This window comes from Prunus mume, linkage group LG2, assembly GCF_029339155.1.
Source record: "Prunus mume cultivar Tortuosa linkage group LG2, ASM2933915v1, whole genome shotgun sequence".
NCBI classification, from domain to species: Eukaryota; Viridiplantae; Streptophyta; class Magnoliopsida; order Rosales; family Rosaceae; genus Prunus; species Prunus mume.
In genome coordinates, this window is record NC_142699.1 from 20140980 (window position 1) to 20275911 (window position 134932).

The 134932-nt window shown below is 38.5% G+C and overlaps 20 protein-coding genes and 2 pseudogenes across 25 annotated transcripts; 8 read left to right on the forward strand and 14 right to left on the reverse strand.

Annotated features, from left to right (window-relative positions):
• Window positions 1–1132: 1132 nt before the first annotated feature.
• On the reverse strand, window positions 1133–1938 carry LOC148919801 (putative calcium-binding protein CML45). The gene has a single exon (XM_089046832.1). It carries the CDS (start codon window positions 1813–1815, stop codon window positions 1315–1317), a length of 501 nt encoding a protein of 166 aa, XP_088902958.1. The 5' UTR covers window positions 1816–1938; the 3' UTR covers window positions 1133–1314.
• A 3341-nt stretch (window positions 1939–5279) lies between these two features.
• On the reverse strand, window positions 5280–8571 carry LOC103321567 (cyclic dof factor 2). Its single transcript, XM_008223382.3, has 2 exons — window positions 8164–8571; window positions 5280–6968 (listed from the first exon to the last, which is right to left on the reverse strand). Exons 1-2 carry the CDS (start codon window positions 8401–8403, stop codon window positions 5661–5663), a joined length of 1548 nt encoding a protein of 515 aa, XP_008221604.2. The 5' UTR covers window positions 8404–8571; the 3' UTR covers window positions 5280–5660.
• A 9350-nt stretch (window positions 8572–17921) lies between these two features.
• Window positions 17922–18671, reverse strand: LOC148919802 (uncharacterized). The gene is made up of 2 exons (XM_089044440.1): window positions 18329–18671; window positions 17922–18235 (listed from the first exon to the last, which is right to left on the reverse strand). The coding sequence occupies exons 1-2, from the start codon at window positions 18669–18671 to the stop codon at window positions 17922–17924; spliced, it is 657 nt and encodes a 218-aa protein (XP_088900566.1).
• A 6137-nt stretch (window positions 18672–24808) lies between these two features.
• LOC103321568 (myb family transcription factor PHL8) lies at window positions 24809–26925 on the forward strand. Its single transcript, XM_008223383.3, has 6 exons — window positions 24809–25339; window positions 25441–25517; window positions 25614–25671; window positions 25786–25861; window positions 25961–26030; window positions 26126–26925. The coding sequence occupies exons 1-6, from the start codon at window positions 25204–25206 to the stop codon at window positions 26747–26749; spliced, it is 1041 nt and encodes a 346-aa protein (XP_008221605.1). The 5' UTR covers window positions 24809–25203; the 3' UTR covers window positions 26750–26925.
• Window positions 26926–27447: 522 nt separating this feature from the next.
• On the forward strand, window positions 27448–29357 carry LOC103321569 (protein HOTHEAD-like). The gene is made up of 3 exons (XM_008223384.3): window positions 27448–27601; window positions 27693–28337; window positions 28414–29357. The coding sequence occupies exons 1-3, from the start codon at window positions 27535–27537 to the stop codon at window positions 29253–29255; spliced, it is 1554 nt and encodes a 517-aa protein (XP_008221606.2). The 5' UTR covers window positions 27448–27534; the 3' UTR covers window positions 29256–29357.
• A 169-nt stretch (window positions 29358–29526) lies between these two features.
• LOC103321570 (E3 ubiquitin-protein ligase MPSR1-like) lies at window positions 29527–30325 on the reverse strand. The gene has a single exon (XM_008223385.3). The coding sequence runs from the start codon at window positions 30323–30325 to the stop codon at window positions 29645–29647; it is 681 nt and encodes a 226-aa protein (XP_008221607.2). The 3' UTR covers window positions 29527–29644.
• Window positions 30326–30699: 374 nt separating this feature from the next.
• On the forward strand, window positions 30700–32053 carry LOC103321573 (Ribosomal L18p/L5e family protein). 2 transcript variants are annotated; one of them, XM_016792034.2, is made up of 4 exons: window positions 30700–31159; window positions 31256–31419; window positions 31541–31693; window positions 31814–32053. In XM_016792034.2, the coding sequence occupies exons 1-4, from the start codon at window positions 31051–31053 to the stop codon at window positions 31967–31969; spliced, it is 582 nt and encodes a 193-aa protein (XP_016647520.2). In that variant the 5' UTR covers window positions 30700–31050; the 3' UTR covers window positions 31970–32053. The 2 variants fall into 2 exon arrangements, with proteins under 2 accessions (XP_016647520.2, XP_008221611.1); XM_008223389.3 differs by having other exon boundaries at window positions 30703–31159; window positions 31331–31419.
• A 39-nt stretch (window positions 32054–32092) lies between these two features.
• GALT1 (galactosyltransferase1) lies at window positions 32093–37182 on the reverse strand. 2 transcript variants are annotated; one of them, XM_008223387.3, is made up of 9 exons: window positions 37006–37182; window positions 36672–36874; window positions 34973–35812; window positions 34229–34452; window positions 33855–34136; window positions 33409–33537; window positions 33156–33335; window positions 32903–33010; window positions 32093–32791 (listed from the first exon to the last, which is right to left on the reverse strand). In XM_008223387.3, exons 3-9 carry the CDS (start codon window positions 35730–35732, stop codon window positions 32576–32578), a joined length of 1899 nt encoding a protein of 632 aa, XP_008221609.2. In that variant the 5' UTR covers window positions 35733–35812; window positions 36672–36874; window positions 37006–37182; the 3' UTR covers window positions 32093–32575. The 2 variants fall into 2 exon arrangements, with proteins under 2 accessions (XP_008221609.2, XP_008221610.2); XM_008223388.3 differs by having other exon boundaries at window positions 36672–36879.
• Window positions 37183–40800: 3618 nt separating this feature from the next.
• On the reverse strand, window positions 40801–42473 carry LOC103321574 (ribonuclease 3-like). The gene is made up of 4 exons (XM_008223390.2): window positions 42290–42473; window positions 41969–42124; window positions 41308–41506; window positions 40801–41194 (listed from the first exon to the last, which is right to left on the reverse strand). The coding sequence occupies exons 1-4, from the start codon at window positions 42392–42394 to the stop codon at window positions 40971–40973; spliced, it is 684 nt and encodes a 227-aa protein (XP_008221612.1). The 5' UTR covers window positions 42395–42473; the 3' UTR covers window positions 40801–40970.
• Window positions 42474–43819: 1346 nt separating this feature from the next.
• Window positions 43820–45336, reverse strand: LOC103321683 (extracellular ribonuclease LE). The gene is made up of 4 exons (XM_008223508.3): window positions 45148–45336; window positions 44884–45039; window positions 44236–44434; window positions 43820–44143 (listed from the first exon to the last, which is right to left on the reverse strand). Exons 1-4 carry the CDS (start codon window positions 45247–45249, stop codon window positions 43920–43922), a joined length of 681 nt encoding a protein of 226 aa, XP_008221730.3. The 5' UTR covers window positions 45250–45336; the 3' UTR covers window positions 43820–43919.
• A 124-nt stretch (window positions 45337–45460) lies between these two features.
• LOC148919803 (amino acid transporter AVT1J pseudogene) lies at window positions 45461–51629 on the reverse strand (annotated as a pseudogene). Its single transcript, XR_016124219.1, has 2 exons — window positions 50948–51629; window positions 45461–50814 (listed from the first exon to the last, which is right to left on the reverse strand). The product of XR_016124219.1 is annotated as an amino acid transporter AVT1J pseudogene (transcript).
• Window positions 51630–51807: 178 nt separating this feature from the next.
• On the reverse strand, window positions 51808–54021 carry OTP85 (Pentatricopeptide repeat (PPR) superfamily protein). Its single transcript, XM_008223391.2, has one exon. The coding sequence runs from the start codon at window positions 53901–53903 to the stop codon at window positions 52122–52124; it is 1782 nt and encodes a 593-aa protein (XP_008221613.2). The 5' UTR covers window positions 53904–54021; the 3' UTR covers window positions 51808–52121.
• A 3837-nt stretch (window positions 54022–57858) lies between these two features.
• Window positions 57859–59423, reverse strand: LOC103321576 (amino acid transporter AVT1I-like). The gene is made up of 3 exons (XM_008223392.2): window positions 59287–59423; window positions 58587–59194; window positions 57859–58505 (listed from the first exon to the last, which is right to left on the reverse strand). Exons 1-3 carry the CDS (start codon window positions 59384–59386, stop codon window positions 57987–57989), a joined length of 1227 nt encoding a protein of 408 aa, XP_008221614.2. The 5' UTR covers window positions 59387–59423; the 3' UTR covers window positions 57859–57986.
• A 20355-nt stretch (window positions 59424–79778) lies between these two features.
• LOC103321577 (putative apyrase 6) lies at window positions 79779–83677 on the forward strand. Of its 2 annotated transcripts, XM_008223394.2 has the most exons (9): window positions 79779–80673; window positions 80939–81051; window positions 81302–81409; window positions 81550–81604; window positions 82056–82247; window positions 82353–82450; window positions 82669–82865; window positions 82966–83050; window positions 83145–83677. In XM_008223394.2, the coding sequence occupies exons 1-9, from the start codon at window positions 80058–80060 to the stop codon at window positions 83178–83180; spliced, it is 1500 nt and encodes a 499-aa protein (XP_008221616.2). In that variant the 5' UTR covers window positions 79779–80057; the 3' UTR covers window positions 83181–83677. The 2 variants fall into 2 exon arrangements, with proteins under 2 accessions (XP_008221616.2, XP_008221615.2); XM_008223393.2 differs by having other exon boundaries at window positions 79781–80673; window positions 82966–83677.
• Window positions 83678–85194: 1517 nt separating this feature from the next.
• LOC103321578 (uncharacterized) lies at window positions 85195–88671 on the forward strand. The gene is made up of 8 exons (XM_008223395.3): window positions 85195–85360; window positions 85541–85842; window positions 86412–86483; window positions 87071–87135; window positions 87304–87460; window positions 87579–87659; window positions 87777–87866; window positions 88119–88671. Exons 2-8 carry the CDS (start codon window positions 85576–85578, stop codon window positions 88236–88238), a joined length of 852 nt encoding a protein of 283 aa, XP_008221617.1. The 5' UTR covers window positions 85195–85360; window positions 85541–85575; the 3' UTR covers window positions 88239–88671.
• Window positions 88672–96999: 8328 nt separating this feature from the next.
• On the forward strand, window positions 97000–98446 carry LOC103321579 (zinc-finger homeodomain protein 11-like). Its single transcript, XM_008223396.2, has one exon. The coding sequence runs from the start codon at window positions 97167–97169 to the stop codon at window positions 98208–98210; it is 1044 nt and encodes a 347-aa protein (XP_008221618.2). The 5' UTR covers window positions 97000–97166; the 3' UTR covers window positions 98211–98446.
• Window positions 98447–100528: 2082 nt separating this feature from the next.
• Window positions 100529–104552, reverse strand: LOC103321580 (uncharacterized). Its single transcript, XM_008223397.3, has 5 exons — window positions 104219–104552; window positions 102674–104130; window positions 101435–101854; window positions 101040–101257; window positions 100529–100952 (listed from the first exon to the last, which is right to left on the reverse strand). Exons 1-5 carry the CDS (start codon window positions 104389–104391, stop codon window positions 100842–100844), a joined length of 2379 nt encoding a protein of 792 aa, XP_008221619.2. The 5' UTR covers window positions 104392–104552; the 3' UTR covers window positions 100529–100841.
• A 3751-nt stretch (window positions 104553–108303) lies between these two features.
• On the forward strand, window positions 108304–109625 carry LOC103321582 (large ribosomal subunit protein eL34). The gene is made up of 4 exons (XM_008223398.2): window positions 108304–108461; window positions 108639–108718; window positions 109068–109177; window positions 109275–109625. Exons 1-4 carry the CDS (start codon window positions 108383–108385, stop codon window positions 109366–109368), a joined length of 363 nt encoding a protein of 120 aa, XP_008221620.1. The 5' UTR covers window positions 108304–108382; the 3' UTR covers window positions 109369–109625.
• A 137-nt stretch (window positions 109626–109762) lies between these two features.
• Window positions 109763–110717, reverse strand: LOC103321685 (glutathione S-transferase U10-like). Its single transcript, XM_008223510.3, has 2 exons — window positions 110379–110717; window positions 109763–110293 (listed from the first exon to the last, which is right to left on the reverse strand). Exons 1-2 carry the CDS (start codon window positions 110700–110702, stop codon window positions 109946–109948), a joined length of 672 nt encoding a protein of 223 aa, XP_008221732.1. The 5' UTR covers window positions 110703–110717; the 3' UTR covers window positions 109763–109945.
• Window positions 110718–112014: 1297 nt separating this feature from the next.
• Window positions 112015–113917, reverse strand: LOC103321686 (uncharacterized). Of its 2 annotated transcripts, XM_089046444.1 has the most exons (4): window positions 113722–113917; window positions 113123–113442; window positions 112819–112953; window positions 112015–112767 (listed from the first exon to the last, which is right to left on the reverse strand). In XM_089046444.1, exons 1-4 carry the CDS (start codon window positions 113915–113917, stop codon window positions 112015–112017), a joined length of 1404 nt encoding a protein of 467 aa, XP_088902570.1. The 2 variants fall into 2 exon arrangements, with proteins under 2 accessions (XP_088902570.1, XP_008221733.2); XM_008223511.2 differs by having other exon boundaries at window positions 112015–112953.
• Window positions 113918–116886: 2969 nt separating this feature from the next.
• LOC103321687 (uncharacterized) lies at window positions 116887–119059 on the reverse strand. Its single transcript, XM_089044441.1, has 8 exons — window positions 119043–119059; window positions 118730–118813; window positions 118315–118456; window positions 118128–118177; window positions 117899–117991; window positions 117268–117359; window positions 117044–117195; window positions 116887–116928 (listed from the first exon to the last, which is right to left on the reverse strand). Exons 1-8 carry the CDS (start codon window positions 119057–119059, stop codon window positions 116887–116889), a joined length of 672 nt encoding a protein of 223 aa, XP_088900567.1.
• Window positions 119060–121226: 2167 nt separating this feature from the next.
• On the forward strand, window positions 121227–126205 carry LOC107880282 (diacylglycerol kinase 1-like; annotated as a pseudogene).
• The last annotated feature ends 8727 nt before the right edge of the window (window positions 126206–134932 follow it).

Here is a 134932-nt window from a genome sequence, read left to right on the forward strand (position 1 = left end):
TTAGCTTCCATAGGAAAACCAGGGAAGAAAGTGGGTGGCGCCTCACCCTTATGGAGAAGTCTAGCTGCATTAAAACCTTGGAACCCTAAATGGCTCCTTACCCATGTGCCTTGGATAGGAAAATTTCACCGAATAAGGTTGAGTGGGAAAAAGCAACGAAAAAGGGAGAAGAAGGTTAGATGAAATGAGGGATTCTTTGTGCCTATAAAAGGGAGCTTTTTCGACCCAGGAAAATCAACAATCCATAGCCCGACCAAGCTTTGTCAAGCGGCTGGGAATTTACTCAAGCCACTCAAGCCCTTCCCCCTTTCCTTAGGACCCCTGTTTTTCATAAGAACTCACAACTCTCTCTCTTTTTATGCTAAACTCATAATGGTTTTGCTCCCATGTCACAAGCTTCTCATGCCAAGCTAAGAATCTACCTGTAAGTTGTTGTTACTTTTGTTGGTGAAGGTAACCAAGGTGTTTCCTAATGTTTTGCTACCCTTTCGAAGAATTCTTGGGGTATGATCTTTGAACTCAGACTCAGGGAGTAATTTCACCTGTTTCTCTTTTTAGCACCCAAGCCTATTCGTCAGGCTGCTGGAATAAAAAGACCCCTACAACATTCATTCTTTAATATTTTATGATGTAATCTTTTTATTATTTTAGTTTTAAAATTATTTTTTGTTCCAATATTGCCCCTTATAACTTGAATCGAGTAATAGTCATTTATGTCATATTGCCTATTGCATAAGTATATATATATATATATATATATATATTTTTTTTCATATTTTCAACATTGTGTTATGTACCTTTTTTTTTTATAAAAAAAAAAGGTAATATACAATTTTATTTTGGCTATTTTTGTATATGACTTATAGGTAGTCTTCTAATTTATGTTCCTATAATTAAGTATTTCTCGTTGCTAATAATAACATTATCTACTTGTATATCAGATACATAATTTAATGTGGGTGATTGGTTGATCGATTGGTATAATATGTGGGTCTTTACTTTTTATTAATTAAATTGTATTTTTATCCATATATTAGGAATATTATCAACGAAAGAATTCAAAATTTAAATTATAGAATTCAATTACAGGGAAATAATGCATAAAATTTAGATTTTCAATGTGTTTCCTTTATTTACCTCAAAGGGTTAAATCAATACAACAGAAAAATTAATAAATGTCAAAGAACCTATATCTAAAACCAAAAAAGCGAGGACTAAATCCAATGACATCTAATCATTCGGGACGTAGATCTAAAGCTCATAAGGAAACTACACAAAATACCGACTCTAAAATAACAGGAATTAATTAAGATGTCAACAAAAGCTGTTCTCCATGTGTTTCACAAACTCATCAAAATCAATCACTCCATCTTGGTTCATATCTGCTGCATTAATCATCCTCTGGCATTCGTCCAATCCGAATGCATCCTTGAAACCGAAATTGCTTAAAACTCTTTGTACCTCTGCTGCATCTATAAACCCATCTCTGTTCTCATCAAACACATCAAAGGCTTCCTTTACCTCCTCCAAGCTGGGCTTCTCCTCATCAAACAGTCTCCAAAGCTCCTCTGCCCCAACCCTCTCTCCAATATTGTCTCCCTCTGCCTCATGTTCATAACACATTCCTAGCCGGCCCATCACCATATCTACTTCTTCTCTGCTTAGTTCTGTTTCATCGTGTGCCTTGTTGTTGCCAAAGAGAGGCTCATTGGTTGGTGGCAATTTAGAACTAAGGCTGTGTGTTTTGGTCCAAACCTTCCATCTGGTGGAGATAAATTTCACAAGGGGTTGGAGAAAGTTCTGTTTGTCCTCCATAGATATGGGGCTTTGTATCGTAAGTACAACCAAGGCTTCGACACTGTTATATTGATGAGAAAAAGCAATTGCCTTGTGTTTGAAGCGTCAACGTCTTTAACTTCTGTGTCAAGTCACCACCAATTTTCCTGGAAGACGATGGATGGATGCACTAGAATTAATTAGAACGGACAGACTTAAATAGAAAAGCCACTCCTATTCCTAGTAGGAAAAGGACTAGGACTAGAGACTTCCTAAGAGAAAGAGGTTTTATCTTTTAATAAAGGTTTAATTTTCAAACGAAGATTGATGATGGTTCCTCCAGTCCAGACCAAACCTTCTTTCTACTGGTTTCCTCATAGGTCATGCAAAGGAAAAAAAAAAAGCGTTTCCAAGCCAAGCTAAAGGTTCACATCACATTCATCCGTATATAATTATTATAGTTTTCTCCAAAGTGCTTCTTGGCTTTTGGAAGTTCCCAAAACTTGACATGTGAGTGCGAGACCGACTGTTACGTCTCCTGGGGAATTCCAAAAACATTCTGAAACGTCCAGGAAATTGGGAGGGGCAACCTTTTTTTTACTTTCTTGTGTGTAAGAAACAATGCAGTTTACACCAATGACTTTATGCTCATAATTTACATCATCATAATAATTCGCAAGAGGTCCCCTCCCCTTGTAGACTTGTGTTGTGGCACTTTGGAGGCCTTCTGAGGGCCTATATATGTCCAATTTCCTCGATTTCAGATCCTTTCTGTTTGTTCCGGGATCTTTCCGACCCAAACGAAACAAATTTCCAACTTAATGGATTATGGACTTTTCATTGGCTTGATTTCTAATATCGAAGAAAAGAATCCTAAGAAAACAAAGGCAACCCAATTGAGTTGAGTTTGTTGATATGTCAGCCATGGATAAAGCTGAGGTAAGGTCTTAAGGTGTGCTGGATAATTCGGGCCCAACTTCAAACTCGGTTCGGGCTTGAAAGCTTTGAAGCCCAGCATTGTTATTAATTTCTCCTGGTTTTCAGTATTTCCACTCTCAATTTGTAAATGGTAACTAATTAATTACAAAATGTGTAATGTTAAGAACAAATAATAACAGTAATTAGTAAGCAGACATGGACTTAGTCAAGTTGGTCAAAGTGGATGTGCTCTCCATTTTGCACCGGAGTTCGAATCTCCCTCTTTGTAATTTAAATTAGATTAAAGTACAATATTGTCTTTATAAAAAACAAAGACTGATTTAAGTTTTGATTTATCTAGAGTGAATGTTGTTACATCTCTTATGTTTATAATGTTGTTTTTTTTATCTTCAGTTGGAGTCTTTTCCCACTACCTAAAATAAGAAAAGTAGATGTATGGTAACAAGCAATCAAAGTTCCATCCAGCTTTTGGTTTTTGGATGGAACTCCAAAAGGTGCATTTCCCCCACTTTTCCCATGAAAGGAACCTTTCTTCTGAAACATCTTCCAAGCACTTACTCTCCAACATAATTTAGTGGAAATAATATGATAGGTTTCATCATGTCAGTCAATCATCCATCCATCCCAAATGAACCTTGTCATACAAAGTCATGCCATAAACTAAAATTCAACATCTCATGATAAAATTGCGCCCACCATTTCACCTAGGGCACAACACAGCAACTCTCACCTAATAAGGAGGCATGATGCATCATCAAAAACGACATGTCAGACTCATGTGCATTTACAAAAAAAATAAATAATAAATAAAACGAAGGCAAGTGGGCTTTGGTGGTGTATTTGGAAACTCTAAGATGGAAATGTGTTGGAGATTAATTGGAGTTGTTCTAACTAGGTTTTGAGTTGAAGTCCTTATCAATGTATAAATGTAACACCTTAAAGCTTAAGCTTTCCGGAAGGATAGAGTCTTTTAATGATATATTGCTAGGCATGCATGCCACATATTAAGATAACGTTGAAAAGATTGACATAGTACACATTATTAAGAATTTAAAGCTCTTTTAACGGAAAAAAGTTTGACTTGGCTTTTCCTCCCTACTTTTTTCTTCTTTCTTTAAAGAAGAACATATTTTTCTTAATTTTCTTTTTCTTACGAAAACAATTTTGAACAAGGACTAAGTAAGGTTGTTCATAGGTCTGGGAGAACTTTTCTATTCAAACAAACATAAAAGAAAGGAGAAAAAAAATTGTTTTCAACTCAGGCAACCTTTTTTCATATTATCTTGTATCTATATGTATAAAGCAAAAGGCTCGTGAAATATTTAAAGACTGAAAACGCCATTGGGTAATGCAAACATGAAGAATTGAAATTATTAATTAGATGAGGATAATATGGTAAATTCATATTTTTCATATTATAAAAATTAAATTAAAAACAAAATCATATAATAAGTTCTATTTTTATGAAACACAACTATCAATTATCTTTTTTAATTCTAAAAAAGGAAAAAAAAGGAAAACTTATTGGCACATAATAATGAAAAAATCATACGAAAACCAATAAAGGGCATAATAATGAGCAAGGTTTGATGTTAACATACTTTGGCTAATTCTCTAATTCAACATATAAAAGACGTAATGAAAAATCATACGAAAACCAATAAAGAGCATAATAATGAGCAAGGTTTGATGTTAACTTTACTTTGGTTGCTTGAAAGGTTGGATGTTAGCATGCAACAGATGAGGACCACATGAGTTTTCATGGATATTTGGATGAATGTCACATATATTACTGACCGATAAATGCTAAAATCAGGATATTATGATTTCTTTTGTTTGTGTTTCTTAGTATGTGATAAATACTTACACAAATTTTCTTCTACGTAGACATTTGGATGTTATTATTGTGCATACGTCATTTATTTTCTATTATCATCTTTGTTATCCTTCTTGTCTACAATAACGTCCGCATGCTCATTAGTTCATTTCAACGTCGGCATAAGAATATGTGTGTGAAAATTCTGAATTTTTTATGTTGGAATCACATGCATGGGTCCCATAACAACTAATTTTGTGGAGAAATTGTGGGCTGCTAGTGACAACAAAGACAAGGAAATATCTGAATGTTGCTGTTGGAGGATGGATGAGAGACGCATACATAAATGGAGTGTGATTTTGAAATATTATCCAAGAAAGTGAGATAGCTAGAAAAAGGAAAAGCCACTTTTTGTGTTTGTGGATATACTTGGCTCAGAGTGATTACACTTTTTGGTATTTTACAAATTTGGATTCGTTTGTTTTTGAAAGAGATAGATGCCTCGCGTATTGACACTAGTTCAAAGCTTATCTCCATCCACAATTGGGGGCCTACAACAAAGACTTTTTTTCCTTCATATAATATCTTTTGAATCCTCAGTTTTCTAAACTATTTCCCCACTAGCTTTCTTACATTTTAAAATTCTAAACACTGAAAATAGAAAATCTATGTCATTGCAATCTCCTGGTTTGGTCAAAAACGAAACAAGAGAGAAACATGTTCCATTGTAGCAGCTACAGAAAGCATCTGAGAAAAATGAAGTTTATTCAACAAATGTTGGAATTTGATGCTTCTTTTTATTAGCTATCTTATGCTACCTCACATAAATATGTATACAAACACTTGCTGCACCATCTACCTAAGGTGAAAATAAAAAAGACCTGTCCATAATGTTACACAGAGATTTAACCCAAAAAAAAGAAGTCTATATCATCTAGTCAGAAACAGCTTTGCTCTCCTACAAAGTGATTATCGGTTGTATGCTGTAACTTCTAGGAAAGAAGTTCCAGCACCAAGGGTGATCAACAATATTGGCTTATGGTAAAATTTGTCAGCAGCAAAAGTTGGCAGGGAGGTAAACTCCCTTCCATCACCTTGTGAAAGTTTACAACTCTAACTTCAGCTGTGATCATGTTCTCTCATGGAAGTTGAGTGACCGGGACAAGGCTGCAGGATTGGCTTGCAACACTGGAGATGCTTCAACCGCGTGATTTTTCTCGTCTCCCTTTGATTGAAATGCCCGGAAGAGACCTCCCTCGTTAGTACAATTTCCCTTTTCATTCTTAATGCCTAATGTTGCCCATATGGAGCTCTTTGCAGCTTCACTTGGATCATCAATCCTTAATGTTTTTGGAATCCAAACACATCTATCTGAAGTGTTGTTCTTCGCGTGATCTTCGTTCTGGGAGCTGGCTGCATTAAGAATGTCCCCATCTCTCGAATGTTTCCCTAAGGTTGGGGAATTTGGACCAGAGCTTGTAGCACAGTGGCTAAGAGTAGAGGATGGTGAGGAGAGACTTGGTAAATTCCAAGAGTCCGGTACAGTGCAACCCCAACATGGTGGTGCAGGGTAGAATGATATCGGAAAGCCTGAATGGCAGAAAGGAGGTGGAGGCATTCCAGAGGGCCACTGAGCTGAGTTCCATGGATAAGGCCAAGGGGAGCCTGGAAAGCATGGTACTTGAGGAGGGAAGCTTTGACAGCTTTTAATCGCTGGCTCTTGTAAACCAACTTTACCTCCCCTCTCTGATGAATTTGAGGCTGTAATAGAAGATCCACTTGAGTGGGCATCCCTATTATCTCCTGGTATGGAAGAAACCACAATTCTTTGTTCAGGCCTATGGAACCCACTTTGAGTACAATTTTGTGCTTGCTCTGCAAGGTTCAATACAGAAGCCATTGATTCACAAAGAGGAGAATCCGAACCAAAGGTCAGGACAGTACCATTGCTTCCCAAAGTAGTGTTGTGTGCACCATTTGCAGCACTAGCACGAGCTGTTTGCAGAGCATCTGACATTAACATGTGACGATATTGTGAAGCTGAAGAGTTTTTATTCTTGCGACGACCAGCACCCACAGGCACATTCCTCATGATTCCTCCAGCAGTCCAGTATCTCTGACAGTTCTTGCAGAAATGGCGAGGCTGGTTGACATTGTAATTATTATAATAACAGAACTTGGTGTCCATGCTATTACATCGAGGACATGGAAGTATCTTGTCTGGCTTCTTTAGAGTCTTTTCTTGTGAGCAACTGGCCTCACTCTGGTCTCCATTATTAGAGGATTTCAGAGATGAAGTTTCTCTATCAACTGATGGCGTTTTAGGATTCTCGCTAATTCCAGATGATGTTGTAGGAGCTTTTAAGTCTTCTGTGATTTGATCTGAGGTATCATCTCCCTGCTTCTCGGCTGTGAGTTCCTTCTCTGATATTGTTTCCTAATATTTCAAACAAAAAGGTCTGATCAGAAAAGTGCTGCAGCTGTTTTTTCAGTAAATTGAAACAAAAATATGTAGGGAAACTCTGAACTAGACTTAAAAACATAAAGAACTAAAGAAGAACAAAAGTAGATAAAAAATCTCATCTGATGTATAATCTCACAAGCTAATACATTGATTTATGAAACTTTGTAGATAGCCATTTTAGACAGCAATCAGCTTTCATGTTTCGATACATATAAGCTATTATTATTATTCATAAAATTTACCATTTACTAACACATCAAGGGGAATTAAAAGTAGATAGGAAGGGAGCCAAAGAAAAGAAAAGGAGTTGTTATAGAAGACTGAGCAAAACAGAAAAGTTTGTTCAGAAAGAAAAGGTAGAACAGGCTTGTGGGGAAAACATTTATATCACTGCAGAAAAACCAAAAGCACATCTGGGAATTATCAGAAGCTGTTGAACTGACAAGAGTAATTCAATCCTGACCAAAATGAAGAAAATTTTAGAAAACGCTTTTCTCTTCTCTCTAAATTTTTTGCCAGCCATGTCAATCTACAAATTGGACATAAATGGATAAATGCTTCTGGGAAAAAACAGAGTAAGCAAATCAATCCATGGAAAAAGTCCCATAACCAAAAGCATAATTACTGCTAAAGTGCAGTGTTAAAAAGTTAAGCTTTTTCTAATCCATGCTTTCTGGTTCCCTCTCCAAACCATTAAAACAGCTTTTAATCCTCAACGAGAACTTAATGATTAAAATGTTAACCAAAAAAGCTTAAAACTTGTGCAACTAATCATATTGAAAAAGAACCCAATTTTGGAAAACTTGAACAGAATCAAACTAAACCCAGAAAAAGGCTCGTAAATCCAACACATCCTTGAAATATAGCATCCGAATATCATGACGTAATCCTCAAGTCCCACAATGACCATAAAATAGACAACCTCGAGATAACCAAGAGGACAAAAAAAACAAGAATAACACTGGCCAAATTGACAATCTTGATTACAGAATTACAAACAATCAGGGATGATTAAGTATTTCAATTGTGAGATCAGATCCCAAAATCACAAACTCCATAGTAAAATCAACCCATTTACAATTCTGAGCTTCTGATAAATGATGGGTTGTTCTCAGAATATAAAAAAAGCAGCGACTTTTCATAGAAAATAATTGAAACTTAAACATACCTTGTCCACTCTCGTTGAGTTCCCTTCAAGCGAATTAGTAGTAGCTGAAGAAGAAAGCTTTTGCTTGTCAACAGAACAGTCTTCAACACCACCACCACAAGCAGTGGCAGCAATATCAGAATCAAAAGTTCCACAAGACTCATCAATGGCGGAAGAAGCCTCATGGTTCAGTGGCGCTAAAGCCAAAGGTATGGTCTTTCCAAAGAGCTTTATCGTGGGGCCTTCGCTCTCGGAAGACATTCGAGTAATTTTGATTAAAACCCAATAAAAGAGTCTCTCTTTGTGTTTCAAACGAAGAAAGACACAAAGACACAGAGTTTCAAGTGTGTTGGGTGTTTGCGTATGTTGTTGTAGTTGGTGTGGTTTTTGAGTTTGATCGAGGAGGATGGAGGGGGGAGGAAGAGGAGTTTAGAGAAGAGAAGGGTGAAATGGTAGTGGGGTTTAACGAGGTGGGGAATGCCACATCATCAAAGGGGGAGATTTGTGAGCCACAAGTTGTATGTGGCCTTTGAGATCTTTCGCGCTGTTGGATTCCCCCACATTTCTTCAAAAGATAGTGCTTTCTTTTGTCCTCTCTTTTTTCCCTTCTATATCAGCAAAACCCCCCTCCCCTCCATTTCACCCTCTTTCCCCCCACAATTACTCCTTTCTCTTTCGCCTTCACCTGCCTGCCTTCTCCAAACTCAAATAATTTACAACATAATAAATTGTTTGGATAAGTACTCTTGAAATTCTTTTTGTTAGTTGCAAAAGGAGAAGAACTTTTTCAAATCCCTATACAATTACACTACGTGTCATGCTTTCGTAGAAGACGAGCGAGACTCGTAAATACTTATTATTAATTATGAAAGTTTGATGTCAAATTTCCCGATAAAATTTTGTTAGTTACTAAAGAAGAAATTTTTCAAATCCCTTTACAGTTATACTGTGTGTCAGACTTTCGTAGAAGACAGTAAGACTCATAAATACTTACTATTAATTGTGGAATTTTGATGTCGAGCTTCCTAAAAAATGAACGAGACTTATAAATACTTACTATGACTAGTAAGTAATGAACTTTGTCAATTTGGAAAGTAATTTAATAAAAGCATTCTCTACTAAACTTACCAAACTTATTAATTTAATAGTATTTCTCTCTTGAAAAATGGGTTTAGGGAATATGAAAAATGTAGGCAAATTGTAAATGATATGGAAACGTGCAAGTTAGCATGTTTGAATTTGGTTTGATAAACTAATAGTATGGATATATTTTTCTATTCAAAAAAGTACAAAGGAAAGAAAATGTCTATGAAATTCTACGCACATACTTTGTCTTTGGAAAAACAATTGGTATCAAACACTTTCCGACACTTGAAAAAGAATTAGCCTGTAAAATTACTTCTCTTCCTAGTTTATTCTTTTAATTCTTTTTTAATTGTTTTATTTTCGTTAAATTATTGTGTAGCTTTTTGGAGCAGAGCAACGCTTGAATCGCCTTTGCCAGCTGTGGAAGTTATTGGGTGTGTTTGTGAAAAAGGTCGCTTGAAGTAGAACACACGTGGCCGGTGGACCCGCATTGGACATTGAAAAGTTGGGAGGTTGGGGGGGCCCACCTGCAAAAAGCGTGCTGAAAAGGTCATCTCGTCATCACCGCCGTTCATTCCGTAGTTCCAAGCTGATGGCACTTTCTCTCTCAGTCTGTCGACACAGAAAATCCTCTTCTTGTTTGTGGCTCTCCAAATTTGTAACAGAGCCTTCTTTTTTCAGTTAACAAAATTGTATTATTTGGTTTTGATGCCGTCATATATTTATTTATTACATCATTTAGCACAATTATTCTGTTATGTGGGAAGTAATCATCTGTGGCATTTGTGAACACATGCGGTTGTCAGAGATATGGTTTGTCAATTTCCCAACACTTTGACCAAAATGAATTAAAATCTTTCAGCTATAAAACGACGTAGTTTGGAATTGCCTCCATTTTATTAATGCATTGGGCTCGTTTTGATTTTTATAATAATTTTTTTTGTTTATTTTCGATATAAAATTTAAAATTTACATAGAATTCTAAGACGACATAATTTAACACCAAAATGGAGCTTTGAGATATTTCATTTTTGTTGTTGTCAAGAAAAAGTTCCATTACTTGCAAACACACCATTAGAAAAAGCACAGAGACAAAGACACATAAGCAAATACATAGTTTGTGTAAAATTACATTATATTATTTTGTGGTTGCCATTTTACTGAGATGCATTGAATCCTATACCAATATATTATTATATTTGAAGTAGTGGCTGGCTCATTGTACAGGTGGAATTATGGGGGTCAAGTGAATTTGAACTACCTTTTAGGCTTTTAAGCAATTATAGCATTTTTATGAAGGTGATAGAAGGATGTCATCATCCTCTTTACGCAAAGCAAGCACACTGTGTTTTCTTTCTTTTTTAATTTTTATTTTTCAAACAAAAGAAATACGACTCGACTTTTAGTCTAGACGTCTTAAGTTTGAACTCCCATATCATCTTAATTGTGGATAAAACCCCCTCCCATATAATTTACACTTTTGCTTGTACTCAAAAAAGAAAAAGCTTACTGCAACTTGTTCTGTTGGCCGACATAAAACGATTGCATCCAATCCAAGTACGAAAAGTCAAAATCTCTTTTGCTTGGCAATTCAAAGTCTCCATCTTTCTCCAATAGAGATATATATTATCTTCGACAACATAAGTTGTTCTACTTTTAATTGGGTTCTTTGTTTTTCAAAGATGTTGAAAATATTAACAGATGAGATGATTTTGGACTTCAAAATTTTCCTGCTAGACTTTCACTCATTTGGCAATGGATGGTTGGACTTGGGATTTTTCTCTTCTAATACAGTCCGTTATCAAAAACAAAACTAAAAATAAAAGGAAAGCATGGCTACAATTTGATCTGTTGGCATGGCAGAGATAGCTGTGATGAGATGGGATCAAGCTTTATGTACCACATATTTGACTTTCCCTCCAGTTTAAATGGAAATGCAGATTTGACAAATTGCTAGTAAAAGTCAGGTAGGCTAGAGACTTCGAGAATATTGTTGGTGTACGCAAACCACTCAGAGTTTAGAGACAAGAAATATCAAAATCTTGTAGGTAGGGCCGGGATGGACGGCTCACACACAACAGCATCTCATCTAATTAAGGCTTTCTTCTTTTAGCTAAATTGATGTCTCTTTTTAAATGCAACATGAAAGTTGAGATAAACACAGACGATTTTATACACTAATTATTCAGATATGATTTTTTTTGACCCCATTTATGAACCCCAAGTAATATGATTTCTTTATGTTTCTTTTCTATTAATAAAATTATGATAAGGGGACGGATAGGGCTCTCGGAATGTGTTGGTCTATGTTTGTGCACCTTCACCTTGGCTAAAGCAGGCGAAGAGGAAAGCATTTGAAGACAGGCATTTCCTTCCTTCAATTTGTGCATTTGGGCTTTGAGTTGGTGGCACATTTGGAACTTGGGAACTACCTGAGAACCCCTGCAACCATAAAGCCTTTAACTTTTTAGGTATCCCAAAACCAATTCCTTTCCTTTTACTTGTTTGAAAGTGTTTTGTGTCTGGTTAATGAATTCTCTGTTCTAAACTGATCATGGGTTTCTTGCAATTGTTGTGCTTTCTTTGTATATAAGTTGGTGGAAATGGAATTTATAATTCTGCTTTTAGTCAAAGTGAATGTCAGAAATTACTGCTCCTTATGCAACATGTTTAGAAAAAAGAAAAACACAACTTTTATTTTGTTACTAAAAAAAGTTTCTTTTATATTTCAACAGTCTACTCTGTTATGTTTTCCTCAGAATAATTACAGAGATTACAACTTACGTATTTGCTTTTTATGTTTTAAATTTGTAAACTCAACTTGTGCATGTGTAATGGCAACATCATCACCAAGCATATTGGTTTATATCTTGGAGATTTGTTCATATCTTGCATAGTTTTTGTTAGATTGAACATGTTAACAGTGAGGAAACAGATTTGGTATTCACCCCTGAGGTATACAGCATTACAGATATAATCATGACCATAAAACTTTATCTCAAACCCATTAGATTTCCAGATTCCATTGGTGTATTTAGTCTTAAAATAAAGCTTATATTAAAAATGAACTTTCTAAGTGGTAGTGTTCTCCTATAATGTGAGATCACCTATTGGATTGTGACCTTTTAGGTGGCCTAAGTAGAGTTCGATTTTAGTATGCCTATTGTTGATGCTAAAAAATGGTCTGACACTTCTGGGTCCAACTTAGTGATGTTGTCAGCTTTGGTCCTTTATGAGCTTTGGTAGAGTGATCGATCTTAAATTAGAATATGTATGGAGTGAATAGTAATTTGGACAGAGTATTGGCAAGATACCGAATGTCGCAATTACCTCATTTTTGGGACTTGTGCCCATTCTTATAGATTTTGGGAGGTGTGCATCTTAAGTGAAATTTCGACGTGGGACTGTGGACATTTTCTGAGGTGGCTCCACGTCTACTTGTGAGAAATATTGGATGGAATGAGTCGTTTGCTATGCGATCGGCAATCATGGGTGTCGAGTGCTCTCCCTGCCGATGGTGATTTGTAGGTCACAGTCGACTATGACTTTCTGGTGGGTCGTATCCGTGGGTCCCTTATTTTCACGTGTGGTCCTCTCATTGGTCGGTCAAATACGGTGTAAATAGGAGTCCCCCAAGTTTCCAATTGAGAAAATATTCTTTGTTGAGGACTTGCTTTTATCTTCGGTATTCTTACCAACCGAAGCTTGTTATGAGAGGTTAATCGGTACAAGGTGCTACGATAACGTTGGCGTTCCGAATGGTACTCCCATGGGATAAGAGGTCTGAGCGCCTATTAGTAACGTTGGTGTTCCAAACGGTACTCCCATGGGCGAAGAAGTCTGAGAGCCTCTTGGTAACGTTGATGTTCTGATCGGTATCATATGCCTAGTTACCCATGGTCATGAGAGTCCATGTGCCGAACGGTAATGATGATGTTCCAAACGGTGTCGCATGCCTGGCTTGCTCATGGGTCATAGAAGTCGGTGTGCCAAACAGTAATGATGATGCTCAGAATGGCATGATAGATTCTTTGCGCCTAAAAGTTTTATGAGGGCGACATGACGCTTAGTCTTCTGCGAGTGGCGTGCACTCCTGGGGGCATGATTGAGGTCATGATATGACACTTAGTCTTATGTGCGTGGTGTGCAGGTCATTTCCTATTTTACTGGTGCCACGTGTCGGGAGCATGCGTGTTGAATGAAGTAATTATGGCCTTTGTTGGTGTTATCGAGATGAGCTTGTTGGTCCTTTAGTATAAAAAGAGGTGGTTCGGATTTTGGAAACTCACTTTAATGTTTTGAGAACTATTTTCAAATTTGTGAAGATGCGATTTTCGGCTAGTGTTTTTCGGCGAAGAAATGATTTTCGGCAATTGAGTATACAACATAGCGATTTCCAGCGACCTCATTCGCTACAAAAAAACAAGGGAAGTTGCTATTTGCTTGGTCCTTTCCAATTAAACGTACCTTTTGACCCGAACTAGACTACGAGCACGTATGATCATGACGAACGTTTGGTAGTCTAGTAGCCGTAGGTGGTGATAGCCATATGATTCCTTAGTTTGATCTTTCCATGGCATTTAGTTTCCCTTTCTTTTCTATTTGTAGATGTCTGATAGCGAGTCACCATTTGAGAGAGAACCTAACGTGTTCAATGGAGAATCATTGAACGACAGGCAGGATACCAATAGTGAGGGAAAGTGAGGATGCTGATGACAGAGGACCTGATCTTGAGGTCATTGATGAAAGGCTGAGGTTGCTCCTTTGATAGGTAGGGGCAACGTACGACCAATGGATGAGGTGATGTCGTTGGCTACGATTTCGTGCGGCATTAAGTGTGCCAGTACAAGTCAATACTAAGAATTCCTGATGAGGGATACAGGGGTGCTGGATCGGCATGTAATTTATCATTCGGAGGCTTTCACGGTTGGTCATGGGGAAGCTGCTATCGAATCATCTTCGAGGCCGATTGTTACCACGGTTCAACGAGGGAATCCTAGAGTGCCGATGGGGTAGCTGAAGGGGCTACAATTTGAGATTAATTATTTAGACCTGAACAAGATTACCGAGAGAGAGTTGGCCAATTGCCTCGTGCCTCTGTTTAAAGGCACTTCGTGAGGGCCACGACTTCTCGAAGTCGTGGAGGAATCAGCGGGTGCTTGTGTTTGGTGATTGGGAGTCCCCCCTGATAAGCCCGTTCGATTCCACATCCCCACTACTTTCCAATCAACTGGTAGGTTATTAGATAGCCGTTCGGTAGGTTATACCCCTTGCTTTTTTGCCAAAAATAATATGACTTCTTTTGTTTTGCAGGTAAAGTAAAGCAGCCAATCCCTACCGAGGACATTAAGAAGGTCGATCGGATGATGGCAAAAGTTCCAGCTACCGTTTGAATCTACTGGATCTTCTCCTTACCCCAAAATTGGTGAAGGCTAAGCTTATGGACGAAGAAAAAAATGAGTATTCACCATTACCTTTTGGTAGTTATTACTTTTATTATAATATGCCTTACCGAAAGTTTCTTTCTTTGTAGTGACGAAAGCTAGAGCAATGTAAGAGTCGTCCAAGAGATGGCTTATGACAGAGAACCAGGTTAGGCAGTAGGAGCGCCAACCGAAGGGTAGTAGCTCGACCCAAAAGAAAACGGCAAAGCCATCAAAGTCTGATATGGAAAACCAGGACTCTTACGATCAAATCTAACAGCTTGACAAGAAGCGACAAAAGACGATGAGATAGCGCCACTCGAAAGGCTTATCGCAGGTCACCAAGAAGCGGTCCGCCGTCATCGATATAGATATGGCATCTGCTACAGAAAAAACCTTGGGTGCCAGACCACCTGCAGGCCATCCTTGCGGTTGAGAAAGAGGATGATGACTTGCCTGCCGACCTTGTCACACTTGCATGTCCTCCAAAGTCAGTCTAATTTGCTAACCATATGATCGTTGGTTCACAAATGGACCTGGTCGAGATAGATGAGCTGTCGAAAAGGTTCCTTCGATAGGAAACTGGTCATGCCTTCCGTCTTTAAGACTTGGTAAGCCTATGATTTCATATGGACCCTCCCAGGAAGGGCCGAGGGTTCCTTCTACTAGGTTCTTGGTTGCGAGCGATACCATGCGCATGACTCAGTGGTCGATTTAGAAAGAGCGAGGCTTTACTCTTGAATCATAATATCGGGAAACATGTTGTTTGTAGGCCTCGTTTCAAAGGTTTGCTTGCATTCGGCGTTTCTCAACTAAATCCAGGTTAAGGGCGAGTTGTGTTTTATTGCCTACAGGTAAAAAGGTTGCCGTTCAGTAGGAGGCTTAACCAATTTCATCTAGTACAACTTCTTCCGAATCAAAGGTAATGGAGAAAGGAGTTTTCCTTGTGGACGTTCGAAAGGATGTCCGAATGGCCTATACTGCCTCTGGAAGCTATTTCGCCATCCGCCGTTGGCGTTCTCTAGTTGACGTTTCATGATTTTCTTGATGATTTGTTTATGGCTTAGACCTGGCCGTTTGATTGTGGATGAGTTGGTGAGGCAAAGAATATATTTATCTTTAGGCGATTACAAAATTGCGGAAAGAGGTCCGAATCAAATTGCTTGCTGTTTATTGTGATGATTGCATATGGGTTACCTAAGCGGCAGCAAATGTAAGTCCAGACAAAATCTTCTATCCGTGCTACAAGAATGGTCGCCGGTGCCTAGGCCTTTACCCATTTGGTGACTGTCTACAGCTACCACGCATCCTTGACTTGTCTTTTTCCCTACGACATGAGGCCGGTAAGATCCATCCCCCATTGGGCGAAAGGTCATCCGCTTACGATTGGTGTCAATGGTTCAGCATGCACGTGGGGTATGTTGTCGAATATGTGACATTTGTCACACCTTTTCACCAAAGCGATTGCATCGCGATGTATGGTTGGCCATAAATAGCCCTGTCGAAACGCCGAGCCAACGGCCAAGAACCGGAGTGATTGCTGCAGATGCCTCCACAGATCTCTTGGAGGATTTAGTCCCCCTCTTCTGCAGTGACGTACTTGAGGTATTGTGTGGTGTAGCCACATTTGTAAAAGACGTCATTGATAAAGGTGTACCTCGCAGATCAATACAGTATCTTGCGGGCTAAGGCCTTGTCGTTTGGCTGAGTGCCCTTCGTCCGACAAGAGAAGATGGAGGACGTCCAAGTGTTAGCATACTGTATGACACATATTGGAGAATCGACCGTGCTTGGTTATATTAAGATTTCTATGGAAATTTGCCGCCCAATTTTATCGTCTATGGTCTGAAGCCAGTCTTGCCAAAGCGTCGGCGTGACTATTCTCAACCCTTGGTATTTGCCGAATCTCGTAGGAAATTTTTTTTCAAAGTTGCTGATGTGTTGCCGATAGGTAGGCTATCATGAATCGTCTTTGGCGGCAAAGTCGGTCGTCACCTGGTTGACAACGAGTTGGGAGTCACTGTGTATGTTGATCTGCCTAGCACCCATATCCTTTGCTAGTCGAAGGCTAGCTAAAAGGGCTTCATATTCGCCCTCATTATTGGAAGTTCTAAAGTTGAAACGGATAGCATATTCAGGTATGGTTAGGACAAGACCGGCGACGTTGAACCGTTGACCTGTAAGACCCAAATTGGGACTGTATGGTCAAAGAATTTTTCGTTCGTCAAGGTGTGTCCAGCTAATGCCATTGTGGCATCTAAATCTTTAGGAGTTGCCGAAGGCGTTAATTCGGATATAAAATCTACGACGACCTGGCCTTTCTCTATCCGTCTGGGTCGAAATTGGACATTGAACTTCCCTAACTCAATTGCTCACTTGACACTTGACCAATTGGTAAGATGTCTTGAGCTTCTGGAAGACCTGCCGTAGTGGTTGATTGGTTAAGATGATGATAGTATGAGCCTGAAAATAGGGGCGGAGCTTGCGCGTTGAGATGATATGAGCGAAACCCAGTTGCTCGAGGAAGGGAAAGCTTAACATTCGAGAGCTCGGTGACATAAAAGATTGGTAGTTCAATGTTTCTGGTTTTCGTATCAACACAAAGCTTATGATAGTGTGTGATACGAATATGTAGAGAAAAAGGACGTCCCCAGGAAGGGATTTTGAAAGCAATGGTGCCTTGCTCTTATAGTCCTTCAATTCTTGGAACATGAAACCACGTTCGACCGTTCAAGTGATATGCTGCTTGCTTCCTTTCAAGGCTTTAAAGAATGGTGCACACTTATCCATAGCCTTTGAAATAAAGCCTGCTAAGGCAGCAACACGCCCTATGAGGCTCTGAATATCTTTCTGTGTCTTTGGCCTTTCCATATCTATCACAACTTTGATTTTTTCAGGGTTTGCTTTGATCATTCGTTGGCTAATCATAAAGCCGAGGAATTTTCCTGAAGATACACGGAAGAGCATTTCGTCGGGTTCAATTTCATTTGGTAGCAAAATGTCAAACATTAAGGATAAGTTGGGGAGGTGTTGATCGGCAGTCTGACTTTTTACCAACATGTTGTCAACATAGACTTCCATGGTGTTGCCGATATGCTTGGAAAAAATTTGGTTAACCAGCCATTCGTATATTGCTCCTATGTTCTTTAGGCTGAACTGCATAATGTTGTAGCAATTCATGCCTTTGTCTATTATAAATGTCGTATGTTCACTATCGGCTGGGTACATGAATATCTGGTTGTAGCATTAGTAGGTATTCATAAAGCTGAGTCATTCATGACCGGCAGTGCTGTCAATGAGTTGATCGATCCGTGGTAACGGGAAGTTGTCCTCTGGGCAAGCCATATTGAGATGTGTATAGTCTTGACACATTCGCAATTCACCTTTTGCCTTCCGAACCATTACAGAGTTTGCTAGCCATACTGGGTAGGTAGCCTCTCGGATGAAGCCGATGGTGCGAAGCTTATCGACTTCGGTCTTCATGGCTTCATACCGTTCGACATCATATGATCGTGGCTTATAGCGCACGGGCTTATAAGCAGGGGAGATATTGAGCTTGTGGCAGATGACTTCAGGAGAGTTGTCTAGCATGTTGTCATATGATCAAGCAAACACTTCGAAATAAAAGCGTAAAAATTGGATGAACTTATATCAGAGGGTTGTCGTTAATGTAGTACCTATCTTTACACATCGGTTGGGATGATTCTCGTGTAAGACCACTGTCTCCAAGTCTTCAACTGGTTGGGCTTGTGGCATGAGAGTTTCATCTCTTGGATCGTCTGGCAATTCATTGTCGTTCGGCACACTTGCCTCAGAGAGTGCTTCCATAGGGGCCTTGGGAGTCGTTGACTTGAGTGTCGTTGAGTAGCAAGTCCATGCGCTGAGTTGATCTCTCCCGATGACTCCCGTGCCATAATAGGTTGGGAATTTCATGAGCAGTATATGAAGGGAAAGATGTGCCTTGATTCCGTTGAGTGTCGTTTGGCCAATAATAATGTTATATGCCTGATCGTACGCCATGGTTTTTTGTGAGGCCACTGATGGTGTGGGCAAGCCGATGCTGCCGACTAGCTGGACCAAATCTCCTGAAAAACCGAGGAGATAAGTGAATTGCCAGTTAACATGCTTATCATTTATCTCAAGTTCTCTGAATGCATTGGTGAAAATGATGTTGACCTAGCTGCTTGTGTCGACAAGGATTTGTCCTACGTCAAGGTAGGCAATTTCAACTTGGATAATCATGGGATCATCATGCTGGTAAAGGATTCCTTTTTCTTTTTCCTCATAAAAGGTGATGGGTTCCCATTGGATATTCGACATTTTCCGGTGTCTATTGCTTTCAATGCCAAAGACTTGGGGATATTGGGCCACCTTGACATATTGTTTCATAGATCAGTTGGATACACCTACTAGGGTTGGACCTCTACTGATGGTGTTAATCATATTGATTTGTCGGTTAGGCGCTTGGGCTGGTATTTACTGAGGCCTTACGTTGTATTAATCTAGCTTGCCCTCTCGAATGAGGCATTTGATGATCTTTCTCAAACTAATACATTGTTCGGTATCGTGGCTATTATGCTGGTGATACCGGCAGAATTTGCCGATCCCGGTTATCCTGCCGATTAGGCTTTCTGTTGGTTGGTTTGGGAATGATCTCTTGCTCGTTCATGAGGACGGCCTAGTATGAGGTGTTGAGCAAAGTAAAGACTTCCTGCCCCTGATCATGGTTCGACAACGGTCCTCAGTGAGGGTTGTTTTTGTATCTTCCCTTGTTCTTCTTGTATTCTTCCTACCGAGGACAAGTGTCGTCCTTACGCTTATGGCTGCTAGATTTATTTGTGACTGTATACGAAAGTTTTTGTGCTGAAAACTTCCTTTCATCTAATTATCCTTGTCGAGCCGAGGGCCAGGGCTTTGAATTGAAGTATATAGCCTTTACATTAATGGTAGCTTGCTTAATTAACTCGTCATAGGTATGCCAATTACTGCTATGCATCATATACCGAAAGTGACATGATTGAAGGCCACTCTTGAAGGCGCCGAAGGCCCCCTATCATCGATTTCTGGACATCGAGAATACTCATGGCTAAACAGAGCAGTGTATTCTCGCAAAGGTTCGTCATCCCATTGTCGAATGGTGTACAAATCGTCATACAATTGGTCTGTCTAGATCATAAAATGGTTAAGGAAAATATGTTTCAACTCATCAAAGAAATTTACTGTACTAGGTTATAGCTTATAAACCAGTTGAGTGCTGCCCCTATAAGCGTAGATGGAAATATGAGGCATTGTCCTTCGTCGCTGAGGCCCTTACATCCCAATGCCAATTGGAATGTGTGCAGATGGGTCAAAGGGTCTAGACTCCCATATAGAATGGTATGCGCAGAGTTTGTACATCTTTGTCCTATTTGGAATTTTTTACGCTATCAGTAAATGGTCTTGGTTAAGGTTTACTCCATGCGGGTTCTTGAGAACGTGACCTATCATCTTCCATTTTCTGAACCTTCTGTAGGAGGAGGCGGATGACTGGGTCTCGGTTAGGTAGTTCCTCCGTTCGGCGTGATGACCTCCTTGGGTGGACCTTAGAGTAACGTGAAGCTTTTCTCGTTATTTGGTGTCTGCTTGGCGTAGTCAAACGATAGGCGGTTTCTTGAGTCTCGAACGAGATGTACTTATGATTTGAGTCCCCTGTAGATTCCAAACCTTGCACTCTCCGAATGGGCAATTTATTGCCTAACACCCACATTCGAGAATTGTTAAGGCGTGCCTCAATGTTGATTGGTGACTCGTCCCTTTCTTCTTGTCTATCCATCAATCGATGGCGACAATCAAAATACACCTGAGGAAGATGAGGCTTTTTTTAAGGATTCGGGATGATCAGACGCTTGGAAGGGGTGGGCGTTGCCTTCGTCCCTCCTTTTCCCTTCTTTGCCGATTGGGTGGTACACGCTCTAGGAAGATTGATTGGTTTGAATGTTATGAGTTTGCTGCTAATCGAGTTGCTTCGCTAATCGAGTTGCTTCTGCATTTCATCCACTTTGGATGAAAGAATATTGTTGTGTTCCTGCATTTTTGCCATGTCCTACCATAATGCTGCGATCTAGGCTAGAAGCTCAGCTTCGATAGCGGTTTGGAGTGTCGATGCATCGCCCGCTAGAGTGCGTGGGGCGATCTTGGCTTGCCTAGTGGCGACCCCTCTGTCGGCAGGAACAATGGTATTAATGCGGTTCCCATCTTAATAGGGTAAAGGTAGTGGGTCGATTAATACTGCTTCCCACAGACGGTGCCAAACTGTTGATGCTAAAAAATGGTCTGACACTTTTGGGCCCAACTTAGTGATGTTGTCTCGATCGATTTGCAAGACAAAGAGTGCTCGGTAAGTCTTATGGCACTGATGTTTAAATTAGAATAAGTATGAAGTGAATAGTAATTTGGACACAGTTACCTCATTTTTGGGACTTGTGCCCATTCTTATAGATTTTGGGAGGTGTATATCTTAAGTGAAATTTCAATGTGGGACTGTGGACATTGTCTGAGGTGGCTCCAAGTGTACTTGTGAGAAATACTGGATGGAATGAGTCGTCTGCTATGCGATCGGCATTCATGGGTGCCGAGTGCTCTCCCTGCCGATGGTGATTTGTAGGTCACAGTCGACTGTGACTTTCTGGTTGGTCATCTCCCTGGATCCCTTATCTCCACGTGTGGTCCTCTCATTAGTCGGTCAGATACGGTGTAAACACCTATGTTCTGCCTGGTCATAATGTTGCTCAGCTTCTTACTCCCTCTGCTCTTCTGTGGAGATTCATGACTTGTGTAGGCATCCCTTATCTATGGAGTCTCAGAATTTTCTCAACTATGGAGAATTCGGTGTCGTGGCATCACCAATCCAGTTGAATATGTTGGCCAAAGATGAGCCGGTAGTAGAACGATAGAGTGGTAGAATTTTGACAATCCAATCCTTTTAGCTTTGAGAGACTTCATATCATAGTTATGTTGGTTTTATATTCTGCTTTGGGAGGCTGTGGTGGAGTCAATGGTTATTCAGTTGTTTAAGTCTTGAAATGGGCTCAGCGATCTCATATTGTTGAAAAAGTAGGTGAAGCTCTTTTTAGTTTCTTAGAAATATAGGAAATAAAAATAGATGTCGAATGCTGTGGAAACAATTCCATAGATTATTCTAAGTTCTAAATCACGGTTAGGCCTGACATGAATTAAACAGAAATTAGAGTTACCCTATTTGTTTTGAGAATTTTGAACCAATTGAACCAGGGCTTTGTCTCTCCATGTAACAGTGCCATGCTGCTATGTCTTGGATTCACTGATGCCAGCGAAGATGTATTATTGCATCAGTCGTATCGTTTTGCTGGAAATAAGTTAGTCTTGCCTGCATTATTTGAGGGAATATTCTTCATGATTGTGTTTTGTCTGAGTCTAGTCTTGGGGTCTTTGACAAAGATGGCGTGCCTCGTACAGATTCCAGAAATAGACATCACTTATTTTAACTAGTGTGAGATAACTAGTGTGTTGAGACTAGCTAGGCCCCTATGTATAGCTTTATACATGCTAATTAAGATGTAAAATAAACCTATTGCTTGCATAATCAGCTAAGCATACCTTGCGGACAGACAAGTAATATTGACAGAAACTTCAACAAAAAGTTGATCATTCTGACCATTGGCTTGTCGGCTCTCTAGATGCGTTCCTTCTACAAGTATTGCATACATTTGGTTTGGTCATTGGACCAGTACATTCTTAATACACCAATATACCGCTTAAATACTAAAGTTTGATATGTTTTTGAGCCATTGATTTTCATTGAAGGTGATTTCCCTTGAAATTTAGAGCTTGCCACTTTGTTTATCAATGCATTTGAGCTGAATTCACTACAGTTAAGACAGAAACCCTTCTCCCCCTAAAGAAAGAAAGAAGACAGTAATTAACCTTGTGCAGTTCGCTCTAGCTCTTTAAGAACTCAGGTGCAAGAAAAGCATGTAAGTTGTTAGTTGTGTACTAGTTTCCTTCTTAACCATGGACTTGGGTTGGGTGTTACAGAAATTGACTGGTGACATATTGCTCACGTCATTTTCTGTAAGCGACTGTGTGATTGACATAATATTGCATTGCACCAATTAGTTTTGAAATATATTCTTTGGTGGGATTTTGACAGGCTCCTTTTGTTTCACTTTTCTTGATTCCTGAGGCCATATTCTTCTCATCTTCTATCCATGCTTTTTATATTGTGAGATCTCCACCAATGGGTCCTTTGAGGAATAATAATTGATGAGGCACCTTTTTATTTATTTATTATTTATTTTTATTTATATAAATGACTTTTTGATTCACTGGACCTTCTACTACTGACCTAAAAAAATAGCAGGGGCCATTTGGCATCATCCTAGAATCTCCTTTACCTGTTGTGGAATATATTAAAGCAAGAAAGGAGCTTCAAGTACAGCAGCTGGTTAAAGAGAAAGGTACTTCAATAACTCTTCTTCTTTTCTTGTTTTTCAAACATTCGGGCCACATACCATCAGAACTTGTCAATAATTTTATTCCTTGCTTTGAATATGAGCTTGCCACCAAGGATATTAGTTCAGGAAAGTAGAAGCAAATGAAATGCTTGCTCAGGAAGAACCCTCCTCTTCCATGAAACTAGATGACCTATCACTTGCAGGTTCCTACCATTACAATCTTACAGTTACCCATTTAGATGAAGGAATTATGATGGTAACTACCTGATTAGTATAGTAATTACTGTTGTTTAAATTAACACGCGGCGAGTCAACTGATAGGGATTTTCGGATTGTAAGGATCCAATGCTTGAACATAAATTAGTATCTTAAACTTTTAATAGCAAGCTAAGATATATAAATTAGTATCTTAAACTTGATCAGCTTTGAATCCTGGGACATTGTTTATCAATGCAGCAGACCAACTGAATGTGTAACACTGGGAGGGCAAGTTTTTTGAAGATCAATGATTGGATTTTGATTCCAGTGATCAAACTCTCGACCACAACCCAAGAAATCTGAAGATCAATCTGATGCAATTGACTTTTACGATTTGTTGTTGGCCATTGTGGCATCCTTTTCTTTTCTTCTTTTCTTTTTGGGGGTGAAAATTTCTTTTATTCAGTTCAGTTTGGATATGGATTACAGAATTAAAGCTAACAATCCCTTTGGAATATATTTCTTTATGGGACTTTTATGCAGAGTGAGCCCTGTTGATTGCCCTTTATGTCATTTCATTTTGTGTTGGCATGCATGAGAGAGAGAGAGAGAGAGAGAGAGAGAGAGAAGGTTAACTTATCATCACAATTGAATTAACAAAAGAGGTTAACTAATAATATTGGTTATGTTTATTAATTCAATCCAAGTGTTAATGTCAGGTTTTTCTTTGAGCATGATCAATGGACAGAATTATATATCAGAAAAAAGGAAAACAGGAAAAGTGTGATGAGTTTTTAGGTCCATGAAGCAATTATATTTGATTCCTTGCCTGTGAAACATCCAAGGCAGGAACCATTGATTGATGTAACCTCTAGTGGCATTTAGTGCTGTATACTAACCCTAGCAATATAGGATGTATGACCAGCTTCTTATGAAACTCAGCCACCAAGATTCTCCTGTATTTATTTGGATCCAAATTTTAATCTTTATTTCATACAAGACTCGTTTTAATTTAATTTCTGGATGGAATATAAAAGTAAATAATAATGTAATGTTCACATAGAAATTTAAAGTATATATATCTTTATTTCACTAAAAATTGATGATTTGATTCACTTTTTCTGGAATACTTCTTTACAAGAAAAATACGTTATGGTTTGGGGTCCCAAAATCTAACCTTAGATTCTTTGATTCCTCCATCCTTACAAAGAACAAAAGGAATCTGCCAATCACACCACATCCTCCTCAGAAAAGAAACTTATAAATAAATAAAAGGGAGATAAATTTAAAAAGAAAGAAAGACCCATTTCCCTTTCAGTCACCAAAAGAAATATCCATTATGACGTTCCCATCAACTTAATTATTTCTTTATTCATATTTTTCTGCATTGCTCCTCACACTAGTAGGAAAGTTGCACCCATTATTCATCATGGTGGGGTTTCTTATTCATCAGGGAATCAAGCAGAGAGAGAGAGAGAGGTGGGAAAACAGCAAGATAAAACAAACCATACACTTTTCCTCTTTTCTCTTCTTTTAAGACTCAAATTGAACTGTGTTGCTTTCTCTGTTTTTGCTGCATCAGAGATTCTCTCCACCCCTTTCAAGTCAAAGAAGTGAGAAAATAAAATTAAAAAAAAGAAAAGTTGGTATGAAATGAGAGACGGAAGGAAAGGAGGAACTACAGCTCATGGCATATATTCCCCCAACATAACCCCACTTATGTTTCCAGATATGGAGTGAGAACACAGGACAGGCCAACTACTCCAAATTATAAAGAGAGCTCTATAGCTGCCACAGACTGGATCAAAGCTTTTAAGGCTCCTAACCAACATTTATGTTGCCTTCTTCTATCTCTCTCTCTCTCTCTCATCCACAATACAAAAATGGGTCTGCTGCAGAATATGCAAAATCAGAATATGAATTTGGTTTTGTCCACTGATGCAAAGCCCAGGCTAAAATGGACTCCAGAACTTCATCAAAGATTTGTTGAAGCAGTCAATCAGCTTGGAGGGGCAGACAGTTGAGTATATAAGCTTGATTGATATTCTTCTTCAAATCCCTTTTTAGTTTCTTTCTATTTCTATACAAAGTTCTAATGTCTTTGTTTCACATATGGGCAGAGGCCACACCAAAGAGTTTGATGAGGGTGATGGGAATTCATGGACTCACTCTGTACCACCTAAAGAGCCACTTACAGGCATATTTCTCCCTTTTCTTGGTTGATCACATCCAGTCTTTTTTCAGACCATTATGGTAAAGCATAACTGTAAAACTGTTTTGTTTTCTTGTACAGAAATACAGGCTAGGGAAAAGCCAACAGTCAGAAAACTGCACTGACGTTAAGCAAGAAGGTGACTCCAATGCTTCATTAGATTATAAAAACTATAAAGGATCATCATCTTTACTCTCTTTTTTCTTCTTAATCTTCTTGAAATCTTAATATTGATTGTCCTCCCTTGATGCAGATTACAAAGAGATTCAGAGCAGTGATGATCATTTCGACACGGATATCAGTGATGAAACTCACTGTCAGATTAATGAGTAATATAGTTAGAAAATAGATCCCATCTCTTTGATGAATTTAGATGGAAATGACAACACAAAGAACTCCTATTGATTAAGTGTTGTTATGTTTATCAGAAGCTTGCAGATAGCTGAGTCTCTCCAATTACAAATGGAAGTGCAGAGGAAACTTCATGAACAAATTGAGGTAAAACCGATAAACCAATATAAACCCATCCTCAATTCATAAACAGATTTAAAAACTACCAATGCATGCCAACAAACCCAGAGTTCTGTTTTCAGGTGCAGAGACATCTTCAGCTAAGAATTGAAGCTCAAGGGAAGTATTTACAAACAGTATTAAAGAAAGCACAAGAAACTCTTTCTGGGTATAGTTCTTCTTCAGTGGGAGTAGAACTTGCAAAGGCTGAACTCACTCAGTTAGTCTCAATGGTTAACAATGGATGTCCCAGTTCTTCATTCTCAGAATTAACTGAAACAGGAACTTCAAGCCTAAAATACATAGAGAGGAAACAAATGAGAGGCTCCATGGAAAGTTCCTTGACATCTTCTGAAAGTTCAGGAAGGAAGGAAGAGAAGCAACCAATGCATAAGCATGGTGGTGATCCTGAAAAGTCTAATACAACCTGTGTGGAGCTACCATTGATGGACATCCACCCAGAAAATAAGCCATGGAATAATGTTACAAACAATCATGTTATTGGGAGGAAGAGAAGCAGCAGTCCCATTTCTGATGGTATCTGTGTTGAGCAACCAATTTCTAAAAGGACACCAACACAAAGGGACAAAAGTGGCCAGCATCTGAGAAAGTCTGGATTATCGGCCACAATTGATCTGAACAGAAAATATCAGAATGACATTGATTCTGGTCCAAAAGTAATAGACTTGAATTGCAAGGGAATTTAAGACCTCAAGTTTGAAACCATCTGGGTTTAGTTATATGTAGTCTATGGAGCAAACTTAATTCCCATTAAGTGCTAATCTTTTTTTTATATACTATGTACATTGTTATATGTATGGACCTCCAAGGACTTTTGAAAGTATATTCATATTAAAAGAAGGTATAATAGATTGTGTGGATATATATATATATATATATATCTCTCTCTCTCATGTCATGTGCGTACATGAACGCGTGTTGAATGCCAACCCGGAAACTGCTCACTGCTCCTGTTTGATCATGAAGTTCCTAAATTAAACTTAACAAACTCGCTTTTTGGGTCATAAGACACTATATAGAACGTATAGAATGTTTTGTAGATATATGATACCTACTTTATAGCTGCATGTCGCATGACTTGATATAATCATGTCAATCGATAACATCAGAGCATTCTTGAAATGTATTTTCTATGTTTGTCAAGGGCAGGCAGGGCATTATTTCGATACAATTTTCCACTACACATTCTAAAGGAAAAACCAGTGAAGGGCGAGAGAAATCATGATAGAAACAAAATCATTAGACGCCCAACAATAAAAAAGGATGGATTACTAGCTAAGCCATGCGCATGTTATCTAATGAATGCAGAGGAAATCAATCAATTATAATAATATGCTACTAGCACCAACTAACTCTATAATTGTCTGTCCCACCCCCTACGGAAATAAACTATGCCTGCCTCTCTCCTTAATCCACAGTTATATGGAAGCACTAGGCCTGGAACTCCTACTACAACAAACTATTCTTGGTAATGGGCTTTTCATTTTATCTGCTCCTCCTATTTGTTGACTTGGCTTTATGTTCCCCATGGCTTCAAGGTATGCTACTACCATTACCCTGTTTATTTTTAGCAAATATCTCATTTAGAAGTTCTACATTGATATCCTGCTTTGCTAATTGTGATTGTAGGACAAACGCTTCCCCATATGACTTCAGATGTCAATGAAGTCTCAGGCAAGTCCTTCGATTACATTGTCGTGGGAGGAGGCACCGCTGGCTGTCCCCTAGCTGCAACCCTCTCTGAGAAATTCTCAGTGCTCTTGGTGGAACGAGGTAGCTCACCATATGGAAATCCGTTGGTGTTGGAAACAAAGAACTATGGGCTCTCACTGCTTCGAACTGATGAATATACATCAGTTGCACAGAGCTTTATCTCCAATGACGGTGTTCCCAATCTCAGAGGAAGAGTTCTAGGAGGATCATCTGCTATAAATGGTGGGTTTTATAGTAGAGCAAGTGAGGATTTTGTCCAAAAAGTTGGGTGGGATAAGGAGGTGGTAATGGGTGCTTATCAATGGGTGGAATCGAGAATTGTCTTTAAACCTGAATTGACCCCATGGCAGTATGTTGCTGAGTTTAGCTTTCTTGAAGCAGGAATTTTCCCATATAATGGTTTTAGTTTGGAGCATATTGAGGGAACAAAGGTTGGCGGGAGTGTGTTTGATGAATGGGGACGAAGGCACACCTCAGCTGATCTTCTAGAGGCAGGGAATCCAAACAACATCACAGTTCTTTTAAATGCAACTGTGAAGAATGTCATCTTTCGTGAAAAAGGTAAAGCATGAAACTGGTGCTAGTTCTTTACTGATAAAAAGCCTTTATATGGTTGAATTCCTAAATGGTTTTGCAGGTAACAGAAATGAGACAATAGCTAGAGGCATAAGATTCATCAAGAGCGACGGCAATTCGAGCCAAACTTACAATGCTTACCTCAACCAGCCAGAGAACTCATGTTCATGGGGTGATGTGATACTAGCAGCAGGGGCCTTAGGCAGCCCTCAGATTTTATTGTTAAGTGGCATTGGCCCTCAGAAACATCTAAAGAAGTTCAATATCCAACTAGCAGCCGACTTAAAAGGGGTTGGAAAAGGAATGAAAGACAATCCTGGCATTGCACTCTTAGCTGACTCTAAGCCTAAAAATTTCACACCAGAACCTCCAAAAGTTGTCGGCATAGCGGATCACTTCAAAATCATAATTGAGGCAGGAATTTTACCTATTAGCCTCAATGCAACAGTAATGCCAATTGCTGCCAAACTTGCGTTTCCAGAATCAGAAGGAAAGCTAGAACTGAACAGCACAGACCCCAGAGAAAACCCATCGGTGACTTTTAACTATCTAGCAAAGGAAAAAGATTGGGCAAGATGTGTAAAGCTAGGGCAGTTGCTTGAGCGAGTTGTAAGGTCTGAATCAATTGCTTTCTTCCTGGGGTTGGAACGCAAAAATGAATTGATGTCCACTGAAGATGAGCTAAGAAAATTGTGCAAGAAGAATGTGAGGACCTTCTACCACTATCATGGTGGTTGCTCTGTGGGGTCAGTTGTTGACAAAGATTACAGGGTATATGGTGTGGAAGGATTAAGAGTAGTTGATGGATCAACCTTCCTGGAATCACCAGGCACAAATCCAATGGCCACCCTGTTGATGCTTGGAAGGTACCAAGGGATCAAGATTCTTGAAGATAGAAATTAATTATGCTTAAAACCCATCATATCCCAGAGTTTCATCAACTTGTATTAGCCAATTACCATGTACATATTTGAATAAAAAGTTTCAGTTTTTTTTGGATTGAAATTCACTCAAAACAACAGAAAAAATAACCCTTTTTGAAAAAATAAAGAATTGTGTGAATACGATCAACTCCAAATTCGAAATTCTGCACAGCATTTAGATCTGTGCATCATCAACTCAATTTGATATTCCTCCTTACCATCGTATCATGATAAAAGTTGAAAAAGGAGGCAAAAGAAATTTGAAATACTATTTCACCGGATGAAACTTAAAGCTCCGAGCCTGTACAAATCACTTCCTAGTTCCTGCCTACAAATTTCTAAGAACAGAAATCTTAAATTTTTTGTTTTCTAACTCTGCATATCATCATGATCAGCTGCTGGGCTTGAAGAAGAATCACTGGCATTAAAATCACCTGAAGGTGTTTGCTCAGAATCCTCACTTGCTCTCGTGCTCTCTTGGACATAAAAGCTAACCCTAATCTCTCCCTCGACCCTCCTCTCTCTGTCCGCACCATCGCTCTTCTTCCCCGGCTCTTCCTCATCGACAGGCATGTTATACCGACAAACTGGGCAAGACCCATGAATCTTCAACCAGTTCTCTATACAACCACCGTGAAACCTATGCTTGCAAGGCATCTCTTTGGCCACACCATCAATCTCAAACTGCTCCAAGCAGATCACACACTCGGACCCACCATCACCTTCAACAATCTTTACACAGGGCATGGCATCAATGGAGGCTTTCGAGGCCGGTGGCTGGCCATCCTTCACACCCAACTCTTGCAGAGAATCGCCTTCGACCACCATCATAGTCTGAGCGAAAGGGTTGATGAAAATGAGTCTTTCATGCGGGGTCGGCCTTCCAGGGTTTTCTTGATCTGGGTTGTCGTGATCTGGGTTTTCCGGGTCAGTTCTCGGGGTAGCGCTTGCCAGGCCCAAGATAAAGGGCACGAACAGAGACAGGTCTCTCTCCCTCACAATCCTTTCAAAAAACGAAGCAATCTCAGACGCCTCTGCTTCAGAAGCCATGGTACTTTCTGCTAATTTGTGATCAAGAACAAAGAAAGAGAGAATTTTCAGGAGAATCAAAGAGAGATTTGAGGAAGCTAAAGAATCACAAAGAATTTAAAAAAAAAATAGAGAATGGGGTTTCGGCTTTGGGACTGGTCAGATTTTAAGAGGGGAAGAACTGTGAGGAAGAAGGTTGTAGAAAGATCTGGAACTTCTGGACAAAAGAAATATCTGGAATTTTATTTGTGATTATTTTAGAGACCGCGGGAATCCTAATAACACGTGGATAAGTATTTTATCAAGTATTTACAGGACGTGGAATTAGGGACGAATGACACGTCACATTTTGGAGGAAAAAAACATTATTTATTGAAACAAAAAATAAATAAAAAGATTGCGAATTTTCATACAAGACGCATTTATGTCTATCTTCACCCTTTTAAAGTTCAAAGGGTGCCCAATTAAAAAAAGGTGAAGATATAATTTGCACAATCCAGAGAGCCGCCAGAACGAAAGCCTGTCTCTTCTCTATTGATGGGTCATGGCTGAATCGGCTGATGCAAGGATGTTTACAATTTGAACTTTCTGAAAGGACCGCACACAAAGTGTTTGATGAAATTCCTGAACGGCTTTGTTTTGCGTTTTTCAATATTTCCAGCGTGTGTTTTGATGTTTCGGACCCCGAAGTGACATAGTGCATTGTTCACTTTCAGCAAGTCAAACAGTTAAAGAACTACTTGTGTATGAGTATGGCTCTTGGGAATGTTGCTGCTCTGCAATTTTCGGCTTCTGCTCTTTTCGGGATTCGTTCAGCAACTTCCAGCTTTCAACAACCCATGCAGACTAGAATAAGTAAGTCAAAGCCAACTTACACTAGATTATTATTATTTTCTTCAAAAGATATAAACCCTTCTCAATGGTTCTGTGTTTTTGCCCAATGCTAAAAAGATAAGGAAAAGCTATATCACTGGTGCATGCAAATTTGCATTCTGGGTTTACTGGCAAATGCTGTGATTCATGTAGATTTCTCCGTGAAGCCGTTGGTAATGAGAGCAAGGGGGAATGCCCGAACAGAAAGTGCGAAAATTCGAAACAGAAGAATGCAAAAGAAGGTATATCGTCCTCCCTGCATTTGATGACAAATGTGCTATGTGATGCTTGAGTTAAGTGAGTTTCTTAGGGCTCATTTTGTTTTCTAATCCGCTAAATCATGGTTTTCTACTTCTTGATCAGTATAATGGCACGCCTAAAAGACCACGGCTTTCGGTATTCTGTTCAGGTAAACAGTTGTATGCTATGCTGGTAGATGATCAAAACAAGAACTGTTTGTTCTATGGAAGCACTCTGCAAAAATCTATGCGTCAGAATTCGCCTTGTAGTACCAGTGTAAGTGCACTCCAAGCTTGTGTAAGAAATATCTCTCAGCCAGCCACTGTCAATTTAGAGAATCATTTGATGATGGTAATGCAAATTCTCTAAACTTCATTCTGCTATAACATCTGATAGGAAGCTGCTAAACGCGTCGGCGAGGAGCTCATCAAGGCGTGCAACGATCTCAACATACATGAATTATCATCTTATGATCGCAATGGTTTTGCCACGGGGGAAAGGATTCAGGCATTTGAGATTGCAATTTCTGAACATGGGTTCTTGCCAAGATAGATCTGCATCTACTATGTTAACTCTTGTTGATAATACATGGAATTGAATTGTTCTTTTGCAATATCTATTTTGCCTTTGTTCTAATTTTTTTGTTCTTTAAATGAGAAGGGCAAGATTCAAGAGTGAGAAAATGATTAGGATTCTAGGTAAATCATGCTAACTGCGCACAGATTCTATACATTTCAACACATTTCTCCCCTCTCTATCTCATCCTAAGGAAACTCTCATGTAACAAGGATTGCACTTTTTGTTATTCCGGCCAATAACGCAATAGCACGTAGGATAACTTTTCCACGTGTCATTTTGTTATTGACCGGGATAGCAAAATAGTACTATCCCCGTTACATGTAAGTTTTTTTGCATCCTAAGCTGAACGCGCAAAATTTCAACACTATATATCCTATGGCATCACACTACGTAATATCACTAAAATATACAGCAATGGTGGTCGGCTAGTCACTAAAATATCTCCTCTTTAGTTAGCGCCTTGGTCAATCTTGGTCAACTACTCTCTGCAAAAAGATCGGGTTGCCAAGATTTCTCTCTTCAGCTTCGATGGAGGCTGATGAAGCTACAAAATGTTTCCAATGGATAATCTAATTTTGTCTACCTATCGCCCCCACAGCATTTAGCAACTTGGCCTTCTTGAATTTTCTGCCACAGGCAAAGCATCTCCCTCGGACCTTGGTAATGCGCAACGACATAGCCATCCTTGCACCCTACGTTGTAGACCTTCTCTTCCTTCACGTACTGTACATTTAGACCCTCCTTTTTCATATCTGCAATCCAGATGCCCATCGCCACATCTTCTAGCTTGAACATCTGATATGACAAAGCAGTGTTTTCACTTTCAGGTGGTCAAATAAAGAAATCATTATGTCATCTCATTTCACGCTTTTCTTTATATTGTTTAAAAATGTAGATGTTTCTTACCTTTAAACTGCCTTTCTTATACCGTGCCGAAACTGCCTTTGCTATGTCATTTGATACCACATAACCAGGACCGTGTGCCCATGGTGGGTAGGTCTGTTCGGGCCATTCCTAAATTAAAGCAGCCGATGAATGGAGAAAATTATGTAAGAAGTAGATACTTTTTTTTTCAACCAACGGAAAATCACAGCTTGCATGGTATGATATGCAGAAGGAAATACATTCATATTTAAATAGGATCAACAAAAGAAATTACCTCAGGGCTGATATACCACTTGCTATCTGGATTTCGATGAGGTCGGGAATCTGAGTTAATGAGGCCATAAAGCAGCCCACGAGTCACCTTGATCCTGTTTAAGGAAGCTAGCACTTCATCCACACGGACAAATGCATCATCATCCGTCTTCATGACAAACTTTGCTGAAACAACCTCTGTCTGTTGAAGAGATTAAATCAATGACAGCAGGAAAACAGACATTCCCATGTTCAAGGAAAAGTAAGATTTTTACCCCAAAGATGCAGATGGCCAAAGTTTTCCAGGTAATGAGGCCATAGTAATCAACAAAAGGCATCAGCTGTATGTCTCCATAGGTTTGTGCCTCGTTCCAGAGTTCTTCATTCACCATTTGGTTCTTGTGCTGCAATACGTTTCAAACTTGATGAATAATTTAGCAACAGGCTCAAAAGAAACAGAAAGAAGTAATAAACAGACATTTTTTGGGTGAACAAACAGAGCATAAATTTGCATTTTAGTGCTTACCATGCCTAATGATAGAAAAAAAAATGATAAATCTGGAAATAAGATGGGGATTGGTATGAAAAGAATCAGGACTCTGTCCATCGGAAGGACCTTCCTTTAAAAGAAGATCATTTTGGGTCCACTGAAAATTGTCCATGCAATCTTACATGGCTGATTTTTGTTAATACTTTAACAAAGAACAAGACTTTAGCTCACCAAACCAACAAAAAAGCGCACTGAAACTGCCCCTGATCGCACAGCAGCATACTGCATCCATGTTCTTCGAACAGCCATTCTTCGTTTAAAATTGTTTGCGGTAGAGAAAACACCAATAAAGAGATCCAATCGTCTGTGAGGAGAGAGAGGAGCAGATTTGAGTTCTTCTAAATTAATTATGTGCTCCGAATCCTCTGATGAGGGTAAACCGCTGGCTAGGACAGACATTAGTTTTAAGTCTCCAGATATCCTTAATTCACTAACAAGCCATGGCTCCAAAGTCTGAACAAAACCAGGAAAACAGCATATGAATTCAAAGAGACAAGTGTTTATCTTTCAAACGCAACAAGAAAAATTAAAATTGAAGAACTTACCTCACGGAATGCAAAAGATGTTAGATGCTTCCCATCAACGGTCACTTGGATTCCTTCTGAACCCACTCTAAGTGTAGCAACAAATGGATAACCTTGCTTAAATGGAAAGTATCTTCTGGACTTTGATCCGTCTTGCACAGTTGAAGACTGCCTTGAAACGTTGGAACGTATCCTCTGCTCTTCAGTTTTTCCGACTATCTTGTTGCACTGGTCCAACTCATCCACTGGCACATGCAACCATTGACACTTTTAATACAGAGAAAGAGTAAATATAAATAGGCCTTATAGAACTGGACAGAAACTAGTCATTGAACATGATTTCACATTAAAACATTATATTCAGTCTTTAGTAAAAATTACAAAGACAGCATGCTATGACCCAAATGTTAAAAATATATATACATATAGCTTTCAGTGTCGCTAATAACTGCATCACATAGTGTATTGCAGAAACACTGTCTGAATTGGGTTATGCAACTAACAAAGTACTAATATCTATTTAATAGGGTTGAACTTAACATGCATTACTTATAAAGAAAATAGTTTTTATCTGATGGATGCACACCCTGGTGAAAAATGGAAGAATGGGCTAAAGGAAAAGGTCAAACTTGATTTATATTGTCAAATTGTTTCATAATATTGAAACTGAAATTCCATTATCAACTTAATATGTCAAAAGACGAAGCGATGTACTAAACTTTTTGCTATAGCTGACTAATAGAAAAATGAGGCAGGAAATTTAACCTTTATTGTTCTTTTCAGGTGTTGGGGATGGGCAACGCTCCTCTTCACCCCAATCATGAGCAACAGTCCAGGTGTTCTGGACAATTACGGGGTCCTCGGTTAGCTTATCACCATTTAGCCTCACATTGTAATGCAATATAACGGGTGGATCAGGCTCCCCTGGAAGAGGCTCCCCTGTCAACTCAATCCGAAAATTCCCAACAAGTCCATTTGGAACGCCAATAACTGTAATTGAAGAACCTTGAGTCAGGCCACAAGGAACCCGCAACTTATGAACATTATTATCAATTCCTGTCCCGTTCATTTTATTGAGAAAATAAGGACACTGCTTCTCTTTTGCTTTCCCAGGTGAACTTTCATTTGTATAACCAAGTCTTTGTTCTTCAACTGAAGTCATAAGGCTATTCCATGCACCTCCAGCTTCCTTTATAGCATCCACCGCATGGGGCAAACCCTGAGCTTGATTGATAAGGTGTTTCAAAAGGTTCCATGTCTGCATAGTTTGCTGTTCCTCATTGGATACATTCCTCTGAGCAAAGAGGCTAAAGACTACAATCTCAGCAGAAATCACTTGAGAAGCATTCTCTGGATTCTGAACTGCAGGTGGAACAGTATTTAACCATTCAAGAGGATTACTAGCATTGGTGTAGAGTGCATTGGTCAAGAAACTATCCCCAGTGGGGTAGTTTAGGATGCCATATCTCAAAACTAGCAGCATGAACAAACTTGCAGCCACAATACCGCCATAAGATTTCTTCATTTTGGTGATTACAAAATTGCATCAATAGCTCTGAGCCTGGTTTCGCAACATATTGATCATCATGAAACCAAACTACCACGCTGAACCAAAACCCAAAATTTATCAGTAGCACGCCACAACAGTTACTCTTAAATGGAGAGAACAGTTACTGAAACATAAGCAACAACAGGAAAATTCAATGAAAAGAGATTGGGATATAAGGCTCTGTCAATGGCATCAATCGCATATCATCTGCAATCTAAATCGTACATGGACTTTTGTTTCCCCAACTATTTTGAGAAACATCACAGAATTGAACTAACATAGTTGGACATAGTCACGAAAGCCAGCATTTATTTTTTTAGACTTTTCAACAAAATACCACCAGTAATAGTTCATTCCGTGTCAAGACTTTCCACAGATCAATTGGTCAAATACATAGGAGCAGTTGAGTTTTTTTTTTGTTTTTTTTGTTTTTTTTCTTCTTTCAGCAACTTTGTAGTGTTCTCGGGAGACCAGATCAGATGCAAAATGCTATAATTTACTAAGCGATAGCGTAGAGAAGCACGAGACTGCAATGACTATATTTTAAGAGGAGACGAATTGTTTAATCAAACCTAAAGCTCAAACAAAATTACGGAAAATTCAGTGAATTAGATTTCTCGGTCGAAAAATTATCATGTCAAATTATTCATGTTTATTATATACAACATTTTCTTCTTTGACTAATTCAAAACATAATTTCTCGTTGAATTTACTAGATATGCCATTGCGGTATTTTACATCTTACTGGAAAAATTGTTCAGAACCTCCATTAACGCCGAGTCAAAATAAAATAAAATAAAGTAAAAATCAATCTACTAGTTCGTGAACTCATCCAAATCTACCATAAGCAAAATACGCTAAATTGAATTCCTAAATTATAAATCATCAAAGTTCGAGAGTTGAGAAAACTCATACCTCCAATCGTTCTGCTACTTCAACGGCACACATATGCTAAGCTTGATTATGATATCTTCGTCAACTTTCTCGTCAAGCTAACAGTGCTTGAATCAATTGAAGCCGGAAGCAAGTGACCGGACAGATCCGAACGCAGCGAGCAAGCGAAGAAGAAGAAGAAGAAGAAGAAGAAGAAGAAGAAGAACTGAGGAGTTCTGGATTAACTAAGCTACAGCAAAACAAGAAATTATAAGGAGAAAAAAACAGAGAGGTGTAAAATTAGCAATATGACTAAAAAGGACAAGGCTCAAAATGACGGAAGTAAAGACGGTGGAGAATTTGCTCATATGTTTACCTTGTGAAGAAGAAGCAGCAAAGCGGCAGCTTTGTTTGGAACAATGCCGGAAAGTGAGAGAAAAAATCGCCGAGAAAATTTGAAATGGAGAGAAAGAGTAGAGAGTGATGGATCGTTGCCGTTTGAACCTTTGAGTCTACGCGTTAACGGTGGGAAACCATAAAGAAACTGTTTTGGTCTTTATGAAGACTTGATTTCGTCCCCTTTTTAAGTCTGTTCGATCATTATACTTAAATTTATTAAATTATCTATTTTTTTTGGAAAAAAAATTAGGATATTACTTATAATTAATAATAATAAGAAATAGCATATTAAAAGAATTTGGACTTTGTGTTTTCACTTAACTTTTCTTCTTCTCTCTTTTTTTGCAGTCTAATTAAAGTACAATGAATTCTTTTCGTTTGGGCTAAGTTCATCACCTACTACTACTCTAGAGTTTGCTTTTTTTAGACTCTTATTTAATAATATATAATAATGAGTATTAATTGTAATGGTAATATTCTTTTAATTACCAATTCATGAACATAATACCTAAAATGTCATTCTTTTGACCATGACTGACACTATTAGCATTTAATTTTGTCTCTTTATTTTATTTCTCACACTTTAAAACACCAAATTTTGTCAACGAGATCTAATTCAATGAAAAAGGTCTCGACTTACAGACAAGAGATGTCATGTTTGAATTCACATGACATCTTGGTTATGTGTATGAGAAATCTCTCTTTTCTGTAATTTAGACCATAATTTTTGCAAGGAATTTTTAATTTCAAGTGGTGAAAGCAATCAACACCACATCTGAAGTATATGTTTTAAGAAAAATAAATTGATTCTAGGAAAAGGCAAATTATTTTTGGCATCAAACTCGTGTAGCAACGTGTTCATCAAATATTACTATTAGCAAGAAGAAGAATGTAGTAATTTTATTAGTTGTTGAAAATTTGAAAAATGTTTTTTTTTTTTCTTGCTTTAAATGACCCGTTCAGCTGTTCATGAAACTTCCAATTGCCTTGTCCACATTCTATAATATATTGAATATTGACCGGGAAAAGCCAACTAGACAACGACATTTTGCGCGATGGCGGACTTTCTCGATTAACGCCGTGACTTGACGTGGCTCTCTGTTAGTGGGCAGCGTGATACATACGGTCAAGTTCTTTCCCTTTATTTTATTTTTACGCTTTCTTTTCCCTTTGCTTCTCTCTCTCTAACATGCGGCAATTTTATCGCGACGGAAACGTGTCGGCGTTATTCAGTAACAGCTTAAAGGGGTCGACAGAAATGATGGAAAGTCTAGAAAGTGGGGCCCACCAAAGAGGCCCCGGCTCCTTATAAACATCGAGAGGCGGTCCGTACAATTGCCCAGTGTTGTGCTGTTGTTGTTGTGTGCGCCTTGAAATTGCAGACCAGGACCGGTAGCTAGACAAACAAAATACCTAAGCCTCCTCAGTGTGCATTTACACTTCTGCCCTTGCCCTTGATTATTGACAGTGACGCAACGTAAATAATAAAATAATTTACGGCCCGTTGTTTGCGGGTGAAATGTAATTTTCAAACGGGGTGTCCAAAGGGGTAGGCTTTAGCCAGGGACAGCCCAACAGGTGGCTTTGGAAAAGCACCCAATCAGAATGCGCCACCAAATCAAACGTGATAAAGCTTTTTATTTTTGTTTTTAGAATTATTAATGTAAAACATCATTATGCTTTGGTTTGGGGCTTCTTAACGATGAATTTTTGTGCGACGTTGATTAATTGATACTAAACTTTATTCATTAATATAAATGCATCTGGTAGAGAGGTACTATATATCACTGACACATCACCGAACCTGATGCTGAAGGTGAACATAGAATAAATATAAATTAATGTTTTTGGGAGGTCGCTTAGAATAGGAACCTACTAAAAATTAAAATGACAGCGCACGCACGTGTATGGATGAAGAAACATATCATTTTATTCAGATATGTAAAGATTCACATCCACCAAACAAACTTGTTACAAAATGCTACAAATGACAACTGTTGATTGACTGTATGCATTGCCTTGATTTCCATGTGTATTTATTAAATAGCTTAATTGCTACAGTCTTCCCATGTATTTATTAAATGGCTTTAATTGCTACAGTGTTTCTTTAGTTCCTTAACCGATGTTTTGCATCTTACTTAACCCCTTATCGTTAAGTCCGTCAATGTAAGATTTGACCAATGTTTCAGGGCACTGTAGCAATTAAGCTTTTATTAAATTATTACCTTTGTATTTTTTTCTTCTCAAAGTTGTGTCGTCTAAAAAATTACTTTTTTCTATGGGGAAAAAAAATACTAATTATACTTTCCATATTTTAATGTATGTCAGAAAGTTAAAACACATGACAATGAATAATTGGCTCAAAATAGTACCACAGTGATATTTCAAATATAAGTAAGTTTTTTCTCCACGAGATGAGGGCAAGTGTTGTTTTTCATGCCCATTCTTAGTACGAAATTTGGGCTGTGCTTAGAGGCCCCTCTCCGCCACCTTGTGATTGGCTTTGATCAAGGACTGAGGACTGTATGGAGTGGCTAGGCCCCAAGCAATTCAGGCCCAGCTTGTTCTATTTGGGCCTTAAGCTGCAGTTGTACCCAATACAAAATAATTTGAAGCCTAACCAACATCAATTTTGTGGTGAATTTTTCTTATGAGATTCATTCAAGAGGAATAAATGATGGTTGGGTCAAGGACTCGTCTCTTGTTGGCTTTATTAATGGTTGTAGGGACTCTCGTCTATATCTTATTTATAGGGAGCACATTGTGTTGTTGATCATTTATTTGTTATGGTGGGGCATACTTTTTCTTTGGGCCTGCATTGCATACTTTTTGCCGTCTTTTCTTAACTCTTTTGTTTGTTTTTTTTTTTTAAAGGGGGACAGCTGGTGGCAAGCCACGGCCATCCACCCTTCCGGGACCCGGAGAGGCTATAGGGAATTTCACCCGTCCCTGGCCCTCATCGCTTGATTCACCAACGGCAGGAATCGAACCCAGGATCTCCCGTCTTTTCTTAACTCTTTTGTTTTGACCTTGGTCGGTGATAGGTTTGTACATTACACTTTATCCCCATGTGCTTTTTGTTTGTTTTTGAGATTAATCCCGCTTTGTAACCCAAAAAAAGAAGAAGGATGAAGTGAATATAATAGAAGATGGGAGTGTAAATTAGTTGCATGTGCGTGTTAGGGTTTCTAATAAGTGGAGAGGCAAGCTACTTCACATCCGATTGGCTTCTATATATTGAATTCTGAGGCTGATTATGATTAATTAATTAATTAATTAGACCACCCTTCATTGCTAATAACAGACGTTCGAGTTGGCTAGTAGTACCCAAACCAACCCAACCTTAATTTGAAGACAGGTTTGGTTCGGTTCTTGAGCAGACAGGTTTGGCGCGGCTCGATTCACCAGTTAGGGGGCAGATCATTTGGCAATGCTTGCCAATTGGAGGATGAGCCCTGAAGTATGGGTCAACCGACCCCCATCCTCTCTAATGCATGTCATAAACAATGATGGTTTATCATGCCTCCCTAGGAATGCCTAATGGTTGCTGCTGCGTGGGCTTCTTGACATATTTGTTTTGTCTTATGACTACGTCTTCTTTAGTTCTCATTCTTTGTAGCTGTGTTGCTGTTATGTCTTGTTATACGTTTGTGCCTTATTGTTCATGGGCTTTGTATTTCTATCGATTTTTTGCATGTTTGTTATGAAATTCCATCTTTCTGACCACCAAAAAAGAAAAAACCCAACCCAGCCTTAATTTGCTTTGACAAAATAGAGAAAGTAAGATTTCATACAAATTTATTACCACTATAGGAAGCTGGTCAATTAGTCATGACTCATGACTCATAAAAATTTATTTGACGCAGAAAAGATAAGTACAATTAAGTACAGAAAAACAAAAGAACCAATTAAAGAGCGTATTAGCTGATGTTAACTAATTAATTAGAATTTAGCGAATTGAACATCTGAAGCACATCGTCCCTTAGGAAGCACAGGGCATTCAATGATGTCTTGGCCGGAAGTATCGACGCACAGGTAAACCTGGTACAGTTGGCTGTTTCCGGCCGAATCTTTGTTGCACTCTATCCCTGGGGTGTACCCAGCACCCTCTTTTATGGCTTCTTTTATGCTCTCCAAGCTGTACATCCCATCATCTGGTACGATCCCTGCATTATTGAATCATTTTTTACATTTTAGTTAATAATCCTCGTGATCAGCATGCACGTAGTAGGGTTAATTAATTATACAGTAATAAGATTAATACTTAATTAATGATTACCAGCTGTTTTGAGGATTTGCAAAAGGTTAACTTTTTGCTTGAGTTTGAGAGCCGCTTCAAAGTAGTCTTTCTGGTCAAGCTCCGACTCTGAGCATGTCCCGTGCTTTTCCCATTCATGGGACCAGAACCTGAACCCGTTGCTGCTTGGGCAGCTTAGTGACGGCCAGTTCTTTTCCAGGTTGCTCATTAGCTCTGAGATCTGATTAAACACCAATACAATAATTATACTATATTATTATATATTATTTAAGGCATCAAAAGCAAGGAGAAGACAAAACATTGTCGTATGTTGTGTCTGTCTTTTCACCAGAAATCATGGAGTGGAAGAGAAGACAACATCATAGAGAATAGAAATCACCACATAAAACATGTATCTTTTCAATTAGGTTGCAATTAAGCATTCAATTTTCTCCAAAGTACATGTAATTTAGATTTAGAATAACTAATTAATTAATTTTAGATTCTTAGATCAATCTATTATTTAATATTACTGAAGCACGCCATTGCCTTTTTTAAAAAAAAAAAAATTATATTTATTTATTTTCTTGTTTGATTGTTTCCATGACTCGTGAGCCTCGGCATATGGCGCTTAGCTACCTATACAAATATTGCATATTTTCGAACCCTAGCTAAAAGCTAAAACAATCAATCTACACTATACCTCAGATTTGTCGAAGACACTATCGGGATCACAGTTAGATGGGTAGGAGCCATCCTTGTAATTAGGCCAAAGCCCATGAATGCCAAAATCTGCTGAAGGCTTTCCTGACTTTGGATAACAGCAAGTATGCTTGGTGTCACAGTATGCTCCTGGCCACTGCAGGATCAAAAAGATGATTACGGTAATTAATTAATTTTACCTATGCTACTTAAGTTATGAATTAATAAATAGTTAAAAACAAGAGCTATAAGAAGAAGAATAAGAAGAAAAAGAAACTGATCTTTAGCTAGCTAGCTAGTTATATAATTGAAGCAAACGCACCTGTTGAACAAAGTAGAAGAAATCAAAGTCCTGCGAAACGCAAAGAACTGAGAGGTACTGAATTACTAAAAGCTTGATCAAGATCAAACTAGTGCTGAATCTCATTGTTGGTTGTTGTTCTTTCTTTCTTTTTCTGATGAACAGCTTTTTGAGAGAGAAAGGTATATATGTGTATGGAATGAATGACAATGCCGTGCAGCTGAAAGCTGTATTAATAGGGCAGATGGAATATCCTGGAAAGCATAGGCCCACCACCCACCCATATTATGGAACATTATTTGCGTGTCCATCGTTCTCTTACATTAGTTTTTATCTCTTTGGTTCGTGGTTCCTTCCACCTCCTATTTATTTATTTTGTAATGTTTTAGTATAATCCAAATTAATTTTTCTTTTATTAGCTTAAGATCCCATCTCATATATCCATGAACAAGTAGTATCCTAGATCTAAAGTGACCAATGACCATCCATTCATATGAAAACTAATAGGAATTGCAAATCTTGAAGCAACGGTGGAGTGGATGCATTTTATGGCAAGGCAAGGTGATGGATTAGCCTTTAAGTATTTGATAAGATGGAGCGCAAGGCTGGCTAGCTTTTCATGCCAATCTTCAAAGTTGGTTATTGCTGGTTTATACTTCGTAGATCGGGGGTGTTGCGTGCAAGTCAATATCTGCTTACAATTGCATGTGTGCAGTGTACGTATTATGCATTAGTAGTAATAATACGATCATGATAAGATAATTTCATGCATGCAGCATGGAATTCTTCAAATGTGCAGCCGTCTCTGGTCAGCTTAGCTATGGTTGTTGAAGATAAGCAATTCCTCAAGTTCAATCTGACTTGGAAATTTAGATGTTGATTCCAATTTGGAAGAAATTGTTTTATATAGAAAATTTGGTCTAATGAGAACATGTCAGATAACGATGTGATATCTAGTACTAGACCTCAAGATAATGACAGACACGTGACGTTGGATCCAAAGAGAGTACCCAATCCAAACTTCTTCTTCTCTTCTAGTTAGGTGAGATGATGAGGTGTTGTGCGGCTTCGCTGCCTAACACAATCACCAATTTCTTATCTTCTTTGCTTTGGTGGGTTTCTAAGCGTTTTCAAGACAAGACAACCATGTCTTGGACTTGGACATTCGAAAGTTATGATGATGTTGAGTGTGCTTCCCCACCTCAAAAGACTGTAATGAAGGTTATAATGACGAAGACGTTAATAGTCATTAGATTAATTGTAGAGTTATTATTGGATGTCTGGATTGAACACCTCAACATAGCCCTCTCATTATAGAATTTCCTTCCTTTTGAATCAAGACAGAACGGGCCAGGCTTGAACCCTCTACACTAGATTTTAAACACGGCCCAATATCAATCACTTTTGGCCCGTTGAAGAATTCGAAGGATGATGAGGCACTGTCCATTTCATTTGAGATGAATATAATTCTATTGAAGCAATCATCCCCTTAGTAACTTTGACTGATTGACTAGCACTTCAAGAAACAGATAGGCATTTCAGAAAATGGGGTTATTGAAACTGGACAACATTTAGAATTCATGATTAGTGAACGTTCACATTCGTCACATGCTGTGATCTTTGAGCCATTTTTCTCTCTCTTTCTACATGTCTAAAAAGAAGGAAACTCAATCTGTGAACCACATTTTCCATGGGGGAAAACTGGGCAATCAATGAGGTCAGAGCCAGAAGTGTCCACGCAGAAGTAAACCTGGTAAAGTTGGCTGTTGCCAGATTCATCCACATTGCACTCTATGAATGGAGTGAAACCAGTTCCAGATTTAACCGCATCCTTGATGTTTCCTAGGCTGTAAGAATCCCCATTTGGTTGTATGCCTGCAAAATATTATACATGGAATGACTGAATTAATCATGGAAATTAAGAGGTTAAATTAGTTTCTTAATTTAATTAATTGATTGATTATTACCTGCACTTTCAAGAGCTTGGAGGAGGTTTAATTTCTTTTTGAGGCTAAGAGCTGCTGCAAAGTAACCATGTTGGTCAATCACAGACTCTGAGCAGGTGCCATGCTTTTCCCATTCATGTGTCCAGAACTCTATGCCACTGCCGCTGGGGCAAGCTAGTGTTGGCCAATCTCTCTGCATGCTACTTCTTAGATCTGAAATCTGTGCCATCCACCATTTTCACAATTTCAATAATAATCATATATAGATTTCGTTACTTTTGTAAAAGTGTTCTTCTTTTGTAAAGTAGTATGAAAAAACAGAACAAAGGATATCAAAATGGCTACAAGACACATCAATTCCAGACAAATAGGGGCATTGCTTGCACGCAGGGCATGTGAGACGTCACACCACATACCAAGCGATATTGGGGTGGGGTGATTTGAACACAAGACCTTAGATACAGGGTAGCTGCACTTGAAACCCCTTACATCCCTCACACCATGTTAATTAACTATATTGTCATCTTTTGACCGGCCTTGAAATGTAAATTAGAAATAAAGCAGATGGATGATTTTGATGCCAAAACATTGAACATTGAACATTTCAACCAAAAGGTCTACATAGCACATATTTGTAAGATCATGAAATTAAGGTAGCAAAGCAAGTACCTCAGATTGATCAAAGGGGTTGCTAGGGTCGCAGTTTGAGGGGTATGAACCGTCCTTGTAATTTGGCCACAGCCCATGAATGCCAAAATCAGCTGCAGGCTTCCCTGTCGTTGGATAGCAGCAACTTTTCTTTGTGTCACAGTATGACCCTGGCCACTGCAATATCAGCCAAAACAGAACACACAACCATTATATTACAACATAATGCTTTCAATAATTTCTGCTAACAATCTAAATGGAAGGAAATTATGTCTCGCTCATCACCTGCTGGACAAAGTAGAAGAAATCAAAATCTTCTGCAACACAAACAACTGAAAGACATCCTAGTAGTAAAAGTTTGATCAAAGTGGAGGAATTGGACTTCATCTTTCTCACTCTGTCTCTCTCTCTCTCTCTCTGTGTCTCCGAGTTATGCTATGGCCTCTGACTCTCAGACTGGTTGTTAAATTAGAAGGAAGTGATAAAGCCGTATTTATAGGCCAAAATGGAAGGACGGAATATCCAGCAATATGCTTATATCAATTACGCCACTGCATTATTTACATGTGTAACAGTGTAACGGTTGCATGATGATGGTTACATGTCGGCTAACTTTTTCTATATATTTCTCTTTTTTTTCTCCTTCCTTTCTTATTTGTGGGATTTTCTTTTCTGTCAGATTCATTGTTTTTGTTTCTTGCTGTTTATAAAATCCATTCTTTTCCTAATTAGTGGTTTTTTTTTTTTTTGGTCTGGGGTCAAATTAATCAAAATGAGCCATTAATTACATATCATTTGGGCAAATCTCAACGGGAGATTCTCCTCTGATTTTGGCAAATTGGCAGATTGCGTTGAGTTTTTTTCATAAAGGTCTGAACACAGGCCAGCCATAGTTGTGACTTTTTGCAGCATCCATTTCATAAATTAATTGGTGGGAAAACAGAGCAAAATAAACAGCAACTAATAAATAAAAAAATACAAATTTATAAATAAACCCAATCCTAGACATGTATTTATAAAAAAATCCAAGCACTATTTAAACATAGAAACACACCCAAAATCAACTCCAAAGTCAACTTTTTGGGTGTGTTTATAAATGAGTTTTAAGTGTGTGTAATGATGGGTTTTGGGTGTGTTTATATGTTTAAATAGTGCTTGGGTTTTTTTATAATTTCAACTCCCATTTTGGGTGTTTTAGTGAAACTCCCAATAAAAAATTACTGCGTTGTCCTGTTACTTGTATTGTATCAGCCTTCCAAGTTATGTTAAGGAAGTGAAGCTTTCACACTTGAATCTTTCATTGGATCCAATAACGAAGTCTACATGTGGTTGTGACATGAATTTATAAATGGTCCCCAATAATATCATTTGTCGAAATAGCGTGCCGTGATTTCCATTCATGCTTTCATACTAAAAAACACAGGCATCATCAGTTCAAGAGGATATTCTCTCCTTAACTCGGTTTTTTTTAAATATATTTTTTTTAAAACATCATTATTTGACCTTTGATTTGAGGTTTTATGCTGTCACATTTTCAAGCACTGTTGTGTTCGATTTCTTTTTCGCTCCTAGAAATCAAGTAGTGCCAAGAGACAGGTGGAGAGCTCGTGTCTTCGTTGTCCAACAAAAAGTCATCTGTCCACACACGCACACATGACACAATGGAGAATCAACCATTACAATGAATGGAATATTTTCATGCATATTTGGGTTAGAGCTATACACAGTTTTGATAATCTTGTTCTTGTGGATAAGAATTTTTAGTGTTTTTCTGAATTTTAACGTATGTAGTTTAATATTTTAGTCAGATTTATGGTGTGTTTACTAATCATGAATTGAAATTCTCATCAGGAATTGAATTTTACATACGGAGGAATCTTGCGTTTACTTCACATCAAGAAATTGAAAAGTAAGTGGGACCCATACAAAATTAGGAATTGAATTCATGATTTTGGAGAAATTCAATTCTTGGGCGGGATGTGGTATTATAATTCATGAAAAACTAATCCATTAGGAATTCATCTTTTTTACCTATTATATCTTCACACAGTTTTTTAAATTCCAAATTTGTCATCTATTTTAACATAACAACAAAGACATTTTAGTAATTAGTACCACTCTATATGATTTAGGGCTCGTTTGGTATGTCAGACTGTACTGACTAATTTCTGTCGAATAGTATTAATCTGTTCCGAAAGGTACTGATTATTTATCCATAATATTATAAGGCGTTTGGTGCTGTTCCGAATAAATAGTCTGACTATGTTATACTGTGTTTGGTGTGGTTCCGAATAACATCGGATCATACTATTTTTTTTAAAATTCTTTGATAATTTAAGTGGAAATTGAAATTCAAATGACATGAAATTTTTTCAGGAGTACGAACTCCCAATATATTGGTTGCATCATCCCCCTTTCACGTTCAATATCTTGGTTTATCTTGTTTAGGGACACGAACCATTCGTGTTCCTAAACATACACACTTGCTCTTCTATGGTTACTGAACCATTTGTTCTCACTCTCCCATCATCACAAACCAATTGGCATAAATAATGGAAAGTTCTTCTATCCATCCTAATTTGGTTCACACATTGTATGTCATCAATTCTTGTAATGGTATCTAAATAATTCGACCGAGTTGCAATCCTGAAAAACCTTTGACTCCTAATGGCATTCCTTTCTTGGCGTCGTTGTTCCAAATTGTAAGTCATGAATCACATCATGCACCAAGCCACAGTATGCAAGAACCACAATCTAATAATAAAGTATGCCATGATTTTTCTTTCATACATATCTAGGCATAATATAAAGGGGAAAAAATTAGTAAAAGTAATATCAATACACCCAAAAAAAGAATAAAAGGAAGATTCACCTTAAAAATTAATCTAGCCAAAAGACCATGGTCGTTAATGGAGTGTATAATGCATAATTGTGCTTAGCAAAAGAGATATTGAATTGTGATTAGTATTTTATGGTATGTTAGTTGTGCATTGCATGCAAGCCACACTAGTAGGCTTGTCGTGTTTCACATACTACCTTTTTTTATGAGCAGCAAGATTTCAAAAGCAAATTGCCTTTGCCGCCACAAAGCAACCATTGGTATCCCTCACAATCATACCCCAACCATTGTTCTATTTAGGGCTGGGCTCGGTTTGGGTTGGTTCGGTTTTAAGCTCAACCCGAAACCGAACCATAGGCTTCGGTTTGGCTATTTTGAAAACCGAAACCAAACCATAATTGATGAAAACCGACCACTTCGGTTAACCGGACTTGGTGGTTTGGTTTGGTTTGGTTTGGTTTCGGTTTTTTGGCTTTCTTAGAGAGAGAGAGAGAGAGAGAGAGAGAGAGAAGAAAAAAAAAAATAGGGAGAGATGGAGAAGAAGAAGAAGAAGAAGAAGAGGAGAAAAAGAAAGGAGAGAGAAGAAGAAGAATGAAAAAAGAAGAAAAGGGAGACGGGGAGAGGGCGTGACATATATAAGAAGAATGAGAAAATAAAAATAGAGAGAGAGGGACTGATGAAGACAAGACAAACGGAGAGATTGGGAGACAAGAAAAAGAAAAGATTGAAACTATGTATTATATATATATATTTGTTATAATAATATTATATATAATATTTTTTAATATCTTCGGTTAGGTTTGGTTAAACCGTGAGTTTGAATATTGCAAACCGTACACCAAACCATATATTTCGGTTTGGTATGGGTTCAAACCGATGACCAAAAAAAAATTGAAAAAAAACCAAACCAACCCAACCCATTGGTTTGGTTTGGGCGGGTTGGCCGGGTTTCGGGTCCAAATGCCCAGCCCTAGTTCTATTTGTTCTCAACACAGTGAAAAACTGAAAAACACCCATAAAAAGCAAAACATGGGCAAAGAAACAATTCCACGAATCAATTTATTTGCTAAAGATTCCACAACGTCAAATTATATCACATACAAACAACACATTCGATTAAAAAAATGTCAAGAAGGAAAAACTCATAACCTAATTTTTCACAAAAAAATTAAAAGAAGAAGAAATATATAGAGAAGAAAGAAGAAGCAAGAAGAAGCATATTTGAGAGAGTATGAAAAATAGAGAGTGAGAGATGGATACCAAGAGAAGAGTAATGAGAATAACCTGTGTAGAAGATTGCAAAGAAGAACCCTAGGGAGAAGAATGAAAAGAGCGTTTTGATTTTTCACGTTGAATGCGTGTTCTTTATCCCTAGTCTTATAATTAAGCGTGTATTATCTAAACCGGAGTGTATGAGTTATATTAGTTAGTCAAGTAAGGAGAGTATTAAAATCCCAACCCGTATAAAATAGTCAGGTAATTAAATAATACAAATTGACACCAAACACATGACATGGACTATTTACTCATATCCAGAGTCTAATACGGTGTACCAAACGAGTAAATAACTTCAATAGGAATCCGGAATCTAACTCTCATCAATCCATATGGTTTAGTAAACAACTTCAATAGGAATCCGAAATCTAATTCTCCTCAATCCAACTCCTACTCAATTCAATTCCTCCTAATCAAATTACGGATTAGTAAACATGTCATTAATTCATGTCTTCTTGGTTCTGTAAGGATTCTTAGATGATTTGATGTAGCTGAATATACTTGATTTGGCTAGAAATATGTGGGCTGTTATCAAACTATAATGTATGATATATCATGGTTACCACAGCTTGGAAAATTAAAAGCTACCAAATTTGATTGAAACAAAGTTTGTATATAAGAAAGTAAATGTAATTGACTTTATTAGAGATCGATTTTTTAAAAATTTATGGATTATGAGTATTGATGTCACTAAGGATGTGTTTGGTTCTATTTATGGATTATGATTTTTGTTTTTCGTTGTATATATAGGGCCTCAACACCTCTGTTTGCACGGAGCCTCTAAAATCAATGGATCGATCTGACCCTATCACCATAATTCCAATAATTGTCACCAACTCCAACCCAAATTTCCGAGCAGCAACGTTAATCTTTAGGTAGAGCAAGCATGGTAATAAGATCGACACAATGACGCTCAGAAATGCACCAACAAAGGCCAAGGGTTATGCCACAAATACAGTGCTAACCACAATTAGCGTTCTGACGAGGATGCTAATTATACGACGGTTGAAAAAAGGGTGTGCATCCTCAATGGCAGTAACGATTGGGGTGATTACAAGTGGGTGTGAGGGGATTAATTATAGTCATGTAAATGGCTATTTTTGAACTAATATTTCTTGTTGGAATAAGTGTTATTTGGGACTTCAAATGCTCTCCAAACATCAAATAACCCAAAACGGCCATGGAGCCGTATGTAATGGTGCTTGTAATTGTTTATAATATAATGTCAACAAAACAAAAATAACTAAATGGCAACAAGTTTTCAGAATCTGACCTTTGAGAATTTGTTTCTCTGTGTCATGGAATTGCAGAGTGTGGGAAAAACCGCATGGCCACAATAGCAGAACAGATATATACAAACTTATAGCGGTAGGCAGGCCTCTCAAATTTAGGAGAACATCTCCTTCATTGAACCCAATTCCCTCAAATGCACAAGCTAGCCACCAATAAAATTGAAGCCAAAACCCCTCCAGCAGAAATATAAGCTAGCATCCCCAGATTTTTCAGCCATGTAGTTGGCAATAATACAAGTGCAGTGAGTAGAACAAAGCTTGTCTGCCCGCAACTTGCATACCTGCCAGGTTGAAACCCATATTTGGTAACAACTGGTGCAGAAGGGTCGCCATATCTAATTTTTTGTTGTATCTAGAAGTATATTTAATAGCAGTGGGATTCTTAATCTTAGAAGAGGATAATCTGCACCAATTGTTCCCAAATATGGGCTTTCAACCTGGCAGGTATAAAAGTTGGGGGCAGACAAAGCTTTATTCTGCGCACTGCACTTGTACTATTGCCAACTTCATGGAAAAGTGCAAATGGAATTGATAGTATCCCAACACCTGAGAAATTAACGAGGTAATTAAGCAAGTAAAAGAGTGTAAATTAAGAATGAGATTTAAATTAAATAGACTGTTTCCATATTAATGTGGTGTGAGTCACATTACATAGAGAAATTAAAAGAGACAAACGAACCTGATAATGTATTAAGCCCATTGACACAGATTCTGAAAAAGGTGGTGCCTAATTCGCTTGGTTCCTGTGGTTGTGACGGGTGTTGGTTTTGGCACTCCAGTTTCTCTGCTTTAAGGTCTTTCATTTGTGCAAAGGGCTTCTAGCTCAGGTGGTTACGAGCATTTGTGCAAAGGGATTGTAGCTCAAGGAGACAAACCTGATACTGCATTTAGTCCATTGAGAAAGGCTATGGTATTTGTTTGGCTTCTGAGATTGTGAGACTGCAGGTGCTGGCTTTGGCTCTCTGTTTTCTTTGCTTCAAGGTCAAGGGAGTCTGTGTTCGATTCATATGCATAAGAGGAACATCCAGATGTATTTATAGGGAGATGGGTTAACTCTAATTCTTACTCTGAGAATGAAGAATGTGCTTCACAACTAAACTAAGCAGATAGCAATGAAGAATGTGCTTCACAACTAAACTAAGAGTTGGTAAGTGGGTAAGTGGGATGGCTAGCTTAGGATACTCAAAATTTATAAATTTTTACATAGTGCACTTCAGCCTGCATATGTATCCCACCATGGGAAGCAGTATTCACATTTGAATGACATTACCTATAAAGTGGAAAGATGATAATTGATAAAGGTGCTTCATAATTGCATTGGCAATAAATATAAGACATAGGAAAACTAGATTTGAGGAAAATGGGAAACCTTACAAAGTAGGTTTTCAGTTCCAATATTGTTCAACATACTGTTCTTTCGTACAGTTTCCTTCTTTTATATTCTTCCTATCAGCATAATCTCCTTCATATATAATAATAAGAAAATACAGGATCTGATAACCGTGTGAGGATTTATGGGGATTTTATAACAGCAGAATGTATATGTACAAATGTATAGAAAGTAAATAAATTTTAAATAGATTTACAACAAATTTGCATTCCTGTTTTTGTTAACTTTTCATACTCACTCAATCACAATGATATGTCGGTGATCACAGAAGGCAGATTTGACCAAGACTGACAACAGAAACCAACCTGCGTTCGTGTTCCCCTCACTCTTATATAACATTGAATTTGTCCACAAGTATCAAGTGGATCACCTTCCACTAACGCAATGAAGAATATTGTCAAGACAATAAATTTCCTCTGTTATGCGTCTATGACAAAGATGATATCCGGTTCAATAAGTTCAACTACCAATAATCCCCACAAGAGCAATTTCCCTCTTTGAAATGATGGAATCGTTGAACATCTCTGAGAATTATCTGTCGATTAAAGATCAATGATATATACTTAGCAGCAGAGTGGCAATCCCCACATACCCTAAGGTTCTTCACAACACGGATTGTTGCCCCGGGGGGAGTGTTTAAGAGCCCATAGGCAATGGCCAACTTCTCACTATGATACCTAAGAGAAACTTCTCTATCTTTATCTTCCATGTTAGAATGAAAGACTAGAGAAGTATCAGGAACGTATCCAGCCAGCTTTAATTCTTCAACCAACTCATCAACTGCTTGATGCAGTACTGTTGAAACAGAACGCTCCCCGTCCCCTGAGAAGAATTCATGCACTACATTGTTCACCTCTATGGAGCTACAGCCAGGAATTTTTACAATTCCTCTGTCTCTCATCAACTTCCTTAAGCGATCCACATCCTCCCACCTCCCCGCCCTTGCACACAAATTCGATATGATCACATAATCCCCACCATGAGAGTCATCTAACTCAAATATTCGTTCAAGCACCCGCATCCCCATGTCTACATCACCGTGGCTTCCGCAAGCAGACAACAATGTTCGCCAGAATATGGGTGTAGGCTTAATTGGTAATTCATCTATGAACTTGTAAGCCTCCCCTAAGCGTCCAGACCGTCCTAGCAAATCTACCATACAACCGTAATGCTTAATCCCCGGAACAATCCTGTACGTCTCACTCATGCTGTAGAAATACTTGCAACCCTCCTCAACGAATCCTGCATGACTACAGGCATATAAGAGACCCAAGAATGTGATCTCATCAGGCCGAATTCGAGCCCTCTTCATTTCCTCAAACATTGATAAGGCTTTTGACCCATTACCATGAGTTGCATACGCCACAATCATAGCAGACCAAGCCTGAGTATCTTTCACACTCATGTCTTCAAATACAGAAACTGCATCCTCCAGGCTTCCACATTTTGCATACATATCTATCAGTGCAGTGTTCACTTTAACATATCTATCAAACCTATTTTTCTTAACGTATTCGTGCATCCACTTCCCCAAGTCTAATGCTCCTAACAAAGCACATGAAGAAAGAGCACTAAGCATAGTAACATCGGTTGGCTTAAGATTGCTTGCTTGCAACTCTCGAAACAATGCCAATGCCTCATTTGGCCGACTACTTCGAGAATAGCCCTTGATCATAGCATTGTGTACAACAACACAAGGGTCTGGTATCTTATCAAAGACCCGGCGAGCCGCATCCACGTCATTGCACTCAGTGTACATGTTAATAAGTGTAGGGCACACATAAATGTTAAGGTGAAGCCCACATTTGATAGCAAAGCAATGCAATTGCCTCCCTTCTTCTAAGGCTTTAGAGCTGGCGCACGCCTTGAGAAGAGAGGGGAATGTGTAGTCATCTGGGAAGACATCTGAGCTCAGAATGTGAGCAAATAGTGAAATCGCTCGAAATGGGGTATGGGAGCGTGCGTAGCCGCGGGCCATGGTGTTGAAGACAACAATGTCAGGGTGGGGAATTTGGTCGAACAGGTGGTGGGCGTAGTCCATGGAGGTACCAGTTGGGTTAAGAGTGCAGAAGTTGATGAGCTTGGTGAGGACAGAAATGTCATATTGGAGATGGGTTTTGATGGAAAAGGCTTGGATTTGCTTGAGCTCTCTGAAAGACGTGCACTTGGGTATGAGAGAGACTGGGGTGTTGGTGTTGGTTTTTGGGTGAGAGAATGGGCTCATTTGGACAGCCGGTGCTGCCATAATTGTCTTTGAATGCAAAACTGCAGTGATTTTTTATTTGGAGGGAACCAAACTATGAGATGGCACTAAAACCTCAAATTTTAGATATGGTGTGGAAATACTTCACCTTAAATTTTGTTTTCTAATTCTTACAAAATAAAAAATATTTATAAAAAAAAATATAACTGTTTTTCTAGCGGCCCTCTGTTTGATTCAGCCCAACTTGCTGAATCATATCATTTCAAAAAGTCCAGTATTGTAAGGGCCTCTTGTGGATTCAATTTAGCCCTAAACCCATTTTGATTATAGGACTTGTTTGTCCAAATTCAGGGTTGTTAGATTAAAATTTAAATGCATTGCTTGAACATCACAGGTGATTAAAGTTCATGTAGTTGATTAATGTGACTTCCATTATCAAGAGTTGAGCAGGGACAAGCTTAAATCCGCCATTATGGTTGATTCAGAATTGGTTTACAATTTCTTTCAAAGAAGCGTATGTACCCACCATGCCAACCAAAGACATATCTCCATAATTCCAATGATTATCAACAACTCCAACCCAAATCTCTGACAAGGATGCTAATTATACGACGATTGCGAGAAGGAGGTGCATCCTCAACGGCAGCAGCAATTGAGGAGATTATAATTGCGTACTCAGTGAGAGGATTAATCGAAAGATTAGTTCAGAGAAGAGGAATATACATAACTAAACTTTCTTATTGGATTGTTGTCCAAACATCAAGTGTGTGTGATGGTGCTTGTTATGACACAGACAAGCAATACCTGCAATGAGAGGAAATTGTTTACAATATCATGTCAACAAAACAAAACGTAATAAGTGCTCGTTTGGTATGCCCATTTTCAAAAACTCAAACTCTCTCTCTCTCTCTCTCTCTCTCTCTCTCTCTCTCTCTCGTATTGATTGGGTTTGTCTTTGCAAACCAATAACCACCAAAACCACTGAATTAAGTTCAGTGTCGGGGAGTTCAATTTGGAGTTGTGCACCACCAAAATTGATAGGGTTTATGCCTCACATCTTGTTTCTTTTCTTTTGTTAATTCCAATTTGGGGATTAGGGTTTCTGATTTTCTGATTTTAATAATAATTTATTTTAGATCTTAAAAGTAGTTTGAAGTTCAATACCAAACAAGTTTTTAGATCTTAAAATCACTATTTGAAAACTCATGTTTTAAAAAAGAATAGTAAATTTGACTTACACCCTTCAAATTCAACTTACCTTACTTACAACCCTTCATCAAGTTACCTTATTAAGCTCAATATCTTATTTATTATAATTTTTTTGATTGTCAAAATACCCCTATTTATATTTCAACGTGTAATGGGGTGGTATTTTAATTTTTGGTTCCCCAATTTATTGCGGTGATTCCCTCTAAAAATTTTGTCTGCAATTAATTAGAGATTTTCTATTTTAAACCTCACACTTCTCTTAGTTCATCCCATGTTCTAAGTTCACCCCAACTTTTAATTTAAATTTTTACATTTTCTAAAAAAACCCCACTATCTTCCCAAACTACTCTTAAATACACCTCAAGCTAAAAAAATAAGAAATAAAAAAAAAATTCTATTTAAACCCCACAATTTTCTTTGTTCACCCCAATATTTAAATAATTAAACAATATTTTTAGTATACATGAGATTTTGTTTGGGGTGAAAGTTTGAAGCAAAAGTATGTGCTAGGCATCAGTTTAAGGAGGGTTTGAAGGCATCAGTTTGAAGCAAAAATACATGAGATTTTCTTCTTGTGCTAGGCATCAGTTTGAAGCAAAAGTATTTGTAGTATACATGAGATTTTGTCACGACTGATCTTTCTCTTCAAGCGTTGGAAAGAATCTTCTACAGCTGTGGAACCTAATCGTCTAGCCGCATACGGTGCTTCAATGCATCGGATCTCAAGGATATCAAGAGTGGTGAGGAATTTTTATTTTTCTAAAACTTAATATGTAGAGTGGTGGGGTGTGTGAATAGATGTACTAGGGTTAAGTATTAAGTTGGATGACTTTTTTTGTCTTTTTACACTGTAATAAAACTTACAACTTAATGATTTAAGTATTTGGGTGAACAAAGAGAAGTGGGGGGTTTAAATAGAAAATCTCATTAATTATCCGTTTTATTATTAAAATTCATTAATACAGTCAACAATGTATTGGCCAAAAAAGGCCGTTTTCCTTATTACCTTTCTGAAATTTTGTTTCATCTTTCCCGATAATCTACCTATTTTAGAACTTGGATTTCATTTATTGTACCTAGTTTTTTCATGCATAATAATCAACCTATTATTTTTTAGTATAAATTATTGGGTATCTATATTTTCTATAAATTATTGTGTACCTATTTTTCTGTAATAATCTACCTTTTTTTAAATAAAAAAATATTTTGTATCTATATTTTCTATAGATTATTGTGTACCTATTTTTCTGGTAAATAATATACCTATATTTTTATACATATATATTTATATTTATATTTTTCATAGGTACATTAATGGATATGTAATTTACAATTTTTTTTTTTTGTTTGCAAATTTAGGGGCGATATGTTGAGGGAATGACAATAAAAAGAAATGAGGTTATTGATATGCTATTAATAGGGAGTATTAATTACAATTATGGCAGATAATAAAATGCTTGAAATAATTTAGAAATAAAATATGAAGTCTGATGACAACGACGTAAAAACATAGGGATACTATGACCACTTATATTATACAGGTTATTTAAATTTGAAATTGAGTTTTACACATAGATTTATAGAGTAATGGGTATATATATACGAAATAGAAAATGTAGGGACCTATCATAGTTTTGTAATTTACTTTTTTGAGTAGTATACCAAATAGGGCCTCAATGGCAAGAAATTTTAACCAAGTTTTCAGACTTCCGACCTTTGAGAACTATGATATTGTGGATAAAAGATAAATAGTTCTTTCATATTTCATATCAGCAAACCATGGAAATGTTGGAATTTTAAAAGGTTTTAAAAATTTAACCGTTTTATTTATTTAATTATTTTGGCTTTTTTATTTTATTTATTGTGGGGTTATAAATATTTAATATTTAGGCTTAATTTTTTGGTTGGTGAACTTTTATGGTTGGTGAAGGTTACATGTTTTGGATGCCTATAAAAGGCCACTCCTCCTTCACATTTGATATACACACAAGAAACACAATACACTATCAGAATATCACATACCACAATCACCACCACAAACTAATTCTTTCCTTTTCTACTTTTACATATATTCTTTACTTTATATTATTATTATTTTGGGCAATGGTTATGTGACTTGGATACCTATATCTGTTTATGAACGTGCTCATAGCGGATCTTAAGTTTGTGTACAAGGGTATCTTGGAGTCTTGTAGACCATCAGTACCTGCACGTAGGGAGTCTACAAAGGCTTTAGGACAACGTCTTTGACGTGCTTCACCGTACCAAACTCACCTTCTTACCTATTATTTATTTTCCTTTTATTTCCCTATTATTTTGTTTTCTTCAATTTCATTATACCTTCAAAGCTTTTCAATTTGTTTATATGTTATTTATAATATAAATATTTTGTATTTGGCTTTACGGAAGGAGGGAAACTATTATTTTTCACAACAATTCAGACAATGAAAGTAAGATTTTAGAATCCAGGTATAGGTGCTTTTCTTTTGAATCCAGATATAGGTGCTTTTCTTTTGATTCCTGTGATCGAATGGCTTCTTTTTAGCGTTAATGGTGGATGCTATTGGACACAGGCTTGCACTGTAAAACGTTGGAAACCCATTTACCGTAATGGTACACATTGACATTTGACTAGCCACCTCATACGTCTCACCCATGCTCACTCACATGAATTCAACCAGTAAATTTGTCCCCGCAGCATTTTGATTTGACGATGGGACATGTTTGTCTACTCAATACAGCTTCTCTGACGTTCTATATTAATGAAACTTGTTTCCGACCAAAAAACAAATAAAAAATTCCGACTTTCTTGGGTTGTTATAGTAAATATATTGCATGAACATCATTTACATGGTAGATTTATTCAACAGTGGGGTTGAGGAAAGTCGTGAAAAAGCTTAAAACCCACCATTATGATTAATCCAGAATTCGGTTTACAATTTCTTTCACAGAAGTGTACGTACCCACTACGCCAACCAAAGACCCTATCACCAGAATTCCAATAATCATCACCAACTCCAACCCAAATCTCCGAGCAGCAACGTTGATCTTAAGGTAGAACAAGCACGGCAACAAGACCGACACGGCGACGCTCAGAAATGAACCAATAAAGGCCATTACGTAGCTGAAAAATGGAACCATCAATGCCACAAATACAGTGCTGATCACAATTAGTGTTCTAACAAGGATACTAATTACACGACTGTTGCGAATAGGGCGCGCTTCCTCAATGGCAGCAGCAATTGGGGTGATTACAATTGCATACTTAGTGAGGGGATTAATTATAGTGATGTAAATTGCTATTCTTGAGCTAATTTTTCTTGTTGGAAGATTTAGTGTTATTTGAGACTTCAAATGTTGTCCGAACATCAAGTAACCCAAAACAGCCATGGATCCATAGGTGATGGTGCTTGTAATGAAGCAGACAAGTAACACCTGCAAGGAAGGAAATTGTTTATAATATCATGTCAACAAAACAAAAATAAGTAAGAGGCAACGTTTTCAGAATATTCTGACCTTTGAGAATTGGCTTCTATCTTTCATGGAATTGCAGAGTGTGGGAAAAACTGCATGGCCACAATAGCAGAACAGATACAAGCTTATACAAGTAGGCAGGCCTCTCATATTCAGAAGAACATCTCCTTCATGAAACCCGACACCATCTACGGCACCAACCCAAAAAACACAAGCAACCAAAACAGCAGAAGCCAAAACCCCTCCAGCAGAAACATAAGCTAAGAGTCCCAGATTCTTCAACCATGTTGTTGGCAAAATCACAACCGCGGTGAGCAGAACAAAGCACTGTCTGCTTCCAACTTTGATGCCTGCCATGTTGAAACCCATGTTTGGGAACAACTGGTTCAGATTGTCACCTTCTAATATTAGAAACTCGACTGCCACAAAATACAGCTCAAGGTACATGAAAATGGATATGGTGATCCTTCCTTTCTGTCCAAAAGCAACATCTCCGATGTCGGGGTAAGTTTTTATGTGCAGATTTGCATCCATACATCTTTGTAGAAGTAGCCCTGTGTACCAACAGAGGAAGGCCAACAGAAAGAGAAGTATTAAGCTCAGCCACCCTCCTTCAGAAAGTGCAAAAGGAATTGATAGTATGCCAACACCTGAGAGATTAACATGGGAATTATAATTAATTAGACTGATACCATATTAATGTGGTGTGACAGATAGAGCAATTAAAAGAGACAAAATGAACCTGATAATGTATTAAGTCCATTGAAACAGGTTCTGGAAAAGGTGGTGCCTAATTTGCTTGGTTCCAGAGATTGGGGTAGGTGCTGGTTTTGGCTCTCCATTTTCTCTGCTTTCTTTTTTCCTTCTGGGTTGGTTTTGGTTCATACTAATAAGAGGTGTATTGAGATATACAATATATATATAGGGAGGTTCAGTTGAGGGATTCCACAAATAAGTTTATTTGAGGGACACTCTTGTAGGGTCCACTTTATATTGTATTTCACTAATCCAAACCGTCTATTTTGAAGATACTCATTCAAATATTATTTCTACATAAAATCACTTAAATTCAATATCATTTGGCAATCACTTAAATTCAATATCATTTGGCCACTCAATTGAATTACTGAAATTTTAGTACTTTTTTGAAGTATCGTGTTTATTGATTTTGTAGGACACAATTGGACATTGAAAACAGTTTCTGATTTGTCTTATTTTTTTTGCAAGAATAATCTATGAATGTAGACTTAAAAAATAGATGATTTGGATCATTAAAAAAAAAAAACTTGTATGAAACCTTAAAGAGTGTTCCTCAAATAATTTTTTATTTGAAAAATTTATATATATATATATATATATATATATATTATATGTGTGTGTGTGTGTGGGGTCGGGGGGAGGAACAGGTGACCTAAGCATTAACACTAAGAAAATCATTTGTTCCAGGAAATAAATAAAAAAGGCGGAGACGGTGCGGATGAGTAGATAGGCACACACCAACGTCAAATAATAAATGGAAAAGGTCGATTGGGCAGAGCAAGAGCTTGTTTGTAGAATCTTTGAAATATAATTATGTGTGACAATAAAAAGTCTATCATTATTAGCTTTATAATTAGGTTTGTCAAAGGAAATCCACTTACATGTCACAACACAACCATTGCTTTAGAGGAAATTGAAGCTCTCTTGACTTGAGGGTCCATTCTCTTCAAAGGGGAGATGAATAATCTCTCATAATTGTCTTTTGACAACAACAACAACAAACAGAAAGAAGAACATCATAAAATAAATTGTGGTGATTTCACAAGAATCAGACAGAAAATAAATTGATTGTTAATACCGGCGCGTAGTTGATTAGTAACTTATTTTGTATCTAATTATGGAAATTAAGGGGGGATTAACATTTCACTTTACACTCTTCTTGAGCAACATAAAACATATGCAATAATGTCGTCTCTTTTTTGTTGTATTGTATCGTCAAAAACAACACTCGATCCCAAAGAAGCCCACTCCACACTCGTGGTCCTATCTTAATTCACAATCCAACTAAGGAAGGACACCCATTAAAATGACCTATGTCCTTTTCCATACTTTTGTTTAAAGGTAAAATTGTAGCCGGTGGTGGAGTTAGAAGCTAATATAGGGGAGGGGGGCCAGTACTATAAATTCAAGATTATATAAAATTATATTTTAACTAATATTGCAGATGATGCTTAAGAAATAATGGGGTTTTAACTAATTAGGTGGTTATCTTATGTTTTCTATGATCGAATTAATGGCTTGTTTTTAGTGTCAATGGTGCGGATGCTATTGGTTGGGCACACAGGTTTGCACTACAGAAAGCTAGAAACCCATTTACAATGGCACTACCCACTGCAACTGCATGCTTTTTTATGTTTCACATGATCCACATGGACATTTGACTGGCTAGCATTTTATAGAGAGAGTGGAACCATGACAACACGAAGAATGATAAAGTGCGTTCCTTGCTTGCATATAATTGCATTGGAAGCAATAATAGCAGATGGTTTCTGGTTTTGGATAGGCCTGCTGCAATGGCAAACTTTACCAATTCATTCAATCATACTGTTTGTGCAAATATTATTCATACCGGAGAATATTCGCGGATTGATTTCGAGTTTTTATCAAAAATATTTTCAAAAATGTCTGTTTTTATAAAATCTTTCAAATATAGCTAAAAATCCACTTAAAAAAACACAAATGCCCTTGAAATTAAAATCCATGTAAACCTAAAAAGCAAAACTCTACTACACAAAGTTTGGAATTGCACGCATGTCTGTAGCCTTGGTCGAACTACTGCTGAACACGCATGTCTGTAGCCTTGGTAGAACTACAGATGAGTAATATTCTTCTTTTTCTTTATGCATATTTTTTGCTTATTCGTGCGGTTGCTTCTTTATTTTAATTGTTTCTTTGTTTCTTTGGCTTGGTAGGAACAAGAAATTGAAATTCATCAATTTTGGTGTTTTGATGGTGTAGCGTGAGTTCTGGGTTTCTTGCAGAGGGCGAGGGAGGAATATCTTGCTTTCTTTTATGGGAATTTGAAGCAATTCCAACACTCCCTAATTCAACTTACCGATCCGTAATACCAGGCTGCTTTTCTTTCTCTCTAAATAAAGAATTTGTTGATAAGAAATTTATGGGGATAAATTCCTCACTCTCTTGTTAAACTGGCTTTATTTTATTCCACTTTATTCAACCTTAACATAGCATAAATTCCTAACACTTGAAGTTGAAGTTGGTTGTGTCGATGACCGACGCATGTGGAAATTGTTTGCATCCAAGGTATGAAGATCCTCATATTTCATGGTAAAAAAAAATATTTTACAAAACACACATGCTCATTGGATGCTATTCATCGCCATCATCAACATGCAAGTAGTTCTCTTATTGGTCAATGCATAAAATCTAAGTACGAGGGTGTATCACGAGTACATAGACCCCACGACATCATGGAGGATATGCAAAAGGATATGGGTGTGAGTATATTATAAGTTATGTGAAGGCTTGGAGAGCTAGGGAACATGCACTATAGTTGGTTAGGGGATCGCCAGAGGAATCTTATGCAATACTTCCATCATATTGTGCTATGTTAGAAGCCAAAAATCATGGTACGATAACTCATATTGAAACTGACAGTAATAATCATTTTATGTATTTTTTTCATGTCACTTGGACCTTGCATAAAAGAATTTCATACTGTTATCAGGCCAGTAATTGCACTTGATGGAACATTTTTAAAAGGTAAATATCGTGGGACATTGTTTGTTTCCACATGGAAGGACAGAAATAACCAAACATACCATGTTGCATTCGGAGTTGGAGATTCAGAGAATGATGCATCATGGAATTGGTTTTTGACAAAATTACGGGGAACTATTGGGGATCAGACTGATTGGGGGGTACCTAATGACGTACGAGATAGAATTTCCTACCACCAATTACAAGAAAAAGGTACGGCAGGCGCAAGGAAAAGAGAATCCCATCATGCGGAGAAGAACCATCAACTCGTAAGTGTTCAAGATGTGGTTCAATTGGCCATTATCGACAAACTTGCAAGAATCTAATTGCACTTTATCCTACCTTGTAGATAGGGTGTAATATTTTACTATTTAAATTTATGAATTAGAATGAACAATGGATGAATATTTAATTTTATAATTTTCTTAAACTTTCTGATGTAAACTTTTGAAGATGAGGAATAAAGCATTCTGGAAATTGTATCCTTAGTTGATGTTGATAGAAGATAGGAGTTGACTACTTATTAGTCTATTCCATTTTAGTGACACATACTCAACAATATTGTTTATTTTAGCATTACTTTGTGTTTCCCTCTTTTCAGTCGAGGCAGCCGACGGAATGAACTTTTGGTCATTCTTCTTTTAAATGTGAGGAGTGCCACCACGAAGCCACGAATTTAGGCTTGAATGAAATGTGAGTAGATAGATATGTTGTGCTTCTAACTTCTGATCAAATGATTGATCGGCCAAGTAAGGAACCTCCTCTTGGCCTAGATTCTTTCACTTCCCCAGGCTCGATGATGGTTAGGCTTCGTACAAATATTTTTGTGATTTTTAGGGTTTTAAGTAAAAATAATGCAATTAAACTAAATATGCGTATAAACATAAAGACAAGAATTGAAGTGCTATAAAATAAATCAAAGCGATAAATAAAGCAAGAACGAAATAAAAGCAATAAGAACGATAAGAGCAATAAACTAAATTAAACTTGAAATTAAACTTAATAAAAGTGCAATAAAATGAAAGGTAAAGAAATTGAAATAAACTTGAATTTAAATGACAAGAAATATAAATTGAACGAGAATTTAAACTTACACTAGGAAAAATAAAGAACTCGTACACTAAGTGCTTGAAAAGTAAAATCCCAAGTATAGGAAAAGAAAAGTGCGAGACGAAAAATAGGTTTGTATGTCTGATGTTGTGTGTCCGATGTCTTCATTTTGTGAGGTTTATATAGGGCATTCGTCAGCCCATGGGCTGGTCATTGAATGGCCAAATGTCAACCCTTCTAAAAATCTTTCCTTTCGAAGCCATCCTAAATCCATGGGATTGCATTGATTGAAATATTCTGACATGCTTGATTCTTCCTTGCTTTGGAACATCAGAGTCATTATCAAACTCCTTGATTTCTTTCCTTGTAAGGCCTCCGTCACGTGCATATAATCCTCTGAAAATCCTGGGCTCGAATTCATGGCTTGAGCTTGGACCTCCGAGCCTTTGGAATAATATAAGGATGCCCCTTTTGACCTTTGAATTCCTGGAGCTCTAAAGTTATTCCGCCAACAAAAACCTTCATTTAATCTGCATTTTTATTTAGTAATATATGTATATGTATATTAATATGGGTAGAGGCAGCCCAGCCGCAAACACCTATTCAGGACACTCAGCCACAAAAAATCAGCAGCCCCCACCTGCTCCAAATCTCGATCGCACCTCATCCAACTCAAATACCCGGCCACACATTCTTTCAATACACTGGGTAGCAATTTTGTAGATCCCAGCTCTTACAGCCATGCCCACTGTCTCGCAAGCCTTAGATTTTCTGGTTGTGTCCGGTCGTCTATAAGCCCGACTCCCCGACCAACCCGATCGTATTCTCCAAGCATCGAATCCGGTCGCAATCCTTCAACCCGGTCGTGCCCAGCCGTATCTTGCAGCTCTGTGGTTCAAGCCTGGTTGTGCCTCCAACTACCAAACCCAGCCATACCTTCTAGCCACGTTTGAGGTAAGCCCGACCCTTCTTGTTTCCAGCCACACTTGAACAGTCGCTCATCCCGCTATAAAGCTGGGCAACAATCTTCACCAAGCTTGAATGCAACCCTGCCAAATTCAAGTCTCATATCCTTTGAGCTTCCACCACGGCCCGTTGATAGAACCTGCCAATTCCTCGAAACCCGGACAAATCTGTGGAATTCCCGACATCACATCAATGTCGGGCCCACTTCTGAACTAAATCCTCTTTTCTCAAAATTAAGGAAAAAGAGTATGAGACTTTCTGCTGAAATTTCGGCAGAGTTTCCCTTGTAAAATGAGCATTTCCCAAATTTTCAACCTATTAAAAAACACAATTCATATATCCCAACAGCAGCATACACAAGATAATAACATGCAACTTTACGTAATAGGCGTCCGGCCTTTAAATAATTCGAAACAGAACCACCAGCAATGTTCTTAAATCAAATAATACCTTAAACCAAGTAAATAATAAACTCAAACATAATTATGAATGCCAATTGTAATTTACATAATTTAACTTTCCCAAATATCCCTCATGCGAGGTTTTAACCTCCCAACACAATCACCAGTAGTTTAAGGCCTCAACCCAAATTGTACAACAATCCAAAATGGGTTTTATATCGGTTTTGACCAGAACACAATTACACAACCCTCCCTTAACCAAACGAAGTATGAACAATTATTTAATCACACCTCGGTTTCAACCGAGTTTCAGGACCAACGACAAGGTCAGAACCATACTCAATAAAAACAACATAAGTAAGATTTAGTCCCTGGCTGCACCTAGGTACTACTCTAGGCTACCTACATACCCCTCGTGAGGGATCAAGCCACACGTAGTTCTTTCATCAACAGTAACAACTCCGATAATATACAAACTTTCTTTTATCAATTCTTTCCGCACAACCATACCCTATCCAAGGTGTATGTTACCAAACCACACTTCCCAAAACGGGACTCAGACATTCATACCCATGCAGGGTAATCACAAAGCACAACCTCACGGATCTCAATCCGGAAACAAATCCACATATACCTATGTAATATGCGTGTCCATATAATTATATATATATATATAATCACACCCACCTCTCATCATCATCATGTACGAGGGGAAAACAATCCAATTCAAGGATCGTTTGACTAGACCACATGGAGAAGTCCTTAACAACCATGTGACTAGGGATCGAGTCGTCCAACTGGGGGACTAACTCTCAACCAGCACGTACAGCTGAGACCCTCAAGACTAGTACGCTTGTGACAAGTCCTACGCTCGTAGACTACCCAATCAAGGGTCTACGGTAACACCCCGTTAAGGTATGCCCGGGTTCCAACATACCCACATATCCATATCCATGTATTCAGGTATCCATTTGCCTGTTTCCAAGTATCAGTATCCAAGGGAAGGTACATATGAAGATGCACATCATGTACTGGGGGAAAACAATCAAACTAGGGATCGTTTAACTAAACCATATGGAGGAGTCCTCAACAACCATGTGACTAGAGAACGAGCTGTCCAATTGGGGGACGAACTCTTAGCCAACACGTACAGCCGAGACCCTCAAGACTCGTATGCGTGACAAGTCCTACGCGCACAGACTACCCTGTTAAGGGTCAACGAACCCCTGTTCAAGGGCATTTGAGTTCCAACATATCCATAATTTTCTGGCATCCCACAATTCCAGAATCCGTGACCAAGAAAGCCCACACGCCCAAAACACGGCACGTGTGTGTATAGTAACCAGGGAAGGTACGTATGATGGTGGAGTTCGTAACTCTTATAATAATATTTTAAAATGACATTTCCTTCCTTAATTCAATTGTTCCAAACCTCTATACATAGTATAGACAACAAACTCTCAAGCATAAAACCCATATCCGGTGAGGTACCTAAAGTAGTGCTTATAGCACTTTAAAACTGACATTCTAAACTCATTTCTTTCCACAACCTCACAACAACAACCCAAGTACCCCACACATAGCCAAACATAGATAGATATTCCCAAAAAAATACATATACATATTCAAGATACTCAAATATGCCAAAACCAAAATATATCACCAAAACATCCAATTCAACAATTGAGTATATAATATATCTAATAATTTTCATACGATAATATAAAACACTCTCAAAATTCCAACATAGTCAACATAACTCAAATAATGGTCGAGACTCGTTAATAAGGTCGTTCTAGTACTCCTCGAAGAGGGAAGCAACCTCGGAAGACTCACGGTCAACCGAGGGGCCAAACTACCCAAACTTGGTCAACCGGGCCCACGGGCCCACTACCTCCTTTTACGATCCGAAAGTTCCTATAGGTTTCACAAGGTTTAGGATACACGTCCTGTAAGTCTAGTGCAAATCGGACGGTCGGATCGCTCACAATCACACGATCATATGGTTACTACAATCATATCCCTAGGGTTGGCATTTCCGGAGTATTCGAAACTCCGTTTAATGATCCGCCGAATCCCATACAATTCTTGAATTTCCTAGATCAACATACTTGAATTTGGGTTCGATCCAACAATCCGAACCTATCAAATCCGAAAATCGCACACTAGGCGAAATTCGTTCGACACACAAACGATATCCAAATTGGAATCTGAGCACACCTACGCGCTCGTGACAACAAAAGATTGCATCGGGACACAATGCCCCTCTGCTCATGCCCACGCGCCACCACACGTGCGCCGGCAACTTGTGGGTGTCCAAAGCGATAACACTTCACAGGAAAATCTCAAAATCACAGCTCAAGACTCCTACCCTTGGTATAACACCCTATTTGGAGTCTCTTTTGTTCTTGGGCCTACCCCAAAAGAGACCGAAAGTGAACGGAATCGAGATCCCAAAACTGGCTGAAATCCAATTCGAAAATCGAACTACCTAAGCTCAAAATTGATAAAATCCTACCCAACTATCAGTTAGATCATGGAAAATAGGTGAGAAAGCATACCTCACTCGTCGGAATTGGTGGTTGGACGAAGGCGATGAAAATCGAGCTAAAAATCGACCCTTTCTCGGCTTTTTCGGCGGTGGAGTGGCGGTCGATGTCGGGAAGGGCCAAGTCTTGACGCCGGGGCGGGCCATCCTTTTGGCATTGGTCCGTCCGTTCTTTGTGGTTGGTGGCTTGAGTTTCGAAGAGAGAAAGGGCGAAGGCTGTCGTCGGGGAGAGAGAGAGAGAGAGAGAGAGAGAGAGAGAGAGAGAGAGAGAGAGAGAGAGATCAGATTTTATCAAACCCTTTTTGCAATATTTACGATTGTGCCATTGAGGTTATTTGTGAGATACGAGTTTAGGCATCAATTTTCTTCAAAGTCTCGATCTAAAGTAAGATACCAAGTATATCAATAACTGGAACTCAAAATATATTGGAATTTTTTAAGTTTATGTGGGTTTTAATTTTTAAGGGCATTTGTGTCTATTTAGGTGAGTTTTTGGCTATATTTGAAAGAATTTATAAAAACTTGCATTTTTGAAAGTGGGGACTAAATTTTGGCTACTTTTGATAAAAATCATTGATTCCTTCGTCTTTTAAACTTTCTTCTTCTTCTTCTTCCTCTTTCTCATTTCCTATAAAATATATTGGAGTCAATAGACTACACCCGTGGGTCTTGGCCAAAGGCCCTCCGGTGCCTAAATCATGGCCCGCCATGTGTGGTGGTGGCCAGAGCCGTGTGAGAGAGAGGAGAGAGAATGTGGTGTCAGAGAGAGAGAGAGAGAGAAGATTTGCTAGGGTTTTTAGAATTACCTCAAATGTGGTGTGATACCATCTATTTATAGCTTCCTTGCTTGGTTAGGGTTTGAAGAAGAATCCCTATTTAATTAGGATTATTCTTTCCCCAAAATATGTGATAGGATAAATTAAAGAGATTTGTTGGAAATCGGATCCTTGATTTAGGGAGATATTCCTTTCTTAAATCAAAGATAATTCCCTAAGATTTAACTAGGGTAATTAGTTGACCTAAGGAATATTCCTTTTTCCACATGTCACCTTCTTATTGGTTGCTGAAAATATGTGTTCCCACAAATACCCCCTCAGCTTCTGCATTGCGCATATATGGCATGAAGAAGATGTGAAATACTTATTATGCTTTCCCTGAAAGTTGAGCTACTTTTGTGAGTTGGGCTCCTGACTGGAGGAGGCTTTTGATTACTTCTTGGAGTTGGGCTCCTAATTGGAGTAGGTTTTTGATTACTTCTTGACCAAGGATGCCCAACCATTACAAATACAAGGCTCCTATTCACTCCTCTTCATATCACAAACTTGTCTCTTCTACTTTCTTGCTTGTGAGAAAGATCTTGGAGGTGAGAATTGCTTGTCGAGGAGGGAGTTGTCGTGCACACCAAGACAAGTCGAAAAAATATTTCTTATGTCTTTATTTTTTTTGGGCTTCTCAACGAGGATCAGCTGGTCATATTAAGACTAGCCGGGTGGTTGTTGCTAGGGCGGTTGGCGTAGCTAGTGCGATCGGCTGCAGAGGTTGGTGCGATTGGCGATAGATAGTGGCATCGTGGCTGCTTTTTTGGTTTTTCTTTTTATTCAACCACAAATTAAGGTTTTTGACTTGTGAAATTCCTTCTTTTTGCAGTTGTTCAGCCATCATGTCATCTGACAAGGAAAGCCGGTCATCAGGTTCACAAGTGCCCATGTACTTATGGGGTGGTTCTCAGATGTACAAGAGGAGGTTCGTGGTGAACTTGCATTGTGTCACCACCGAGGTTCAATTCCAAAAGTGGTGTGCCAGCTTCACTTTTGCCATATTAGATAACGTGCATGTTAGGCTGGCGGAGCCTTTGACTAATGATGTGGCTCGCGAAGACCCGAACGATCGGGGCAAGAGGATTATCACATTTCGCCCCTTTTAATTTTCATTGGGTTTCAAGTTCCCCATGTCTAAGTTTTCATGAAGGTGTTTCATGCCAGGGATTGCACTCCAAGCGTATGCATTCCAAACGTCTACCTAGTGGTCATCTGCTTTGACAACTTGAATCATTTCTTCAAGCTGGGGTTGACCTTGCAGGTGTTGTTCTACTTCTTGAGGTGAGACCGAGATGGTGGCCACAAGGCCATGATGTGGAGCCGTGGTCACAGCAGTGGAGTACGGCGACTGGTTCGACACCACGCCTTCGTGTTGGCTCGAACCTGTCAAGGATTAAGTCATCACGGCGTTCTTGCTTCTCGTACGTTTGTTTCCAATCATGGATGTTTAGAAGGCTTTGAGTGATGAATGGAAGGAAACAGATTCTTTAGATTTGAGAGCAATGCTTTGAGTATATTTCGAAGCTCTCAATGAAAGCAGCAATTTATTTGTACAAATATTCACACAAGAGAATAGTTTGGAGTTAACATACCACACTCTGGGTGTGTTGGCCAAAAGCCCTCCGATGCCTAAGTCAAGTTAAGTAGATCTTAGGAAGATACAACAAACAACGGAAAGGATGGAGGTTTTCTCTCACGGGGAAAGCCGAGTGGCGTGGAGCTGTGTAGTGGTGGTTGAAGCCGTGTGGGGGGGAGAGAGAGAGAGAGAGAGGAATGAAATTTGCTAGGGTTTTTAGAATTACCTCAAATGTAGTGTGATGCCATCTATTTATAGCCTTGCTTGGCTAGGGTTTGAAGAATAATCCCTATTTAATTAGGATTATTCTTTCCCAAAAATAGATGATAGGATAAATCAAAGAGATTTGCTGGAAATCAGATCCTTAATTTAGGGAGATATTTTTATCTTAAATTAAAGATAATTTTCTAATTAAATAGAATTTAATTAGGGTAATTAGTTGACGTAAATAATATTCCTTTTTTCACGTGTCACCTTCTTATTGATTGTTGAAAATATGTGTTCCCATATATACTATTGGCCAACGGATTTAGCCTAACGAAAAAGGATATTGGCTTGCAGATCGATAATTTCAAGTTCAAATTTCCATAATACTTTTGACAACGTGTGAGAAAACGGTGAGAAAACCCCTCATCCCCTTCCTAACTTTAGGAAGAAAAAAAAAATCAAAATCAATCACACCATCAATCACCACCATGCAAGTTTCGTAAGGCATTGGTATATCTAAATCTTTAATGCTACCATGTGAAGTCATATTCATTGGAACTCAATTATGAGATAATTATTGCAGTCATCTCCTTGTCCACAATATTCCATATATGGTAAATCTCAGGGAAGCCTAACCTCATCTTTTCAGAGCAAGAAAATTGAAAACGTTGGTTGGCCCTCGCTATTGGGTCACCCAAAAGAAGAGGACACATCACAGATTCTAGAGGCATGGCTTAAAGACTTCCGCCTAACTGATTGCTTGGCAAAATTGTGGACATGGTTCAATGGCTCTACTTTGTAGATCAGAATTCAACAAAGGCTCTGCTTTGCATATTCTAAAACTTTTTATAAAGAATTTAAAAGTGAAGTAACAAAGATATCTTTGGTACTTTGATGATGTGACTGCTAAAGATACTCTCATCAGCAAAAAAGGACAAAAAAGAAGTTAAAAAAAAGCTCAAGATTCCTTGTTGATCCGTCAATGTCATGTTACCACAAGCAGTCCAGCTTGCGAAGCAGGGTACGCTTCTGTGTATTTAGTCATGTGTTGCATAAACATCTAGAATTTGGTCCGGCAGAATTTCTATAATCATGATGGTACCTTTCTATTAGGTTACGGTATATATCAAAAACAATGTTGAGTAAAACTTGCCAAAATAAAGTATCGAAAACATTATTATATCATATAAATAAATTATCAAAAGCATTTATAAGATACTACCAAAAAATTTATACCAAAATTTGAAAAAAAAAACTTTCATGCAATGAGAATGTCATTGTGACGATATCTTAATTCAATAACGCACTAAAATATGAAATAGTTAAAATGTGTAACAACGCCTAATTAACTTGAAATACCAATACAGTAACATTCCCAATAAATCTCTCTCTAACACATTAAGGGGAGTATATTCAATTAGGATTATAAAGCGCTAAAAAAGATTTTAAACATCCAGGTGTATTCAATTTGGATTTATACAAACTTTAAAAGAGGTTTTACAAGTCTAGGTATATTCAATTCGAACTTATATGAACTTTTAAAAAGTCCATTCAAATATGGGTGTATTCAATTAGGATTATAAAAAAGTTGAATCAAATCTAGGTGTATTCGAAAGGTCATATATTTGGAAGGATTTCATTAAGTGATAATTTTTTGTAGGTTTTAAGGGGAGAGTTATAAATAACAAAGACCAAAATAAATCCAACCTCCCTTCCCAAGTATTTCATCAAACATTTTTCTTTTGCCCTAGCTTTTCTCTTTGCGAAGACGAACATCTTCCTTCCTCCATTTGTTAAGGTATGCTCCCTATTTTTTATTTGATCAATACCTTGTTGGGTTTTCTTTTTCCATGACTTTTTCTTCATCGTGTTTTTCTTGTTATTAGGTTATAGTTTGGGGTTAGGGTTTATGCTTGTTACTAGGATTTATGCTTGTTACTAGAGTTTATGCTTGTTACTACTTGTTTTTTTACTAGGGTTTATGCTTGTTACTACTTGTTGTTCATTGAATCGCTAGATAGAAAATTGAAATAATTGACAACCTTCCTATAATCGAACAAAAAAACTGAGACAAATATAGATGAACATTAAAAAAACGAAAATCCAAAAATTCAACTTTTAAATGTTGTTTTGGAAGCCTAAACGACCTCAAAAGCCCAAAATCCACCATATAACAGAAAAGCTATAAGTTTGACTCATGGCATCGTTCCCTTTTCAGAAAGGTATCATACACCCCAATCGAAGTTCGGACGTCAAATCTGTAAATTCATACTACGTCCTTTTTTCCATTCTTCACTCCAATTCTTCTTCAATTCATTCAGCCATTTGTTCTACATCATTCATGTTTGTATTCAACATATGTCAAGTTTATTAGGATCTATGGTTGCTGATGTACATTTTTTGTATAGTTTTTTATGCTGTATTTGTAATTGACATGATAAAATTCATAGTTGCACCACTCAAACGAAGTTTGAAAATACACAACAAGTAAACGGAAAAGGGAAGAGCAAACAAGATTATTAGGCTTGGAGCGTGGAAGAGAGTAGAATATTGTTGCTTCTTATTCTTTTCATTTTGAACTGTGCATATGTTCTTCCATTGCAACCAAATACTTTTTGTTTTTGCTTTGGGTAACAAAAACAAATTTGATTGAAAAAATTCAAGTTTCTTTGACAAGGATGGGGATAAAATGAAATATATTGTCTACATAAGTCTGGAAAAAAGCCTATCAAGTTCTATGAAAGCTTGAGAAAGTTTTATTAAAAAATTATACAGAAGTCTTCTGAAAGTCTATCAAGTTCTATACGAATTATAAAGTTTCATCAAGTTATATGAAAGCTGGCACTTAAACAAAATCTTTTTAAACGCTCTAGAATCCTAATTGAATACACCCTCCTAACATTAAGGTGAGTCAACGTCTCCGATGTAGAGTGAGTACATCATGTAGAATGAGTACTGTAGTGTAGAGCAGTGGAGTCGGGCAAGGTCGGATTTTGGGTTCGGTTGTGATTGAGTCCGATTATGGGAATGCTTGTTGTTGATTTGTTGATGTGGCCCAATATGGGCGATTGGGTAACCAATGGGCTTGGCTCGTTTAGCCTGTTCTGAAAATTCGTGGACCGACTTGGCTCACAAGTAACTATCCTCAAAACCCAATTTTTTTCCTTTCATACTTGTTAATTATATTATCTTATTATCTTAATTAGTATCGATTTTTAATATACCTACTTGTTATTTTAATTTGTTTGTACCATATCTAACCCCTAACTCACGTCATAACACGTGGAATGTGAACGACGCTAAAGACCTGCTAGGTGAGCCATGCCGATACTATCAATCGACACACATCACCGATTGATACATGGTCGTCGAAATTAGCAAGTGCTACCGACTGACTCACCGACACCAATCTTCAGCATCTTTTGCCAATCGATGAATTAGCACATCTAGCTGATTCTCGACAGCTAACCTCGGAACTCCTGCTAGATCTTGTCAGAGCACGTGTCAACCGTCGAAAATACTCACACGAGTCCCACATCGAAACTAATTACTAAAAGCATCACCAATGCTCTCTATAAATAGAGCCTCTTAGCCCAGCCAAGAGGTAGTTTACTTGACTTGTGCTTTCACACTGTCAAAAGAATTGCTCTTAGTCGCTAACTTTGGCATCGTAGGGTCTTCGGTCGGCACCACACCGGTGTCCCAGACCTCACCAGCCGTTTCTTTCTCCAAGGCGAATCCAGCACTATACCTTAAGAAAGGACGTTACGGACCAAAGGCTCCTCGGGTCCAAACCCCCACTCCACCTGTAAGTTAGCTCTACTTCTATATGTTTAGTTTTAGTGCGAACAGATTGGAGCCGTCTGTGGGAATTCCGACTGACAACCAGCCTATATCTCCATTTCCACTTTATTATGAACCCATCTTCGCCTCTTGCGACCGATGGCCCTATCCTCGGCCTCGCCAGCAGAGCAAGCCGCGGCATATCCTAAGTGGAAACGCGTCGGTCGACAAAACACCGTGGAGGTTAGGATGGCAGCCCTGCAACAGCGAAATGGCAAAATGCAGGAACACAACAACATTCTTTCCTCCAAACTGGACGACACCTGAAATAGCTTCACAAACAACAATCACACTCGGCCCAACCGCAAGACGGTTTGGAACGGACCATGCAGCCGGCATGAGCAATCGCTCAAAAGCGCATCTGAAGCCCGAGTTGGGAGAAAGGAAAGAAACCAACCGTGGCGGGCTATCCGTTTCCGAAGGTTGTTCGTGCCCTCCGTAAGAACGCCACTAGGAATACCAAGTCTACTCGATCGAGACAGACTCAAAGATCGGCATAGGGATGGCGGACTTCCCCGATTTCGGTCCGCGAAACTCGACGATCGGCACTTGGACGTACTTGGACCGAAATCTCTTATTCGCCAAGATACGACGCGATCGGTCTAGAAGAAATAGACAAATAGGACTACGCTCGACTTCCGGAACACGATCTCGTATCGATCGACAACATCGGGATCATCCAGGAGAGAACACCAAGGCTACCGATCAGCCAGGGAGGACGATCGGCGAAATGAGGTAACGTCGAAACCGACCGAACGGCGGGCATGAAACACAAGGACACGATGTCCGCCTTTCAACCGCCCCGGACATCGAAACCATCTGTAACGACCTCCTCCGGCCGATCCACCATTCGCCTCCTCCTTTAAAAAGTCAATCGGATCGAGGAAGAAGAACCGGACTTCGGACACCGACCTAGGGAAAGGTACAACCAAGACCGTTCACCATCCGTGAAAAAGAGGTCCAGGCACTCTGAATATCATTCTAAATGGGAGTGGAAGATCCCGTGACACATATCCATACCTTCCAATCGACCCTGGGTTGCAAAGGGCTCACCGATGAATGCCAGTGCCTACTATTTCCATCCACATTAGCCGGAGCGGCACTAAATTGGTTATATAGGCTGGAGCCAGGTATGATAGACTCTTTCGATCAATTAAAACAAACTTTCCTCAATCATTTTATGATACAGACCGATCGCCTTTACTCTGTCCACGACCTTTACACCATTCAAAGGAGATGATGAGCCTTCGGGAGTATGCGCCAGATTCACCATGAATACTCGATGTCCGAATCGACGATCGAGCGACCTTCGACGCTTTCAAAAGTGGCCTCCATTCATCACAGTTCTGCTACGTGGTCCATAGTAACAACTAGACGACATACAGTGAACTCATGAAATAGGCAACAATCCATGCCAAAGACGAGCATTTCAATTCCAAGCGAGAACCTTCGCGCCCTCTTGCCCATCGGCACCTATCGATTGGCCAAAGGATCAAACCCACAACCGCTTCCCATCTGCCCAAACAAACCAATCTGTCCCTTTCCAAACTACACCACCAATGTCAACCCCTTTACGGGAGGAAAAGGAGAGACAGATTCCAGGGTTAGCAAAATGGGGACAAACGTGGCAAAAACTCCGAAGGCCAAATTAACTTCGGGGACGCGAAGAATTGACAACATGGGGTATTCACCCTGCTCAACACCACATACGAGCACATTCTCATAAATGAAAACTAGATAATACCAAAACCAAATAGCATGAAACTTCCTCGGCCGAGTGACGAAGATACTGGAGTATTATGCTTATACCACCAATAAAATAGCCATGATACCGAATCATGCATCGCCCTCCGCAAAATTGTTGAACGGCTGATCTATGAAGGCAAGCTAGACAAGTATCTAAGTACGCATCCGGGCCCCGAAAAATCGAGCACTTCGTATGGAAAAGCATCATCTGCCAATTCGGTCTCCCGAACGCAATCATCACGGACAACGACAAGCAATTCGATCGCTCCTGCTTTCCGGCATCTATGCTCCCGATTCAATATCAACGTCTTTTTGCATCTCCGGCACATTCGCAATACAATGGGCAGATGGAGGTCATCAACAAGATCCTCAAGAAGACGTTGAAGAAGAAACTCAGAGCTGCCAAAGGAGCATGGTGAAATACTGCCAGAGGCACTATGGGCCATCAACACATCATACTAAAGGTCAACCAGTGAGACATCATTCTCCCTTGCCTTCGGAATCGAAGATGTCATACCAGTAGAGATCAACGCTCCAACTTGCCGAGCAGCATCCTACAATCCACACATAATGAGTCCCAACTCGCTCGGAACTTAGACCTCATTAACAAACAATGATCGCAAGCTCAGCTTCGGAATGCCGCATATAAGCAACGAACCTCTAGATATTACGAATCGCGCATCAAACGCCGATCTTTCAGAATGGGAGACTGATGCAAAGTCTCTCACGTAACGAGGAGCCCTGCAGAGGGCACCTTGGCCCTTCTTGGGAAGGCCCCTACGAGGTCATCGAGGTCTGCCGACCGAGTACCTACCGATTACGTGGATCCGATGGTTAGACCCTTGGAATGTTGAATATTTAAAATTTTATTACAAGTGACTGAACCTTTAGCCACTCCACTTTTGTAACTTTATTGTCTGTTTACCTACTTTATGCAATCAATTACGCCTTAAAACAAAAAAAAACACTACATTATCGAACATGTACTACCTACAGCATACAAACATGCATCCGAATACAGGAACATACAGGCTGATTAAAGGCAAACTTAACACATAAAAAGCCACCAAAATGGCTATATTGTTTTACAAAAAGCCAAACGGCATGATCTCCAAAATGTACATATGAATGGCTACAACTATTGATCGGGGGGGTTGGCAATATCAGCATCGGCAGCAGGGGGCGTGGGCACGGTTTCATCCTCCTCGCGCTGAGTCGATCTCACTCGAGGAATCGGCGTCGGCATCTTCACCCTTGTAGGCCTCCATCATCTCCTCGGTGACCCCTTCGAGCAACGGAGGAGGATCCCAAAGGAAGTTCAGTTCAACTTTTTATCAGATTATAGCGCTTGAACCGGTATACAAGGTCATCGCGGTCCATGACTTCCTTGTCCAGTAAGACAATGAACTCTTCCGAGGATCGGTAGGCAGCCATGGCCTCTTTCTTGGCCACCTCCACCTCCAAGGTAACCGATCGAACGGCCACATCCTTCGCCTCTTCCGCGACCTTAGCCTCCTCGGCCCCATCAAAGCTTTCGGCTTCAGCCCACTGGGCGACAACTCTACAATCTTTGTCGCGTTCTCCTCGGCAAGACGATCGGCATCTTGATTGGCTTTGCCAGCCTTTACGTTTTTTGCTCGGCTGTCCTCAAACCTCTCCCAATACTAATCGGTAGCGTTTAGGGCCCGTTTCATGCAGAGCCACATCTCCATGTAAGCCTGCCAAAACAGTGATATGTCAGCATATTGATTTCAGAAAGCAGTTCAAAGCTACAAATGTACAACGCACACTTACCGCACCTGAAGTCGAAGGCTCGGCCGGCTGTCGCGCACCGTCCTTTGCCGGCAGCTTGCTCCAGCTCTGTCATCTCCATCTGCTCACTTGCAATGACAACATTCACGAACGGCATGACCTTCCGAGGGCATGCCACATTCACCGGCATGGCGTCCTCGGCCTCGTCACCGTGAATCGAATAGCTACCTCCTCGTTCGGCCCTCGGTCGCCGGTAGAGGGATCACATTGAGGGCACCCATGATCTGCTCTTCCCGGTCACTTGGAGGTGGGCCTAGCGAATGGCCTCGGCCTCGGCCGCCTTCTTCTTCCACCGACGATCGGCTCTTTGTCACCTCCGCAACCGAAGTTCACTCGGCCTAACGCAGTGGTTTCATCCTCGACCTCGAAGGGCCATCTTTGTTCTTCCGAGGCACCCGATACTCCAGCCTCCTCCTCCTCGCGTACAGTCATCGCTCTTCCCCCTGCCACTGTAAAAGTAAAATGACACAAAGTCAATTAAGGGACAACAGGAAGAAACAGAACCGTACTAGACATGTCGAACGACATCACTTACTTTTCCTCTTCTCTTTCTTTTCCTCCTCCTCTTTCCTTCGGCCGTACTCAAGCTCGCTAATCAGACCCGCCTTGAAAAGATTCTTGTAATCTATTAGGGTCTTGAAGAAACGATCTTCTTCAGCAATTTTAGACCGAACGCGCTCAATTACTTCAACTTCCCTCTTTGTTGTGATTGACCGTTTCAAGGACACTACAATACGAAAATACACGACCCAAGTTAGCTTCGGCAGGTAAACAAAAAAACAAACAAACAAAAAAACTACTAATTTGCCAATGGCATCCTGTAAGCCTACCGACTATTTGAAAGGTGTGGGGATGTGCCTCTCCACAATCACCCGGTGCCGATTCCCAAGCTCAAAACGAACACCGACACCGCTAGGTCTTCGAGAGCTTGGCACCCGACCACGAAGTGCCCTCATGACCTTTGAAGGCAATTGCACCCACCCTTGATCGACACTCTTCGCCGTTCACGCTATAGAGGTGGGCAAATTGCTCGTAGCTTGGCTCTCCCTCTTGGGCTATGCCGAAGCCGTGATTGTTCCAAGCAGTGTCAATCCAGAAGTTCGGATTAAACTTTCCCGGAGCATATCCGATTTGAGCTAGGATCTTATGCATTGAATGCCTCAACGGCAGCCGAAGCCTATGTTTGAAGGTATCAGTGAAGAAGATCACCTCACCATCCGGATTGCTCAAAGACTCCAACGGCCTGGGGATCCGCATCACCACCGAATCTGGGATGTGGAACTCCGCCTAATTTTCACCAATTCAGCTTCATTCAAAGCGTTCGACTCTAAGAAGTCTACGCTGAACACAAGGCCCTTTGGCTTCGCCATCGACACCCTTTGTCGGCCGGTAACCACAGACGCCCTCGGGATCGGCAGCGACATAAAAGTAGAGCTAACTTACAAGTGGAGTTGGGGTTTGGACCCAAAGAGCCTTCAATCCGTAGCGTCCTTTCTTAAGACGTAATCTTTGGATTCGGCTTGAAGAAAGAAATGGCGGTGAGGTGGGACACTGGTGTGGTGCCGACCAAGACCCTCTGATGCCAAAGTTAGTGACTAAGAGCAATTCTTTTGATGTGAAAGCACAAGTCAAGTAAACTATCTTACCTTTTGGCTAGGCCAAGGAGCTCTATTTATAGAGAGCATTTGTGATGCTTTTAGTACTTAGTTTTGATGTGGGACTCGTGGGAGTGTCTTCGACGAGTCGACATGTGCTCGGCGAGGTTCTAGCGGGAGTTCCGAGGTTATCTGTCGAATCGGCTATATGTGCCGATTCGTCGATCGGCAAAAGATGCTGAAGATTGGTGTCGGTGAGTTGGTCAGTAGCACTTGCTAATTTCGACGACCGTGTATCAATCGGTGATGTGTGCCAATTGATAGTATCGGCATGGCTCACCAAGCAGGTCTTTAGCGTCGTTCACATTTCACGTGTTATGACGTGAGTGAGGGATCATATATAGTACAAACACCTTTCATCCAAGATACAAAATTTTTTTAATGAAAAAACTTAAGCTTCTCATATCTACATCAATGGCTTTAATATTGAACTAGATATGGCAGAGGGAAGAGAGAGAGTAGAAGATAAGATAAGATAAGATTAGAACAGAAGGTTGAGGAGGCGTGCTCTCTTGCAATGGGCTTCGAAACCCATGTTTAATGATGGGTTATGAAGCCTATGATTTTATAGACTAATGTCCAAGATCCATATTCAATTTATTATACAATTAAAGTCTACCAAACAACATACTGGATTCATGTCCGTTTTAATTGAATGTATCAAGTCCAGTTTTGCGATCAAACATTGCCTAAATTCTTTGATGTTAATATTTTATTTTTTTCTAAAAAATAAAAAATAAAAAATTTAAGAAAACGGTCCAAACCGGGAAACCGTAAGCGTCGACGAGAAGGACAACTGGACAACTGAACCGAACCGGGAATGGTCGGAGAGCTTACGAGTAGAGGAAGCCATAAGCGTTAGGAGGACGCAACGACGTAAACGTTAAAAAGGTCGTTCGTTTCTCTGACCAACAACATCCAGAGACCAGAGACACGGAGAGAGGGCGAGAGTTTGATCATTGCCCTCTCCGTCTCCGATCCAAATCTCATTTTCTTTTCTTCTTCACATTTTTTGCATTTGCAATTTTACATTTCCATATAAAAAAAACCTAACAAACGACGACATTGTTATTATCAATTATCTGCAAAATTCATATGATTCTATTTCTCTTCTTGCGGCACCGATTTTTTCATGCGACGGTTGAATACCCGTAAAGGGGTCAATTCGAAGCCGACCGACGACCACGACAGCAACAATATGGACCCGGTTAAGCTCCAAGTCCGACCCAGCACCCGATCCAATCTCTTCTCTCGCAACCCCAAGCACAACAACAGATCAAGCTTCTTAATTATCGCTTCACTGACGATCGCACTAGCTTTCACACTCTGTTATCTTCTCGTTTCCGCGAGAAATTCGAGGAGTTTTGGGAAGAAACGGTACGGGATTGTGATCGACGGGGGGAGTACGGGTACCCGAATCCACGTGTTCGGGTACGGAGTCGACGGCGGCGACACTGCCGTCTTCGATTTCGGCACGGACGGGTTGTCGTCGATGCGGGTTAACCCGGGGCTCTCGGCGTATGCGGAGGATCCGGAATCGGCGGGTGGGTCGTTGCGGGAGCTTGTGGAGTTTGGGAAGGGTAGGGTTCCCAAAGAGCAATGGGAGAACACGGAGATAAGGCTTATGGCCACGGCGGGGCTCCGACTGCTTGATTTGGATGTCCAGAACCGGATTCTGGACTCTTGTAGAAAGGTGCTTCGGGGTTCTGGGTTTAAGTTTCAGAACGAGTGGGCTTCGGTGATTACAGGTACTGTTATTTGTGAATTGTGTTGTGGTTTTTGCATCTATTGCGAATCGCAATACGATTGAAGTGATTTGAATGAGTTTTTTTAATCTAATTTTAGTGGCATTGTATGAAAAGAGCCAATTTCGAATGCTAGAAAAGATTATTAACAATAATGTGCATAGTTGATATCAGCCAACCCATAAATTTTTTGTATTTGATTGTTTGTTAACTTCAAATGTGGAGTTCATGTTTTATGAGCAGCTCTCTGAAATTATGGTTGATGTAGGCTCTGATGAAGGACTATATGCTTGGGTTGTTGCAAACCATGCCCTTGGCACTCTTGGTGGCAATCCTTTGCAGACAACTGGGATTATTGAACTTGGTGGAGCTTCTGCTCAGGTGTGATTGCATGAATACTTTCCTATGGTATTCGTTTGAAATTTTGGATTTCTGACCCCAAAATTATGGTCTGAGCCAATACACAGGTTCATCACAATTGCAAGTCACAAAAAATATCATGCCTCGCGAATGTGCTTTTTATTGGGAAATATGATTAGCTATTTGTGTGCGAACAAGTACCAAAAACATATTGGAGAAAAGAGTTGGAACAGCTGGGGATATGATAATTTTTGGTCCAATTTTATTTCAGGTGACATTTGTTTCAAGTGAGCCAGTGCCTTATGAGTTCTCACGTGTTGTTAAATATGGAAATGTCACTTACAATCTCTACAGTCACAGCCTTCTTCATTACGGCCAGGTTTGTTCGGCTTTGTTAATGCTGTTCATTTGCAGATATCAACTTCTCCAAGTTTTCCAGACAAATGGAAGCTTGGAAGTTTAATTTTCATTAAGGTGCTACTTTATGGTTTGAAGTTCAAAAGTAATTTGATAATGCAGAATGTTGCATATGATTTGTTGAAAGAAGCAATTGTTTCAGGAGACTTCAACTCAGGTAAAAATTTAAGCTTTGCTTTCTGCTCTGATTTTTTGTATGCCTTGAACCTAAAGTTGTTTGACTGTGTTATGCTGAATTCCAATTTTTTCTTGTGAGTCTGGCATCCATGAACTTCATATCCCTTTAGAAGCATAAGTTATAATGTGGTTATCTGTATGATGATGTTATTAGCAATATGGCTTGATTGGACTGATCACCAGGATGTAGCATATTTTTGTGGTTCTTACTCCCCTTTCACACAGTTATATTGAAACAATTTTGGTGGCCAATGGAATAGTTTGTTGGAATTGATTGTTTCAATCTGATTTGTTTGTTCTTGACCCAAAAAAAAAAATCTGATTTGGTTGTTGATTCCTTGATCTAATGCATATTGGCAATAGTTCTGAAAGCCTCACAGTTAGAACATGATATTTGACTGGATTTCTACTATATTTTAACGTTAATGCAGATGCTGAATCACTTCAGAAAAGAATGTCAATAGATCCTTGCACTCCTAAAGGATATTCATATAAGATGCAGTCTTCAAAGCTTTCTCCAAGTTCTTCGGTTGAGAAGCATAGACATTTATCTACTCTTCAATCAAGGGGTAACTTCTCTGAATGCAGATCCGCTGCAATAATGATGCTGCAAAAAGGAAAAGGTTGTAGATATTCTTCTTCAATCTTCACTGTATTGTTACATTTGTGCATCACAGATTTTATTTTTACTTTCTTTTGACAATGATTATCTCTTTACCTGGGATCAGAGAAATGTTCCTATCAACACTGCAGGATTGGATCAAATTTCATACCTAAGCTTCAGGGAAAATTTTTGGCTACAGAAAATTTCTTCCATACATCCAAGGTTTTGTCTTCTCAATGCTCTAATCATCAGTTTCTTTCTTATTAATGGTTTTGTCATATTTTTTTAATGTCATGGGTGAAGTAACAAGGATACTCTTTTTATTTCTTTTTTAAATTTCTGTAACGAACATATACAGTAGAATTATTACTTAGATGCATTTAATTGTGTGTTTCTTACACCCTTTTTTCTTTCCTTTTCTTTTTCTACTGCTTTCCTAGTTCTTTGGTTTGGCTTCAAAAGCTTTTCTTTCTGACCTGATGATGGCTGGACAACAATTCTGTGGAGAGGATTGGTCGAAGTTAAAGAAGAGACACCATCGACTCGATGAAGAAGCTTTGCTTCACTATTGTTTCTCTTCAGCATATACTGTGGCCCTACTTCATGATAGTCTTGGGATTGCCATGGACGATGAAAGGTAATACTCGTTCTACTTCAGACTTGTATGTCACATACATAACATTTGAACTTGCACACGTGTATGTGTTCTTATCAATTGTCACTACTCTTGTGACCAGGATCAGGGTTGCAAATCAGGTGGGAAGTATTCCACTCGATTGGGCTCTGGGAGCTTTCATCTTGCAAAGCAAATCTGACTTGGATGTAGGGCACTCTGATTGGATTAGCACCGTAATTAGTGATGGCTCTCCCACTCTACTATCATTAATTTTCATCTTTGCAATATTGATGTTTACAGTGTGGTCTCTGTCAAAGTGGAGGAAGCCCCAGTTGAAGACAATTTATGACCTGGAGAAAGGGCGGTATATAGTTACTCGTGTTAGTAGATGAGATGTTGATAGCTTCTAGAGGAAGAATGTACACTTGTTATGTTAGATCCGGAGGAAAGAGTAGAGCAACATGCTAAACCAGATTCACTTGAGCAGGCCTCGGTTTATTGCCCAAGGCCATCCTCATAAGGTTACCGACCAGAAGCGATATTGTATGGTGTGGGTATCAGCACAGAATTTAGTGGTAACATTTTTTATGCCGGCAATGCTAGGCTTAGATACCCATTTTGTACTTGGGAGGGAACCCAATACCTCCAATTAATTATACCACATGCTCTCTCATTACCCACAAATCCGAATAGGAAGTTAGGATAAAAATTGGGGAAGGCTTGTTGTGAGGAGATTTAGAATGTTGTATCATTGTATGATAATGTTTTAATACACGTGCTTTCTTCATAATTGTTATTTGTTCTTATTACTGAAGCGAGAGCTTATTTCATCACATCAGTCTTAAGGTTTCCAATTTCCATGGGCCTCATGTTTTTCGCTTTTCTGGCTTGGAGTCGAGTAATGTAGGAATTGCGGGTTTCTAATTTCTCATACCAAAAGAACAAACAAATTGGGTTGGAGCTAGACTCTGCTCTACGTGTCAAACTTCCAGTGATTAACGTTTCATAAAATATTGCAACTTATTTCGAGCCAATATTTGCTTCAACGCCATAAAAAATGAACGTACTGAAAGAGGCTTGTAGCTGTGCCTTTACCCCTGTATTTGGGGTTCTGTGTGAGGACATCCATCTAATTTGTTTCTTGGGTCAGAGGGCAGAGAAGTTGTAATTTCTTTCTTGGGTCAAAAACTATTAAAAAAGAAAAGGGCTACTTCCCTGAAAGTCCAATGCAATGCAAGCAACCAATCCAATCTTCCCGTTTTGCATAGATAAATGTACACGTCTAGACTTGGTAGCTATTTTTCTTGTTTAAATTTCTAAGAATGTTCTAGACTTGTAATTTTGTTTGATATGGTGAACCAAACCTCATAAAATATATCTAGCAAAAACAAAAAAAACCTCATAAAATATAAATACGCGTTATTCAGTTCTACTAGCAAAATCATCACTTTCAACGTTTTAAAGAAATGTCTTCTAAGCTGTATTATTAGTAAGTATGACAAACAGAAGAACATTTAGAAGCAATTAATATAATGATAGCCATTCATTTGAATACTCTTACCATTTTTAATTTTTGGTGTGGAGAAATTATTGGTCTTACTTACCACTTTGATCTGTGCATTATCCTACGAAATTAATTCAAACGGATTCAATTATACATCATAAATTTTTTGAAATAATTAAATAACGAGTTGAAGACCATATATGTAGAGATACTCGCTTAATTCCCGAATACTTTGTCCGATTTTTGTACTAGTTGCTTATCCTCTCCTATTAATAAAACTCTTTCGCTCCTCTCTCAAAAAACCCTAGCTTTACTAGTACATTAGACCTCCAATTTTGAATAATTAAATCAAAGTTGGTAAAATTAAAAGTGGCCATGGAGCTACGTAGACTTGAGGGTCGGTTCAAAAGTTGGGCTGACCAGTTCATTAATGAATTTCCAAACCTAATTGCATTGTTACATTCCCATACTACACGTTCATCTCCGAACTCCCCTATTTGTTAAATAAATGTCATTAGACACCAACTTTATTTTCATTCTAAATTCATTTTAAACTTTGTTAAATAACATAATAAATAAAAAATTATCATGTTATTAGTGTCGAAAAATTAACTTTATAAGTTGATGTCTCCGGCATTATTGTTTTCGCATTAAGCTAACAACAGTGATGATTAGGTGAGGTGATTAGCAGTTTAATGACGATGATGGAGGACTTTCCATTTATCTAAATTAAGTGGTTTATATTGTTTTGTCGTGTATAGCGGAACCGGTCGTTTTACGCGGCAAAGGAAAATTGGACCGACGAAAATACCCCTGAAGTCGTTTCGGTGAAGTCGAGGAAAAGATACCCAGCACTATATATAGCAAATTCGGAAATGGGCAGAGAAACGTAGCTTGGTATTTTGGGCAAATCCAAAAATACGAAAACAGACCCAATTAGAAAATTAACGAAATTCTCTCTCTCTTCCCCGATTATCTAAACGCGCTTCCAATTTTCTTGTCCAATTCGGAGGTAAGATATCCCCCAATTTATCTTCTCTCGGAAACCTGACGATCCGCTGTGTCAATCCAGCGCGATCCTGGGTTTCTAGGGTTAAATTTTACTCACAAAAAAAAAAAAAAAAGACTTCTTATTTGGAAGTTTAAATTCAATGAAATTGGTTGTTAATTAGTGTTGGGTCCATTCGATTAGGTCGTTTTCTGTGTGATCAGCGCATACAATCGACAATGAGTGACCACCTCGTGTTGTACGTTGACCGTCTCCTCAGGCCCATGGCCGCACAGCAGCCGTCGGAGCCTCCTGAGGTCATTTCTGGGCCGGAGCCGGCTGGACCCGATCCTGTCCCGGACACTGCCGACCCGTCTTCTAGTTCGTCAGCCGAGGGCGCGGAGGAGGAGGAGCCACTGATTCAGACGGCGGAGTGTCGTATTTGCCAGGATGAGGATAGCATTAGCAATTTGGAATCTCCTTGTGCCTGTTGTGGCAGCCTCAAGGTATATATTTAATATCATATGATATAAAGGCTCAGTCTTTGACTTTGTATGTAATGCTGAATTGCTGTCATTAGAATTGTTGGGGATTTGAATTGATTTGGGGGATTATAGGAAATGTTTTCTTATTTGCAAATGACCCTTAACTTTGGTGACAGACAGTGGATAATGAAATTTTTTCCTGAACATATTAACCAACCAGAGATGTCGGTGAAAAGCGTCAGAATTTTTGCATCCATAGAGGCATTTCCCGGATTCTGTTTTGTTTTTTATTTCTTTGTTTAAGAGCTATTTATATTTGTGGAATCCATTAGTCAATAGAACTTTGCGTCATACATTTTCTATTAAAACAACCGTTGTTGTCTCCTTGTTCGCACTTCTTTGATCATTGATATAATTGACAGAGTTGTTGGATCCATTTGCAAGATATTTTTGGTGAATGATGATTTGTATAGCAAATATTGCTTCCATGAGCTAGTGTCTAGCAGTCATCTTGTCTCTGTCCCTGTCTTTTTTTTTCTTTTTATGTCTTGTTTTTCTGATCTCATTATGCGTGGTGAAATTTGTTTCAGTATGCTCATAGAAAGTGCGTTCAGCATTGGTGCAATGAGAAAGGAGATATAACTTGTGAAATTTGTCATCAGGTATGCTGCTTGAAATTTTCTCTATCTATTTTTGGTGCTCTAATCTTATGCTGCACATAAGCTTGTAAAATTTAATTTTTCGACTTTCTTGGCTATTTGAATTTTCCTTTTCCGAAAAGAGAAGTCTTAATTTCGTCTTACAATCCTTGGCCTCTCCATGTCATGAGGAATTAAAAACTAGTAGTGAGTGGATTCCAGTTACATCTGTATTTATGTGTGGTAAGGCTGGGGGATGAACCTTGACTTTTGATAAATGATGTGATACGATGGGGTTGTCTTTTCTAAGAAAATTATTTTTGAATCGGTGAATTGAAGCCATTTTCATAAACACGTGTACATTCAATTCTAGATCTCTCATTTGCATGATGCTTTTACTGCATCGTTAACACTATGTAGATCTCCTTCATAATTTGGAAAAGTATGTCATCTTCTGTTTTTTGTAAGCACTTTTGGATAAGATCAGATGTCAAAGTTGTTTGGAATCATTATTGCTGCATCGTATTTATTTTGAAAATTTTGAAATACTTTCCTTTCAAGTGATATAATTGCATTATGTCCTAATTGATGGTCTTTTGCATTATGTACAGACTTACCAACCTGGCTATACTGCACCTCCTCGTCCGCCATCTGATGAAACTACTATTGAAATTGGGTGAGTCAAATTTTCTTATGTTTCATCACAAGTGTTTTTAACTTCTTTTGATTATTTTGGTAACAGTGCTAGTTAACTTAATACTTCTGTCATGTTTATGATTAAAACTGCATGAAAGACGATATGGATGGCTTATGATTATCTTTGGGCTATGGATGTTTCCTGCAGTGGAGGCTGGACCCTTTCTGGCACTCCTTTGAGTTTGGACGATCCACGCATCCTGTCAATTGCAGAGGCAGAACGTCAGTATCTGGATACTGAATATGATGAATATTCTGCTTCAAGCAGTAATGGAGCTCCATTCTTCCGTTCAGCAGCCTTAATTGTAAGCCCATAAACTTTCAATCCTACTGAGAAGAAATTAACTCCTTTCTCATATTCTTATTCCTTATGTATGAGGTAAATCAGGTTTGATTTTAATTTTAATCCTCTGCATTTGGCAGTTAATGGCCCTTCTGATCTTGCGGCATGCACTGAGAGTCACAGATTCTGACAATGGGGATGACACGTCTGCTATTTTCTCTGTAAGTGGATTTGAACTTACTTTTTCTATCAACTCGCCAGTCTGGTGCTTCATTATCCCTTGAATTGATGTCATTTTACGGTTCAGTGAAGCTGATAAACTGGTTGTTACTCTGCAGCTTTTCTTGCTTCGAGCGGCTGGATTTCTTTTGCCCTGCTATATTATGGCTTGGGCCATCAGTATCTTGCAGCGTCGACAGCAAAGACAGGTTAATATTACCTTCAATTCTACTTTCAAATGTTAAGTCTTATACATGGTGATTCTTTCTTTTTTCTTTTCCTATTCTGCTCTTTCATGTTGTTTTCTGATCTTGCTACATAATAATCACTTTGTACATGGTATATTCCATAATAATGCTATAAAGATAGAATCTAAGACTTCGAAACTGTAACATGATGCATTGAATTTGGGCTTATTTTTAATTGCTCCTTAATGTTCTTATTGTAATATGGTAAAACAGGAGGCTGCAGCATTGGCAGCAACACAAGTCGCTTTTGTTCTTCAGTCTGGACAACATATGGGTCTACAATTTGCAGTAGGATCAGGACCTAATGGGAGTCCACAACCTGAAACTGCCTAACATGAAGCCAACAAAACGCCAGAGAGTTTTACGTGACATGGTGAGGCCATTCAGCGGAAAATGGTGAAAAATAAATGAAAATGTTTCTTTTGTCCGAAAATATGAAGGAACAAAAAATTGCAAAACATAAGAGAACAGAAAAGGCTACAGCAGTGTGGAATTCTGTCTAATGGCTTGTTGAAAAGGCCATGGCAGTCTTGGTTACCTCCATCTTTGGTTGTCTTGTATTTCATGTATGTTTGTAAATTAATTCCATTCAACCAGAGAAAAAAGGAAATATTGATTTTTGGTTCTCCATCTTCTTGGGTAGTTCAAAGCAGCTGGTTGTTATCTGGAAAGGGCATGTCTGTATTATTCAACTTGAATATCTTTCCTTAGTTGAATTCTTTTTCTTTTGGATTTTTATCACAAAACGTCCTTCAGGTTCATGAAACTTTCAGATTCATTTTTTTTTTTTTTTGTAATTGTTATTTGTGTGCTCACAAATAGTCTCTACTGTGAGTTTCCGTTAAAAACTCTGTTAGTTTGCTGATGTTAGTTTGCTGATGTGGCACTTATGTGGAGCCTGCATATCCAATTATATAATGTCAAGTGAATTTAAATAAAATACATTAAAAATTAAAATTTAAAAACCACTTACAAGTCTCCCGTTGTCCAAAAAAAGAGTGTCATTCCTCTTATCTTCCTCCCTCACCCGATATCAACCCAGCCCTACCTCGACCCCACACCAGCACACCAACCTCTCTCTCTCTCACTCCCTCTCTCTCGCCCCGACTGTAACCATCCCACCCCAGCCCGCAAGGGAGGCCCTGAGCACGTGGGCAAGGAAACCGCCTTAGCCTTTAAATTGGGAGGGCCCCTAATTTGTATAAACATATATATTTCTTTGAAAAATTGTACTATATTAATATTATGTAAGGCCCAAGTATTATAATAATAAAAAATCCAATTATTTACTCTAAACCCTATATATATGTCAAGCAGCACTCAGCAGCATCAAAAAGCAAGCCCTGCTTGTGTTGTGCAAGCCCATCTTGTGGTAAATAAATTCCTCCTTTCTCGGAAGTACATTAACCTAGCTCTCTTCATATTGTATCCAATTCGATGGTGGTGCATGCGTATGCGTGGTGTTTTCCAAGTGTAACAACTTAAATTATCAAGTTTTTTGAGTTCCGTAGATAAGTTAGAGTTAAAAGTGTTAAGTGAATGTCTTTAAAAAATTTAAAAGGGTTAAAATTTTAAACGATTTTTTAAAATATTTAAATCCAATATTGTTGGATATGTGGGCTCCACATAAGTGTCACGTCAACGAACTAACAGAGTTTTTAACGAAAACTCACGGCAATGACTATTTGTGAGCACGCTTACTAACCTTAAGGATCACGAATGACATAAAAACAAAAAAAAAACTAAAACTAAAACTAACGCAATTTGATAGTTTCGTGAACCTCATGGACTTTTTGCGTTCATCATATTAAACTAGTAGGAATTGAGCCTACAAATTTGCCAATTATGAGTTGAGTGCTTAAACCATTCAGCCGTAGAGTGAGATGAATTTACTTGGAAATTTATTTCCAAATCAAGAACAAGTTACTATTAAGTGTTTTCAAGGTGGTAATGTTTTTAATTAATGGGGTCCTGGACCCCATTGGATTCGTTATAATAAGATATGATTGTGCAGTGGCTTGGACAAGGATGGAGGAATGGATTTGTTGATAAAAGAAGGCAAGCATATATTCTCTCAGACTGTTTGGTATGATTAAGATCCAGGAAGAACGATCGTAAAAGTACATAAAGGAAGCGTCTCTCTTTAGCATATAATTTTATAGGGACATTCTGTTTGTAGTTACCTTCCCGCTTTGTTTTTTTGTTTATACTTTTATCCTAAAGATAGGGTTTATCAAGCAAATCTATATGTCCCTACTAATTACATGAATAATTAGCCCAAATTCTAACATTTCATCGCCACATTAAATCAAATACAAGATGAAGAAAATAATATAATTAGAAGATGAAGTATGTTTTTTTAGTACAAGTGAATGGTTGAGTGGATGTGGAAGAGCCCAGCTAACTGAGATATACTTCACTGGCATAAATCATGTTCAATAACATCAAACACGCAAGTAAAATTTGAAAGACAAGAAAATAAAACAGGAAAAGAGAAGAAAGAAGGAGAAGGAGAATGAATTGTTGTGCAAAAAAGAGTTGGTTATGCTCTGTGCTGTGCAATAAGTAGTTAAATACCATGGAGTTTTTGCTTTATCTTCTTTAACTTGCTTTGGCACTCGTTGCTTTGGTGGCTTGCTCTTCGGTTTTAAACATGTTCAGAAGAAAGCCACAACTTTAAGACCAACCTCGAGAATCTATAAAACGCTTGCATGAAATAAATATTAACTCTTTAGTTTTTTTTTAATATTTTTTTAACTTTCAATTATTATTACCCTTGAACTGCTGTAGGATGGGATCCACCAGATTAGCAAGAAGAATGATGGGTTTGCAAACTTTAGCGGATTTGCCTTAGCAATATGGTACGTTACCCGTACCACAATCCAAATAAGCAAAAGGCCCCACTACCACCATTATCTGTTTCCTAATTTGGCAAAAGGGTTTTAACCAGCAATTGAATTAAAGCCACTCTTCGAATTTTGGATTCAAGATGTTACATGTACGCATAGTGGAATGTGATTAATTAAGTATAGTAAAACAGTACTATTTTCTCTCAAGTTACAAATACCTTATGTTAATACAGTTCTCGAATAAGCTAAATATACACTACACAAATCCTATGAGACCCCACATGTTTCGGGATCAAATTTTATCCAAGAATCTCATTGGCTTAGGCTTAGCAATATATAAATGACTAGACAGATGTCAAGGATCTTGGTGTCATGAAATTAAAAATTAAATTGTGCAGATTGAAGAATCTGGTTAAGACATCTGCAGTGGCAGTGGCAACAACAGCCGCCCCAACATCAAGTAAAGTACCTAATTAATATGATTTTGGTTGGTGTTCGAATTGGAAAGTTCTGCTAAACATCACAACATGTAACCAAGAAGAGGAAGAGACCATGTTTCTGTTTCTTGGGGCCAAGAATATTACAGGTTGATGTGCAATGTGCGTCAAGTAGACAAGAAATAATTCTCATGTACCTTCTGAAACCTCCTCCCAAAGGAAGTTTTAAACCTTGTGGAGAGGAAAAATCGACCAGAAAGCTACAACTCAGTTAGCTCTTTTTACTTTAATTGGTGGATAAAAAGCAGAGAATCAGAACATGATTAACAAAACATTCAAGCTGAAATTTTATTGACCAGTCGCCATTCATCTTAAGGCAACATGTCACCCACATTTCATAAAGCACAGGAATTTATGCTTTAGAATGTTCCAAGTTGCATGTGATACATACATTTACATGGATATATATTACTGTTATAAAATCACTCATTAAATAATACTTATAAAAGAAAAAGAGGCTCTCTACATCCATTAATAAACGAAAAAGTGTTATAAAGAAAACACATTTAGCACAAGAAACCAAGTAGAGCACTGTTGTTTTTTGTTGCTTTGGGAAGAGAGCTTGGAAGTCTAAAGTGGCGAAGAGGAGATCTTAGAATGGGCATAAAGCAAGTGTTTGTTTCTTTTGGAGGGCTGCTTGCTGCTCTATTCCCCATTAATCTTCTCCTATCTATTCTTTATATGCATGGCTTGCTTGACACTGCCACTGTAGCATCTGCTACTTCTTGGTGGCCCAGCCGCACTTGAGTCTGCACAGTCATATATTCGTATCAGAAAAACAAAAACCTCCTTTTCTTAGCAGGAAAGGAAATGCATTTTACTTAAAAACCCCCATACAAATCTCAGATTAAGACCTTAATCTAACTTTTTATCCCAATACTTAAAAATTCTTTTACCTGATATTCCATGAAAACCCATCATCTGTTTCTGTCAGCCCCAAAAGTTACAACTTGATGCCATCTAATCCACTTGAGCTAAGAAGAGTGAACAATCTGACCAGGAATTCTGGATCTTTGGGAAAACTTGACTAAATAAAGTATATTTTGCATTTTACACATCAGCACTGTATAGTGACGTGGCATGTGGCTATGAGACCAGGAGAGACTGGATTGGCCTTTGTTTCTTAGTCGACAAAAGCAGGGCAAACGGTAAGAGATACTTGGCTTCTCAAGGGTATTGTTCAAATACCCTTTATTCATCCATGTCAGATTCTTCCATATAACAGCCTTAATTTGCTTAGGTTGCAGACTTATGGTTTGGGTGAATCTAAAATTCCTCTTGGTGTTTTGGGTCCCTCCATGCTTTACACTTTAAAGCCCCTCCCAAAACCAACACGCATAAATACCCTTGTTATATCTACAGGAATGGATCATAAGAACACAAGGTTCACAAACTGGTCTTAACACTCAAACAAAAACAAGATATCTAGTTTTCTACTACTTTCCTCTTCTTCTTGTTTGTTTGTATAGAAGTTTTTAAACCATACCATGGTTTTCAGTTCTCATGGTGTGTTTGTTCTTCTTTTCTGTATTGGGTTGTTCTTAGTAGTTCAACCAGATGAAGTCTCTGCCCTCACAAGTATAGGCCTAGCCCTCAGAGAGAACCAAGATCAATATCATGGAATTTTGCCGCGGCGTCAACGTACTCTCAAAGCTGCCACCATGGAGGAAATGAGCACAGAGAAGAAGAATTCCACAAACACAAACAGCAACTTTGATCCAAATCAATCGAGCAAAAGAAGAGTGCGAAGAGGATCGGATCCTATCCACAATAGGTCTTAAAGGATGAAGCTGGCATTTTAAACATAAAGTTGATTCAAGCAATGCAGGACAACCACGAGGCGGTGAATTGCTTCAATTCGAAAGTTTCAAACTTCATTTGGTTGGTTGGTCTTTTTTCCTATCTTGCAGTAGAGTTTTTATATAATAGAGAGACGTGTATAGCCAAGTAACAGAGCAAGTCATTGAAGGCTTTCAGTGACAGTGGAGCCAACCTAGTCTCTGTCTTTGGAGCCAAGATCATAAACCAATGAGAGAACAGTACAGACGACGGTGGTTCCTCCGAAATGAAAGAAACAAATATAGTTGTTTTTAATTTATTTTTTTTCTTTTGAAGAGCAGTGTTCTGTTTCTGTTTGCATCATCAGTGTTAGAGTTTTGTTGCAGATGATAGTGAAATTCTTTTGTAACCCTGCAGCTCTTACAATTTCTTTCAAATGTAATGAGCTTTTATTTTATACCTTGATTAGTATTTTCACTTTCGTCTTGGCTGGTGGTCTTCTCTTCTTTTGGTGTTGATAGGGGAGGGAAGCTTAATGACAGTCAGATGAAAAGAACAGAGCCATTTCTTTTTTAAATGTTTGTTTTACAAAGAGAGCTTGAGGTTTAGATTGTAATGGCTTTATCGTTCAATTGGGAATTTGCCAAGGATATTTCTAAGCAAGCAAGCAACCATGTGTCCTACAAATTACAATTTTCTTCACCAGATGTATTTGTCAAGGTTGTCAAGAAATTTCAAAAGATATGGAACCACCCAACGCGTAAAGCCGATCGCCATTCATCTCTTGCCGGACAAAATGGAAGAGACTCTGTGTGGCTGAGTTGGATAATTTTTGTAGAGTGGCTATATCAATAGGGAAGAAAGGGGCAAACCCTTCAATTTCAAGTCTCTTTGCACTCTGAACAAGCAAGAAACCTATGTGCTGCAGTTTACCTACCGAGCAAGAAATACATACATCCTTCACTCACAACACCCCGCTGCAACCCAATGGGCCGGCCAAATCCGGCCCACCAAATTCCTCTTCGATCTGTCCTTGCTTGAAAAAGGCAGCCCACGGCCCCCATATCCAACATGGGTTTCTGAAAATGTCACCGCACTGGATACTACCCTTGCTGCTCTAATTATATATAAATTATAGAAAGATTAACTTAAAAGCTAACAGTGTTTTGCGCTGCTTTCATTGAATTTTCTCTACTAATAAGATGATGGAAGCAAGCAACATCAACAGGTTAATTAGGTGCAACGCCACTAACGCCGCAATCCACACACAACTTTTGTTCAGATTAATAAAACATCTATTTTCAAGCTGTTTAAAACCTCTTCTGCTTTTACCACAATCATTTAGAATTAGAACAATGTTTGCTTCAAGCATTCCGAGCTAGTATGATTATCCTTCACTCATTTTAATTTAGAGACAATTAATTTATGGTCATGGCTGGTTTAGCATCAAGATAACAAGGTTATCAACTACCCAACGGTTGCTATAAAGGGATGAATTACACTTCAACCTCTACTCAGAAATGAATCTTCGTTCCCTTCCTTCCCATGATGTTTTGGAAGCAAAAACTGAATTATTTGCTGTTTCATGATTTGGGGTCAAGAACAAATTAATAATTAGAGGAAGCTCTTTAATATAAAAAGGGGATTTAGTGATTGGTTAACCACATGCAAATATTCCATTATCTCCAATTATACAGGATAATGCTTATCCACATTACCCAGTTGGGGCTTTGGGGCTTCGGTTGTGGAAGATATTTTTGTTTCCCACAGCCGGGTTGTTTATTGGTCTTTATCTTCTCTCCTCTAATATTTTTGCATGAAGGAACATAAATGCTTTTAGGTGGATGCTGATCCACCCATAAATATAATTTCCAGTAAACCCTTGTGTGACAATATCTCCTCTGCTCATCAGCAAGGATAAAAATTCCATGGTCCATCTCCATTTTATGTCTGGCCCACACATGCCCGTAATGGCGGTGGACCCTTCTGGAATCCGGTTCTGTTTATTAATTACACCTCTCTGTGAAGCTCCTATCTCATCAAGCTATAATTATAAAACAATACTGAAATACGGGCACGTGATATGTCTTGTATACGATCTTGTGTTAAGGACTTGTATCTACTTATCCGCATAATGAAGCTTTGTTGATGTTAAGTTGTTTCACTGCATAACATACGCTAGTCACCGAAGCACTCAAAACCAATCGGATACCATAGAGACCCAATTGGGTGATAAGTGTGCAGCCTAGCCTGCTAAAATATTGTGTCATTTTGTGTCAATTTGTTCATTGCGCGTGCTGTTGAAAAATGACATATTTGTCAGAACATTGTTTCAACCATTAAGAGGTTTTTGACTCCCACAATTCCTACTAGCTATGGCCTAGCTTTGCTTAGATAGGTTTCTTTTTCTAGTAGTGCAAATCAAATCAATAATCACCAAAATTCCAGGTCTTGCTATTTATTATTTCGTAGCCGCAGCTTAAAGATAAAGTAATATAACGACTGCCCTTAGAGAAGCCGGGGTGAATTTTAAAATCCATATGCGGTGTGACGAGAAAAACTTCCATATTCTCATTTCATATTTATTCTCCTCTTATAAATGACATAAAGAGGATAATAAAATGATTTCCGTAATGTGACTCTAATTTCATGTTTTCTTGGATTCTAACAGAAGCATAATTGAGGATTATAAACATAAAAGACAAAAACCATCCCATCAGAAACCAATTTGAGATTACTCCGACGGTGTGATGTTTTTGTATTTATTTATTCATCCATTTTGTTTAAAGATATGACTAACATCTAATCTAAATTCTGAAAGCATGATTAAGATGAAAAACAATACTGTACAAAATAGTGAGCAATCGATTGGTTCAAACATGGCGTGTGGCCGCATTACATGCTTGACGTACAGTGTGCTTTATTGCAACACGTGGATGCTTAAGAAAGATAATCAAAGATGGGCCAGGAAAACCGACATGCATTTGCACCCCTTTAATCAAACTTTTCTGTTCAATCAACCCGATAATCCAATCTTTTTTAATTTATGTGGTAATTAAAGACATGTTTTACTTGGTAATTAAGCAGCGGGGGAATTGGTTTCTGCAAGATTAAGTTAACCAAAGCATGTGGTGCCAATTTACCATCATCATAATCACCATCACCATTGTTTTTGATTGATGGATGGATGGATGGAGTAATAAGTTAAGTTGACAAATTGGCCATCCCTCTGCTTTCAAACTTGATTAATTCAATGCCCTCCTTCCTCTTCTTCTTCCGCTGTTTCTAAAATCTTCATAATGCTTAATTAACCATTCAAATTTGATTTAGACCCGAAAGAAAAGAAGAAAAACAGATTCAAAATTTGGTTTGGGAAAATGGCAAGGCAAGGCAGAGGGCAGCGCTGCTGCTGCTGCTGCTGCTGTGCTGAAAATATATGTACTGTTGTACTACGAATCCTATGCGCAAAAACAGATACAAAAGACACGTATACGTTTCGGATTGGGTCGGATTGGGTTGCAGGTGTCCAAATTTTTAAAAACTTAAATCGCTGACTTCAACGAATATCATTTATTTATTTTCAGACCAAATTCATAAAGAAAAAAAGAGAAGAAAAGTATGTCAAGCCTAATTTATTGCACTCAACAAACACATGAAGCCACAGACTGACATACGTAACCTCAGATTAAACCCCTTCCTCCCCAAAGAAATGACACAGAATTTTCCACCGTTTCACACCAAGTTTTTTTCTTTTTTTTTGAGTTTTGTGTGAGCGCAGAGGCTCAGACAGGGGCTTTAATTATTTTGGTCTTTGTTTTTACGGGGCTACAAGAGGTTTTGGAAGCTATTAGGTATAGTACTAATAGTTTGTATTGAATCCATCTCTCTGTGTCCCCACAAAACCCCATCTATATATTTGTCATCACGTCTCATTACAACCTTCATCACCCCAATCAGCTTCATCGCCCATCTCCCCTTAACCCCCATTCCCTTAAAGACCTTTCACCTTTGAGCCTTCTTCCATTCTTTTACACAGAAAAACCAAAAGGGTTTTCTTTTCTTCTTCATCTAAACAAAACCCTAATTTAATACCAAATACCCCTTCTTTCATTTTCATTTTCATATGCCTAAAAGTCATGGACTTTACCAGCGCTAATCACCTCACACCCACAGCCACCACCATCAAAACCCCAGACACGGACACTGAGCCCCCATCACCATCAGAACCCAAATCCATTTCAAACAGGTCCTTATCTTTCCCCAACGGCTCTCTCAAGCCTCACCATCCCACAATCCCGCCGCCGCAACCGCCACCAACAATGGCGGTTGCCTACAAAGAGTGCCTCAAGAACCATGCAGCTAGCTTGGGTGGCCATGCTCTCGATGGGTGTGGTGAGTTCATGCCCAGCCCCTCTTCCAACCCCATGGACCCCACCTCGCTAAAATGCGCCGCTTGTGGCTGCCACCGGAACTTCCACCGCCGTGACCAGCACCGACCCAAAAATGTTCTCAGCCACCACCGCCTCTTGCTGCCAGCGCCACCAACTCATCACCACCACCACAGCTCCAGCCCAAGCCCAACCCAAAGCCCCGTTTCGAGCCAAGGCCCAACTTTGAGCCCACAGTCTCCTCCTCCCGTCTCGCACTTGCCACCCTCCTATTTTGCTTCCCCACCCCAAATGTTGCTGGCTCTCAGCAACGGCGTTTCTGGGCCGTCCGATGGGCACCACCACGGTCTCCACCCAACGACTATGAAAGCTGAGAAGTACACAAATGAGAAAAAGAGATCCAGGACCAAGTTCAGCCAGGAACAGAAGGAAAAGATGAATTTGTTTGCTGAGAAAGTAGGTTGGAGAATGCAAAGGAGTGATGAGAGGTTGGTGGAGGAGTTCTGCAATGAGGTTGGGGTCCGTAGAGGGGTGTTCAAGGTTTGGATGCACAATAACAAGCACGGTCTGAAGAAGAGATCAGAGAGATCAAGTGACGGCGGTGAGCGGATGATTATTAGCAATGTCAAATACGAGACCAGTAATGGAGATGATGAGGGTTGTGGCAGAGTGGGCTTCGACTCCATTGTTAATGCTCAAACCACCAGCTACAATGTCAATGCCATCCCCCAAAATGGAGGTACCAGAGCAAGTTTTCATCTTTCCAATACTGGGTCGTCTTCTTCGTCGTGAACAACTCAGAAAGATCTAGAGAGAGAGAGAGAGAGAGAAAGATACAAGCTTAGTGATTTTAATGTTTTTACCCTTTCTCGTTAGGTTAGCTATAGCTTGTTCATTAATTAATGGCTACTGACTACCGTTTTGGTGAGGAAGAGAAGTGTGGAACAGATGATAGTGATTAGGGAGAAAGTTCTTAATATATTTTCTGAATTCTTAATGCAAAATGAAGTTGCTTTCTTTTGCAGAAATGTTTATTATTAGCGGTGCCTCATTTTCTCCTGGTTTAACAAATAATCTTGAGGAATGAAGGGGAAATTTCTATTTTTGGGTGGCCTGAGGCCATCATTCGGAAAATTCTTGTGGGGTGGTTATTAATTTTATTCATTAACTTAAAGTTAAAGCCTTCCCATACTTTATTTATTTGTCCAAAATGGTTTAGCTTTTTCAAATTTGGGATTGAATTGGTTAAATATAAGTCGTCTGCTATCTTGTCCTTATTCATTTAAAGGTTACTTCTACTTGTGCTGAAGTATTATTCAATTCTTTTTACCCAAGAAATAGTCTTTGGGCTTTCGTCTTGGTGGAGAGATAATGGCAGAGACACAGAGCAGTGATGGGTTTTGGTACCACCTTGACTGGGGCAAACCTCCACTTAATTAACCCAAATACATATTTAACTAGTTTCATTACGGCATTAATTAGGTAAACTTCTAGTGGTAATTAAGCCAAAGTAACTCACAACCAGATCTAGAACTGAGTCACCCCCCCTATTAAAGTGAGAGTGATATCTTCCCGTGACTGATCTTTAAAATCAAGATAGAATCGGGACCAGCATTTGTAATATTTCCTTTGGCATCACTTAAATCCTAATCCAAACAGAATTTATATTGTCCATCAAACTTTTCTTTTGGCCTCTTTAATATCAATGCTTCCGAGTCCTGACATCACCAATACTTTTTTTTATCAGCACTCAAGTGTCTGTGCTTAAATGGTGTCATGCAGAGGAGAGCAAAATTAATACAAGTTCATCTTCTCTGTATTGACTCATATTTCAGTCAATTTACATACATCATCCAAGACCAAGTTTTTTAAATACAAACGATAGTTTAAATTTAATCGACTATACGAGAGATGAGAATTCAAACTTAAATCCTAAAGACCGAGTTTATAATTTTAACTTAACTGGCCTAATTCACGTCCGCATGAAATTCATCCTCAGGCGAGCAAAATGACTAATCATGGATTTTGATTTAGAACCCAGAAGTAACACGCATGAAAGATGTGTTGTCATGTTGTTTGTGCATGCAATTGTCTAATTAAGAATGCTATATTTGATTGCCGGGACTTTTAAGGCAAGCGTAGCGGGGTTGGCTTAAACCAAAATAATTAATTAAAAAACAGAAACGCTTTTTTATTTTTAGGTGATGGCAGGCAGTGCCCAGAAGCCAGAACGAGGGCCAGGTTTCCTTATTTGGTTGGTTGATTTGAGCGGCAAACATTTGTCTGTCTCTTTTTTCTTTGCTTTGGTTTGCTGCTGCTGATGACGATGAAATGTAAATGGAGATGATGATGATCAACAACACACAACTCTGATTCTGAAAAGATAATTGGGAACACCACTAAACCAATCTTACTTTAATCAATTGGTTTGTATTCAATTTGATCCACCGCCCTTGTGATGCAAACGCGTCAAGATCAACTTGTTCTTTATTCTTTTGTCATTACTTTATTACAGCTTAGATTTCTTAGATTTTATATTTTAAGATTTGAACGAATTTGTTGCAGCATGAATTATTGTTAGGCAACATGGCCAAGTGCCTTGGCATCTCTCTTATCTTATGTAAACTATGTCATCAAGCAGCAATGTATGTCCAAGAATTTCTTTTTCGTTTTTATATGTGAAGAAAAGATTCGAGCTTAAAATATCTTTACACGAACTAAAGTTGTGACATGTCTTGATTTCCTTTCGAGGTTATGGGTGATTAGTAGTAATGGGTTTTTTGAGCCACATCTTTGGGTTGGCCGTTTGGGCTTCTTCAGGACAATGCGAGCAGTTCATTTTTCTGGCCCCAAATCTTTAAGATAACAAATGGAAAGGCCAACATTGCATGTGGAGGAAAACCTACCACTAGAAGGGTGCCATAATTAGCAACAAAATGTATCTATTTTAAGAAGAACATTTTAATTTTGATTCAATGACTTACTAGTATAGTGGTTTGGAGTAATTGTTCTTTCAAGTAAAGTCCTGAATTCGAGTTCTAGCATTTGTGTTATATGTGTGAGTTTAGTATATTATCAGCTAGCCATCCTACTAAGAAAGGTCCCACAAGTAACATAAAAAAAAGTTTTATTGCTCCCTTATAATAATTTTTTATTGGGTAATTATGTGACGGTGCGATAACTATACAATCTTTCCACCAAGCCTAACCCATTAATGCTATTTTGTCTATTTTGTTGTTACAATTATGTCAAAAACGTGTTAACATGGTACAATAGTCAAGTCAATATGGAAAAAGCAAAAATGAGGGTTCCATGTGAACCTTCCTGTGAACAAAAGTGATCTTGTCTAGCTTTTCGTGGCACCATACCAACTGTTCTGTTTTTAATTTTGACATGTTTAGCACTCTTGAAATCAACCTCAATTCAACTTGAAGCAATCAACAAAGTTTGCTCAAGCCGCTCTTCTCGCTGCTTTTGAAACTTCTTTACCACGCAATGCCCACTTCTCAGTATGTCCTTAAGCTTTTTCTCCTTCTGCAAATATGACACAAAAATGGTAAGTTGGTTATCAAATTATATCCAAAAGAAATCATACTCAATCATGATTTGTAATAAACTAACCTTTTGAAGATCTTTCCGAATGTCCATGAGAAGCTCTAGATCCTTGTGGTCAACTTGAGTTTCTTGAAGACCCTTTAGAATCGCATTCCTTTCATCCTTACAAAGAAATTTCCAAAATATACGCATTGATTCTTCAATGATGTTCACCAGCATTCCACTTAAAATTATTGAATCGTCCTCCCCTCTTACCCCATGCTTCTTATCATGCATTCTATCATCTGCAATGCAATTAACATATCAAAATGTTAGATAATCTAAAACGCTGTTAACATACAAAGATGTCTACAATCTGACATGTCCGGTTTTGTTTAAAAGTTTGACAACATAACATTATCAAACTCTCAGACTTATAAAAAATGAATATTGCCCTAATGATGTAACACCCTAGGTTTTACCTCTTATGGATGGAACTTGAAGAAGGCTGCGAAGAACACATCGGTTCTTGACATAATGCTGGACCCTAGGGCCTTGAAATGGATCATCCTCTACGAATCTTTGCAGGAGCACTTGAAACAGCTGAAACTCAGTGGCAACTAGATTGTACTGGTGATTATATCTTTGAGCATGCAATTCTTGGGCTTTTCCGTACTGCCAATGAAGGATTTCCCAAGACAGGCAAACCTGCCCAACATACACCAATTCCAAGTCCTTATGCAAGTCCCCAACAAATTTTGGAATTCGGTCATGAGCTGTGGGTTGTCTTTGTGTTTTGCATCTCCACATGTTCTGTGACAGAAGAGACTTAACAATTGGCATTGATGAAGATTTTTGGATCGTTATTGACTTAGAAACTTTGTCTTTCAGTCGGAGAAAACCTGCATATGATCACAAAGCAAATGATTGGAGATTATAAACACAAAGACCAAAAATTAATTAATTATAAATAAATGTGATAAGTCTATATTTTAAGTTTTTTTTATCATCTTTGGTAAGAGAAAAACTTACATATATCGGAAATACTATCGTGGTGTTATCTCAAGTCAATCATCTATTGTTATGTATTTTAATTTTCCGACATGACAATGCATAATAGATTTGAGATACCGTCATAGTAACATCCTCGTTAGATGATGTTAGATGAGGATAGACCCGTCACCAACGGGGTCAAAGTTATGCCCAATATTTGGGGTGAAGCTTTAATTGTGTTGGTGATTTTGAAAATGAATATCATAAATTTATTATACTACTTGCCGTTTGTTGTGTTATATTCCCATTATTAGTGGAAAATGATGGGAACAAAAAAAAGGAAATAATATTAGTGGAGGCCCAGCATATTCTAAAGTCTTGAAACGAATCTTTTCGTGGGAAAAAAAATTGGAAAAAAATCTTAAAGGATGGGACAAGAAAATAATATCCAGCCATTGATAATGCTTTTTATACAAATGAGAAAAAGAGAAAAGCTGCTTCACAGCATTAACTTTGGAAGCTTTTAAAGAAAAATTAAATACAGAAATTGTTACCCTACCTATTGCCCTTTGCAGATGAAGAAACTCATTAATCTTTTGGACAGAAGACCAACTTTTGGTCAAAATATATTATCCGACATGAAAATTGATATTTGATATGTGCCATTTGCAGTTTCAATATGCAGAACAACAAAATTAAAACAGAGGGAGGTTTTGTGTTGAACTTACCGATTGCATGCATGGTCTGGTTGTTCAAGATGTCCAGCTTTCGCATTCTCTCTGCGTAGCTCTTGTAAACCTTCTGAAGCTCCGCCATTTGATCTTTGTATTCAAACTTTTCATCAATCTTCAGCGGCTTTAGATTTAGATTCTCCACCATATTTGTGCACTCAGTTTCTTCTTCTAAAATTGTGGGAAGCCCCCTGTTTCTCACATTTCTCATTTCCATTTTCAGCTGTTCAATTATATCCTCATGCTCCCATGGCAACTCATCCTCATTTTCGTCTTTCGAATTCGATCCGGATTTTCCCTCCCGCGAGCCAATTTCTTCTGCAGATTGTTCTGTACAATTTCTGGGTTTTGTCTCCTCATTTTGGAATAATTTATCCTTATCTTCGTGTTGGTCCTCAACTTCCTCTTCCAAGACACTAGAACTTTGGATTTGGGGTTCTGATAATTCAATATATTCATCATCAGAAGATTCAGAACTATCCTGTTGTTGATCTGAAAAAACAACTCTTTTCCCATATGGGATACTGAAATCATGCAATTGGAAATCTTCCATAATCATTTTTACGTTCTGACTACCTTCCTTAATGACCACAAGGCTTTGAGGTTGCAATCCCTCGCTCACATTTCTGCCCACCAGAAACTCATAAGTAATTGAACCCAAATCATCTGATGGCTCATGCTTCCCAAAACTTGTATTTTCTGGATACTCAACCGTCCTGGAAAGGTCACTCTCAGCAACGAAAAACTTCCCAAAACTAAAACTATCAAAACTGTGCTCTACTATCTCAGAAGAATCATGACCAGTTACAGTTTTCTCTAAAACCTCTCCGACGCAAACAGAACTAGCAGAGTCCTCTGTTTTTTCCATATTAGCAATAGTCTCTGTTTTTTCCTCTGTTTTTTCTTGATCATGAACATCCTCTGTTTCTTCTTGATCATCAACAGCCTCTGTTTCTTCTTGATCATCAACATCCTCTGTTTCTTCTTGATCATCAACATCCTCTGTTTCTTCTTGAACTTCAACAGCTTTTGTTGTTATTTGATCATCAAAATTCTCTGTTTTTGCCTCTGATTTTTCTTCTTCAGCAGCCTCTGCTCCTTTATCAAGAATTTGAGTATCATATACATTTGAATTACTCCATCCCACATAAAATTCTTGGACAACAAAGCTCGTGGATTTTGGTTCTTCCATGTAGCAATTGATATCTTTGCCGGACCTGAACTCGTAAAGATCGGTGCTTGCGGCCGAAACTGTCTTCACAAAACCAATATTCTCCGTTTCTTCTTCTTCTACTCTGTTTTTATCTTCACTTCTGCTATCAGAATACAGAAAACACTCCTCTTCTTCTCCAAATACATCAATGTCTGAAATCGAGGACCCCTTTGAACCCACTTGATCATCCCGTTGCAAACAAGGAACACGGTTTTCATTTCTCTGTTCATCTGCCTGAAATCTGCAAAAGAAAGAAACCAACCATTAGCTACCTAAAAACAATGAAAAACTTGAAGAATCCATTGGAGAAATCACAGACTTTAACATACCTGAGTATATATCTGCTTATGAACCCAAAAAGAAAGAACAAGTAGCTGCAACACAAGACCCACATAGAACCAACGACCCCAACCATGTTTCCGTACAAGGACTTGCTTAGGAGACGTTGTGCAATAAAGTCGAATTGGGTTTTGAGCACGAGGAATTTGTTGGTAACCATCATTTCAATCAACCTCGGGGGTTTTTTCTTAATTTTTGGCAGTTGTAAGCAAAGTCAGGGGAGAAGGAGGACGCTTGGAATTTTTCTCCATGGATCGGAATTCATTCGGGGATAGTGGAGTCTCCACTTGCAGACAGCGAAACTTGAGGAGGGAGTGAACACTCGAAAGACAACATTCCTTGGGGGAGACAAATATATGCGAGATTGTTGGAGGAGATTGAGCTGAATTCTATTGTTTGTCAATTGTGCAGTGAAAGAGAGAAAGATACGTGGAATAATTATGATAGATACTAATAAATACTAATAATAAATTGGTATAATAAATTCAGATGGAATGGAAGTTATTTTGTTGGGTCGGTTTGATTTCTGAAAGCAGCGGCAGCAACAGTTAAAGGAGTTTCCATTTGAGTGTTTTGTGAAGGTTGGGCTGGGGAGACCAACACGTTTCCCTAGTGAAGGGGGTAGGAGAGTCAAAGTAAGACTTGAGGTCTACTAAACGGTCCACCTTTGGGTTTGGGTGAAGGGAAATGCTATAGCCTACTAGCTTTATAGGAGGAAGGGGGGGACGGTTTGTTTGTGTGTGTGTGTTAAAGCAAATCAAATTTACAGTTGGGTTATGCCGGTTGATCAAGACAATGTATTTGCTATCATTAATTAATGAATAATGCTACTCTTACCACATTTGTATACCATATTTTTATACCATCTTATGTGGCAGTTGAGGTGGATAGCCACATCAATTAAAATTATTTAATATTTTATGATTTATTCCAGTATTTATTTTTCTAATTGCCTTAATTAAAATACACCTCATTGATTTAATTGATGTGGCATATAAAATGGACATGCCACATCATATGGTATAAAAATATGGGATAAAAATGTGGTAAGTGTAGCATTACTCTTAACTAATTGCGGTTTGGTAGGTTGAATTTTTGAGGTTCTTATAGCATATAGATTAAATTATACACATTTAATGGTAATTAGAGCATCTCCAAGGGAGATATCAAATATCAAACATTGAATTTAAATTTGATGGTTGATGTGGCAATTCGACATCTTACACAACTTTACACTTCACCAGATATGTCAAATTAAATTATTATTTTATTACATTTTAGTGTTGATTTATTTTTAATTAAAAAGAAAATAAAAGAAAAAATAATAAAATATTCATTTGACATCTTGCTTTTAAGATGTCAAAAATAACATCTCAACCTTCAGCTTTTATTCTATATCAGCTTTGACACATCCTTTGGAGTGATGTGAGATGTTATTTCTAGCCGTTAAATGTTTATGTGGCACTTTTAACATATCGATTGGAGCTGCACTTAGAGTATCTCCAAGGGAGGTGTCAAATATCAAACATCAAATTTAAATTTGATGGCTGATGTGGCATTTTGACATCTTACACAGCTCTACACTCCACCCAATATGTCAAATTAAATTATTATATTTTAGTATTGATTCATTTTTAATTAAAAAGAAAAGAAAAGAAAAAATAATAAAATATTCATTTAACATCTTGCTTTTGGGATGTCAAAAATAACATCTCAACCTCCAGCCTTCATTCCACATCAGCTTTGACATATCGGTTGGAGTGATGTGAGATGTCATTTTTAACTGTTAAATATCTATGTGGCACGTTTGACATATCGGTTGGAGATGCTCTTAGTATAGTGCTGAGTAAAACTATTCTCTTTATATATGATCTAGTTCTCTTTACATTAAAATATTTTTTATAAATTTTACCCAAAAAAAATATTTTTAAAAAACAAGTTAAAATATTGTTTTGTCAAAAAAATAAATAAATTACACACGTAATCATTATTAAAAAATTTCCAAATATATGTGATTAAGAAATATATATATATATATATATATTTAGGGTTTAGGGTATAAACCTACGAATGTAACTGATGTCCATGAAATTATATTTTTGACAACTAAATTGTAAAGTCATTAATCACCTTCATATTATTTGTATATATAATGACTCCGGTCTAGGTTTTAATTTCAAATTGAATCAGTTTCAGTTTATACCTAGATTTTTAATTCATAATTAAATTCGTTTCAGTTTTTTTTGTGTGCCAAACGATAAGAAAAAACTAGTTTCAGTTTAGGGCAATGCAAAGAGAAATTGGTCCACTTTTAATATATTTTACAAACCAAAAAAAAAAAAAAACGTTGAAATAAAAATGGGAGACAAATATAAACAATTGATTTGACAGTTCAATTGTAAGTAGTGCATTATGAAGCCATTCTTACTTAAAAAACTCATCCTCTCTTTGCCAAAACACACCATCCCATTTTATCATAAAAATGTAATTGCAAAATGTTAGATTACCATTTTATTGGGAATTTATGTTAAAATTCTTAAATGTATTTTTTGTATCATATTTTTGTTTTTAGAACAAGCGATAGTTCATATTACATGGACGGGAGTTTTTTCACACACATACAACTAAGATGTCATGATTCTTCGAACGTGAGACCTTATCTGCAAGTCAAAGTCCTTTTTAATTAGGTTGGACCCATTGGGGATTTGTTTAATTACATTATCAGTAGTCTTATGAGTGGGCTTCATGAATAGACAAAAATAGTAAACCCATTGAAGCAATTGCATGCTCAATATATCAGCCGGCCATTATATATTATAATATGGTGAAGTCTTTTTTCATTTTATTTTTTGTAATATAATATTTAAACTTATACTTAAAAATGAGTCAACAAATTTTCTAATTTTGGATAACAAATGAGTCAACAATTGGGCGTCATGAATTTAAAATTTGCGGATTGGTGGCATGTCTTTAGCCTGCTTTCATAACTATGAGGGGGCAGGATGAAGGAGAATGTGACCCTAGACTTGTCATAAAATGTATATTTAAGATTTCAAATAAGAAGCCAACGAATGGAAAGCGAAAACGATTTGTTTAGCAAATATCGCCGCTAATTAAACTAGATTAGTAGACTTGCAAAATTATCATTCTTGTTTTGAATTCAATTACCGTATAATACACGTTGATGACTCTAGCCTTTTCCCCTCACTCAATGGATGGTTTTGGCCGGCTGTGGGTGTCATTATCAAATAATTAGCATGTCGTTATAGGTAAGACGAGATGGGCAGACATCGACGACAACAACAAAAAAGAAAATAAAAAAACTAGACCAATACTAATGCTGATATCTCTTAGAAAGTTATCGTGTTGCATTCACTCCCTTTTTTCAGGTATTGCTAGTAAAATTCATTTAGTAGAACTATTTTGCCGTCTTAGTAGCGTGATGCACATGATGAATGGTGCAAAGTCAATCAGAAAAATCTAAGATGCCGTGGTAGGAGGTGAGTGGTGAGCGGTGATGACATTTGGGGTGGGGGGGGTGTGGTTGGAAGGATTTGGTGAATGACTTTTTTTGTTTTTGTTGTGTTATTCGATCATCACTCAGCTTTCATTTCATACATGCTTTTAAACAAGAGATTTAGTTTAATACGGAAAGAATAAATGTGCATGCTTATTGCTCAAGCTAAGAGGGGAAACACAAAGTCGGTCTACGTTTTTTGTTGCTTTCTAAGAAAAAGCCGCAAAAGGTTACATTTTTATGTCATTTTATTTATTTATTTATTCAACCACTGTTTTATAAAATTTAAATTTAAATGGGGACTGAAAATAATCATTGATGCAACTTAATTCGTCCGCATCATTTTAGTGGGCCTTTCCCAGCCCAATAACTCATAGTAGTGGGCCTGATATTCCCTTTAACTCAAAGTACGTAGAAACGACGTCGTAAATCGGTACAATCACACAAGCCGCTTGCCCCACTTCGACAGCCTCGTATTGGTGGAAATTAAAATCTGGATCGTCCATCATATCAGAGACAGTTTAGCAAAGATCTAATAAGGGCCCTCCGATCTTAAGCAGTAAGTTAATAACGATTCATATAAAGCCTCCTCTTCGACAAAACCCTAGACTGAGTGATAGCTGAAAATCGAGCAAAAATGGTGCAGCGTCTCACATATCGTACCCGGCACAGCTATGCCACCAAATCCAACCAACACAGGATCGTCAAAACCCCCGGTAAATTTAAATATTTTTGCTTGTAACTTGTAAGCCCTAAATGTTGTTTGCTTCATTTCTGGCTCATATTTGTGTGTAACTGCAAATGAATGGTGGATGAAGATGGTGTTTTGATTTGTGGGTTCTGCTTTATTTGTGTTAATTCAATTGTTTGTGCTGTTTCTGATGGATGTTTAGGAGGGAAGCTAGTGTACCAGACCACTAAGAAGAGGGCAAGTGGACCCAAGTGTCCTGTCACTGGCAAGAGGATTCAAGGGGTACGTCTTATTTCTGTTGAAAATGTTGTGTTGTTTTTACAGTTTGTGTTGCCTTCATAGTTCTTATATTCTAGTTTCATCTCCATTGTAGTTTCGTGGGTTTGCATCTGAAAATGGTTACAATTTAACTCTTTTAATTTGCACTATCCGGATTCATTTGATTTGTTAAAGTACTACCATGCCAGTTCAGTAGTGTGTCTCTGTGTGTGGATGTAATGGTTCAAATTCCACTTAACTTATTCATTTGAGTTCTTAGTTGCAATCAATTTCTGCGTAGAGCACCATATGTGGGTAATGATTGCTTGTGAGCGCATTCTCGGGGGTGATACATTGTTGTCTTTGCTTGTAGATCCCTCACTTGAGACCTGCTGAATATAAGAGGTCTAGATTATCTAGGAATCGGAGGACTGTTAACCGTGCTTATGGTGGCGTATTGTCTGGAGCTGCAGTCAAGGAAAGGTTTGTATATGGATTCCAGTTTGACCTTTTCTTTTCCAATTCTAATGTTATGTTGCATGGATTGGGTTTAGACAACTCATTTTCTGTTGGTTTACAGGATCATCAGGGCCTTTTTGATTGAAGAACAAAAGATTGTGAAAAAGGTGTTGAAGATTCAGAAGGCAAAGGAAAAGCAAGCCTCAAAGAGCTAGATTTCAAAATCGAGTGAGTGTTACGTAGCTACTAGAGTGATTTTGGCTTGTGTTGGGCTATGGGAAGTAATTTGAGTTGTTCCAGTTTGTGCTTTTTACATTTTGTTGTGGATGGTTTAATTATGATGTTAAGTACTTAATTTTGTTCAGAAATCCACTCTTACCATGGATTTTCCCTGTTTTGTATTTCAGTGGTAACATATACATTTTCCAATTGTTTGTGTAATGTCAGTTTAGTAGCTTTATTTATGACTCCAGTTATGTGTGGATCTTTTCCAAACCTTTCATGTAGTTTATTGTTTTTCATTACAAGACTGGAACTTTCTTTAGTTTGAGTGCTCTAATGTGTAGAGGATGAAAATGCAACGTACGTATTACCAGGTCATCTAAGGTAGATTCAGAATAACACAGCCAAGTTTAACTATTATCAATACAGCAACTGTAGATGAGTGTAACCTCAGATCGCAATTATTCAAATTCCAATAGGAAAAAAAAGAGAGAAATCTTAAAGTCTGTCAATTTATTCGTATCACTAAAAGATCAAGCCTTTTCTCTTATGCCTGTGAGGACTAAAAGATCAAGCTTGAAGATGCTTCAGCCTGGCGACCAGTTTGTCATGAGGTGGGAGAGTCTCCTTTATCAGAGGATGGCCTTTGAGATCATGCACCCATGAAAAGAATGCAGGGTTCTTTTCGGGTATAAGAACGGTAGTGACAGCCTCATGAAAAGCCTCATAGGTGCAAGCATATGAGCTCACCACAATACCCAGAAAGCTCAAGGAACCATCAATGAAGAAGGGGGGATCCTCTTCAAAATCCCTCTTCATCCCTTCTTCAAAGACCTTAACCAATTCGCTCAAGTCTTCGATGGCCTTCTCTCTATCTTTTCCCTTGGACCTTATAATACTGTATATTCCTGGTATGATCTGATAAAAATGAAATAGGATTGTTTTGTTAGTGGTTAGCAACTAAAGTACGACTATGACAAGAAAAAATAGCTTGCTTGCTTGCCTTCTCATCATAATATTTTGCCCAAAAGCGAATTTTGGCTCTTTCATATGGATCTTTGGGCAGCAGATTGGGGGTTTTGCTCCAGTTCTCATCAATGTATTCGAGGATGACGCGTGATTCAGCAATCGGCTTGCCTCTGTGAACAAGAACAGGTACCTGTTTGTGGACAGGATTGTAGCTGAGCAGCATTTGGCTCTTGTTTACTAAATCTTCCTCAACATACTCATACTGGATGCCCTTAAGTTTCAGGGCTATCTTGACTCTACCACTGAAAGAACTAGACCATGTCCCAAAGAGCACAACCTCAGATTGCTTGTGCTCCATTCCTCTCTCTCTCTCTCTCTCTCTCTCTGAATTGGTGCATACATGTGCAGTGTGCTGAGAAGTTTATATGGAGTTGGATCTTATTAAAAGTGTGAGCCAACTGAATTCTGTCTACATAGAAGCAATTTCCTAGCCTTCGCGTAATTTTCAACTACCGGAAAGTCTTGTTACTACATATTATCCTCGACTCGGCTAAACTGATGGCATGACCTGGGAATATGACTCAGTAAGTTTACAGCCACTTGATCTGTTTTTCATTCACTAATAAATCAGATATCTACCAATGAATCAGTCTTATTGCATTGGCATGCATCATGTCATATGGAAGCAATCTAATATCTTTCGCTTAATTCAGTAGGCCAATGCTGTTAATTTTGTCAATGGATTAGAAAGATATGAACAAGAATCTCATGCATGCTCCGTGGATTTGCTTCATCATCTTTATGTTCATTTGATTTTATATGTCTTAGGCCTTTACACTTTTTGGGCTTAAACAACTTATCAAACCCATTTTACACCGAAACGCCATTCCATTGGGCCAATCTTAGCATCACATCTCCTTGTCCATATTCTCTGACGACTTCGATGAATAATTTTGGACATGAGCCCAGCTCCAGTAGAGTACAAGTACAAGTTTATTTATTTTCTCCCCAAAAGAAATAACCATGAAAATAAAAAGAAAAGACCCCAAACCTTTGTTGTTAATTATTTTGATAAGCAAAAGGACCCGGTTTCGTGTCCTAGCATGCATATAGTGCGTGTGAGTTTAATATGTCATCGCCCTTATGTCTTTAAATTTTGATAATTCCTTTCTAATCCTAGCATGCTAGAAGCATGAAGCATATCCAATGGAAGCTTTGGTATATAACCAATTTATCCGCTTTTCCTTTTTGGATACAAAGGAAAGAAAAAACATGTCGATGAATTGTTTTTAGGTCTCTCGAGTCTGAATACATACATAATTAATTAGTTTATCAATTTGAAATTTTCTCGTTACAAGCACGTTTGTGAATGCGTGCATCATGCATGTGCATTGTGCATGTGTCTATGAGTGAGCATTGATGATCTGCAATTTTGCACGAAAGGACCTCAAATTAACATGCCAAATACTCAATACTCTATTTCCTCAATTAATCATACACACTTTGGAGTTTAATTAAGTAGAGCAAAAAGAATCCCACTAGAGATGAAACTTAATTAACTGAGCTATAGACTATAGAGCTACATAGCTAGCTAGCTAACTAAAAGTTAAGCTAATTAAGAAACAAATGGTTTTTGAGATACTGACAAAATGTTTCTTATGTAAGTAATTTCAAGTATAGCATCTGGTTGTGGACATTTCACTTGGACATGGTGAAGACTCCCACGTCAAACTCGACTTCCATGCATCTCCTCCTCCTCCTCCTCCTCCTATATTCAAAGGCAAAGGAAAACTATTGCTCATCATCAAGGGAACCCCAGTATTGGATCTCACACTCGTCTCCCATCGTTGATCATCTGCGTCTTCTGTCACGTCAGAGTTCACATTTGAAATATTGTTCTTGATCAACCCAACAACAGTGTCATGACCATTGCCCATGTTATTATTGCCCTGCATGACCTCATGATGATGTGGCAATGTCATGGATGAGAAGCCGCCGTTACATTGATCCTGTGATCCAGTGTTGGTACTAAATTCGAAATTAGTGCTCTCTGCAGAAGCCTTGTTGATGCTGTTGCTACCATTATAATCTCCAAGCATCGAAGACGACATGTTCAACAACAATGACGACACATCCACGGTGCATTTAGCCACCGGTCCTGATGGAGTTTCTAGGGGTGATGATGAAAATGTGAAGCTAGGGGTGCTAGAAAAGTAGTCTCCATTGGAATTGGAAATGGGAAAGTACTGATAGGGTAGTTTGATGTTGCAACCCATCATCAATGGGTTCACGGGTTTGTAGGAGGAGTTAGTGTAAATATCTAAAGGGGACATAGAACTTGTGGTGGATGAGATTTGTATGTCATTGTTGTTGTTACCACAGAAGTTGGTGGTTGAATTGGTTTTTGATGTCAATGGCATTCTCTCTGAACTAAACTCATGTTGGTGATGATGATGAGTAGCACTGTGTGCAGCTTTGGAGCCTAGCATATGATCATCATATGTGTTTGTTTCAGGCAAGACAGACACCCAAGAGTGATGAGAAAGGGCTCTTTGATGAGCATGACTTGAATTTGTTTTCTTGAATATCCTGCATATTGCCCATGAGTCCTGCAACAAATAGTATTATATAGTTTTATTAGTCAACAATAATACATTATATAAATATTAAATATTGAGTTAAAAAATGCTCTCTTATCAAGCAATCTGTGATGTGAATTGTTATCTGACTGTCAAACTAAACTCGCGATATATACAAAGATAAATTTTCTTTACATACATTTGCAGGAATGGTTTTGTCCATGAATGATGATGATCTCTTTGGTGGGAGTGAGTCGGTGAGAGACGGTAAGCGAAACTCATGCATCATCCAGTCGGTTTTGACCCCTTTGGCAGCTCTGCCTTTGTAGAAAACAAGTGATTTCTTCAACCCAATGCACTTGGAGCTACATGCACCTTCGGATGAGTATATGGGCCGGTCGGTTCCCGTGGCTTTCCAGAACCCGGCTCCAGTTACCCGATTCGGCCTTGTGCTGTTTCTGTATTTTCTGTCCCTTGGGCAGTAGAAATACCACTCCTTCTCCCCAGAAGCTGCCAACTCTACATATATATCAAACAAAGAATTTAATTAAAACTTTGAAAGCTAATCAAAGCTGTTCAAAATTAAGCTAGGTTAGGTAGGAAGATGGGTATTTAACTTGTAAAAGCTTGAAAACAAAAATCCTAGATATTCTAAACAAAGAAATGAAATGAAACCCTAACCTAAATCTGAGGTATTACACAACGCATATATAAGAGAGAAAAAGCTGCCAAATAGATTAGAAGTTGAACTTTTTTAGTACTCATGCATGAACAAGATTTATATTTAAAAAAAATTACTTGGAAGATCCCAGGGATCAAATTTATAGATGTCTAGTTGCTTGATGAGCTCAATGGAGAGAGGGCGCTGCTGAATCTTCCTCTTGAGATAAAACCCAACAAGCTCCTCATCAGTCGGATGAAAACGAAACCCCGGAAGCATCACTTCATCCATTTTATCTCCTCCAATAATATTCATATCACTTCTCTCATCCATACCTTAAACGTACTAGTATTCTTCTCTCTTTCTCCAAACTATTTAAAGTTACTAGATATAGACGAAACTTTAATCGCTTTTAGTAAGAGGTGTACCCAGCAAAGATAAATTAATGTTAATATTAATTACAGTGCTCTTTTATACATATAACACCTGAAAGAAAAGCCTGAAACTGTAGTAACAAGCAAACCCTAGATATAGCTAGAAAACATGAACACACATAAACACACAAAGAGAGAGAGAGAGAGAGAGAGAGAGAGAGAGAAGACAGAGAAGACAGAGAAGAAGAAGGCACAGAAGTGAAGAGGTGGAGTGAAAGCAACCAATTAAGTTGGCGGTGAGGTTGGACTTAATTTGTAGGCCAAATATATGCTTCCTGAGGAGGGGTCTGCCTCCGAAGGATCAGCCACCTTTTCTGGTGACTTAAAATGAGTGTGTGTTTTGCGAGGATCGCGTTGGCTACTTGTGTACTTCTTCGCACACACTCACATAGATATTAATACAAAGAAGCTCTTAAAATCAAAGCCCATCAAATTAAGATCACAACTACCAAGAAAATTAAAGCTCAAGTCAAGAAAAAGAAAATAGATTTTCCGCAAGAGAAGACCCTTAAATGAACCCAAATTAGGGTTTGTTTTATTAATCCAAGTTGTGGAATCTCAAGGAACCACCCCCTGTATATGTCACCAGCTTATAGTATAGGGATTATGAACACATTTTTGATTCATTATTTCTCTCAAACATTATATATTTATAATCGAATCTATTGCAAATGAAGACAAATCAAAGTTTCCAAGCTAAGTACTAGTATTTATTTAAATATGAGGTTGTTTGAATTGGTTTTTGGAAACGTGGACCTGAACCAACTTCCAACACCAAAGGCTCTCGAAAATATATATTTTTAGAATTGGGTTTCTATGAGAGGACTTATTAGGATCACATTATTATAATTTATAATTATTATTATTATAAGTGATATTAGGTTCTCAGAATCCGAAAATCCCGTTTCTATTCCATTCCCAGAGCTTCTATTCCACTGACTTTGTCAGGTTGAACAGTTGTAATTATTTTAGTGTCATAATCACTCATAATCTGCAGGCTAATCAATATGGTTAAAGTTAAATCCCCTCCAAATCTAGCTAATGGACCACTTGCTCTGAATAGAAGTTACACTTCACAGACACATGTATCTTTCAGTCAGAGGCTTAAAAGTTATAACACTCTCTCAAACATTAATTAATTAATCAGTGTTCACTTGCAAATTAATTATAATAGTTTCAGGCTGAAGTAGGAAAAGCTACTCCTCAATGATTTACTGGTGTTTATACAACTGTGCGCCCGTGTTCCTCTCAGTTTTTTTCCTTTCTAATTTTCTGTGCGGTGCTGGTGTTTGTGGAGGTTTTGAGTCTCTGCTTTATTGTTTTGCTTTGTAAAGTTAAAAGTTTGTTTGTTTAGCTTTCACTAAAACTATATAATTAAGAAAGGGAAAAAGGAAATAAGTCATGGTACTAGTGAATTTGACACTTAACCCTACTTTTGTTTACTGTAAACTATTCATTTAATGGGGTGTTTTGGTCATTTAAGATGTGCAAGTAAGTTAAAATTTCTCTGATTTTGTAGACTTTGGAAAACCAAGTGTGGGCGTGGGATTCCTCAATTCATTGCCTTTGGTAAACCAAAACCAAATTAATAGGTTTCAAGAACAATAAAATTAGTACCTTCTTCATAATTATTTATGTGATATAATTAGCTTCAAGTCCAAATTGTCATACTATTATTATACTTGAGATTTTGCTAACAATGTCCAGGGGTCGGTATTCTAATGGTTGGAGGGTTCACTGAGAGTCAAATGGTAAACTTTGGGACTAAAAAGTCAGTGAAACTCCCAAAACCTAACCCTCGGTTGGAACCCTTTTTGTCTGTTGATTGACCTAGAATTTGCTTCCCCAAGCGTGCAACCAAAGTTTTATAAAAAAAAGGGTCAAACTCTTCAACCCCAAGCATCTATATTCTATACTATACATAATTCACCTCTTTCTATGTAAACATTATTAACCCACCCCCCTTTTCAATTTCACTCATAACTCTCTCTGCCATGTAAATTGCAAAAGGGCCAACTCCAAGGACCAAAGGATCATGAATTTTACCAACCACACTCTCTTCAAACCAATTACTCGGCTGCCTAATCTTCATAATAAATTATTATTCATCTAATAATTACAATGTCCACTTACTATGTGAATTAAGGTCATTTTTAAACTGAATGGCCTTAACTTGCATATCAGAAGTTTCAAGTTTGAACTCCCATGTCATTTTGGTTATGTAGTTTAGACCGTCGCTTATATTAAAAAAAACAAAATGGACGTTTAAATTAATGTCATAGTTGCAGAATTTCTTTAGAGTTATTTTACTTCACACGAATTAATTATATATACTGTTTTGTTCTTTATTTCAAACGTGTATATGAAACCAGGCCTCTGCAATTTCTATTTAATTTGTAGTACTTCGTTGAAATTTAGTCAACCACTCATAGGCTAATTAAAAGATACTCGGCTGCTTATGCTTTTCAGCCGTTCTAACCCTAATGTTCATAAGTTTAGTATTATATTGTCTAGAGTACAAGAATGCAACCAAAACAAAAAAAAAAAAAAAAAAGGATGATATTGAACCCTTCACTATCGTCTTCAATTCACAATATACAAATCAATGACCCACCCACCCATTTGTTTGCACCGTTCTGTGTCTCCATTGTTAGAGACGAAAGTAGGTTCAAGGTCTCTAATACAAACTCATGACTGTGTGATATGGGTAACCAACTACCACCAAGAAACAAAAAACCAGAGGAAAAAAATATTCTAAACTTTGGCGACTTTTAAGTAACCCTTGCAGGCCTTACAGACGCTTGTAACTTCTATGGACCCCTTAGAAAATGCACTGTATCATCAATGAAAAAGAAACTCCAACTCCTATCAGGTTGTCTGCAGCAATTCCTTGATATCGTACCCTTGTAGCTGTCACACAAACAACAAGCATGATTGTTTTTAGTAATCCACATTGAAAACAAATCATTGTTGAGAAAGATTATACAGGGTCATAACTTCAATACTCGGAAATCATCATGTTTACCTGAAGGAAGGTCAGAAGCAATATCACTCCTGAGTTCCAGAGAGTACGTATTGTGATGGGGGTTAAAACGTTGCTAGTTTGAGCATATGACAATCCAGAGTAGAGCCTACATAGATCATACAGCACATGAGATAAATTGTTCTCGGGGATATCTAAACCACATTAATGTATGTTGAAGGTGATGTAGACTTTTGTTTTTAAATTTTTTTAAGTAACCATGTTACCTAGCACAAACAGCTGGGGAAACTCTCCCGGAGTGAGATGTGCAAGTGCAAATACAGCTGCACTTATTCCAATAGCAACTGGTGTAGGTACCCTACAAAAAGAACTTGTAAGGGATAGATACCCAGGAATGAACAGTTGACACCAATAACATAACTAACTATACTAAAACTAGCTAAAACCAACGAATTTTAATCCCATCCTTAGCCAACTCAAAACCTTATATCAAATATTTGGATGATTCTGCAATTTTCACTACATAAGTGCCACAAAAGCAGTTTCTTCTACCATTTATTTCTCAGCCTGTATACTTCTTCAGGCTTCACTCTTGTTTGTAAAATTTTGTGAATCTGGCTAATTAATTAAGCAAAGCAATTTTAGAAGTGAACCAAACAATATCGCCTGGATGGCATATTACTAGTTAATCCAGCCTCTACTTTCCAACACACTATTAGTTTAAACTTCTGAAAATTGATAACAAAATCTATGGACAGAAATTTTTGAGAAAACTTCCGAAATAATTGTAGGGAAGTTTAGGGGAGCTACCATACATGTTAAGAGCAATGTAGAGAGAAATAATCAATCATTGTAGGCATATTATGCAACTATAAAAGGGAAAACATGGAAAAATACCACTTAATCATGGAGACCATAATAAAACCCCGAAATACAGTTTCCTCAAGAATTGGAGCCAAAACTCCAGTGATGCCCAACAAGCAAGCAGTGCTGCAATGAAGATTAACAACAGCTGAATCAACTTGCTGAATCCTCAAGTCCTAGTGCTGAAAAGTTTCAACACCTAAGCCTATGAATACTATAATTCCCAGAACATGCACAAAAATGAAAAGACCTTGTAAAGTACCTGACACTTGAAGATCCAATCAGTGGAAGCAAGCTTACTAGAGCGTCCTTCTGAAACCAAGTAAAAATTAATAAAAATCACATATATGATTCCTTACATGGTGGAATTGATCCTGAAAAATCATAGAATTTGTGTCTGCTGCACTTTATAACGAGAGAGAAATCATAGGGTACGAATCAATTCAAACCTCTCTCTCTGGGCTCTCCCCCCTGAACAAGGACGCGGCAGCCTCTGTCACTGTGATGGCAGCTATTGCACCAGCAAGACCAATCCCTGCCCACAAAAGCCACCCCTTCTGTAGACTGAAAGTGGCAATGATGAGCTTCCAAATATAAATGTTGCAACTGCTATATGGTAAAGTCTGTCTCTACTTAATGACAAAGCATGTAGTTACAATGACCTACGTAGCCAAATTCAAATATCCCTAATTCAGTATTGTGCATCAATCGCAGTCCATATATAAGCTACAACAAGTGTTATCTCATTGAGACAACTACAAGAAAAAGGGATAACGTGAACCCTTTCTCACCTCTCTCTGTGTGCGTGTGTTTGTGTCTTTGTTGTCTTACTATAAAGTAAAAAAGGAGTTGGAAAAATCAGTACCATAGCGATAAACGTCTTGAGGCAGCGGTTGGAAAGTGCTGGCAACAGCATACAGAACTGCAAGTACAGCTGCAGTTGTAATACTAGCAAAACAATAACTGAACCCATTAGACCCTCATAAAATTCTCAATCCAACACACAGCATTACAAGTAGAATTACAATGTGATAATACATACCCTTGATCAAGAAACAGTATCTCTGCCTTTTCATCTATACTCAAATCTTGCGGTGGAAATCAGGTCACTCCAGGTCTTGAACGTATTTATGAGGAGTTCGAGTCTGGTGTCTTTAGGCTCGTTGATTCTCTTGACCTTGTATTACTTGACATCGATGGCAGTGTGGTGTAGGAGGACGCTCTGTGCACGAGTGAGGAGCAAACTTCAAATGCTTTCCACTCCTTATCAGTTGTAAGATTGAGTAATGTACCGTCGGCTATATTTCAAAAGTATCTCCGCGCGGCTATACTATTTGAATATTCGAATATTTTTAGAAATATAGCCGGTCGGCTATACTATACACTGAAATATTTAAAACGTATAGCCGAGCGGCTATTTAAATATACGGAACTATTAAAGAAGTAGAGCCGCGCGTCTATACCATTTAAATATTCGAATATATTTAAGGCGTATAGCCGGGTGGCTATACTATGAGCGGTATAGCCGCACGGCTATACGATTTAATATAGGAATATATTTTAGCAGTATAGCCGTGCGGATATACTATTTTAATATTCGAATATTTTTAAGAAGTATAGCCGGCCGGCGATATGTTTAAATATATGGAAATAAGTATTTATTTTGAGCAAGGGTTTTTCTGGTCCAAGTTTATCTTGTTTTTACCATGAATTATTTTCCTTGGTCAACACTAGTTGTAGTTTTGCCAATATTCGCGGGTTCCTTAATTTTCTTTCTCCCTCATAGAGGAAATAAGGTAATCCGTTGGTATACTATATGTATATGTTTAACAGAACTACTTCTAACAACCTAAGTGGGATTTTTGTCTTTAAACGGGAAATTAAAAAAAATGCTTGGGGGTGGAAATGAGGCAATATCTACAATACCTGGATTTAATCAGATACAGTTTGAGGGTTTTGTAGGTTCATTGAGCAGGGCTTAACAGAGGAACCCTTTTAATCCAATCCATATGATGTCCTTTTCGGGAGCTAGAGGAAATGCATCCCAAGTACACCAATTAGTAGGTATGAGATTACCACCGGGCCATTTTTTATTAACATAATGACACCGAGCCTTTATTGCAGCCTGTACTCTGAATCAGCTGCTTTATCTGCTCATGGTAAAACTTCATATGGGTTCTATCGCACGGGTCGATCCAGAAGTAGATTGATTATAAAAATTCTGATAAATTATTGATTCATCTGGTGTCCACGGAAATTCCCTCTGCCCCTACCGTACTCCAGCTTGGTAGTTTCCACCTTTGTCCGGGGATATGGACAGATTCAATAAGATTTCATTCTTGAACAAAAATCCATTTTTGATTTATTTCATCTATTCCATGGCCGGAGCAGGGAATCCACTAGATCTGTTCGAGTACCCTAAAAAAGGAACCTTTCCTCTCCCGGCCGTTTCGGTATTCCGACTTCCCAGGCCTCCGTAGCACAGCTAAGACAGCGATGAGTTTTCTGCCCCTGCAGTGGGCGAGCAGTCAAAAGTCAAAGAAAAGGCAGTGATTCAAATCAAGATTTATCCGGTACCCTATATCAAATCACAAAATAAAAATGAAAAGTAACAAGTAACAAAGCAGAACAATATCACCATTTTTGTTCAATAAGATACCAAAGTGGATGATTGACTCATTCCATACTAGAAATAATCGCAGACTCTGCTCCAGTGATTCCACTATTATTTATTAGTGAACAATAATTGAATAATTCATTCATAGAGATAGAGGACATAATTCACATGGATATAGTAAATCTCGCTTGGGCTGCTTAAGACCCTTATGTCCAAAACCCAATCGCCTGGGGGAATATGTGCTTCTAAGTGCGTTTGGCATTGCTTATTTGGGGTGATAAGTGATTTTTAAAAAATTTTGAGAAGCCCAACTGTTTGGTAAATGCGAAAAAATCACTTATTATTAAAATTCTTTGTGAGAGAAAGCTATAAGGGAAAGCAGCTAATGAGGTGCTTTCATTTTCGAATATGCAGGAATCGGTTTCAAAGAGGTGTTGGGTTTAATGATTATGCAGCAATCATTTTCTGATTTTGCGTAAAATCAATACCAACAACACTTTTAACAAAAATTTTACCAAGCGTCAAACTGCTTTCTTTCACTGATTTCTCTCACAAAATCGACAGCGATTATTTTCACAGCAATGCCAAACTGGCCTAAAGATTTTGATCATGCCCAATCCGAAATTAGTTCTATACATATGACCAGCAATCAGAAAAATAAGCGCAATAGCTAAATGATGATGAGCAATATCAGTCAGCCATAAACTTTGCGTTTGTGGATGAAATCCCCCCATAAGGGTTAGAATGGCAGTTCCTGCTCTTTGGGAGGTACCAAATAAATGACTACTTGAATCGGGGTTTTGAGCATAAAGATTCCACTGACCTATAAAAAGTGGACCTAATCCTTGGGGATGTGGCAATACATCTAAGAAATTATTCCATCGAACGTTTTCTCCCCTGGATCCGGGAGTTCACCTAGTACCATAATTACTGAATTTCTATGCGAATCAAGATCGAGAAAAGGAAGTTTTCCAATCATTGACTCAAACCCATTGTTTTATTGTTCGACAAAAGGTTCATTTATATACAATAATCGGATTGTAGCGGGGTATAGTTTAGTGGTAAAAGTGTGATTCGTTCTATAATCCGTTTAAGCAGTAGAGCCGTTCGGCTATACTACTTTTTAAATATTCGAATATTAGCCGCTCTCTCTCTCTCTCTCTCTCTCTCCAAAAGGGTGTTGATTAGTTTCATCAAATTTAGGCTTGCAACAGTTCCTATAGATTCTCTTCCAATGATAATCTAGTTTATAGCTAAATCTTTCTCTACTTATGTCATATTATCTCATGTGGTGTACAGGCCTTCATGTTAAAGAGTGCTGCTGAAGAGCCACTTGGTCATGCAGCTGCCATTATCACTGATGTTCTTGAGAATGCCGAGACCAATCATGTAATAAGTGATGTGCAGAAGCGAGCTCTTCTTCAAGAAATGGCTCTGAGGCTGACTTTGAAGTTTCCTCTAGCTGCTTAGATTAGTAATCAAAGTTTTGATTGCATCTTCCTTTTCTTTCTTTCAGAAATATTGACATGTTGCAACAAAGAGATGGGATGACAATGAAATATATAAGCGATTCACAAATGTTTTCTGCGTATATCCCCTAAAGGTAAATGTTGTAGTTCCTCCTGTACATAATTTATGATTAGGGAATTGTTGCTTTGGTGCTCATGATCTTTCATTCATGTTTTTTTTTTCCACATCTTTCATGCATTAATTTTTGCTTTATCTCAACATTTGTGATACTTAAGATGGGCTCAAAGTGATTGGATTGCCTCCTGTATTTCTAGATGGATATATATGTACTCTGGTGTAATATGAATATTCTTGTTTCTCTTGACAAGTGTTAAACTTGATGGGTCATTAGTTGGAGCTTTTTGTGATAGCTGAAATTAAATTTTGTATAGGTACATAATAGAAATAAAAATGCGAGTACTTATTTCTTTTCCACACATCTTCTCTTCCCTTCCTCTTTCCTTTTCTTCTTTTGCAGGAGGAAGAGAGGAACTTCAAACATTCAATAAACAGGTTGAAGAAGATGGGAGAATTGTTATATCGAGGAGCAATTCGTATGAATTACATGAGGTATTTTTTAGTTCTGCTTAAAATTTTTATGTATTTGAATACAATATACCTTTGAAATATATTTGTCTAAAATATATTAGAATATTTAAACAGTATAGCCGCGCGGCCAGACGCGTTTAAACAGTACAGTGCGCACAAGGATTGCAAGTGTGTATCCAGGATGGGGTATGAGGATGTGATACACCAATGGGCTGTTCGTTGGAATGAGGTAACAGATCAACCTGATGAAACTTCTTTCTGCAGCTACTGTGAAGAGCCATGTAGTGGGTCTTTTCTTGGTGGATCCCCAATATGGTGCTGCTTGTGGTGTCAAAGACTGGTACATGTGGATTGCCACAGTAGCATGTCCAATGAAACAGGTGATATTTGTGATTTAGGTCCATTCAGAAGGTTGATTATATTCTATCCCCTCTTCATGTAAAGGAATTGAGCCAGACTTCCGCTGGTGGATTTTTGAGCTCCATTACTCAGGGGGCCAATGAGATATCTTCAGTACGTGCAACTATTAGGAGTCAGAGCAACAAGTCCAATCATGGAAATGAAACCTCTGTTGACACGGGAAATAGTGGTAGTATTGGGGATATGTCCGCAGAAAGCACAGCTGATACTCATCACGCTGTTAATGGTTTGGTACTGTAAATGTGGATTCGCAGCACCAAGATGGTGATGTAGATAGGAAACTGGACCACAAGTTTAGATTTGGGGTCTTTTTGACTTGAACATGCCTAGTATAGAAGAACCTCATCCGGGGCTGACTGTGTTGAGTGGCTTCTCTGACAATTTGAGCAAGTTATTCTTGGACAATGGTGAAGAAATTGGCCCGCACCAACTCATGGAAGCAGCCATTGCTGACAAAGAGATCAAGGTCTCCGTGTGGTGGACTGAAACTTCATACTTTGAGGTATTGATGATCTAATCTGATGATATGATTTCATCAATTAGGAAGAATATTAATTAATTAGTTTACTAACTTTTATGTAGCACTGATATATAGCCTACCCTGTGCTTAGAGATTCTTGAGCAACATTTCAAATCATCATCCTGCATGCATCATCCGTTTTAGTTTAATTGAATTGAATGTTAGAGTTGAGTTATTTTCTAGGTAGCAATGTTTTCTGTTCTGAAGGTGAAAACTACTGGTATATGTAATGATTGGGGATGGATTAGACTTTGTATTAGATTATATTAGATTCGAAACTTAAAGATTCATATGGTTTTTGGGCACTGGAAGGAAGATTTGAAACAATTAGAAAAAAAAAACCGTCGGCTATACGATTTGTTTTTATAAAAAAAGAAAAAACCAAGTATTGCCGAGCGGCTATACTATTTATTTAAACAAAAAAAGGGACCCGCCTAAAGCAAATGGCCCACGTGTATGTGTATTCAATAATATGTGAGAACTATGCGTATAATACGTGATTTTTTTTGTATATTATTAAAAAAAAAATGTGTATTAGACATGAAAAATATGAACGTACTTGTTCAATAAGAGTATTGTATGTTTGCTCTTGAAAAAAACATGAATTTTGCCGAGTAACGCCGACCGGCTATAATATTTCTTTAAAAAATTAGTTAGAAAAAACGAGTATAGCCGCGCGGCTATACTATGTTATTAAACATAACCGAGTAAAGCCAGACCGCTATACCATGGTAAAAAAAACTTAGAGGAAGCCCAGTATAGCCGCCCGGCTATAAATAAAAAGAGGACCCGCCTCACTCGTATAGCCGTCCGGCTATACTATTTTTTAAAACAATTTAAAAACCGAGTTTAGCCGACCGGCTATACTATCTGTTTAGAAAAATTTAAAAAACCGAATATAGCCGCCCGGCTATACGCTTTCTTTTTTAAAAAAAAATGGAAAATCGATTATAGCCGTACTATTTATTTAAACAAAAAAGGGACAGAAGCTGATACTCATCAAGCTGTTGATGGTTCTCATAAATTGATGAAAACCGTAATGGTACTGTAAATGTGGATTTGTAGCGCCAAGATGAAGATGGTGATGTAGATAGGAAATTGGATTCTGAGCCTAGTTTCAAAAGGAGCTCGTAAAGCAATAAGAAGGATGAGTGTCAGGTTTTAGGGATGAAACAAAAATACGAGTTGATTGATTTGTCACCAGATGCAAGACCCTTGTTAGTTTTTATCAACAAGAGGAGTGGGGCTTAGCGTGGGAATTCACTGAGGCAACGATTGAATATTCTTCTCAATCCTGTTCAGGTTTGATTTCTCTACCATCTTGTTTACTTGGAAAAATATATTTGCCTTCATTTGTTTAGCCAAGTGAGGTCTTTTAAGTAAGGTTTAAGGTTTAAATGTCTTTGGTGGAAAAAATATTTCCCTTCTTTTCTTTTCAAATGAGCCAAGTAGGGATATTACTGAGGCTTAAGGTTTGAAATAGATGGTGTTGAGATAGAGGTCCCTGAGGTGAGTACGTATGAAAAGATTTTAACCATAAAGACACAACACTTCAGTTGCTGATTCAGAAATCATCACCATATTGCTTGAGCTTTGGCTGTCTGGAGATATCATGATTGACTAATTTTGAGATTATCAGTGCTGGACTTTTAGACACATTTTCAGGATGCCGAAGGTACACTTGTTGCGAATATTGGAAGCTACATGGGCGGTGTAGATTTGTGGCAAAATGAAGATGAAACTTATGATAATTTTGATGCATGATAAATACTTGAGGTTGTGAGCATTTCTGGAATATGGCACCTTGGGAAACTTCAGGTTTTTGGGTATTTGTGGATGCTCTACCTCTTGATATGTGATACACATACTCACATATTGGAATGTTGATTTTTTTCCAGAATATTAGGATATGTAAAATGCTCATTCTAAGCTAGATTACATTTTAGCATAAATACTCGTTTGGCTGTTTTGATTATTTACTTTGGCTTGTAGTCCCTAAAGTTCGGTGTTCTCAATTTATAATGGATCACTATAATTGGTAATGCGTGCTATGTCTCTGAACTGCTGTTCTGTTTGGGACAGGTTGGGCTTTCTCGTGCTCGAAGACTGGCACAGGGGCAGTCGATTAATATACATCTCTTTGCTGCATTGCCTGTTCAGGTTGATGGGGAGCCTTGGTTTCAGCCACCTTGTACATTGGCTATATCCCACCACGGCCAGGTCCCTCTCTCTCTCTCTCTGGACAAAAGGGTGTTGATTAGTTTCATCAAATTTAGGCTTTACTTGCAGTAGTTCCTATAAACTCTCTTCCAATAAAAATCAAGTTTATAGCTAAATATTTCTCTACTTTTTTCTTATTATCTCATGTGGTGTTCAGGCCTTCATGTTGAAGAGGACTGCTGAGGAGCCACTTGATCATGCAGCTGCCATTATCATGATGTTCTTGAGAATGCCGAGACCAACCACGTAACAAGTGCTGTGCAGAAGCGAGCTCTTCTTCAAGAAATGGCGCTGAGGTTGACTTAGAAGTTTCCTCTAGCTGCTTAGATTAGTAATCAAAGTTTTGATTGTATCTTCCTTTTCTTTCTTTCAGAATTGTTGACACGTTGTTACCACCATATCACCACATGTATCTTTTTGTGGTTTTAATAGGATGCTTCTAGTTGGAGCATGGTTGTAAATGAACCTTGTTGAACATCAATGGAACACACAGTTTTGTTGATAACGGACTAAGATCAACTGCTATGTATTGTTTTTGCATTTTACAGCTTTGATTTAAGAGGACATTTTGATTGAGGAAATCATATGTTACAAGCCTTGAAATTGGGTATGAAATTACATGCTCGGCTCGGGTTTGATGGCAGACTAGAATACTACGCTTAATTATGGTATACATAGTTGATCAAACTCTAGGCAAGTTGGGGAGGGGTGAGGACCTGAAATCAGTCATTCCTTGGCTTGTTCTTGAGAAATCCTTGCTTCACTTTCCTCCATGCCCTTGTCACAAACCCCATCGAAGCTGCCCCGGGAGGCCTTGTACCCGGCTTTTGTCGGCGGTGGCAGCCGCACAAGACAGCTGCTGCTGGCACAGAATTATCTTGGGTGTCTTGACACTTTGTTTGGAAATACGACTCTTGCCTTGTGTATAGAAGGGTGAATTGAAGTAGTACATGTAAAGAGGGGACGATGCTTTGGAAGCTTGAATGGCTTTGTTAAGTTGGTGAGTCACAGCTCGAAGCTCATACGAGTCATATTAGGTGCTACCGTTGTGCCTCGGGCTCAGCCTCCATATAGGGCTTAATGTGTGGGGAGGACGATCATGTGTTGCAGTGATCATTCTTTGTGGATCTTTCTCAATTGGGATTTCCAGAAATGTTGCTAGGTCTATATGTGTTGAAGCTTCTCCAATGTTTTTTTTTTTTTTTTTTTTTTCTGGTTTTGCTTTGAGAGAGAGAGAGAGAGAGTGTGGTTAAGGGTTGTTTATTAGGTTTAAAAAAGTGGTTATGGGTGGATGCGGATGGGTAGTTTACCTTGTAAGTGACGTTGGTTAAGTAAATGTTAATGTCAAAAGCTAGGGACTTGCATTATTTTATACGTCCTCAATAGGGCATGTTCTCACATGGAGATTAATATCTCAATTCTCCCTCGTTGTCATCTTTACAACTGATCAATGCAACTCTTTTTTCTTTTTGGAAAAAAGGGTTTTTAGCATGTGCTTGTTTGCTTTCTAATCTTGTAAATTGTCTGACATGTCTAAATTCCAAACTCAACTCTAATGACCTGCAAATAAACAAAGCTCTTATGCAAGTATTGACTTTTGGCTTGGGAGACATGTTAGTGTCTCATGATGCATAGTCGTGCCATAATCTTATAAAGCAAATGAGCTTACAGCTTAGATCTGCTTTCTTCCTTTAAAACTACTCTTAAGTAATTAAACTTCTTTTCGTAGTTACCTCCCAAATCTCCTCCATACATATCGTTACTAGAGAAAGAGATAGTTGAGGGTCCTGTAAGTTCATTCATCTAAGATATAGGATAGTCTAAGTTCATCAAATGCTAGTTAGCGAATTTACTTATTAATTGAACTTCGAAGATAAATATTACTAGAGTAACGACTAGAGGCACCATCGGAGCATGATGAAAATACATCAAATATTTACAAGTGACTTATAAAATCTTCCATTTTTATTTACAAAACGCATTAATACTTACCTTTCAAATTCTATTAAAACAAATGGAATGATTTCAAACCATGAAACCTATATATTATGGCTTAATTATATACATGCCCCCTGTGCTTTCAAACTTGTCTCAAATTACCACATGTGTTTACAAACGTCTCAAAGTAGCCCCCAATGTAACACCCCGACTCTAATTAATTCCTATTTTAATTAAATTAAGAGAAATTATGAATTTATTTTTGGGTTGAGGGTAATTTTGGTCATTTTCTTATTCGGGAAGATTTTGGGACCACGAGTGGTTTGGTTGCGTAGGTGCTACTGAGACGAAACCGTAGACATGCGGTAGGCTTGAATCGGAATTGTAACGAAGTTTTGGCGATCAAATTAAGTTCGATGGCGGAACCGTAATTATTTCGAAAAGTTTGGTAAAAATCAGATTTTTTTTCATTTTTACCTCACTCACTCTCTCTCTCTCTCTCTCTCTCTCTCTCTCTCTTCCGTTTCTCTCTCCCCGACCCTCTCTCTCTCTCGGTTCTCTGGCACGGCCACGATTGGCGTGAGACCGGTCGTTCGACTCATCGTGAAGTCCGATCACGACCGACCCAATTTCCACTGTCGGAAACCACGAATCCCGCCGTCGGTTTTGGTGGTTCAATCGGAGGTTTTGCGCTTCACTGCCGTCTCCGCCGTTCATTTCCGGTGAACCAGGTGAGGTTTCTTCTCCTTTTTACGTGCTCTTGCCGGTTTTCAATGTGAAATTTCGGCCACTTGCCGTCCGAATTGGAATTGTGGTAGTTGAAGAAGATGCTCCATTCGTCGAGTAGTATCTAGGATTGGAAGGGTGGCTTGTGATTTGGAGATTTTCCGTCGCCGAAAATTTCTCTACACACCCACGCGCTGCCGGCGCGTGTGGCGGCGCGTGGGCAAGGCTGGTGAAGTTGCTTTTTATCTTGATGAGATCCTTAGGTTGTCACGAGTGCGTAGGATTTTGCGGATCTCAATTTGGATGTCGTTTGACTATCGAACGGATTTCGCATATTGTGCATTATCCGGGTTCTATAAGTTCTAACCGTCGGATCGTTTCCAAACTGAAGTATGTTGATCTAGGTACTCTTAGAAACTTATAGGAATTCGCGGATCGTGAATTGGAGCCCCGGATGTTCCGATTCAATAATTCGAAGTTTGGGAATTCGCGATAACCGTACGATTGGAAGCGATTCCCAAACCTGTAACCGGACCTTAGGATATTCCATTGGACGTACACGCACCGGGAACTTGGGGATTTAAGTATTTCCTTTTGTGAATTTCTATTTTGGAAGTGCGTTATATTAATCAAGAGTTTGTATCTCGAAATAGGTACTTCGGTCGATCATTCGCAGCAGGCAGGACCCTCTCGGGGCCGGGCAGCTTGGGATTATTTGTGAGTGGATTTTGTTTTAAGCATATGCATGGTTTTATTGATAAAAGACTTGTGCATATATTTTAAATGGTGATTTTGATTTAATAATTATCTGGTTGATGGATTTGAATATTCTTATGCGTATTGGCAATATATTTTGAGTATGAATATATTTGAGTATGATGAATATGTTTATATGGATTTTGAGATGTCTAGCTATATTGCCTATGTATAGAGTATGAGGAGTTGTTGTGGTGAGATTGTGGAAAGATATGAGTTTGAGGGATGGTTGTGAGAGGTATGAGTATGTTAGGTGAGTACCATTCCCTAGTTACTAGGCTTCCCACACACGTCGTTGGCAGTGCCGGTGGGGTGGGAAAGCCATGAGATTGTGAGTCTCACACATGTCGTTGGCAGTGCCGGTGGGGTGGGAAAGCCATGAGATTGTGGGTCTCACACATGTCGTTGGCGATCTGGTGTGTGAGACACTTCCCATACGTGTCGTTAGCATGCGGCGTATGGGAAGAGTATGTATATTGCTTAGTATTATCACACACGTCGTTGGCAGTGCCGGTGGGGTGATGATACTGTCTGCGCGTGTAGGACTTGTTATGAGCTTTGTGAGCTACGTGTTGTTGGCGATGCCGGCGTGTGAGCTATGGAGTTCCGTCCCGGTTGGACTACTCATCCACAGGCGGGTTAGTGTTCGAAAATCTTGCGTACCAACTAACAATCCCCCGGTTGGATTGTTTCCCCGGTACATTACTATGGAGAGAAGTATATATTATATTATAGTTATAGTTATATATTTATATATATATATATATGTATGTGTGTGTTTACGGGTTGATGAGAGTTGCATATCTTTGGGAATAGAGTTGTGGTTTTGAGATTTGGAGATTTATTGGACTTTGGGATAATGTGTTTTGAGTTTTTGGTTTCTGAATTGTGAAACTACATGCTAGAACATTATTTTTACACGGTGGGGTTACTATGTTGTTTTTAAATGCAAACTTTATTTTTGTCCACTCACATATTTCTGTTTTGCGCCCCAGGCAGTTGCTTTTAGGCGTTCGAGCAGGTTGCGAGCTCTAAACATTTCATCCGTAGATAGGACTTGTGTAAATTCCTTCTACTCAACTGTTTGTTATAAACAAATTCTGTTAGATGCTCTGTTATCTCCCATGTTAGGTTGTTACTTAAGGTCGGAGGCCACTTTATTTTGGATTGTTGTATGTTGAAAGCATGCTGGCAGTTGGGAGTTATTTTATGTAAATTATGCAGGTTGAATATTGTTGGGTTTGAGCATTTTACAGGGGAGACTCTGCCAAAATTTTGGTAGGATGTCTTGGGTTTTTAGTAAGTGGACCGGCATCGGTGTGATGTCGGCACCAAGGCGAGTCGCCCGATTTGAAATGCAGGTCTGTCATTAACCTTTAAAAACCGTCTCACGTTATCCATTACATCCGATTATTTTGGCGTTTATTCTGAGCGTTGGGCCCACTTCCTTTTTTCTTCTTTTTCTCCTCCTCCTCCCCCAAAATTCGAGAACAGCCCCTCCCCTTTGTTCATCCGAGCAGTTTTGGGCTGCCATCTCTATTCCGCCACCCCAGCGGCGACATGGGTATCAAAAGAACCAGCACGTTGTCCTCTACTAGCCTCATATCTCAGCCGCTGCCAACCGCCGTCTGGATCGCCGGAAAAAGCAAGAAATTGGCATGTTTTTACCCAAAATCTCCATCACTCGTTCGGGCGATTCCGAGCACCATTTGCTTCGATCCAGGGATAGTTTTTCAACCTCTCGAGCTATTCTTGCTGCTAGTTGTGTTGGTTAGGAGAAATTTCTGATTTTTGGAGGGTAAATAAGCGATTGAAAATTTGCCTGTTTTCGACCTCCGATTCCGGCCATTAGGCACCATTGGCCATGCCTTCCTTCTCCTTGCTTCTCTCCTGTTTCCATCAACCCAAATCTTCTACTCCACAATCTCCCAATTTCAAACTCCACCTCAGAGTTTTATAAACCCCTAATTTCTTCTCCAGCTTCTCCCAAAATCAAAGCCAACCTTAGATTTTCCCCTTCTCTCCCAATTTCCCCCTTTGTTAAAACTGAGAAACCCTTATTCGAAGAGGTTAAAGGTTAAAACGAAGTGGGGCCCAACGTTAAACGTCAAAAAAGCTGACGAAGCAGTAACGTGAGGCGGTTTTTAAAAGGTTGAGTGGGTACTTTAAGACGTTTGCAAACATAGGTGGTAATCTGAGACAAGTTTCAAAGCACAGGAGGCATGTACATTATTAAGCCATATATTATTATGTCACAAGCAGCATGTGAGATGAATTTATGTACAAACAATTGTTGCGGCATGAAGGTAATACTTGTACATAATTAAGCCCTAAACCCTTTTTTCTTCCTGTAGCTACAAGTGGGTGTGCTTTGCCGTAAAGAGCAAAATGGATGAAATTACCCCATGTGAAAGGACCCGACCTAAATTCCACTTTGGAATCTGAGCGAACCATGCGTGTCAGACACACAGCGAATCGGGGACAAAAGACCAAATCCTTATAACTAAAAACCCAGTTTTCTAGTAGTTAGACTTATACCGAAAATTCGGTAGAGTCTTCCTTGTAAATTGAATATTTCTCAAGAGTTTCCATCTGTCAACAAACATTTAAATACATATCTCAAATGTTCAGCATGCATTTAAAGGTATTTAAGAAATCAAACAACATAATACTCTAGCCTCCGGCCTCAAAAAGTCGAATAACTCACTCTGTTAACCACATTCAAATCAATTCTTGTAACATCCCCAGAACAGAGTTAGAATTCCTAATAACTTAACTGAACTACCTTTTACTACCTAACCTCATGGCTGCACCTTGTAACCTCAGGCTGCCTACATACCCTTACTGAGGGATCAAGCCACACGTAGTTCTTTCTTCTAAATCGATTTGTCAACTTCACTAATACTGTCTATACCCTCCTCACAGGCCTCGGAGATACTGCTTCTATTCGGGCGCAACCTCGCACCGCACGATGCAAGAGTCCCCTAAAGGTTCCCATATGCCTAGGACATAAGTCCCAAACGTTTTTTCTCGATCAGACGGTTCGATTATCCACAATCGCAAGATCGGACAATTACTATAAACCTAGCCTTAAGGTTGGCATTTCTTGAGTAACCAGGACTCCGTTTCACGATCCGTCAAATCCTAAATGATCCTGGAATTATCTAGATCAACATATCTAAAAATGACTACGATCCAACGGCTCAAACATATCGAACCCGGAAATCACACCCTAGGAGAGATCCGTTCGGGGTCCAAATGTTATCCGAATTGGAATATCACGAATACCCACACACTCGTGAGGGCCAAGGGATTATTCTAGGATTGAGTGTGGTCCTCACCCTGCTACCCACGCGCCGCCACACATGCCCGATAGCGCGTGATTCCTAAAGTGATAATACTTCGCGAAAAATCTCCAAATCACGGCTCAAGACTCCTACCCTAGGTGTAACACCCTATTTGGAACCACTTTCGTTCGGACCTACCCTAAAAACAGGCCGAAAGTGGCCAGAATCTCAACCTAAATTCCGACCAAAACCTAGTTCCCAAAATCGTTCGCCTACAAGAAAAATCAACTAATTCCTACCCAACACAGGCAGCTAGAGTACATAGAGAGGGTTCGAAAACATACCTAGTCTGATGGAAATTCTCGTCGAAACCGCCATGCCATCGTCGTGAACACTCGGGGATAAAACCCGATCAAGCGATCGGCTAGAATCGGGTTTTCCTGCCAGAAACTGGGTGGGTCGAGATCGTGACTTCACGACGAGTCGAGCAGGACCGGTCTCGAGGTTGGGGTGGTCGGATGTGGCGGTGTGTGGATGTGTTGCTTGGTGTATAGTAGCAAAGGGATTGCGCAAAGGAGCTCGAAGGAGAGGAGAGAGAGAGAGAGAGAGAGAGAGAGAGAGAGAGAGAGATCATATTTAAAAATTTGACCCGAAAAATTACCATTTTGCCCCTCAACGTAATTTGATCGTATCTCCCTAAGCACAACTTAGATTTGGGCTCACTACGCGTCTACGGACTCATCTCGTCGCGCTCTATGCAACAACGTAATCTAAATTCTCAAATTCCTTTCCAGTCAAAAGTTAACTTTAAACTTAACAACATAATCCAAGGGTATTCTAGTCATTTCCTTGAATAAAATAATAATTAAGAATTAATTAAGGATCGGGTTGTTACACCCTGTGTCTGAGTTCAAAGATCAGACCCCAAGAATGTTTCGAAAGGATAGTGAAGCCTTAGGAAACATCCTGGTCACCTTCACCGACAAAAATAACGGCTGTTTACAGATGGATTCTTAGTGCTTATAGGTAGATTCTTAGCTTGGCATGAGAGGCTTGTGGCATGGAAGCAAAGTTGTCATAAGTTTAGCCTTAAAAGGATAGAGCTGCAAATTTCTTTGAAAAACAGGGGTTCTAAGGAAATGAGGGGCAAGGATTATCGGAGGTTTGGTTAAAAAGAGGAGAGACTAGAAGAGAGCAATTGGTGGCTTAAGTGATTTTTCGACTCAGAGGTTCTATCAAATATCGAGCAGATCTGCCAAAGGAGAAAAGTAAGGGGAAAAAGATGGTGAGCACGAAATTCTGGGTTTTGAAAGTAAGAGAGGAAGCTTGCTCTCTGGATGTGGTTGTTTTAGCTTGTGATGAAGTAGTGGGTGTCTTTGGGTAGTTTGACTCGACGAAAACTTTGTCAAACTTTGGAGAAGTTTACCAAAAGAGAAAATGGGGAGAGATGGAAAGATAGGGCTCAAAATTGCAGAGGTTTTAGAGGTGAGAGATAAAGCTTTCTCTCTGGATGTGTCTTGTGTGTTGGGCAGGAGGTGGCCCTTTTTTAGCATGGAAGCTCCTCTTTTCCAAGAAACCTTAATGGTTTCTATCCAATTTGGCCAAGCTTTTTCCTTCCTTTCTCCTCTCTCCTCTTGAGTTCTATTTTGGTGAAATCCTCTCTGCCCAATTGCACAAAAGCAAGGATTTTTGGGCTCTCTAGGCCATGTTTTGATGGGGACTTCCATTTTCAGCCATCTCTTTTCCTTTTTTCCTTCCCTCTTCTATGGCTAGATCTAGTGGGGGGAAAGAAATAGGTATGTACGCTGGTTTGAATGGTGTTTTGCTCAAGTATCCCTTGGTTTTTCTGATGGCTTACGTTGGGATTCGTTCCCCCAATGTGCTAGAGCCTCCCAACAACTTACACACATGGATATTTTGGCTTTCATCGTGGCTTTTGTTTTCAGCCAAGTGCTAGAGATTTGCAGATATTTCCTTGGGTTGCTTGGGCCTTTTAGGACAATAAGTTGGTTTATCAAGTAAATAGGCTAACTTCATCAATTGTTGGGCTATTTTGGTTGAGGTGATGGACTAATTTTTCTAAGGTATTGGGCTATCTTTTCTAAAGTATTGGGTTTTTTTTCTCTCCTTTATGCTCACCCATATATTTGGGCTCAAGAAATGGGCTTGAGTTTTGGGGCCTCAGTAGCCCAAAATTTCCATTTCTCGGCTTATCATGGGCCTTATGAAAGTTCCATCATACCACAACCCAGGCATTTGCGTGGCTTAGGCCCACCTAAACATGCTTGGCTAGGTGTAATAATAATGATTTTTCGCTTGGCATTGCATGTCTTGGTGTGCTTGAATTTTGTCGCCTTTAAAAAGGGATATGATGCTTGACGGGATAATTAGCATGGGCTTGTAAAGCCTTATTTCAACTATTAACGTGACATATTGCATATTTATTTGGCACAGCATGTGGATCATGACTCGTGCGAGTGTGAATGAACTTTGTGTCTTTCAAATCGGTCTTTTCTTAATAAGAC

What these genes read in the sequence shown, in the direction of transcription:
- LOC148919801 (XM_089046832.1), bottom strand. Translation starts at nt 1,815, where the DNA reads ATGGAGGACAAACAGAACTTTCTCCAACCCCTTGTGAAATTTATCTCC.
- LOC103321567 (XM_008223382.3), bottom strand. Translation starts at nt 8,403, where the DNA reads ATGTCTTCCGAGAGCGAAGGCCCCACGATAAAGCTCTTTGGAAAGACC. An exon ending in ACTCAACGAGAGTGGACAAG is followed by an intron (nt 6,969 to 8,163) that starts GTATGTTTAAGT and finishes TTGAAATATTAG; the next exon opens with GAAACAATATCAGAGAAGGA.
- LOC148919802 (XM_089044440.1), bottom strand. Translation starts at nt 18,671, where the DNA reads ATGGCGTACGATCAGGCATATAACATTATTATTGGCCAAACGACACTC. An exon ending in CAACCGATGTGTAAAGATAG is followed by an intron (nt 18,236 to 18,328) that starts GTACTACATTAA and finishes ACAACATGCTAG; the next exon opens with ACAACTCTCCTGAAGTCATC.
- LOC103321568 (XM_008223383.3), top strand. Translation starts at nt 25,204, where the DNA reads ATGGGTCTGCTGCAGAATATGCAAAATCAGAATATGAATTTGGTTTTG. An exon ending in CACTGACGTTAAGCAAGAAG is followed by an intron (nt 25,672 to 25,785) that starts GTGACTCCAATG and finishes CCCTTGATGCAG; the next exon opens with ATTACAAAGAGATTCAGAGC. An exon ending in ACTCACTGTCAGATTAATGA is followed by an intron (nt 25,862 to 25,960) that starts GTAATATAGTTA and finishes TATGTTTATCAG; the next exon opens with AAGCTTGCAGATAGCTGAGT.
- LOC103321569 (XM_008223384.3), top strand. Translation starts at nt 27,535, where the DNA reads ATGGGCTTTTCATTTTATCTGCTCCTCCTATTTGTTGACTTGGCTTTA. An exon ending in ATGTTCCCCATGGCTTCAAG is followed by an intron (nt 27,602 to 27,692) that starts GTATGCTACTAC and finishes TTGTGATTGTAG; the next exon opens with GACAAACGCTTCCCCATATG. An exon ending in TGTCATCTTTCGTGAAAAAG is followed by an intron (nt 28,338 to 28,413) that starts GTAAAGCATGAA and finishes ATGGTTTTGCAG; the next exon opens with GTAACAGAAATGAGACAATA.
- LOC103321570 (XM_008223385.3), bottom strand. Translation starts at nt 30,325, where the DNA reads ATGGCTTCTGAAGCAGAGGCGTCTGAGATTGCTTCGTTTTTTGAAAGG.
- LOC103321573 (XM_016792034.2), top strand. Translation starts at nt 31,051, where the DNA reads ATGAGTATGGCTCTTGGGAATGTTGCTGCTCTGCAATTTTCGGCTTCT. An exon ending in ACCCATGCAGACTAGAATAA is followed by an intron (nt 31,160 to 31,255) that starts GTAAGTCAAAGC and finishes AATGCTAAAAAG; the next exon opens with ATAAGGAAAAGCTATATCAC. An exon ending in ATTCGCCTTGTAGTACCAGT is followed by an intron (nt 31,694 to 31,813) that starts GTAAGTGCACTC and finishes AACATCTGATAG; the next exon opens with GAAGCTGCTAAACGCGTCGG.
- GALT1 (XM_008223387.3), bottom strand. Translation starts at nt 35,732, where the DNA reads ATGAAGAAATCTTATGGCGGTATTGTGGCTGCAAGTTTGTTCATGCTG. An exon ending in TGGCCATCTGCATCTTTGGG is followed by an intron (nt 33,336 to 33,408) that starts GTAAAAATCTTA and finishes TCTCTTCAACAG; the next exon opens with ACAGAGGTTGTTTCAGCAAA. An exon ending in AGTGGTATATCAGCCCTGAG is followed by an intron (nt 33,011 to 33,155) that starts GTAATTTCTTTT and finishes GCTTTAATTTAG; the next exon opens with GAATGGCCCGAACAGACCTA.
- LOC103321574 (XM_008223390.2), bottom strand. Translation starts at nt 42,394, where the DNA reads ATGAGATTCAGCACTAGTTTGATCTTGATCAAGCTTTTAGTAATTCAG. An exon ending in GTGTCTTCGACAAATCTGAG is followed by an intron (nt 41,507 to 41,968) that starts GTATAGTGTAGA and finishes GTGTTTAATCAG; the next exon opens with ATCTCAGAGCTAATGAGCAA. An exon ending in GCAAATCCTCAAAACAGCTG is followed by an intron (nt 41,195 to 41,307) that starts GTAATCATTAAT and finishes TCAATAATGCAG; the next exon opens with GGATCGTACCAGATGATGGG.
- LOC103321683 (XM_008223508.3), bottom strand. Translation starts at nt 45,249, where the DNA reads ATGAAGTCCAATTCCTCCACTTTGATCAAACTTTTACTACTAGGATGT. An exon ending in ACCCCTTTGATCAATCTGAG is followed by an intron (nt 44,435 to 44,883) that starts GTACTTGCTTTG and finishes TGGATGGCACAG; the next exon opens with ATTTCAGATCTAAGAAGTAG. An exon ending in CCAAGCTCTTGAAAGTGCAG is followed by an intron (nt 44,144 to 44,235) that starts GTAATAATCAAT and finishes AATATTTTGCAG; the next exon opens with GCATACAACCAAATGGGGAT.
- OTP85 (XM_008223391.2), bottom strand. Translation starts at nt 53,903, where the DNA reads ATGGCAGCACCGGCTGTCCAAATGAGCCCATTCTCTCACCCAAAAACC.
- LOC103321576 (XM_008223392.2), bottom strand. Translation starts at nt 59,386, where the DNA reads ATGGAGAGCCAAAACCAGCACCTACCCCAATCTCTGGAACCAAGCAAA. An exon ending in TGGACTTAATACATTATCAG is followed by an intron (nt 59,195 to 59,286) that starts GTTCATTTTGTC and finishes TTAATCTCTCAG; the next exon opens with GTGTTGGCATACTATCAATT. An exon ending in ATAGAAGCCAATTCTCAAAG is followed by an intron (nt 58,506 to 58,586) that starts GTCAGAATATTC and finishes CCTTCCTTGCAG; the next exon opens with GTGTTACTTGTCTGCTTCAT.
- LOC103321577 (XM_008223393.2), top strand. Translation starts at nt 80,058, where the DNA reads ATGCGACGGTTGAATACCCGTAAAGGGGTCAATTCGAAGCCGACCGAC. An exon ending in TTCAGGAGACTTCAACTCAG is followed by an intron (nt 81,605 to 82,055) that starts GTAAAAATTTAA and finishes ACGTTAATGCAG; the next exon opens with ATGCTGAATCACTTCAGAAA. An exon ending in ATTGCCATGGACGATGAAAG is followed by an intron (nt 82,866 to 82,965) that starts GTAATACTCGTT and finishes TCTTGTGACCAG; the next exon opens with GATCAGGGTTGCAAATCAGG.
- LOC103321578 (XM_008223395.3), top strand. Translation starts at nt 85,576, where the DNA reads ATGAGTGACCACCTCGTGTTGTACGTTGACCGTCTCCTCAGGCCCATG. An exon ending in TCCGTTCAGCAGCCTTAATT is followed by an intron (nt 87,461 to 87,578) that starts GTAAGCCCATAA and finishes TGCATTTGGCAG; the next exon opens with TTAATGGCCCTTCTGATCTT. An exon ending in ACACGTCTGCTATTTTCTCT is followed by an intron (nt 87,660 to 87,776) that starts GTAAGTGGATTT and finishes GTTACTCTGCAG; the next exon opens with CTTTTCTTGCTTCGAGCGGC.
- LOC103321579 (XM_008223396.2), top strand. Translation starts at nt 97,167, where the DNA reads ATGGACTTTACCAGCGCTAATCACCTCACACCCACAGCCACCACCATC.
- LOC103321580 (XM_008223397.3), bottom strand. Translation starts at nt 104,391, where the DNA reads ATGATGGTTACCAACAAATTCCTCGTGCTCAAAACCCAATTCGACTTT. An exon ending in CCAGACCATGCATGCAATCG is followed by an intron (nt 101,855 to 102,673) that starts GTAAGTTCAACA and finishes GATCATATGCAG; the next exon opens with GTTTTCTCCGACTGAAAGAC. An exon ending in TCAAGTTCCATCCATAAGAG is followed by an intron (nt 101,258 to 101,434) that starts GTAAAACCTAGG and finishes ATTGCATTGCAG; the next exon opens with ATGATAGAATGCATGATAAG.
- LOC103321582 (XM_008223398.2), top strand. Translation starts at nt 108,383, where the DNA reads ATGGTGCAGCGTCTCACATATCGTACCCGGCACAGCTATGCCACCAAA. An exon ending in CTGGCAAGAGGATTCAAGGG is followed by an intron (nt 108,719 to 109,067) that starts GTACGTCTTATT and finishes CTTTGCTTGTAG; the next exon opens with ATCCCTCACTTGAGACCTGC. An exon ending in GGAGCTGCAGTCAAGGAAAG is followed by an intron (nt 109,178 to 109,274) that starts GTTTGTATATGG and finishes GTTGGTTTACAG; the next exon opens with GATCATCAGGGCCTTTTTGA.
- LOC103321685 (XM_008223510.3), bottom strand. Translation starts at nt 110,702, where the DNA reads ATGGAGCACAAGCAATCTGAGGTTGTGCTCTTTGGGACATGGTCTAGT. An exon ending in CAAAATATTATGATGAGAAG is followed by an intron (nt 110,294 to 110,378) that starts GCAAGCAAGCAA and finishes CATTTTTATCAG; the next exon opens with ATCATACCAGGAATATACAG.
- LOC103321686 (XM_008223511.2), bottom strand. Translation starts at nt 113,917, where the DNA reads ATGGATGAGAGAAGTGATATGAATATTATTGGAGGAGATAAAATGGAT. An exon ending in TGATCCCTGGGATCTTCCAA is followed by an intron (nt 113,443 to 113,721) that starts GTAATTTTTTTT and finishes ATATATATGTAG; the next exon opens with AGTTGGCAGCTTCTGGGGAG. An exon ending in ACAAAACCATTCCTGCAAAT is followed by an intron (nt 112,954 to 113,122) that starts GTATGTAAAGAA and finishes TATTTGTTGCAG; the next exon opens with GACTCATGGGCAATATGCAG.
- LOC103321687 (XM_089044441.1), bottom strand. An exon ending in GGGAGAGCCCAGAGAGAGAG is followed by an intron (nt 118,178 to 118,314) that starts GTTTGAATTGAT and finishes ACTTGGTTTCAG; the next exon opens with AAGGACGCTCTAGTAAGCTT. An exon ending in TCCCCAGCTGTTTGTGCTAG is followed by an intron (nt 117,196 to 117,267) that starts GTAACATGGTTA and finishes AATGTGGTTTAG; the next exon opens with ATATCCCCGAGAACAATTTA.